The sequence below is a fragment of the Lotus japonicus genome, chromosome 2 (genome assembly GCF_012489685.1).
Source record: "Lotus japonicus ecotype B-129 chromosome 2, LjGifu_v1.2".
Lineage (NCBI taxonomy): Eukaryota > Viridiplantae > Streptophyta > Magnoliopsida > Fabales > Fabaceae > Lotus > Lotus japonicus.
This window is the reverse complement of record NC_080042.1, coordinates 82,230,033-82,337,467: the sequence shown is the minus strand read 5'-3', so window position 1 is coordinate 82,337,467 and position 107,435 is coordinate 82,230,033. Positions and strand designations below refer to the sequence as shown.

At 35.2% G+C, this 107,435-nt stretch overlaps 14 protein-coding genes and 3 non-coding genes across 19 annotated transcripts; 5 read left to right on the top strand and 12 right to left on the bottom strand.

The window, feature by feature from the left end:
• Window positions 1-8,217: 8,217 nt before the first annotated feature.
• Window positions 8,218-13,172, bottom strand: LOC130740277 (beta-amylase 8). Of its 2 annotated transcripts, none has more exons than XM_057592816.1 (10): window positions 12,732-13,172; window positions 12,261-12,488; window positions 11,987-12,067; window positions 11,609-11,812; window positions 10,756-10,950; window positions 10,410-10,574; window positions 10,019-10,279; window positions 9,163-9,375; window positions 8,770-8,986; window positions 8,218-8,530 (listed from the first exon to the last, which is right to left on the bottom strand). In XM_057592816.1, the coding sequence occupies exons 1-10, from the start codon at window positions 13,113-13,115 to the stop codon at window positions 8,496-8,498; spliced, it is 1,983 nt and encodes a 660-aa protein (XP_057448799.1). In that variant the 5' UTR covers window positions 13,116-13,172; the 3' UTR covers window positions 8,218-8,495. The 2 variants fall into 2 exon arrangements, with proteins under 2 accessions (XP_057448799.1, XP_057448800.1); XM_057592817.1 differs by having other exon boundaries at window positions 8,218-8,518; window positions 12,732-13,171.
• A 4,139-nt stretch (window positions 13,173-17,311) lies between these two features.
• LOC130740276 (uncharacterized) lies at window positions 17,312-22,235 on the bottom strand. Its single transcript, XM_057592815.1, has 6 exons — window positions 21,717-22,235; window positions 19,892-20,908; window positions 19,409-19,603; window positions 19,170-19,321; window positions 18,467-18,577; window positions 17,312-17,687 (listed from the first exon to the last, which is right to left on the bottom strand). Exons 1-6 carry the CDS (start codon window positions 21,870-21,872, stop codon window positions 17,627-17,629), a joined length of 1,692 nt encoding a protein of 563 aa, XP_057448798.1. The 5' UTR covers window positions 21,873-22,235; the 3' UTR covers window positions 17,312-17,626.
• Window positions 22,236-27,331: 5,096 nt separating this feature from the next.
• Window positions 27,332-34,539, bottom strand: LOC130740274 (pectin acetylesterase 8-like). The gene is made up of 19 exons (XM_057592814.1): window positions 34,189-34,539; window positions 33,281-33,402; window positions 33,096-33,178; window positions 32,620-32,749; window positions 32,448-32,527; window positions 32,236-32,322; window positions 32,034-32,158; window positions 31,880-31,940; window positions 31,678-31,731; window positions 31,508-31,585; window positions 31,261-31,366; window positions 30,656-30,801; window positions 30,379-30,504; window positions 30,015-30,086; window positions 29,151-29,219; window positions 28,975-29,044; window positions 27,953-28,004; window positions 27,750-27,859; window positions 27,332-27,604 (listed from the first exon to the last, which is right to left on the bottom strand). Exons 2-16 carry the CDS (start codon window positions 33,399-33,401, stop codon window positions 29,033-29,035), a joined length of 1,350 nt encoding a protein of 449 aa, XP_057448797.1. The 5' UTR covers window position 33,402; window positions 34,189-34,539; the 3' UTR covers window positions 27,332-27,604; window positions 27,750-27,859; window positions 27,953-28,004; window positions 28,975-29,032.
• Window positions 34,540-41,725: 7,186 nt separating this feature from the next.
• LOC130740273 (carbon catabolite repressor protein 4 homolog 4) lies at window positions 41,726-46,354 on the top strand. 2 transcript variants are annotated; one of them, XM_057592812.1, is made up of 9 exons: window positions 41,726-41,843; window positions 41,923-42,067; window positions 42,169-42,218; window positions 42,316-42,385; window positions 42,460-42,581; window positions 43,846-43,988; window positions 44,341-44,485; window positions 44,655-44,802; window positions 45,552-46,354. In XM_057592812.1, exons 1-9 carry the CDS (start codon window positions 41,794-41,796, stop codon window positions 45,858-45,860), a joined length of 1,182 nt encoding a protein of 393 aa, XP_057448795.1. In that variant the 5' UTR covers window positions 41,726-41,793; the 3' UTR covers window positions 45,861-46,354. The 2 variants fall into 2 exon arrangements, with proteins under 2 accessions (XP_057448795.1, XP_057448796.1); XM_057592813.1 differs by having other exon boundaries at window positions 41,756-41,843; window positions 41,926-42,067.
• Window positions 46,355-48,745: 2,391 nt separating this feature from the next.
• On the bottom strand, window positions 48,746-49,556 carry LOC130735776 (uncharacterized). Its single transcript, XM_057587674.1, has one exon. The coding sequence runs from the start codon at window positions 49,452-49,454 to the stop codon at window positions 49,044-49,046; it is 411 nt and encodes a 136-aa protein (XP_057443657.1). The 5' UTR covers window positions 49,455-49,556; the 3' UTR covers window positions 48,746-49,043.
• A 6,021-nt stretch (window positions 49,557-55,577) lies between these two features.
• On the top strand, window positions 55,578-57,269 carry LOC130735775 (coniferyl alcohol acyltransferase). Its single transcript, XM_057587673.1, has one exon. The coding sequence runs from the start codon at window positions 55,668-55,670 to the stop codon at window positions 57,036-57,038; it is 1,371 nt and encodes a 456-aa protein (XP_057443656.1). The 5' UTR covers window positions 55,578-55,667; the 3' UTR covers window positions 57,039-57,269.
• Window positions 57,270-59,011: 1,742 nt separating this feature from the next.
• Window positions 59,012-62,704, top strand: LOC130740272 (pentatricopeptide repeat-containing protein At1g71490-like). The gene is made up of 3 exons (XM_057592811.1): window positions 59,012-61,364; window positions 62,030-62,356; window positions 62,452-62,704. Exon 1 carries the CDS (start codon window positions 59,148-59,150, stop codon window positions 61,203-61,205), a length of 2,058 nt encoding a protein of 685 aa, XP_057448794.1. The 5' UTR covers window positions 59,012-59,147; the 3' UTR covers window positions 61,206-61,364; window positions 62,030-62,356; window positions 62,452-62,704.
• Window positions 62,705-63,627: 923 nt separating this feature from the next.
• LOC130740266 (protein NUCLEAR FUSION DEFECTIVE 4-like) lies at window positions 63,628-71,613 on the top strand. The gene is made up of 4 exons (XM_057592804.1): window positions 63,628-63,796; window positions 65,410-65,837; window positions 67,152-68,083; window positions 70,668-71,613. Exons 2-4 carry the CDS (start codon window positions 65,529-65,531, stop codon window positions 71,149-71,151), a joined length of 1,725 nt encoding a protein of 574 aa, XP_057448787.1. The 5' UTR covers window positions 63,628-63,796; window positions 65,410-65,528; the 3' UTR covers window positions 71,152-71,613.
• On the bottom strand, window positions 68,706-68,786 carry LOC130741655 (small nucleolar RNA snoR77Y). The gene has a single exon (XR_009020541.1). It is a non-coding gene; the product is annotated as a small nucleolar RNA snoR77Y (small nucleolar RNA).
• On the bottom strand, window positions 68,829-68,988 carry LOC130741665 (small nucleolar RNA snoR2/U65). Its single transcript, XR_009020551.1, has one exon. It is a non-coding gene; the product is annotated as a small nucleolar RNA snoR2/U65 (small nucleolar RNA).
• LOC130741666 (small nucleolar RNA U49) lies at window positions 69,146-69,214 on the bottom strand. The gene has a single exon (XR_009020552.1). It is a non-coding gene; the product is annotated as a small nucleolar RNA U49 (small nucleolar RNA).
• Window positions 71,614-71,718: 105 nt separating the features above from the next.
• On the bottom strand, window positions 71,719-73,646 carry LOC130740267 (uncharacterized). Its single transcript, XM_057592805.1, has one exon. The coding sequence runs from the start codon at window positions 73,601-73,603 to the stop codon at window positions 71,975-71,977; it is 1,629 nt and encodes a 542-aa protein (XP_057448788.1). The 5' UTR covers window positions 73,604-73,646; the 3' UTR covers window positions 71,719-71,974.
• Window positions 73,647-74,542: 896 nt separating this feature from the next.
• On the bottom strand, window positions 74,543-78,353 carry LOC130740268 (probable serine/threonine-protein kinase PBL15). Its single transcript, XM_057592806.1, has 5 exons — window positions 77,798-78,353; window positions 75,817-75,952; window positions 75,605-75,738; window positions 75,383-75,506; window positions 74,543-75,157 (listed from the first exon to the last, which is right to left on the bottom strand). The coding sequence occupies exons 1-5, from the start codon at window positions 78,221-78,223 to the stop codon at window positions 74,697-74,699; spliced, it is 1,281 nt and encodes a 426-aa protein (XP_057448789.1). The 5' UTR covers window positions 78,224-78,353; the 3' UTR covers window positions 74,543-74,696.
• A 6,912-nt stretch (window positions 78,354-85,265) lies between these two features.
• On the bottom strand, window positions 85,266-85,870 carry LOC130740271 (uncharacterized). The gene has a single exon (XM_057592810.1). It carries the CDS (start codon window positions 85,787-85,789, stop codon window positions 85,460-85,462), a length of 330 nt encoding a protein of 109 aa, XP_057448793.1. The 5' UTR covers window positions 85,790-85,870; the 3' UTR covers window positions 85,266-85,459.
• A 1,818-nt stretch (window positions 85,871-87,688) lies between these two features.
• On the top strand, window positions 87,689-88,722 carry LOC130740270 (uncharacterized). The gene has a single exon (XM_057592809.1). It carries the CDS (start codon window positions 87,783-87,785, stop codon window positions 88,536-88,538), a length of 756 nt encoding a protein of 251 aa, XP_057448792.1. The 5' UTR covers window positions 87,689-87,782; the 3' UTR covers window positions 88,539-88,722.
• Window positions 88,723-90,621: 1,899 nt separating this feature from the next.
• On the bottom strand, window positions 90,622-94,402 carry LOC130740269 (SH3 domain-containing protein 2). Its single transcript, XM_057592808.1, has 10 exons — window positions 94,101-94,402; window positions 93,696-93,809; window positions 93,540-93,609; window positions 93,302-93,450; window positions 92,571-92,672; window positions 92,292-92,492; window positions 91,894-91,956; window positions 91,588-91,731; window positions 91,244-91,318; window positions 90,622-91,076 (listed from the first exon to the last, which is right to left on the bottom strand). Exons 1-10 carry the CDS (start codon window positions 94,158-94,160, stop codon window positions 90,966-90,968), a joined length of 1,089 nt encoding a protein of 362 aa, XP_057448791.1. The 5' UTR covers window positions 94,161-94,402; the 3' UTR covers window positions 90,622-90,965.
• Window positions 94,403-95,494: 1,092 nt separating this feature from the next.
• Window positions 95,495-106,742, bottom strand: LOC130740264 (LRR receptor-like serine/threonine-protein kinase FEI 2). Its single transcript, XM_057592803.1, has 14 exons — window positions 106,547-106,742; window positions 105,873-106,107; window positions 105,358-105,487; window positions 104,304-104,375; window positions 104,131-104,202; window positions 103,645-103,716; window positions 100,418-100,489; window positions 100,232-100,303; window positions 99,255-99,343; window positions 98,286-98,453; window positions 97,844-98,176; window positions 97,033-97,278; window positions 96,359-96,492; window positions 95,495-96,169 (listed from the first exon to the last, which is right to left on the bottom strand). The coding sequence occupies exons 2-14, from the start codon at window positions 105,970-105,972 to the stop codon at window positions 95,957-95,959; spliced, it is 1,773 nt and encodes a 590-aa protein (XP_057448786.1). The 5' UTR covers window positions 105,973-106,107; window positions 106,547-106,742; the 3' UTR covers window positions 95,495-95,956.
• Between the last annotated feature and the right edge of the window lie 693 nt (window positions 106,743-107,435).

Genomic DNA, 107,435 nt, shown 5'->3' with positions numbered 1-107,435 from the left:
AGTAAAGTTAAAGGGAAAGAGTTATCTCATTCCGAGACAATTCTGGAACTTGTCAGAAAATTCATCTGTTAGGATGAAGTTAAATGATTGAAGTCATCTCAGCACATGACAAGAAATTAAGGAGGAACATGCAATGTGAAAGTGATATATTGAACCTAGGTCACTCCCTCTTTGCTAGATATTCAATTTTAATCAAAGATCCAATTAGATAGTGGGTTAATCCGGTGTTCTTATGACTAACTTGTATGGAAATCACGAATTGCTATCTAGTGATGTTTTAGTGATTTAGCCAATCTAAATTGTAAGTTTAAGCCATGGAGATTTTCTGTAACCATGGGCTATATCCATTGTTAGTTTGGGTCTGTATCTTGCCTCTGTATCATGCATAAAATCAAGTGATCTAAAGCTAAATTGAACTGCTCTCTCTTCTCGCTCCAGCATGTTTTTTTTTAATTACTTTTGCTGGATATAGTAAGTAATTCTCTCTCTTCATTGCTCTCATTTCCTATGCAGATTCTGGTCTGGAACGAACTGCTTTCTTTCTTTCTCTTTCGTAAGGATCTCTCTCGGGTTCACAAGGTACCCTCTCTCCCCTACTTGCTTTCGGTTTCAACTTAGTTACACGATCACCAAAATGGATAAATCATGGATTGATATGCCGCGAAACACATGTTATGCCTTGTTAGGTCTTAATAGATTGATCTAATTATTTTTATTTGATATTTGGACTTATATGAGTCACACACATATGTATAGGAAATAGAGGTTGGACATGCTATAAGTCGAGGAGAATTATATATTGCAACTCACAAGAGAAAAGATGGGTCTTATGTCAATGAGGAGGCAAGGTTTGTAGGGGTAAGTTACAAAATTAAATGTTTATTCCCCTGCTACTGAAATTGGAATTTAAAACCAGAATCTTGCTGTGCTTTTTTTCAAGAAATAGAATCTTTGCGCTGCTGATTTAGAATAAGTTAAAGTTAATGACATGCTATCATTTTACCCAAATGACATGTAGGAGCAGGTTGAGCAAGAACTAAGTCAAACCAACAATTTTGTAGAAGTTTCAAAAAATGATGCTCTTTCCAAAATTTTGGGTCCAGATAGAGCTGGATGTGTGTGTGGATTAGGCTTAGGTGCTCTTCATAGTGTTGCATTTGGATCGACTAGTGGTATAGCCTATAATAGCTCAGCTGAAGTATCTCAATTGAAAGAAGAACTTAATTTTGTGAAGAGCAAGTTAGCAACTTCTGAAGAGAATATTTCAACATTGCAAACTATAATGTTTGCATTTATGCAAATGAAAGAATTAAATATCTCAGCAAACTTGGGTGCTTTGTTCGCGACTTTTACTCAAATGGTAATGTTGCTTATTGATTTAACTAAGGTAATATGTTGCAGTTTTTAATGAGTACAAATGTTGATTTGGTGTGGTTTTAATTTTTAAGGACAATGCCAATGCTAATGATGAACCAGTTCAAACTGCTGATCATGCAAAGGGTTTTCACTAATGTTAGTGAGGTTAGTCATGTTTGCTACTCTACTTTGGAAATTTAGTTTTGAATGCTGAATGTTTTCATTTCTGTTTCTCCATTGAAGTGATTACTTGATTGGGTAATAAATAATATGGTAAAGTCATCCTTGATTTGCCTTAATATTTTATGCACAAGATTACAGCCATAGTGATTAAGCTACATATCTATGTCTATCCCCCTGCTTGACTAATCAGAATTGGATCCCATTATCTAGAAATGTTTCTAGTCATATCTTAAACGATGTCGTGACATCCAAAGCTGCATCTAAATCATATTTTATCAGTTTTCCTGATTTTAGTTTCAGCTACTGATTAGAAATTTGACAAATGTCTACCCTTTTCATTGCAGGGTCAATTGATGACAATATAGATATAATGAAGAAATGTCTAAAAATAATCGAGTCTTTAAATCCTTATGTACTCAAATTCAAATGTTGGAACCATATATTTCCTTTCATGTTCATGCCCATTTGTGAGTTAGATTGAACCTTGTGACATCTTGAGGCATACTCTGAATTTAGTAAAGATGTTGCATATTTGAGATATGTAAGTGAATTGTAATTTTTTTTTGAGTGACTGAACCACCTTTGTAGAGTGGTCTTGCAATTACTTGTAGCATTATCATGCTCATGCTCATGCTTTTTAAAATTCATTATGTTCTTTTTTATCCTATTCTCTCTTTGCTTAATTTGGTGTTAGTTTAATCCCTAATCACCAACATATTAGAGATTTTAATAATTCATTTAAATTGATTCACAAATAAAAAAATAAAAAATAAAAAATTCACTTGGATGGGTCAAAACCTGAATTATGCATTTTGTGGCACTTAAAGGATGCCAGTACTGTTTGAGCCTAATTCAATGGTTGGTGTATTTCGTGGCATTTAAAAGATGCCAATACCAGTTGTGGCATACAAAACCGGCATTTAAGCAAAAAATGCCACAAAACAGTTGTGGCACCTGTAATAGAGGCACTTAAAGGTGAATGCCACTAATAACACTTGGGGCATTTAATAAATGCCACAACTTAACAATATCAATGCCACTAAAAATGCATTTTTTTGTAGTGAGAGATAGATCTTTACTATTAAAATCTATACCCTTCACTAAATCAATGAGATATTTCTTGCCCCAAATAGCTCTGGTCAATACAAAAAATTGCAAGAAAAAACCAACATAAGGCTTGAAGGAAAATTAAGATCTTCATGGTAAATTTTTTAACAGATAGACCTAAAAAATATACTAAAACTCTTACATTATACTTGTCCAAGAGAAAGATCATTCGTGCAATGCAACTACAAGTCTGCAATAGGTAACTATAGTTCAATCGTTTTTGTGAAAGTTTAAGGAAATAATCATCTTTATTTTTGTATGATGATGAGAGGCAGCAGGCCTTTAGTTCAGAATTGCGCAGAATTATAAAAAAAAGTAGCCATGATTTAATGAAGTGAAACAGAGGAGTGCAACTTTACAAACGGTGTTGTTGTTTAGCAACTAGTTAGGCCTGCTAATCATAGTAAAATTAAGAATACCGATAGCAATGATCAATCAACAGTTACAACCAACAAAGAATAGGCTGTACAATCACCTAACAAGCAACAATGCATTCAAGGTTCAATATTTTCTGAAAGAACAAAGATACACAAAACTTCGTAAATTAGTAATATCAGCTGACATCTACTTTCTCAGTAAAATTTTCTCCATATTTTATCAAAAAACTTCCTCTACAACATTAGAAGAAATGAGCATTTTCCAATAGAATGAGGCTACTAAATACCACTCAAACAGAGAAAAGTATTTGTAACATCACCAAATAATAAGAAAAGCTCCCATGCACAAAATCCATGACAATGTAATGGAAATAAATTGCAGATTAAAGCTTGAAAGGATATAATCTAGATGTCACTTAATATCAGCCCAACAAGTCAGAAAGAGATCTTGGAATCTGAACTTGCTTCTTATTAATCTTATCAAACTCAGCCAAGAGAAGGTCCATTCCTTTCTTATCATTTCTCAGCAGAGGTTTCTTTAAGTCCTTTTCAACTTTGTTCAATGCATCAATCATCATAGCCTCTGCACCAAGATTATCTACAAGACCTTTCCTGTAAAAGAAAGTACACATAAATATATGAGCTAATGTGACTAGAGCCCAATTCACCATGAAACAAGGGATGTTTACAACATATGTGCTGAGAATGAAGGGCCAGACATCAACCAAGTCGAATCAAACTGCAAATCACGTATATTGGTGATACCACATTTTCTTATTTTTTTCCTCTAAAATTGCCACTTCCATTGGTGATACAATTTTTTATTTTTCCTGACATTAATTGCAACGGAATACTTATCCGTCACGAAATCATAGTAAATAAAAGAAAATGAAATAGCGACGGAATGTGGAGAAAGAAGTTATTCGTCGCTAATTACTTTGACGGTTTCCCTCTCAACATTCCGTCGCCAACTCTTAATCTATAATTCAATAGGATTTTGTGACAGATAAATATTGATCGCAAATGGGGAGAAAGAAGTTAAATATTGAATTCAATAGGATCTTGTGACAGATAAATATTTCATTTTTAGTCTATAAATGAAGTAGCGACGGAATGTGGAGAAAGAAGTTATTCGTCGCAAATCACATTCCGTCGCTAATTACTTTGACGGTTTCCCTCTCAACATTCCGTCGCCAACTCTTAGTCTATAATTCAATAGGATTTTGTGACAGATAAATATTGATCGCAAATCTTATTCCATCAATATTTCTATGCGACGGAAAACTTTTTTATTCACATTCCGTCGCTATATCTTTTTCTTTTATTTACTAGGATTTTATGACGGACCAAGTTTCCGTCGCAAAAAGCCACTAAAAAAAAGCTTACTTAAAAAATGAATTTAGCCAATGAATGTTGCAATTTGGAGTAACAAATAAAGAAAATGGGTATCACCAGATTAGCGATTTGCACTAAACTTGAAAATACAAAAAAAATCCAATTTAGTAATAAGCATTCGAAATTACACTATATAGGAAAAAGTCACAATTAGAAGAACTCAACTTAATGTATCACTGCAAGGGTAGAGAGACTGTTAGATCGATCAGCAAGTTTCAAGTCCTTGTCCACCTCCACGATCTTAATTGCATAGCAAGTTACACAAAATTAATCCTTAAAAAGGGTGCCTTCCAATAAATCTGACGAGCCACGATTAGACATATGAGCCTAATCCATTGGAATTTGGATGCAATTTGAACAAAATTATACACAATGTAGACAAGAAGTTTGAAAAATATATTATAATAACCATAACTAAAAATCCTATACATAAGACTGGATCAAAAACACAAAAATTCCAGAAATTAAATTAAATTACACTTGGGACTGAGAGGGGGAAATCAATTGACTCAACAGAGATTAATAAGGTATGCATTCCTATGAAGTATAATTTGGACCAAAGCCATCTCATCATTCACTTTCTTTTAATTTGATCAGTAGGAACGAAAAAATTTGGCATAACCTTACATCCCAATTTCCTCACCCAAGAAGCAAGCAGCAAGGAACTCTGGCCCTGAAATTTTTACTGCCATAGTGCCATATAGACTATATGAGTTATTTTCTCTGGCACTGAAATTTACAATAAGTAGCATTATGCTATAATTTACAAGAAACTAATGGTGTGATTGGAAATGTGAGAATCAATTCTTACTAGCTAGACTATTAATTTCAGTTTCAAAATTAACTTCGTAAACAAGATAGAGTGTACTTTTGGTCCCTAGGCACTTGAAGTTCACGGATCTAATTGGTGGAATGTCACTCCCACTTGTTAAGATCGATAGTGATCTTCATTACAAGGGGGGTGGCATCCCACAAGTTAAATCAGTGAATACCTGGGGATTTTTTGGAGAAAAATAAAAAGAAAGTTTTGGTTTTTTGGATAAAAGAAAATCCCTACTTGATCAGCTCTAATTTCTTCAAAATATAAGCTATGGTGAAGCTAAAAAATCGCAGGTGTTGGTTGCAACCATAGGACTCGGTCGTAGTTTGTTAAGAAGTATTTTCATTCTCTATACACAAAAGATCACCATGAGTAGGTGCATCAAATGTGAGAATTCATGAGTAGTAAGAAGGTTGTTACAGAAAAAACACTAAAATAATATTTTACGTTATACAAAGATTAATGCACGTTCAATGGAGTCCCACAATTTTAGCAACATCAATAACAGAGCATTGCTGTAGCAGAGGAATTGGTCAAGATGGTGACTCAATCCAGTTTGAGGTTCATGTTTCTGGTTTGTAGTGGGTGTTGGGTTAGACTTGAGGGAAGGGTTGCCTACTGTTTGGTTCAAGCCTTGTTTGGCTTTTGTTTTGGCTTTAGTTTCTCTTTTTAATTTTTTTTCTCTTCTCTTGTATTTGGGCTAAGCGCCCCTTGAGCTTGTTTAAATACAATTCATTGGTTTATCTAAAAAAAATCCACTCCACTGGCCATTCGCGATCTAGTTACCATACCACGAAAATATAATGCTGTTTCGCAATAAAACACAATTGGAGAAAATATAATAATAAAATAAAAAAATTACTTTTTATAAAAAGTTTAATGTTTGTTCTTCCTCCTGTAACAAAATAAAAATAATTTAATGTTTGATATGACTAACTAATAAGAGCATCTCCAATGCAAGGTTCTTAATTCTTAAAAATAAGAATGGTAATAAGTATCGGCCGATACGCTGATACGATACGCGATACGATACGTTTTTTATGTAAATGATATGTATCGTCCCTATGTATCGAATTGTCCATGTATCGCGTCCGTATCGGTTGTATCGTTGCATCGTGATACGAAGTGTATCGCACGATACAGAAACTAGGCATAACGGGTCGGGTTCGCGACCCGGTTCGGATATTTATTTATTTTTTTTACGGTTTTTTAATTATCTAGGCCAATGTGGGTCGGCCCACCTGACCCAATCCATTTAGGGATTGAAATTACACTAATCCCCAATTTCAACTCTTGACAAGGGTTCAACTTCAACGTTGTTCACCTCTACTGAAGAACACTTCCTTTTCATGAACGCTTCTTCTCTTCATCTCTCATGTTATTGATGATTTTAAAGGAGATGAAGATTGTTGCATTTGTCATATTTTAATTAATTATATTATATATATATATATCATATATTTTTCATTTATGACTTATTTTTGTGTGTCCGTATCGGACGATACATAATACGATACGACACACAATTTAACTACTTAAATAAGAACTCAGTTCTTATATAAGGAGTTTTACTTTTGAGTTCTTAGCATAAAAAATATTTTTTTTCTCTCATCCAAATTTCTTTACTACTTTATGATTTTTATTTTATTGCTTTATGAAAATTAAAAGTATAAATAATGTGGTTTGTGGGACCAAATGAATAGTACTAAGAACTATGGTTGGAGCAAAATTGTTAGAGAGTTGTTTAAGCACATGTGGCAGTACGGGCCCACATGAATAGTGCTAAGAACTAAGAATTAAGAACATAGCATTGGAGATGCTCTAAGTTAGTTGAAAGCTTATTGTCTAACTTAAGATTGCGGAAATATTACTCTATTGAATGTATTTTATAAAGCTAGCGGTTGAACAAAGCTGAAATTGTAAAAATGATATAAAATGACGTCTTGAATAATTCTTTTATTTATTTATTTCCACATCAATACTTATATAATATTAAAATATTAAAATAATTACCCTTATTTAAGTTTAATTGAAATTATTTATCATCTCAAACGTATAATATCATTTTTAAATTTATTTTTCCTTTTCATATTTTTATCAATTTAAATAAAATAAAATAAATAATTTTATAATTTAATGTAATAAAGTAAACTTATATTTTTCTAAATTAACAAAAAAAATTATATTAACAATTGAATAGTAATTATTTTTAAAAAAATTAGGGTTTAGATTTTTTATAAATATAAAAGTGTAATAATATAATTTTATTAAAATAATAAAGATAAAAAATAGAACAAATGTAACAAGTTTTAAGTTATAAGTTACCTCAAGTAGTATATTGAAAAAGTTTTAAGTTACTGAAATAAATTTATTTACCAAACACTTTTAACAAACTTTTAAGCTAGTCAAATAAGTAAGTTACTGAAATAACCTAAAATATAATGGCTATCTCCGATTCATAACTTAAATTGTATCTAAAGGTAATTAAAATATGAATGAAGGGAAATAATAATTCTGTATTTGGTCCTTGTCTCTTTCTGTTTCGCCCTTTTCCCCTTGCTGTGTAGGCACGTCTCCCTTGCTGAGTTTAATTTCTATGCACCGACGGTGTAAAGTTTTTTTACACCGTCAACCAATTAGATTTCAAGGATGTGAGAAAATCTCTCATTTTATTCAATTTAATTAATTGACGTGGCACATCCTTGAAAACTGATTGGTTGACGGTGTAAAAAAAATTTACACCGTCGGCGCATCATCCTTTTTCTCATAAAATAATAGCCTTGGTGCCTACTCTACTGCATCATTTGCCGATCCCAGGTAAAACAAAGAGAGACCAGTGGCTGTATGCTTGAGATTCAGTTCAGGGGGCTCCATATATTTTGAACCACCAAAACACATTTTCAATAAGATAAACAAAGTAAGACTGTTCATTTTCTTTTTACTATACCTATAATTTTCTTCATAAAATTATGCCATCCATGATATCAAATATTTATCAATTTTATATCAAGATAGAATTGAATTGGAATGATTTTTTTTCTCTGATAATACATATAACTTATTCCAGCTTTACCAAGCTTGCAAATGCTCTGATCTAATATATTGAAGCCTATAGATACTATATAATTGTTACAGTTGACATTGCACTATCATAAGATGAGACAACTAGATATTTTCGAACATATCCCTATTCAGCAACAAGAGGGTAATTACACGACATAAAATGGCCTATGGTTAAAAAGTAAAATTTGCGACCATTACAAATCCCCTGTCATTTCACCTGCAAGGATAGCTAGCAACAATAAATATTAGATGACAAAATATTTGGTAAAAAGAGAAATAATAAAACTTGACAACAGTATGTCTATCAGAACCTGCATGTGCCCGTTTGAAAACATATTCAGATTCAGGCATAATGCTTAACCAAGGAAATTAATTCTTCCGAGAAGGTGAATTTAATGGCAAAATGCTTCTGGCATAATTTGAAACCGTAGAGTCTATTGAACTCAATTTAAGAGTAAGGGTCCTTACCATGCATGCATTTGATGAAGAAATCCAATTCTGACAAGCAAGGATTTCCCTGAAGCAAAGACGGTTGCTGATACACAAAGAATGAGAAGTGCCGGCGATCTGGATCATTTCTGGGCTTTGCCATCTCAACTAATCTCTTGTGCCCTTCTCTATCATAGCAAAGGAGTGCATTCTCTCCGGCGGCAATCAACCCCCGATCCCAAGCTGAGTTTAATACCTTTGGAAACATAAAACATGCCAACATCATTCATAACAAATGGATGGGAAAAAAAACCACAGGTCCAAGTTGATCAAAATAAGTTTTGCAAATCACTTCAGAGCAGGATTAAGGTGGCAAAACTTATAAGAAGAAATATTCCGGTGGAGGTTCAGCATGTAGGAAACTAAACTTACTTGCCAACTCAAACCCTCAGGATCAACCAATGATTCATTAGCTTCCTGGCTGGAAAGATGAAATCCTAAGCAGACAAATTTCATCGTGACGGCATGTTTTTTCAGAACCTCAAACACAGGCGAATACCCATCCTGATTTGTGGGGTTGTGATATCCTGCTGTCAACTCTGCTGCATGACTAGGTGTCTTATACCACCAGTATACTGCAGGAACCTGCACAGTATCATCTTTTAAGGTGTTTATTCATAAATTAATATCACTTCAGTCGGTAAACTTCTACTTTTGAGGGCAGGATTTTTTAGGAGACGCAATGACCATGTTAGTTAAGGATAATTATCTGTGGAACTAACCAAATAAACATAAAAATAGAGTCAATAATTAAACATGACTTTTCATTGTGCATAGAATAGTTAGCTTCTTATTTCTGATCTCATAACTGTCCACGAACCCAAATACCTATTTTTTATTGAATAAAACAAGCATCATAAATAAGTTATTACCAATAACGATTCCAGCCTACTATTCAGTGGATACCACATTAACATATAGGAATTTACATAATTCAGTTTAATTGAACTAAATAACCACACTGCAGAATAGAATCACAACTTTGACAGACTGGATTGATAATGCTTGTGCAACACACCATAAGCATGAATTATCCTGTAGTACTGGTCAGTAAGTGTCGTTCAATATGCACTAAAAATGGGAAAAAGTTAATATAACCCGGTTTTTTAAGAGATAGCAAACTGACTCCAAGTATCATCAATCAATTATAGTGCACTCAATACTGGTCGTAACTCGTAACTAAGATCATTCAAATTTGGTCACAGAACTGATATATCAGAAACAATACCTTAACAATTATTTGTGTTTCCTCAAAAGCAAGGCTTGCAAGAGACAAAACATTATCCGCATGGTCTACTAATGTCTGGGAGTACCAATGCAAGAAGAAGCGTCCATAATAGTTGTCATAATCACCTCGCTCGCAAAAGAATCCAGTTTCATGCGGCATAGAGTTGTAGTGTCCAGCATTATCCGGCCCTCTAGCCCAGAAAGAGTGACCACGTAATTTGGCAGCTCTGCGTAGACTGTGTTGCAGGTATTTATCATAGCACTGCCCATAAATTATTTACAGAAGATCAGAACAAGACTGCTTTATTAAGAAATAAAATATAATATTACATGCATAATTTACAATAAAGGATAATGCAACTATTTTGAAATAGGGCCAAAAAATGAGCTACCTGAAACTCACCGATACCAGGATACCTCCATCCCATTCTTTCTGAAAAAGAAGGGTATTTCAGCTCCCCAGATGCTCCTAGTCCAATTTCTACTGAAGAAATCAGACCTTCGGCAAATAGGTCATCAAACTCAGTACGGAAGCTTCTCATCATATCAAAATAGACCTGTACATATCAGAGAAGGCAAATTAGTGACATCACACAACAAATGATGATGTATATCCTAAATGGTTTTCAATTGAGGAATACTTCAAAATATACAATCTATGAAATGCACATCCTCCAATAACCAGATATAATTGCGCACAATGTAGAATCCATAAGAGTATACTAGATATTTTCTTACCTCAATTCCAGTTCTGCCTTTGAGAACCCGTTCTTTGTCAATTCCCCAAGATAGGCATTCAGTATTCCTCCGTCCTTCACGATCCGTGAAGAATATATCTTGGTTGTCTTTTCCAATATCCAAAACCCATTGCGGGAGGGAAATCAATGCATCACTAGAATCACTCCCTCCACATTCATGGAATGCCATAACAACCTTCAGAATTTGAAATAAGAATCAACATAGGATCTCGAACAACGTCAAAGATGCCTCCAAATTCCCAACACAAGAATACACATTCAATTAGAGAAACCTCTCACATTTTAAAAACAATATAATCTTTCACGTATAATACAAGATAGAGAAACAATTATATTTATTACAAAGAAGAAACAAATATTTAAGAATTAAATAAGAAAACAAAACAACTGAAATCATCCACTAGTTATTATGTCCAAATAATAATAGAAGACCTGGAAAACCAATTGAGAAAAGAAATTGCAAGAGTAGCTCGCAAGTTTCTACACCACAAATCGATATGTCATACAGTGTTGACACCATCAACTCATTCAGATCTGCTCTTTCTTTTTTTACTTTTTGAGGATACTCACCTCCTGACTCCACCACATCTCTTTGTCCCCTTTTTTGTTCATATTTTTTAAATATCTTGAACCATTTAATAAGTAAAAATCCTATCAAAATCACATACTAGAAAACACACCCTTGTACTAAATGATTTGGTCCTTCCTAACTGAAACCACAAAAATGCATCATATATAGTATACATACAAAGTCATACTCAGTTTTGATAAATTTTCATTATTAGAGAACATGAGTGCATGCATAAGATGATATGTGCTATTAAAATATATACCTGTAAATTCAGCTTGAATTCTCTTATAATGTTAAATAGCTCCCTATAACCAGACCACACATATTTCTGAGGGCTCCAGCCTTCAACAATGCCCCACCAACAATCCACAACAACACCGTCTATATTTAAAGACTTAATATGGATTAGCTCCTGTCTAATGCCTTCAGGATCAATCAACTGACAAAATTTGTTGATAATACCAACCTGCAACAAAAGGATAATTTCATAAGCCTATATTCCAACACAAGGCAAACACAGTCAAATCCTCAAAGGCCATACAAAGTGTAACCTGTAAATGTATTATTTATTGTTTAGAATAAATTAAACAAGTCGGATGCTAGTCACACATTCAGCAAGCAGCAAATAGAAGACACTTACTGGAAGCTTTATGTAAACAGGAACGTATGGCGTGCCAGTAAAGTCATTTTCATGCACCCCAGTATGCATAACTTGCATAAGCTGCATTTAACAAATTACACAATCAGACAGTCCTCGAGGAAGTGCAATCACAACGTTTAACCCAGTTCCACAATCGTATTATAAACTAAAACTTCACACTTTGTTTAAAAACAAAAACAAACGAAATGAACATTATGCAATTAGTGTTCAACTCTGGCACGTCATAACTTGAATCAGTCACTACTAAAGACACCTGATCAGCTTCCAAGCAGTCAACTGAATCGATGGGGCTCGCACTCGCGAACTTCCTACTCTTCGAGTCCCTTTCTGCAAGTACAACAGAATCAATGGACGCAGGCGACAAGCATTCATCAATTCTAAGAACTGGCGGCTGATTCTCTAACGTTTCCTTAACGGAGCAAGCTCTCAAGGAACCAGCAGAGAGTTGAGTTTCGACTGACCTCGCTGCGGCAAATGATCCCTGCACAATGCCATCTTCATTAAACATAAACACTCTAAAATCGACAACAAATCATTCCCCAGCTCAACATTTCAATTTAACTAAATTCAAATGCATTGCCACAACTTTCAAGTTCTAAGTTCTAAGTTCTAAATTCTAACCTAACAACCAATATGAGCATTCTATAACAAGCAATCAGAATCATAGCAAATTCAAGCTCAAATCAAAATCATGAAATTGGAATGAAGGAAGGAAGAAAGGAACCATGTGAGAAGGAGGGGGACACTGGCGATAGGTGGTGCCATCGGCGTCGACGACCCAACCAGCCTCACGCGCGAGAGCAGCGAGCACGTCGTTCATGTCCGCACGCGCCGGCAGAGGGAAATTGCCATACTGACGGAGTCCGGCGAGCATGCGGCTAGTGATGGCACGGCGGTGCCGCTCCCGGAGCTTCGTCCGCTCCTTTTCTTTCTCCCTCTCCTTCTTCCCCTTTCCGGCGGAATTGACCCCCGCTGCCGCCGCGGCGAAGCCGCGGGGGCGGCGAGGCTGCGGCTGAGACAATTGGTGAGAGTGTGCTAAGTAATCGGAGCTGTGATCGCTTTGAGGGTCGAGATCTTGTGCGGAAACGTCGTCGTTGGTGTTCTTCATCTTCGCAACTCTACCATTTCCATTCCAACTCACTCACTGTCACACACTTCTGGCAACTCCCCTCAGCATTTTTTTTTGGAGAGTTTTTTGGGAATTAACTGGGCCAACATGGAGGACCGGGCCTGCTTTTACTTGGGCTTTTTGAATTATACTGCTTCTTGGGCCTCGATGGCTCCGCAACAATAACTTGAAGTAATCACAATCATTAATAGTGATTATCTGCTTTGAAAATTTTATAAAGCATGTTAGTGAATGGTTATGATGACTTACTTTACTCTTTAAAGTGTTTTAGAGGAGGCAGACCTTTTTTTTCACTTGAAAGAAGTTTATCTCTTATTTACTTGAGGAAATCTAAATACCTCACTCGGTCACTCTCACATTTACATTCACTCCATTGATCGCGTAACTTTCAAAAATACCGTCAGGATTTTTAAGCTTTCGCAATCTAAAGTGTGGAAGTTATTTTTGTTATTTCACATTCCATGATCTAAAATGCAGAAGCTACACATGTACATTTCGTTCCGCAATCTTCTATTTGTGATATACAAATTAATGAAATGAGGATAAATTATCTAGAAAATATCAAACTTTAGTTTAAGCTATTAACAAAGGTCTAAATGTCTAATAGATGTTATATTCAAATAAACATAAACTAGTATTTTTACCTGTGCGATGCACGGGGGTTATTCATTTTTATTTATCGTGTGTATTTTTTCTTTCTAAATATGTGTTTTTTTAATGTTTATAGAAAGGAAATTTATTATGAATTAAAAAAAAATTAATCTTAGATATAAGCAAACATAAAATTTTCTTCTATTTCGAGTGATGAATGTATTTGTTTTTATTTTGCAGAAACGCAATAATTTATGAGTTTTGATTAAAAATGTTACTCATCACCGTGTTGCATAAGAAGTCTTCGTCTTTGTTTACCATTACTTAAATACTCTCAAGTTTTTTCTCAAACAAATTATGCCCTTAAAAGCTGATATGATAATAGTTAAGTAGCAAAAAGTCCTCTAAGATTGTTAGCAGTACTGCAATTAATGCAAAGTTTCTATTACTTCATCTGTTTATTCTTTATAATCTTCAAGTAAGTTCATTGTATAGCACACATCCTTAATGTGTTATTTGTAACTTCATATACTTTTCTTAAGTTTGAAAATGAATGAGCCTTTTTGTAAAATTTAGCAATAACCTCATATAATATTCACTTTTTTATAGCCTTTAATTTCTCAAAACCTGTGGTTATTTTTGCTACATCTATCAAAATAAATTTTATGAATTAAAAGTATAAAAATAAATTTAGATAAATAAATCATAAATTTGAAATTTTTTTACGGTAAAAAACCATGAAAAGAAAAACTCTATTTGTAAACCATGAAAGATTAGGAAGACTCAATTATACATGGAGACTGTCTAATATAAAGTAAGATGGAATCAAGAGGAAATCGTTACAAAAAATGAAGGAGCAAGTTATAGCACATATAGACATTCTAAGCTAAAATATCAGTATCTAACCTCTAGGTATATGTACCAGTAAAATGATTAAAAGTTTGAGCTTTTATTCAATGTAGATACGTTAACACAAACTATAGAATTAAAAACCATTTAATTTAATACTTGTATAGTTGCAAGGAAAAGGGATAATGAGAAGGTTATTTTCTACATTGATATAATATTAAATCCCTCATCTTTATCTTTTATGGATTCATATTACTATTAATTATCATTTAACTAATAATTCAATAAACCAAAACTGACTTAAAAAAAAAACTAAACTAACTTTGTGTGCCCTATAGAATTTCCTATCTCATATGAACCAAATAATAATAAATAATTTGTATATATTTTGAGTTAAATAGAAGAAGGATATAACATGACATTAATGGGAGGATTGAAACCATCAAATAGAATTTCAAGAGAAAGAGATAGGGAGAAAGTCATTTTTGCATCGATATCATATTTCATATTAAAATATTATCTTCAACTTATGTGCATTTATTATCCATTTGCATGACTCACTCAAATCCTACGACAATCATGTACTTTGTAATTCCATAATTGATATTAATTAATTCATAATAAGTAACCACTAAATTATATACTTAAAAACATTTAAATGACACAATTGGAGATGAAAGGTTTTTTGCAGTTGAGCCAATTAATTTAGCATTAAGGCTGGTAATATTGATCTGCAATTTAAGCAATATAGAATTGTTAATATTATCATAAAAACATGATGATATGAATTCCCTTATAGTAGCTAGCAACATAAGCAAGCATTTCAACTCACACTTGAGTGATTAAGTCCCACATCACTTTTTACCTCCCAACTTTCATCCTCAATTGGCTTTCTTATATAGGAAAGACATATAAGTAGACATATAAGTGAATTAAATTTGTGAGAGAGGATTTATCTAATTCTATTGTCTAGCATTTCGCCTATATTTCTGTCTGTTGTGCTTAGTATCCACTATGAAATTATTTAGCTCGGCAACTTAAAAATTTGAGCTTCTGGTTTGGAGCCTCATATATTTTGTGTTTTTGTCGTTTATATTAAGATTTTTATTTTACTTTTTTTTTATTTTAAAAATCACATTGTTAGTTTCTAAATTAATTGATATTTGAATTGATATTTATTTTACAAACAAAATGAGATTCATTATTTTATTTTAAGAATAGTAATTTGATTTTATGAATTCTATATAATTGTAAGTACATGTAAGTGGAATTGTAGAAGTTTAAAGGTTTTTGGCCCATGGGTTGTATTCTTTAATTTTGGGTCATCGTTAGGAGCTTTGAAGTGGGATGTAAACTCAATCTTTCATGTTTTAAATTTTTCAACTTCTACATAACTTCTAAGTAAAAAAAGATATAAATTCATACAATTTAATCACTGTTTTTGTAAGTATATATGAATTCTAGTAATAACAATAAAAAAATCAGGTACAATTATTAAATCGAGACACCCATTTTATGAAAAAATCAGGTACAAATATTAAATCGAGACACCCATTTTATACAAATTAATGAAATGAGGATAAATTATCTAGAAAATATCAAACTTTAGTTTAAGCTATTAACAAAGGTCTAAATGTCTAATAGATGTTATATTCAAATAAACATAAATAATGTACTAATACTTTTATTATGACTTTTATTAGTATATTATATTTTTATTATTCTATCTTAAGTTATATAATTTATTACTTATTTAAATATTAAATATGTTATACTATAAACAGATTTTGGAAACCTATTTAGCGATAGATTTAATTTTTTTTGCCTAAAACTGATAATCTTCTATGAAATAAGTTTTTCAATACATATTCAGATCAAATTAGACTTTAAAAAAAACCAAGTTCCTTGAAAATAGTCTAATCATGCTAGCATAAGTATGATCAACCTGGCTTTGAAAAAACACGGACAATCCTAGGTTAAGGTATCCTTTTTTTTGAAAGTTAGGTTAAGGTATCCTTAAAACCAAATATTTGCTTTTGCCCACGTAAATAACTTGTTCTAATGAAAATTTGCAAAACCCTGAACTGAGATTTTTGGTTCATCTCATAACTTGATTACTGATCTAACATGATCTGCAGGGTTTTGCAACATAAATTATTAGTATCCCTCAGCTCACAATCACATGACAATGTTATGAGAAATTTCATATATCTCTCTTTTCATAAACATTCAAAGAACTAGAGATGCGAATTTCAACATGACATTATCAAGTGAAGTTTCCACCCGAGGACCTAATTCTTGTTTGAAGCAAATAATGATTCTACATGGCAACAGCAACCAGACAATAAAAAGCACACGAGGCAGACAAAGTTGTACTCCAAATCGCAGAATCTAGTTGGTCTTTAAGGTCGGTTAGGAGACAATCAGAAAACACTAGCACTTGTCTCACTCAATAACCTTGACAACATTACAAATCTATTCTTACCCTGCTATTCAAATGTCTTCTTTCCCTTTACCTTTTTTTAACTCTGAAAAGTCAAAAGGATGTCACAAGCGTGCACAACCGTTTATTATTTTCAAGCACTTGGTTAAGTGGTCTACATAAAGAGAATGCTTCAGTCAAAGATGCTATGCAAATCAGCAATTTCACCAATGATGAAAAAAACGCTCATTTGACTAATACTTTTCAGGTTTCCCCCCTCTTTTTACGGAATTGTGTGTGTTAACAAGTTGGGTGAAACAAAAGGTCCCTTTTCTTGCTGAAACATGTTGGCAATATTCCTCATCAAACAATAGCCCCCACCCCACTTTTTTTGTGCCCTGTTTCAAAGACAGAGAGAGCTAGTAGTTCAGTCTATTTCTACCATGGTTTGATGTTTATTCAGGATTTGGAATCAATAATCATTATCATGGACAACAATGAGAATACTAGCAGAAAGGACTGAGCTTCTTCTGATAGTCACATGTGTGTGTGTGTGCAATACTTTAGTACATTTTTTCCCAAGGAGCTATGAGCCTCAAGAGGATATGCTGCTTAACAAATTGCCACTTTAGTTCTCCGTTGGCAGTGAATCAGGTATACAAATGTCCCTCCGACATAGTGGGCAAACCCTGTGTATAATATACAGAGGTTAAGAAAGATACACATTCCCTGGCCCATGTAAACTTACTAACATGATTATGTCATATATGTATATGGCAAAAAATGAAACATCAGGGTATGAACAGCTGAATTTAAAGATAAGTGAGAATTTCACCAATTGTTACAGTAGGGATCTCTTGAAGTTGTTCATATGAAATGAATTGCCGTATTCAAAAACAACGAAGGAAATGCATAAGATCAAGTTGTCAGAAGGCCATTTAAGTCATTCACATCCATCAGCATCATGGGGTTTGACCACAGGTTGATAATGTCTAGAAAATAGGGCAGATGCCCGTACAAATGCGCAACATTCATAACATGTTTGAAGATCAGCTTATTTTTCTTCAGAATCAATTCTGACACCTAAAAGCTACCCACAAAAACTTTTCCCCATAATTGATTTTGATCTCTAAAATCAACTGTCAGGATTTCCAAACATTCTATCAGTCAGTTTTGCCAATATCCAAAGTTAACCCAGCATATGGTTTTCCACGTATTTAGTGTATACCAGCTTTATAGTTTACTATACTAAAGTGCCTCTCATTCAAAATATGCAAAACTCACTCACCCACGTTCTGTATTCTTATGTGCCTCTTACTAGATAGATTCCAAAGCCCTAAATATGTATATATTACACAACCGCAGTAAACTAGCAGGAATATATGTAATAATAAGGAATTTAATATAATTTGAACTTTTTAACCATATTGTTAACCAGAAGAACGCCCAAATCCTTAACCCTACGTACCTATGAATCTCCTTCAGCCACTTGTCTATACATGTTGTATGAAATTCATGATGGCAAGGCAGTACTCGCAAGCTGTCTTCATCTTCATACTCCACAAGGCATATATAGCATCTGTGAAATTAAAGGATAGCAAAGGCAAAAAATAAACCTATTAGCATAATCTATTACTGGTGAAATCAGTTTGATAGTACTTAATAAGTTCAAAAAAACACAACGCACATGCATAATAAAAATGTTTAGGATAAAAGCTCTCGCTACACGGTAAAAAAGAGAGACCGAGATTCAAGCAAATCTAAACAAGTAGTCAAGTACATGTATATCAGTAAATCAATACCTCAAATTATGAATAGTTAAAGGCTTAGGCTACATATGCTACAACTGATAACTGATAACTGACAACACCAACAACTAGGTTTGGAAGTGGGAGATAAACTTTCAACAGTATCTGGTATCAATTGGCATTTTCATGTCATAATGTAATATATAATAACATCCAAAAATGCACATTATGATCAAATGCAGTGGCCTTCTAAGACATCACCAAATATAATCGTTCACTATTTGCATTGTTCTCAATTTTTGATTTGGAAAAGTTAAAACAATGTAAAACTTATGAAAGTAGACATGAAAAAAAGAAAAAGAAAAATCATATGAAGCCATTGGGAAAATGAACACCAAGTGGCGGGTAAACCCGAATGCTTACTGTACAGGTTCTTCTTGATGTTTGTGCAATTTGGTGTATAACTTGACAGGCAAGGATTCCACAACTTCGTTAGGTGCAGGAACAGATCCAATAGAAGACACGGAAGGACGGGAGGATAAAACCACAGATTGCTGGTGAATTTCATCCAGAACCTAATCAAAATATGTAAAATATTAAACTTGTATAAACATAATTTGAATGGCTACAATAATCGCTGACAGCAGATTATTTAAAATTACCTCAAACAAGGCTTCAGCTAGCATAACAATTCGTGATATGCTAGCTCTAGCATTGGTATCATCATTTGAATTGTTATCACGGCCACTTATTCTACATGTACACCGACCATTTCTATGTTGACCAGACAAGATACATGATCTGTCATGTCCAGAAAGATTTTCAAACCGGCTACCCAACCGCTGAAGAGCACGAACCTAAACCATTTTAAACATACATCATTAACCTTGAATAAATCCAGGGAAGGGAGAAAGACTCACGTAAACCTCAGGTTGTAGTGATTGTTCCTTTTTATGAAAGTCTCATAATTTAATTATTTATGCCAATGTCGAATACATTACTTTACTATATGTGGTGTTCAATTTAATAATTTAATTATGCATGACGACATCATGGCCATTTTTCTACTATAAGGCTATGCTATTTGCTTGGAAACATATTATGAAACCATCAGCTATTACTCAAAATTTAGAAACTCCACAAACCTGGGATCGTATCCTTCTTCTCCGTTCAAGGAAATTGGACCTGTGTTCCAGTAGATCCTGATACCTTGTTTCTCTTGACCGTGAAGTCTCAACCGCATAATCTTGGGTGCTATACAAGGAGCTAGACATGCCGGGTAGAGGATACCCAGATGCAATACGGGAACTTGCAGCATGACGACCTGACGGGGACACTCTTGTATCACTCTCCCCTACTTGTCTTCCACTATTCTGACTAGTATCTGTCACTTCTCTCTCTTGTTGCAGAGGGCATAAGGTGAAGTCAGATATTGCTGATCGGCGGAGAACTCTGTCACGGAGCCTTCCAACACTTAAAGTTCGGCTAAAACGAACATTGCGTTCAACAGGTTCTCGAGCGGCATTTCGTCTATCCATATGTCTAGCCTCAACATTTTCTGTCTCAGGATGAATTCTTGGAGAGAACAAGTTCCCATCTCCAATCACATCCTGGATAGGAGAAAGTGTGGAACTGCTCTGCAAGTTGCCAACCAAACCCAATGTTGGGGAATTAGAACTTATATTATTAGAAGCCTCTTCATGGTACTGTACAGGCACTCGATTGGCAAAAGATGCATTAAGCAAGTCACTACATTGTTGAGTTTCGTTTCTATTAATCAAGCTGCTAGGAGGCCCTGGATTCAGATTCAGCTCATCTTCATTGTTAAATATTGAGAGACTTGCTGAAGAAACAGGGCAAGGTCTAGATGACCCCAAACTAGTGGTTCTGCTAAGTCTGAAGCTTATATTACCAGGAATGAGGCTAAATCGAGAAAGGAATCTGCTTGAAGGGTTCACGGACTGAGTTGAACCATGGACAGAGCTGCTACCAGTTCTGGATGAAGCATGGCCACACTCATCAAGGTCAGTGTTTGAAGGCATACAAGGCAATTCATCAGATTTAACCTTTCTGAAAGAATCTGTTTTCACTTCACCTGAGTCTATTTCATTGCCACTGGTGAATGTGGCATCACTTCCATTCACTTTATTCTGATCACAAACCTAAAGCATGATTGTGAAATAAAAGTTAGACAGATAGTACCAGAACACTTAGACAAATCAACCAAAAATGTTAATAATACAAATACGTGATGGTTATACAGAAACAAATATATAAGAATAGATTGGAAAGAGAAACCAGTCCATTATATTATTTCCAAAATAATCTGAAAGGCATTCATAGCATCAAAATAACGATGATAATAAAAAAATGCCCAATAGGGCAATGGGGCTAACAAGTAACACGAGGACAGAGGCGTAGAGCCTTTCTGCTCCACCAGAATTTCTAAAACTTGTGACTTGTAACAGGAAATCAATGTATTGTTTGTTGGGTTATCGTATATAATATTGCATCTTCCAAGAAGCTTATTAAACTACATGCGTAATCGGATTTCCATTGAACTCAACACCGACCCACATTGTGTCAAAATCTTGCTTCTCAACACCAAACACACACTACTTCCATTCCTCCATTAAGAATCGATTCCTATTTCGTGAGAATCTTTCAACCAAATATAAATTAATAGGCAAACCTCCAAAAAGAGTGAAAATGTCATAGGATGATGAATTGAAAAGAAAACAATAACTTTGAGTTTCCATATCATAGATTTCATTACAAATGTATAGACACATATACATGATGATAGCAACTACACCATAGTGAGAGTGGTAACATTGAATATTATGTTTTGAATCAAACACAAACACATGTCAAAGTAACTGGAAATTCAACCATAAAATATAAATAACACTACCCCAGAAAGCATGCATTAGCTCAAAATTTACCATTTACAATCCAAAATCCAATTACCTGGTCGTCATTATCACTGTCACGAGATCCAGATGCACTTCCAAGACAATAAGATGGGAAGCCTCTATGCCTCTTGGATCGACCCTTCCGGAAACTACCGGAAGACGACGATGAACTGCAAGAGGAGGAAGAAGCTTTGCTGCCACTGGACCCCATCTTTCCAAGAAGGAATGGTTTTCCGATGACCCAATAGGCCGAAGAGAAATACCCAGAAATCAAAATGGGTTCTTTGATTCTTTTTTCTGAGATCGGAGGCGATTCAGATCTACAGAGATGGTGAATTAAAGTGGCATTTTTTTGTGGCGTTGTGATATTGCTGCTGCATTGTTTAGATAGAGATGTTGATGATCATGCAGTGTTCTTGGGAGTGTGTGAGGGAACAATGAGAGGGAGAAGGCGTAAAGGGTGGTGATGGTGGTGGTGGTGGTGGTGATGGGAGTAGCTGGATGAATGCGACAAAGCAACTAGCAGGGGAAACGTGAAAGGGAGGCTTTTTTTGTAAGGAAAATTTTGTGGGGTGGTGATGAGAGGATAAAGAAAAAATTTAAATGTGAATGTATATGTGGAATTTAAATTTTGCAAAACTTATGTTAAATTAAATGTAGGATTAAGTTTAATAAATATTACTATATTATTATTAGATTTTTTTTTATTAAACTTAAGGTTGAGGGAATAAATTTGCTTTAAAGATAGTAGTGTACGAGTAAAATCTCAGTTGGTGGATAATTCACACGAAGATTGTTTTGACACTCCTACTTGAAAAGTAGACTTTGTTGATCTTCCCAGCATATCACTGACTTCTCATTTGGTAGGTTGAAAGTGTATTCTTACTTAAATAGTGAGATAAAAAGTAATTTTTTGAACCCTAGGTTAAGAGTTCAATTCCGGAGAGTTATATATTTTTTTGAGATATTTAATCTTCACTACACTCAATCGAAGTTGTGCGAGCAATTTAACACTGCACTCAAATTGAAAGTGTTTCTTACTTAAATGGTAGATAAAATTTTATTTTTCTAACCTCTAGGTCGAGAGTTTAGTGTGTGGTTTGCTACACAGATTGCCTTCAAGTACAGAAAGTCCTTATGCATAATACAGAGATAAAGGATTGGATAGTGACAATAGTCCATGTTGTCCGGGAACAGAACCAGATTGTTGATACGCATGCAAAACTCATCGTGAATGAGAATTGGGGTTGGAAGATCTGGTCTCAACCGCCTACGGCAGTGATACTTTCGCTGTTGTCAGGATGTAGTTAGTTAGTTTCTTTCTGTTTTTCTTTTCCTTTGGAGACACAATAATTAGTAGGATAGAGTTACTTTTAATATTTAAATATGGACCGAGCAGGAGAAATGAAAAAATGAAGAAAAAAAAATTGGCGTTTTTGTGTGGCACAGTTACGGGAATTCAAATTTGGCTTCGGTGGCACTGAGCGCTGCGTGGCTTCCAAATTCAGTTTGTAATAACTACTGGTCAGGTGGAGCCATGGAGCTGCTTCACCTCAAGTGTCAAAGTCGTGTCTTAATTTATGTTTTCATAATTGTTCATTTAACTTATTTGAATAATTTATCTCAAGACATGAAATTCTAATTAGGGTAGGATTGTGGATATCTTTTAGACTTTTACAATTAGATTTGAAGTTAAAATTACTTTCAAAAAATTTTGGTTAAAATTTAATTTAAAGTCAATTTTTTTTAGAAACTTGACTTTTATATATATATATATATATATATATATAATACCAAAGTCTAACAAATAACTACACTAGCAAGTATAAACACGGATAAGAAATAACAAAAGAAATAAAAAAAAACTCCCGAAGATACGCATAGAAGAATCTTCTTGCTAAGTTTGTCAAGTCAAAGCATAAACAACAGTACTCTTCTCACAGAGAAACATGTAAGAAACTGACATTCCAATTTTAGTTTAGCATATTTTGATCCTCACGATAGCATTCATGAACTAATGATTACGTAAATCAACATTATTACTTAGTAAATCCACAATATCCTTGCGATATGAAGCGCAAGTAACCTCCTAGTGTTCTGACTCCTAAATATGGAGAAGACTTCTCTCCACTGCTTATAGCTCCACATAAATTGGGCCTCCCTTACCAAGACAATACGTTTTTGCTTAAAGTTCAAAACTTTTGCAACCATGTTGCCACCAAACCCGTAGGCCCCAAAAAATCTCTCAAAGTTTCACTCACATGAACCAATCCTACTCTAAAGCTAGATTAGTTTGAAACTTTCAAGAGTTAGTTAAGTTAGTGTTGAAAATGTGCATACATTGACTTTCTAAATACCTTGTTTTTGAAATTGACTATCTAAATACTCAATGGTGTTAAACTTCATGATATGAAACACAAGATGTAGTGTGGTTGTTGCTTACATCATCCTTATACCATTAGGTTAGAGGTTATATTATTATTCATGAGAATAAAACACATTTTACTGTCAGTCATTTATCAATTATTGTGAGCGCTCGCAACAAGGGAATCGGTCACTGCTCAGCGGCCATGAATATTATCGTCTCAACCAAAAAAGTTCATGATATAAAGGAGACATGGTTTTAAAAAAAAGAGACCCTTATATCCGAATTGATACGATAACCATCTTTTCGGTTGTTAGTTGTTGCAAAAAGACCCAGCAATGATGGTTAACATTAATACAAAGAAGACTAAAGAGACATCAAAGCTAGGATATTACTAGTAAGTGTGTGTTTTGGATTTCAGTTTGGGAAACAGAGTTTGAGTGAATGTGGGTTTGGAAAACAGAGTTTGAGTTAAAGTAGGTTAGTTGTAATGTGATTTATGTTTGGATACTTTTATTTCGAAACGAAGTTTGATATCATGAATTATGTTTGGATAATACTAATGAAAAACACTTTTAGGTTGTACAATTACTAAAAAGGGTATGATTTTTATAATAAAATTAATATGAAAAAAAAAATCATTCATTATTTTTAACTACTCTTGTACTGTAGTTAATATAAAAGTATTAAAAATACATGTTAGTAATTAAAATGTGTAAATTAAAAAGTAACTAAAACATAATTAATTAAGCTGTTTTTTTTTTGAAAGGTAAGCTGTAGTTAATTATATATAGGCCCCGTTTGGAAAAACAGCTTAATTAGACCATAGGCGCTTATGACATAAGTGTTTATTCATAAGCTATTTTAAAATATTTATTAAAATAAATTGAAAATAAGCTATATATAAGCATAAGCTCTTTTTCATAAGCTATCCTGAATAACTTATGAAAATAAGCTCAAAACAACTTATGGTAAGTCATAAGCTGTTTGCATAAACTCTCTCAAACACTGACATAAGAGCTTATGCTATCAGATAAGCTCAAATAAGCTCTTCCAAACAGGGCCATACTCTAAATTAAAATACAAAAGAACGTTTACTTCTTTAATAGATAATACAGTATATTATTATATTTAAAAAAATCACTAGTTTATAATATATCTTTCTCGTGAATGAGAATTGAGTTTTTCAATTTAAACAGATTTCATGAAATTTAAGGAGAAATGGGTAAATATTGGAAGTTGGGGTAGTATTGTCTGAATGAGATTTTTTAGTTTTAAAATTTATTTAGAATAGTGTCAACGGACTTTCACTCAACGTAGAAGTGTTGATTTTGGTGAGTTGAGTGAAAGTGAGTTTAGGATTAAAAGTGGGTTGAGTAAAATTAAGTTTAAAATTTACCAAACAAAATGACACAAAGTTACATAGAACTGAAAGTGCTTTTGAAGGGCCCAACTGAAAAACAAACATACCCTAAAAAGTTTATATCTTTGGCATAGCCATTGCACGCCGATGGACAACACTGAGTTGTCTTTGCTGTTCAAACTATGGACAGCTTCACCAATCAACAGCATGGCGTCAAATTCAATAATCTGCGTCAAAAATTCGGTGTTGTCTTCCGTGGTTCAGTTGAAAAATGAACCACGGTGGTTCACTTTCATATACACCGTTAGATATATTATTAAAAATTTCAATGGCTTAGATCTTATCAGTTTTAAAACGACATTTCCAATAATGTCCTTTTCCTCCATAGCTCCACGCTCTAGAAGCTTCTAGTTTCATGTACGACGACATTAGAACCCGAAGTTCGCCGGCAGCACCTCCTCCAAGCTCTCCGGCATGACGTCATTATCTCTGGGTCCCTTCACGCCATTATCTCCAGTAGTGACTCTTGCCACGTTCGCCGCCACAAGCAATGAACAAGTTCAGCAGCGACGTGTGTTTCCGATGGAGATCTTTTAACTCCCGATGTCGACCAACACCACCAAGATCTCCAATGACAGAACCACAATTGGGATTCCGCAACCATTGTTTACATCGCTGAGGTTTCCAGAGAGAGTAGTTGTCTTCCAAATCTGCTCAGATCTGTACTCGCTTGCCGCTTCCGGCATCGCAGCCGGCAATAATGGTTGTCGCGGAAGTGATAAGCACGGAGGACTAATTTCGGCGAAGAAGAAGTCGACAAAAGTTGTTGATGATGGCCTCTTATCCTCTCCATCTCCAGATTCTCATCCCATCTTCGGCGGCCACAACTAAGTGCATAGGCGGAGGAGGGAGGCTACATGGTGGGGAAGAAGAGGGAGGATGTGAACTAGTTGTGACGACGGTGTTTACCGGATTAATCGAAGGAAAGCTATCTCAATCAAAGCATTAATCGAAGGGATGAGACAGATCTAAAAACCAGAAAAAATAAAAGAGTTGGGAGCAGAGGGACCAAGGTCCGCAGCAAAGAAATTGGACCCATGACATATCACGATTACAGATTACTGCTTTGCTTGGACATGGTGTGGTGGCCGGAAGATACACGGCGGAGGAGGTATGGTGGAAAAGAGAAAATGGTATTTTTGGAATATCTGTTTGTTAAAAGGTTATTTTTGTATTTTAAGACAGTAAAATGGAGTGAACCACGGTGCTTCACTAAACAAGCTGACCCACCGAAGATCGTCGTCAAATTCAGCAATATGAATTGTGCTTTATTGAGTACTGTGTAACACCGGTTCAATGTGACTTTAAGATTCTTTACCTGTGTTGGGATGGGAGCACCACATATAACTTGGGAGACACAGCTAAAGAGTATTGATATTCTAAAATTTACAAATTTTGTTGGATGCTTGCTCACATTTGCTTGTGTGCCAGCAGCAAGTGTCAGGTGTGAATGTGAAATAGGCACACTTCAAAAGAATGAACCCATTAACCCAAGTTTAGATGCTAAAACAGTGTTTAATAATTAGTCTATCTTACAAGAAGTTTATGATGAAAGAATATAATAGAGGTTTGAGGATTTTTCCCATGTTGAGGTTTCACATGGTTTCACATGATTCACATGTTATTATCATGTAAATCTTTGATATTTACCACCCTCCTAGTGTAAATATTAAATAAATGAAACCCTTATGAAGGAAGAGACAAACACAAGTTTTAACGTGCAATGTCATATCATATAAGAGAATCCATATCTTAGGATCTGGATATTGATCTTATGCATGTGAGCAGACAAACAATTAGCATTGGTAAGGTGACCTCTCTTGTGAAAGCCTCATATCATACATCAAAAAAAAAATTCTTTTTTAATATAGGCAAGCACAAAGAGCCACAATGATGGTCATGATTTTATTGTTAAGTTGGGCCTTCAAAATGATCTATGTTCATGACAGATTAAAAGTTGTACAGACCGACCAAAAAAGAAAAAGTGAAACCAGCCCTTAGGTTAGTATGTGACTATATGCTACAGAAACATCTTCAGGTGCATCATTATAAAGATTTTCTGCCTTTATTGTTGATTACCAAACTAACTGATCAACAGCTACAATGACACCAGCTGCCCAGGCCAATGGAAGTCCACACTTGTTGAACTAAACGACTATGCAAAGAGAGAGAGCAGACAAAGAAGTTGTATTAATTAGCATCCTATAAAAAGTATTAGTACTCCTGTATACATTTTTCTTGGCACTAAGACCTGTTTAAAATTGAGCAAGTAAGACCAGACATTTTGATTATGTGCTTACAGTGCAAGATATATGCAGCAGCGCTGAATCATGATAGCATTAATTTGCGCCTTCACCAGCTGGTTTTGTGCACCTTCCAAGCCAATTCTTGTGAATTGGTGTCACCAAGTCTGTCATTCCCAATTTCCATTATCAAAGTTTAAAATGAGAACTACACTGAGGTCTAAAATTACTGATGATGCACAAAGTGAGGTATACATTACCAGAAAGTCTATTAGGCTAGAATTATAAGAAATCTCCCTATCTGTATGCAACCTGGAAACATTATAACTTTCGAAACTTAATGCAAAATTCATTGGAAAAAATGATAAAGCAGCAAATGAATAAAGCACACTCTGATTCATGAACCGTTCAATTAAATACACCTCATATTTATTTGCTTCTTCACAATTCAATGAGTCTGACATCAACATTTAGCAAGTCTAGACTCATTGTAGCTTAATCTAATCGTTGAAAAATACAGTCCACATTAGAATTTAGTTTATTTCCCCTCACCAATGCACAACCAGAAACAGTCATCAACATCCCAATTATATGTCCCACTAGTAATAGAACCCGAGAACAACTCTCCTAGAGCCCCATTTACTTAGATAAGTGGGAGAATCCAGCAACTAACAAGTATTTTTTCAAAATTTAACAACTTGAACAGCAAAATTTCCAAGCTTCACAAAACCAATTCTTTCTTATGATAGAGGCCATTTAAAAGAAGCACAAAAGTAGAGTACCAGAACATCCCCTCCCCCAGAATGCAGCAGTAATAATTTACGCCAAGTAATCGCAGCTAAGTTAAAGCTTAAACTAAATAAACAGGACCCAACTGGGGAGCTCTCTGTCTGGAGTTTATTGCAGGTCTCTATGAAGTGAACAAAGTGATTCAAATCAATAGGATAGCCTTTTATTCCTTATTGTTTTGCACTACCAGCACCCAATTGATAAATCCATCATTCCCACAATAACAAAAACTAAAACCCAAAAAAACAAATATACAAGTTCTTCAACAAAGTCAATCTGAAGTTTACCAAACGTCATTTTATAATCCTCAAAACAAATACATCAACTTCTTCAACCACTGACACTACTAAGCAGATAAGATAAGCAATAGTAGTATACTATTAGCTTTGGGAACTGTACCAAGAATATTTCTAACAACAATGAAACAAAATCCATATCATGAAATCAATCATAAGGCATAACTCACAAATCATAAATTCATAATCCTACTTACATGGTAGAAAAAAAGCCAGATGGCCCAGTTTGGTCAAAATTAATCAGCATATCAGCTTCTATAGGATAACCTATAAGATGCAATAGCCATACAAATATCACTCATCAACAGAATTTTCAAATTAATAATAAAAAAAAGAGAATAACAACAGCTTTTCTTTTCACATTTATGCTTACCAGAATAACCAAAGGTAATAGAAGCCCACTGATCCCTTGTCTAATGCACAAAAGCTCAATCCATTTTGCCTAATAAGGAAAAAAAAATGAAACATGCAAGTTTAAACCTCTATGCAGTTTATCTGGAAGTAAAACAGAGTTCAAGATCACAATTCATGATGTTATTGAGTATATTGATCTACAATTGAAAGCGAAGTTATAGATTGAAGCGAGGTGGGTGGAGATGGTAATCGGAGAGACAAATTACCACCACCAAACACTACGATTACGACGATGCTGAGTTCAGTTCGCGGCGGCGAGTAACGACGGAGATCGGAGAATCACGAATCAGTAATCAACGCTCGAATTCCGAGAGATAATCATAGGTTTATGATGAATTGGCTTTTTTGAGATATATATTAAATAATTATGTTACTTTAATATTTAAAAGATAACGTCTGACACAACTGATAGATAGTTAAGCTCGTTAAACACTAGTCGAATATTTAATCTTTGGATAAAGTGTATAGGGAAGGATTTGTAAGAGTTGTTGGGAGATGTCTACCCATTTAATGTGATCTCGCAAAAGCTTTGAGAGGATTGGATTAGTAAACAAAATTCTTAGTTATATGGAAGTTTCTTTCTTGGAGGTTGAAATTAATGTGAAATTTATTAAATTGTACAAGTCTCAATACTATAGCATCAATTTTTTTTTGTCTTTGTTCAGTTTTCTGACTCTAATCATTCTTTTCCTTCTTGAAATTCTGTGAAAAAGAACATGAATCCATTGCATATCACTTTGAATCTAAAGCATTGATCAATTTCTTGCTGTGAGACATTTGTACAAAAGAGTGGTTTGTTGCAGAATAATGCAACTTAGCTCACCTTGTCTGATAGTTTAGGAAAACTGGGTCTTCTAGCTGATGCACCTGAAGTTCCTTTGGTTGTCACATTTTTCTAACATTCACACAAATGTAAAACTCTTATACATCAAGTATAGACAGAATTGCAATAATGGAATATACATTTTTATTGAAAGAATATAGGAGCCTTGGCATTAAACAATGATGGATGGCGCCCAGCACACAAGATCAGTGCAGTGGCGGGTTTTCCTTATTCTGATAGCTTGATAAAAAATGCAAATTATATTTCCTTAATCAATCACTAGCTAAACCAATCAATATGGATTTATAAGAATGATGAAATATATATGTATGTATGTGTAGATTTTGATGAAATGAATCTATACTCCTGGATGGTCTTGTGGGGGTTCGAAAACGCGGTTGTGACAAGTGGGATTGCAAGGGTAAGGGCAATCTATCTGATGGAAGAGCCTTCTTTCATAAAACCAGTCTGCTACAGCCTTTGCAATCGTCTGCAGAATGTTAAGCAGACAAGTTAGCTACTTAGCTGAGTGGGATATGAAGGAGAGAAGGTAAAAAAACCAAGAGAAAACATAAAAAAGAGCATGGTATGTTATATTTTCTGGTGAAGAGGATTTTTTTTTAAATAATGCAGTTTCTTACTGTCTTGTTAACCACAGGAGAGTCACTTGTGAACCATGTCTCCTGCATTTCTGTTTGGCAGTGAGCATAGCAAGAGTCTATGAACATTCCTTTAGATGGAGAGTTTCCTAGCACAGTCAATGCCCTTAAGAATTCTGTCCTGAAGCCTGAAAATAAACTCATGCATTAAAAAGTGAAGGCATAGAACTGCTTTAATATCGTGCAGTCGGGAACTCTGTTTTGGGCCCTGAGATGCCTAAAACTCCAGAAGATCTATTCTCCACATTGGGCTAAGAGCAAACAACACAGGTGGATTGACACCACATCTTTCATCTAAAACCATAAGACATTTGGTGTATGGGTCACATCTCTTATACTTTCTTCACCTCATTCATTTTTAACCAATGTGTTCCGGACATCATACTTGAATTACCAACACTCCATAGGCCCCTTAAGAGCTTTCATGAAATTTCAGAAGGATATGACAACCTATGAGGGGCATGACATACTATGGACATATCTCTGAGGATGATTTCTGAATTCTGATTATAAACTTGACGAATTTCCTTAAGTTCAGGTTTAGCATATTTCCATGAGATACAAATTACTAAGATCCAGTGATTCACCTTGCATTAGATCAAGTTGATCAGGTGAGCAGTTGTTAATATCCATCTTGCAGCTATGCCAATGGCCACTAGGATCAGCTACACCCGGCGCCAATATGTTCTTTATCTGAATCAAATCGAGATCTTGGGGATCAGCAAAAAGACTAGTTGGTTGTATCTTAGGTCTAGTGATATGAATATATAAACCAAAGATCACCACTTTGCAAATAATTAAACTGATGTATGCTGAGCAACAGCATAATCTAACCTGCCACGAGTCGTATGCCGCGTTTACAAAGAAGATTGGTGTAGTGATTTGTGATACCAAATATTGCGGGAAAAAGCACTGCAAGATTGTTCAGAAATCAGAAGTATCAGTAACACCTAAAATGGAATTGCAAAGGTTGGAAGATGTAACTGTATAATTCAGAACTTTACCAGCCCTGGACTGATTCTTGAAGTGCATGATTGAGGCAAATTCCTTGCAGAGCCCTAATAAAAAGAAAATAAAATCAAACTTTATTTAGATCTCCCTTGAATGAAAGCTTCAGAAAACATCTTTCAAATGAAAAGTGAGAAAAGATTACAACACATACAAATACTTCAGAAAATGGAAAATGGCTAGAGAAAGGAAGAGTACATGTGTGATAACAACTTGAGTGAAGTACTGTTTAATGTAACTTGATCCAGAGACATCCCTTCTGTTAAAAGTAACATATTGAATCATGGTATGATTTAAGGAACTCTAAATTTTCATGAAAATGCTAAGCAGAAAGCAAATCACAGGGACTTACGCATTGATGAAGTAACCAGCATCTGAGAGGCATTTCACTTTAGCTCCTCTCGGTAATAGAGCTCGAAAGCGATCACAATGCAGTACTGAAGTCAATCCTCCAGCTGAACATCCAGAGATAATAGCCTGAAGTTACAAGTTTCCGTGAGTGAATGAACAGAAATCAATAGAGTGGCATTTGGCAAATAATCAATGTCTCATACATTTCGAGCATTTTTCATTCCTTTTGCTAGTAAATCCTCAATGACAGCAGCAAAAATCCTTGCTCCTCTGAAATGCAATTTAGTTACCTGATTTACACATCATTTTGTTAAAACTTTATCTGAAAGAAGAGAATAGGGAAACTTTGTACTAATAACTAATGTTTTTGTAGATATTTAATTTTTGAAATTCCTTTGAGTTTTGCAGAACTTACTGGATTGACTGCTTCCACATCACCAGTAAATGATGACCCATCACAATATCTAACCTTGATTCTGTTCCAATTGTAGAAATCTGAATTTTACAATACTCATTAGAACTTAGAAGGGTAAGCAAAACTTGGGATTCATAAGGAGAAACAAGATCTATTGACTAATGGGAAATACCTGGATTAAACTGTTTCCTGTTGTGTAAAATTCCAGAAAAGGCAATTTGGTTGGCCATTTTCTTGGATGAACCTAAACGGTTGTTCTTGCGACCAAGGCAAGTGGTGACATTGTTGCACCATCCTCCTCCCTAAGATAAATGAAGTAGAATTCAAGTTCATTACTAATCAAAGAGAACCCTCAATGCTTTGTCCAAACAAGTAGAACACTGGAACAAATTTGATATTTAAGATTCACTCTTCAGATGACTCTAAATTTTGAAAAAAATCATTTTGTCCAGGAGTTAAACAAAAAAACGAAAGCAATGTTTTCTTGAACGTTATAGGCTATATTTGGATATCCGTTGACACTATTGCAAACGAACGTTAGCATGTGCGTAACTATTCTTATAGATAAGGATGAAAGTTTATTCACGTTGCAATCAAATGATATAGGAATACAAACTTATTGATGGCAGTTTGTAGAAAGGGACACACCTCAAAAGCAACTAACCAACTGTTAATCCCTGCTCCATATCCCTTATCAAAATGGTAAGCTGGTGGACTACCATCCAAACAAACTGCAAAAAAAAAAAAAATTGAATCTCAATTTCTCAATCATTAAAAAAACAGCAAGCATGAGATTAAGAGCAGAATTAGTAAAGTTCGCAAAAATCCCTAACCAGCTCCTTTTGCTACCGCGTTCCGGACTAAAGTAATTGGTACATATGAAGCTTCTGCCTTCAGCAATAGCAATAAGCACGCTAGAAGGTTTAACCATTGGCCTGTTCTTGTGCTCTCCATTCTGTGCATATCCAACAAATAGAAAACAATAAAGCTATGCATAATCAGGCAAAAACAAAGCACCTTATAAAATCACAGAGTATTAGCAATAAGATTGCATAATAAAGGAAACCCTTTCAGAAAAGAAAAACCCTTCTGTAAATCTTATGGAGATCCCAGGCCCTTAATATGGAGGAACAAAAATTACCCATTTCCAAGTACAAATTGGCAGATAAAAAGCAAAAGAGAACATAGAATATGGAATGAAAATATGGAATTAATGGAATTTGATGTCCTAATCAACACATATGAACAGATACAACTTTTCCACAAAGCAAAATGGAAATACTTTAACTTCTTATCATCATCTTAGAACCATTGAATTGCTTCATCCATAAGATGCCTGAAAATTCAATTCAATTCAATAAATGCATAATCCAATCTTAGCTCAGAAATTGAAACTTCTGATTTTAATCAAGTCAAGCAAATTAACCCCAAATCCCAATGCCCCATTGGTTTCCACTTTCCTCAACTGAAAATTACAGAAATGCATATCACGCTGCACTGCACATATGGCCTACATAGCACACAACGAATCACTGATCCCATTCCAACCCAACAACCCATCCTATATTCTAAAACCCAAAGTTAGAAACTTTATTCCAACCCCACAAATTCCCAGATGATCAAAACAAGAAAAAGTATAAAAAAAATAACGAAATGAAAAATACAAACGCATTCACTCACTATTAGCATTATGTGCAGAAAGAATGGATGAACATGAATCACAGTAGCTAACTAGCTATACCTGAAATGCAGAATGGAGTGGACAGTGCAGCAGAGAACGCTCAATGCTTCAGGATTGAAGGAGGTTTGTTTATGAAAGCAAGTTGAGGTGAAGGTGAATGTGATGGCTTGTGAAGTGGACCAACTAGAATGTAACTAACATTAACAATGGTTGATATGTCAACTTCAATGGCAGAAGAGTTGAGGGAAAAAGATTAAAAAATGTGTAGAGGGAAGAAAATGGGTCTTGAATTTCCTGTTAAAGAATTGTTGGTGTCGTTCCTGTGAAAGTGAGTGTGTTCAGAGTTTTTCAGTTTGGGCAGAGAACCCAAGAACCGACAGTGATTCTCGCACAAAAACCACGCCAAAATAATGGGTTTGATTGTTTTTATATGTACTTCTTTTATTTCTCAGTTATAGAATGTCCTTAAAATATAGCACAACATTAACTAAGAAAATAAGATTAATACAAATCCGTGGATAGTTGCACTTCTTAAATATTTAATTCTATTTAATTCAGAATTTAATCTCTGATCAGTGCGTGTATAAGAAAACATTTATTGAGAGAGACTAAGGGCATGTTTGTTTCTTGTTTTCAAAGCAGTTTTCAGATTTTACTGCTTGGTATGACTTGTTTTCAGTTTTTGAAAACAGTTCTCATTTTCAGTTTTTAAAACTAAAAAAAATAAAACGGCTAAAAGATGCTTTCAGTTTTTGTTTTTAATTTTCAGATATCAGTTTTTTAAATGTTGGAAAACATGTAAGTCAATCAGTCAACCTGTTTTCTTCTTCTGAAAACAGTTTTTAAAATTTATTTCTCAAAATTTTTAAAAACTGAAAACATAGCTGGAACCAAACAGGAACTACTTAAAAGTGTACGAGTTTCAAACATATTTTAGCACTTTAATCCTTAAGCAAGTGGTTTAGTAGCTCTATGCTCATCAACTCTTGCGAATGAAAATTTTTATTAGTAAAGCTCCAACAGCTTAATGCATTGATAATGTGACGATCGATTTTCCGTAGTGCTATCGAGTGTGTGATACCTTAATTAAAAAATTATTTCTACTCTATACATTTTGCAAATTACAAGGTTGATTGATGCTGGCCTGCATCGAATCTTATCGTTGTTGTGACTTGTAGCGCGTTCCCACATCAATCAATGAGTGATTTCTTTTCTTAATTTTACTAGTATCTTTTTTGGATCCAATCAATGAGTGGTTCAGATGTGCAATCTTTTGGCGCCGACTAAACAGAAGTTGGAAGCTCACTTTATGGCCATGTTCTCCTCAGGGCAACCTTTTCTAGTTTTCTTACAACCCTGAGCTGATCACCAATCTTTACCATTGATTTTTATCCATCTCTATTTTATAAACAAATTGGTGGCACTGCACTCGTTGGATCGATCTGAAAGCATTTTTGTCTAGTGTTTGACAGAGTTCATGAAGAATATAGAATGCTACCGGCAACATAATAGTATAGTTATTATTTTGGAGCTGTATGTATGCATCATGAGGAATGTGAATACCATGATTGGATTGGAAAGTTGAGGTGGCTGGATGTAATTTGTTGAAACTGCAGGGTAGTAGACAGTAGTGCACCAACAACTGGCACCCACGCCATTGCCGGTGCTTTCTTAAATGCCCCATTTTTCTTCTGGGTATATTGCAGTAGTCGGCACTCATGAGATTAATTCTTCAAGATATATTACATGGATAAATTCCTCAGAACAAATCTTTCTTCATATTTAGGCTCAGAGATTAAATTTTAGAAACTCAACTATCTACTATCTATTATTGTCACACTTTTTGATTAATCCTAATATAAAGTCACACCTGTCACTTTCCAGGCTAAATTCACCAGCATCTTTTTTTTGTTTTGTTTTTTTCCCATCGATTCTTTGTGCCAAACCGAAAAGTACTTTTTTATACCTTTCCTTCCATTGAAACCAAAATTGTGTTCCAATCAAATAAAAAACCTGAACCCCTTCCCCAAATGCTACATTCCCAGCTGAATAAATAGTTGGCTTAATCCAGTTTTTGGTCCCTACCCTTTGCCATAAATATGGCTTTAGTCCCTCGCCGGAGTAAAGGTGGGGATTGGTCCCCGGTTTTTGGCAAAATGATTGGTTTTGGTCCTTCTGGCCGGTTGGGTCAACGCCGGAGCTCCGGGAATCCCATGTGGCATTGCCACATCATTTAATGAGTCTACTTGGATTTTTTTCTTTTTCATTTAAAAAAAATTAAAACAGAAAAAAAAAAAAACATCATTCGTTCATTGCATCTTCTTCATCATTATCAACATCATCTTCAACCATCATCATCATGAAAAAAACCCAACCAGATGCATATTCAAATATCCAAAGTAATTAACTCAGCAAACTTGAAGCAAAAACATACACTTTAACTTCATTCTTCATCTTGATTTCACATTCATCCAAAACATTTTTGAAATCAAACCAAACTAGAATCAAAACCAATTAATACAAAGTTCATGAATTCCATAAACACTAAACCACGAGACCTGCATCATCTTCAAGCCTCATCAATCCAAGAAACCACCAGACCTTCAAACAACCACAACACTTGAATCGACCAAACCCTACACCCACATCACCAAAAACAACAACCATCGTCAAAACACGACCCCGACTTCATCAATCCAAAACTGTGGCCACAACCAGATCGGAGCCACCGCAACGCTCCATCGTCGCGTCTTCAGCCACCACAGCCAGATCTAAAAATACAGTGGCTTCGCGATTTGGATCTGGAAGAAGAATGGGGGGGGGGTGACGATGTGATATGGGGAAGAGGAGAAGGTCGCGATTTGGGTTGGAGGTGGTTGGGTGAGGTTGCGGCGGCGCTGGAAAGGGAGTACGAGCATTGTGTGTTGCCTGCGCGCAGTGCCTCTGTTGCCCACTTTTTTTCCTCTGTTTTGGTCTATATCAAAAGCTATTGTTCCAAAGGCACAACTATAGTGCAGTCCAATGCTACAATTTTCACAATACCCAAATCTGGTCCAACCTTGTGCTCCGACAACCATGGTTAATGTTAAACAAAATTCCACTGTTACCAACAACAGCACAAGAGGAGTACCTTTTCTCACCGGAACTCCGGAAGTCCAACCAGTACCGGTAGAACAGCGGTGACCTGAGATTCGCCGGGAGGCCATTCCTGTTGTTGATGAGGAAGGATGATGGTGTTGATGATGAAGAAGAAGAAATCTCGGTGGTGAGGATTTTAATTAATTAGAAAAGAGGTTAATTAGTAATAATTAATTAATGTTTTAATTTTTGTCTCTTTAATTTAATGAAAAAAGAAAAAAAATTCCAACAAGGCTCATTAATTGACGTGGCAAGGGCCACGTCAGCTGGCGGAGCTCCGGCGTTGACCTAACCGGCCAGAAGGACCAAAACCAATCATTTTGCCAAAAACCGGGGACCAATCCCCACCTTTACTCCGGCGAGGGACTAAAGCCATATTTATGGCAAAGGTTAGGGACCAAAAACTGGATTAAGCCTAAATAGTTAAAGTTAATGAATATAATAATAAAGAACTACTATACTAGTTTACGAATCCAGCCTAACAGCAATGGGTCTCCCGTGTTTGTTCTCCCCCATTTGATATGGAAACCAGATCCATGTATAAATAATGCAGATGATGCAATCATGATGAAATAATCCCCTTGCCTTGTCTCATTTTGATAAGTGAGCTACTACAAAGTCAACAAACGACGCGGATAACGTAAGACACTAGCATAGGTTGTGCATTAAAGTTTTTTCTTTACATTTGAGCAAAGCAACCATGTTTTTGGAACATTTTATTTAACACTTTTCTTGCATTCATCTCTGATGAATTTAAATTTATGTGGATCACGTTAAATTATAAGTGTCAGTTATAATTTTAGTGGATTGTGCATGAATTTTAACTCACCTATAAGAAATTGTTGAAAATATGTTTATTAGCATTTTTTATTGAGCAATATGTGAGTTTGGCCTTGGCTAAGTGTTCTGGGAATGAACATTGAAGGAAGGGATAGTACCTAGAGAGTGGAAGAATGTGCTTGAGAGAGAAAGAGAATGAGAGAGAGTGCTGAATTTCATGTGCTATTTTATAAAATTAGCCAAAAGTCCTTTACAATTGATATCTACCTCCTATTTATAGAGCTTGGGTACTACCTATTGGGCCAATTGGGCCTCTGAAGTTGAGGCCCAACTTAAGGCCAGACTCTCGCCCTTGGGCGGGCCAAACCCTGGGCGTCGCCCCTCTAGGGGCTCGCCCAGCAAGACACCGAGCTCGAAGTATGAGAGCTAAGTGTGTCTTTTAAATGCTTTTACATGCGTCCTATGGTGTACTGGAATCTAAGCTGCCAACATGGATTGAGGAAAAAAGAAGAAGACTACGTCGCCGACATGGCGTAAGCGAAAGGAAACAAGCATCTTTAGTCGCCCAGTCCACTGGTCCTGGCGAGCCACCCAAACCGGCAAGTCCACAAGTCCACAGGCGGCGGGAACGATCGCTTTATACTGACGATTAGTTGGAGTAGGCGAGCGTCTTTCGTCGGTGAGCTAGGTGACAGGTGTTAGTCATGTACTGATCACTAAGTCTGTAAACCTTATACTCATATTACAAGTTAAGATTTCATAAAAGATATTTATTGAGATTGACAAACAATTGTTTTACAGATGGAATGAAACATTCACTAAATACCAAAAAGAATATTTTACCATTCATTTTTTCTTTGGAAAATTTTAGGAGGGTGATGTAAAAATAAGAGGAAAAATTATAAAAGGAAATTTAAAAAGAAAAATGTAAATGAAAAATGAGATGGTTTCTAAATTTTTGGATTGAGAGAAAAATATTAAAATAAAAAATAATTTAAAATAAGTGAAAGTTATAAAAATGAGTGAGTGCTGATGTATTTTCCTTCCTTTGTAAATATTTGTGAATATAAATGCAATTAAAGGGGTGATTAAGTAATTTAACACATTTAGCTTCATTTTTTGAGTTTTTTCATATTGAGGAGAGTTTTTTTAGTGGGGGCCACTGTGAGTTTTCTTCCCTTCTCATCACTCAAACAACAAAAGATTTATTATTTCATTCATCTTCCTTCCACCCATTATCACTTTTTAAGGTCGGGCTAGTTCGATCGTTTCAATATTCTGTGTGCTTGATTCTCACTGTTGAAGTCAGGTTTATGTTCGTGAGCGATCTGTAAGTTCTTTTATAGAGTCGAATCCATCATTTTTTTTAAAAATAGTAAATTCTTTATTCTCTATTTATTGGATGAGATCTATATTTTCCAGTTTGCGTTGAGATAAATGAAAAAATGAACCGCACTTAACGATTCGCTTGATATTGATTGTGTATTCGGAAAATACAAGCTGATCAACGTTTAGTAGCTAGTGATCTACATAAAATTGAAGCAATACAAAATTTTTAGGAAGATAATTCCACATCTACTATATTTAGAATTGAAACCAAACATATCTTGAAAAAAATAAAGGGAGGATAATGTCCTGAAAAGATAAAGGGAGAATAAGAAATTTAGGCAACCCATGCGCGATACTCCACATATTGGCAGCTGAAAAAGCGAAGTGCATTGCATGGAGCATGTGATCCAAATTTAATTAATATGGAACAACTGGAAATTCAGAATTTGATGAAATGGAAAATCTGAAAGGGACATTCTTTGGATAAAATCGATCTGAAGCATTTCATGGACCAGAAACTAAACCACAAAACGTCATTGAGGAATTAATAATGATGGTAAGCCTAGCAAACTGTCTTTGAAGAGTTAACGTCATTGCTGAATTTGCTAAGACTCAATTGGCAACTGAACTAGTGATCAGGAGCAGCCAACAACTGCACCTTATGTCACGTTTATTGCCTACTTGCATGCATCTAATTAATCATGTCAACGCTAACCATCTGCATGTTATAGCATTAAGGAGGACTACAGAGTAGAGATAAGTGTTTGGTACCCATCATGTATCAAATAAATTTTAATTTTTTCCCTTTCAAAGTTGCATTATCTCATAAGAGATAGACTATCTCTTATGTGAAAATAAAGATCTACACACCAAAAAAATCAATTCTAAAAAGAGATCAATGATTACACACTTATGGTACTTATAGTACTTATGGTGTAAAAAAGTTTTACATATACGTTCCATTAGAATTTACTATTTATTCCATGAACAATTCTTGGTGGAATATATAGGTTAAAACTAGTTCATCAATGAACCATGTTTTTATTGTTAACATTTTGCACATATTATTTATAATATATTATTAATGCGCAAAAATTAATTTGTACATAAACTCTTTTAATTTGTGTATAAGTTAAAAATATTGTGTATAAGTTTTTTTTCTACAATAAACATTAATTCATGTGACACATGCATTTTATGAACAAGCGATGAACATAATTTAGCGGTTTAAAACCAGCATAAATAGTATATATGTAAGTTTTACACGGGCACAACTTGACTTGGGGCTATTTCAAATTGTCACAATTATGTAAGTATATGACCATTATGCTCCTTGCCCCAAAGTATCCTTGGCCGTCCCTTATAAAAGATAATTGAGTAGATACTAAAAGGGAATATGGATAGTGGATAATTGGTTATAATTTGATTAGAAGCACCACCTGATTCTGAATCTAACATTTTAAATGGATAAAATCGTGATATATATATATATAACACCAAAATGTTTGAAAGTGATGATCACTGCAATGATAAGCCTGCAGTACTGCAGAGATTGTTTGCATTCTACAAAAGAATATTATCCTGCTTTCTCCTTTCTGAATGGAATTTGGAGACTTGTTTGAAACGCAAGCAAGTGGAACCTTATGGATTACGATTTGAGAAATGGTTAGGCTGCTTTATCGGTTTGTTTCGCACTCATTTCGTTGGTTGAAATTGACCAAACCATATGGCCTCTTTGGCCCCCACAATAACTACTGCTTATGAGGATGTGGTGTCATATGGCCTCAACTATCCTCTCAATTGGATTTTTTTTGACATGGTTAAGTTTCACCATCTCACCACTTTTTACAATTGAGAGTCCTACTCCTGCCCCTTCTCACATTAACTGAAATTGGAAATTTCACGGTTTCCTTTTACCAACAAGGCATAAGACAATTAGTATATAGTTGAATTTTTTATTAATTTAATTTAAAAGTTCAATTTCTAAGCGGTGCGTATAGACAATCATTTATTAAGGGAGATTTGTCCATTTAAGGTGATCTTCAAAATCTCATGCCTGTTGGCTGTCAGACATCTTGAGAAACCAAAATGTATCATCATCAATTCATCATTGAAACTTACTTTATCAAACAATTATCAAGTTAACTAACAAAGTGTGAAGCCTTTTTTTTTCTTTCTTATCTGAAGGTTGAAGATTTTTCTTTTTGTCAAAAGGTTGAAGTTGAAATGATCCAAAGAATTGGACAAAAAAACAGTGAAGGGGACATGGCCCAAAAATTTGGACAAAAGAGCCCAATAAACCAAAGAGTGAATTGAAAAAAAAAAAATTAGACTATTATTATTATTATTATTATTTTTGATGATTATGCCTAGAAGGTCAAACGTATAGAAGAAATCCAGAAACAGACACTCTGAAGTATGCTAAAAGCTGTAGCTGCGCTTCCTCTCTCGCCCTCTTTCACCACCAGGTACTTACATGTATATCTTGCTTATCTTATGTCATTCAAACTAAATTAATTCACATTCTCAGTGATTTATTTATTGAAGAAGCGTATTGAGGAAGATGAGTTCATCATCGCCGCCACCAATTGTTCATCCCAAGTTCATTTCTGTAGAAGCCGCCGATATTCATTCCAGAACTAAACCTGATGGATTCAGATTTAGCCTCGTCTCGTATAACATATTGGCTCAGGTATATGCTAATTAATTTCTCAACCAACTGATTTCTAACTAACTAACTAACTAACTAACTAACTAACTGTAACGGTTTTAATCACTCACAACTTTTTGTAGGTTTATGTGAAGAGCGCTTTTTTCCCATACTCTCCTCCAGCGTCTCTCAAGTAATGTGCCGCGTTTGCATTTCGAGTTTTGAATGAAGTTTGTGAAATTTGAATCTGTAATTTGATTTTTACTGTTGTTGATTTTTGCTCAATGCAGGTGGAAGCACCGTTCGAATTCGATTTTAGAAGTTCTTAAGGGCTTGGGAGCTGATTTTTTCTGCCTGCAGGTTTGTCTTGCGTTGCGGTTTATTGGATACTTAGATTCAAATGATATTGTTCTTATTGCTGTGAATTATTTCAGGAAGTTGATGAGTTTGATAAGTTTTACAAAGGGAGCATGCAGGCCTTAGGATATTCTTCTATTTATATGAAGAGGAATGGACAGAAGCGTGATGGATGCGGCTTGTTTTACAAGCATGACCGGTATGTTCTACGTTTGTGCTAAACCTAGTTATGCAATGAGCGGTTTATAGTATAAATTTTGCCTAGAGTTTGGTTAGTAACTTGGATATTGCTCATGGATACATGGAGAGAGTTGGAGAGAATTAGAGTAACGTTGCGAATCCAAGGGTCAAAAGCATGTGTTTTATTAGTTTTGTAGTTGAACGTTGAAACATTTTCCCCCTATAACTATGAGTGTGCATCGAGGGGTCCGGTTAACTTTGGTCCCTAATCTTTTTAATCATAGTTCTAGACGTGTTTAACTGTTTATTGAACACGGACAAGAGCGGTGCTATAGTTTACACTTTTTACTGATAATATAATCTTAGTTGGAGAGTTGAGAGAAGAAATAAATGTGAAGTTAGAAATATAGAGACAAGCCTTGGAAACACTTGGCTTCCACCAAAGTAAAAGTAAAAGGGAATATATGGAGTGCAAGTTTAGCAAGAGACACAAGTATTAGCTTAGAGATGAAAACTGGAGAACATATAGTAACACAAATCTCTTGGATTAAGTGCTTTTGGTCTCTAACACAAAATAATTGAGAGATAGAAGGAGCTGTTAATCATAGGATCCAAGTAGGTCGATGAAATGAATGATGCTTCGTGTGTGATTTTTGATAGAAAAGTAACACTCGAGCTTAAAGGAAAACTTCACGGTACAGTTTTAAGGCCCTGAAGGCTGGGAATACAGAACGAGACTAAATGTTGGGCAGTAAGAAGCCGACAAGAAAATAAGCTCAATGTCTTAGAGATTGTTAATGTTACGTTGAACAAGTGATTATGAAAGATAGGAGAAGATTGGAACACAATCATTAGAAAGTTGGGTAGCTCCCATTGTAGAAAAGATGACAGGGTCTTGTTTTAGGCTGTTCGACTACATGTGGAGAATTTTTATAGGAGCATTGGTAAGTAGATTAAACCAGACGGAGGATAGTCCAATGGTTAAAGGTAGAGGGAAATCAAGGAAAACTATAAGTCAAACTATATTTAGAGCCCCATCACCAATGGTTATAATTCATTGTTGGACTTATGATGAAATATAAGTCAAACACACGGGTTAAATTGTTGATGCAGTGCAAGACTTTATCTAGTACTTTTATAAAATTCATAACTTCAGATAGCATGTGATTCTTGTCTATCCAATCGTTGAATTATAACTATTTATTATCTTAATTGATGCTCTTTCGGTCCTTATTATCTCAAATAACCTTTATTTAGATTGATCCGTACCTTGTGCTGTTTAGTGCAGAGTTGGTCTTGGAGGAGAAAATCGAATACAATGATCTCGTGAAGTCAATTCAAGATGGGAGTTCTTCAGATAATGATGAACCCAGCAATGTCCAGACAGTCCAGCCAGATAAAAGAAAGAATGTTCCACCCAAAAATGGTAAATGCAGGGTGAAATCAAAGAATTATTTTTGACATCTATATTTCATTATTCATGTTAAGGGTTGCCATAGATTGAATTTTGAGCTACTGTTTTGTTGTTATATATTTACTCATAAACTGGTGGAACCAAAACTTTATAGTGCCTCTTCATTTCTGTTGCTGCAGTGTCCCCCTGCTTTCCGTCCATGGATTTATTTTCTTTTGTTCTGTTCTTTTAAGGGTGGGGTGCGTGGTTCTGTTATCTTTGCCTGGATTTATCGTTTCAGCACAGGATGTTAGAAAATGTTGTTACATGAATGCCAACACAGACTTCAGAGCATGCTACTTCATTAACTGGTTGTCTGATGCAGGACCTAAATCCGGTAAAGAAGATCGTGGAGATCCCAATGATCCTCGTGTGAGGCTAAAGCGTGATTGTGTTGGAATTCTGGCTGCATTCAAATTCAAAGATCCGTCTCATCCTGTTGTTATTGTGGCCAACACACATCTTTATTGGTAATGAAGTGACTTCTATGTGTGAGGGACTTCTGCCTTTTTTTTAAAAATTTATTTCTTAGTTTGTTAACTTTCAATGAAATTTTGTCTTAATGTGGATTTAGTTATGTGAGCACGAGTTTGCTTAATGGTAGAATATTTATAAATTTCATATGAATTTCTGCTCCAGGGATCCTGAGTGGGCTGATGTCAAGCTTGCACAAGCTAATTATCTTCTATCTCGCTTAGCACAATTTAAAACCCTGGTATCAGAAAGATACGAATGCATGCCTGAGGTCATTGTGGCTGGTGACTTCAATTCTACGCCAGGAGATAAGGTATCTAGCATTTGTAGAATCTTAACTGGCCGTTTTTGAAGATTCTGTTTTCCCTCCGCCTTTGTCATGTTCATATCTTGCCTGACTCTTGCCTTGGTGCTTAATGTGAGGTGCTCTGTTGAAGTTATTCCTATTGCAGAGTTAGTTTTATCCCTCATAAATCCTGCATGATGCATAAACCTGCTATTAATCCTCTGAAATTGGAATAGTATTCTTATTCCAAAAAAATCGATGTATAATTAATTAATTACAATATCTTAGTTGCTGGGAAGGGAAATGGCAAAATGTGACTAGAGATTTCACATGGTGGAGATGCATATAAATTTTCTATTTGATAGCCAAACGGAACTAGTAATTGTTTTTCAAATTCCATGAAATGATCATCCTGTACACACTACACAACTGTATATTGACAAGAGTTACTAAAGAGCTGTTTAATTTTTGTTTACACTTTACAAAGAAAATATAAAATTCTATGTATAATTAGCTAAACCAATTTAATCCATCAAAAGATATTGTAGAATATAAAATATACCAGCTTTTGGGAGTTTTTAATTAGAACAAGGATAAACAGTGCAATACCATGAGGAATTTATATTATAGATTGCTCTTTTCTTGTATCAATTGGTTCATCAACATTGTTCGAGTCATGCTTGAGCACTTGTATGTAGCTTCAGGCGTGCTTTTGAAATTTGAGCTGTATTTTGTGCAATGATTTACTAATCTATTGAATCACCCATTTTTTGCAGGTATATCAGTGCCTCATATCAGGTAATCCTTCATCAGGTCTGTTGCCTGACTGTATAGAGAAGGCTCCAATTCCCTTATGTAGTGCCTATGCTTCTACTAGAGGAGAGCCACCATTTACAAACTACACACCCGGCTTCACCGGAACACTCGATCACATATTGTTTTGCCCCTCTGACCACATTAAACCAATTAGTTATCTTGAGCTTCCAGACTCCGACGCAACTGATATTGCTGGTGGACTTCCAAATTTCAGTCATCCAAGTGATCATCTACCAATTGGTGCTGAATTTGAAATCATCAAGGAATGAACATTCTTGTATGCCAAGAGCTATTTTGAGTTCTCAGGGGTTTTTCATGTTCCATCTCCTTCCCCGTTGTGAATCTTAAGATGAGAGCAAGGCTTAGCAAGATGGCAAAACAAGAATCAAACACTGTGTAGGAGGTTTTGTTTCATGACAAAAATTTCAAAGGTTTGACTTCTTACCCCTGATAAAGTTGCAGCTGAGTCTTGTTGAAGAAAGAGCATGGTTATATTCTCAAATTTGACAGTTTCAAGAGTTATTATTCTTTGATTTTGATCACTTATTTGATATTCCTCATTTTAGACAATGTACTTTACTTTGTATTGTTTATGGACAGGAAACATAAGCATTTTTTAGTCCAAAGGAAAATAGGGAAAAAATCTATTTTGGTGAAAGTGAAGTGATCAACTTTGGTTTTCAGATATTGCTCTTCTATGCCATTATGAAGCTAACTGGGGGCCCTCTAGTAAAAAAGATTACTCTTGTCACTATTATATTTAGATGGTACGTGGTCCATATTCTAAAATTGACCCGTGAGGGATTTTATGATCATGATAACGACTAGCAGTTTAACACTAACCAGTTGATTCAAGAAATAAGTGTTCATTGCCAATTATTTTTAGACTTTATGTATCACTCTTTTTTTCCTATTACTATATGCTACTCCTAGTATTACTTTTTTATGTACGGACGGTGATAATTGATAACACAATCCAGTTTATATAGTTGCTAAATTCAATAGATGTTCTTTTGTAGTGTTAGTGTGACAGGGGAAATAAATTTACCACTTTGGAGTCGAAAGAGCATTTTCTATTTTCCTCAAGTTTCTATTTTTATAAGCTGCAAAATTGAGTTTGAAGAATTTATCATTTATCCAAATCAAATTGTAGAATAGATAGATTCTTTGGGTAGAATTTTTTTGATCAACAAAATTAAGTCTGCTGTATGTAGACTTAATTTTGAGGGAAATGAATTGTATTTTGTTTTTTACTTTGTAGTTTAGTAGAATTCATTTTAGGTGTGAAACTCACAAGAAATATCTGTATCTATACTTCAAAAACATTTTTCCCTTACAATCTAACTAAAAGTATTTGTTTTAAGCTTATTTTTATTTTGTTATTCTCAAATACAAATATAATATCTGAAAATCCATTCTTTTTAAAATTATAATTTTTAAAATAGTTTTACCAAAACTAGTTCTATTAAACTTTAAGCAAATGGAGTAATGGACCCTTAACCCATCTTACCAATAAAATTTCAAGCATTCTAGAAAATATCACAGAACAGTGCCATAAAAAATGAAAACTTCAAACCTTAGAAAAGGGCCATGACAGTGGTCCATAGACTTTGCAGAATGAGTTCCCTGATGGACATCCATAGTAGAGTGAACCTTCGAGCCCTTTGGTGAAGGTACTGTATTGACCCTTTTCAAGAAGGTCCCCCCTAGAAGAGGCACATATCAGGAGTTCAGTAAAGTCCATCTTCTTTACTGTAGTTTTGCCCAATCATTATAAAATTCAGCAATGAAATAAATTATTTTCAATGGTTACAGATTAGCTATGCAGTGCATATGAAATTAGCTGCCCCTTTTCTCTACTCTCTATTTTTTGATTTTTTCAATTGCATTTTCTTTCTTCAACCAAAATATTCACATATTTTGTTATTCTAGCTGTGGCATCTGGAAATCTCAGTTGTTGATCCATAACTTTTTGCTCTTCATCACCATTAGTTGTTGAATGGCTCTCTTCTTTCTATTAAGTGATCCTGAGGTCATGTTACTGTCACGTCTTTTTGTTAGAGTACTGCAGCAGGGCCCTGATGAATTGACACACACAGTAATGGAAGCATTTTGTTTCATGTTCGGGACCACTACTAGTACTGCAAGTTAATTGCAAGGTAGTGGGTACTGTGCAGGGTTAGGTTAAGTTTAAACCTTTTTTTTTCGATAATGAGGTTAAACCTTTTTTTTTTGATAATGAGGTTAAAACCTTTTTTTACAGTTTCATTCTCATAAAAGATAAATTATTTCAGAGAAATTTGACAACCTAAGGCTCCGCCAGAAAACTCCACAAAAAATACATGACTCGTATACTCTGGCACGTACTAATTTCATTTGAGCTCTGGATTATTCTTTTCTATCCAAGAAAATCCATTTTAACAAAAATGGAAAATACGTGGGATATAATCTCATCTAAATTTAAACATCTGAATGTTCTGGAATGCGTTTGCCAATCTGAATAGGTAGTCTGTACCAAAAGAAAACAAATTTGATACACACACTACTCTTCTTTTCATCCTATTTTCAACACTTTTTCCTTTTCTTTTTATCCTCCTTTTTTTTTTCTCATATTACTCAAGTACTGATCATTACGTATCAACACCCTCTCAATTATAAACAAAACTTGACTACATTAATTTTCACAATATAACTATTGATTTTATTTTATTTTATTTCTTCAATTATTAAGAGACGGAAATTAATGGTGAGAGTGAGATGAGATAATCTGTTAACATGGTCAAGTTTTCTTTCCATTGAAAGGATCCGTTTCTAATGCTTTGTAGGCAGTATATTAGAGACAGTTTTCTTTAGAGGCAGCATTTTTAAGATGTGTTCACATGGATATTTTTTCTTTCAAATAAATTTATTATAATATATACTCTTAGACAATAGCTTTCAATAAATATATATATATATATATATATATATATATATATATATATATAAAAGTTGAAAGAATAATGTCCTATTGACACTTGAAACACACTTAAACGTGTGAGATATAACAAGAAAAGAAAGAAATCAGAGATATAGATGATATTATGGAATAATTAACAATAGAAGAGAGATAAGAAAAGAAGGTGGAGGGAAATGAGATATATAAGAGAAAGTATTGAAAATATACACTTAAGTTGGAGAACTTCAATTTTTCCAGAAACTCCTTCAATTAACTTTTCCATGAATACAATTTTTCATATTTCATAGGGTGAAATTACAACTAAATAATTATCTCAATAAGCTAGAATTTAACCTCTCCAAGGAGGGTCTTAATTACAAAGTACATGCTATAATCTAATAATATAAACACCATTGATCATATACTTCTGGACTAGACAATATTACAAACATGCAGCCCCTAAATTTGTACGGTTTTAATATATATATATCCAGATATAGAGAAGGAGCTTGTGTTAATTAGGAAGAACAGGAACAGAGAAATAAGCCTCTGCCTTTGGTGCTTCAATTCCCATTCTTGATTCACCACCACCACTACTGGGAAAACCATTGTACAAGGCTTTAACCTTTGTTAACATGTAAAGAAAAGATGATGCCAAGTACGAGAACCCCAACCTTCGGAGCTTCTGTCGTCGACCCAGCTTTGTGGTGCTGTGTTTTGCATCCTTTCCCTGTTCCATAATGTTGTTGTGTTCTTTGAAGTTTCCTTCAGTGCATACGCCGCCACCGCCGCAGTTGCTGATTCTGCGGTAGCCGTGGTTCCGGCGATGAGACAGTGACAGAACGCTGCCTCTTTCTCCATAAGAAGCTGCGCAGTGTATTAGACTCTGGCACCTTACATCGCTAACAAGTTGCACTGAAGCCATATGTGGAATGTAGGGGTAGTGCTAAATTAATTAGGAAGGCTAGAAGATTTGTGGAGCTTAAGGAGAGTGCCCTCTCTCTCACTCACTCACTCTTTTCAAATTCTAATTGAGATTTGTAATGATTAGGGGCTTTATATAGAGAAGGCGAACATATATGGACAACATATATATGGGAGGGTATTTTAGGCAAAGTGTTTTTTTTTATAAAAAAATTATCTCTCACTAGTTGAGTCCATGAGAATCTTGTTTGAGTTGAGAATACTTGATCAATTAGTCTTTAAGGGTTTCAAATCGTAGATCACAACTGCAATTGTAGCCGCAACGTAATGGGTTTTTGAGTCGCATCAGCTAGCATCGTGACCGCATCACTCTGCATTTGTCTGCGACCACAACCGCTTCTAGTATGACCCGTATTTATGGTCAATCCCATATTTCCCCATTCCACATTAAGTTCAAACCAAGTCAGCCCAGCTAATAACCTTCCTTGATCCAACCTATTCGGCCCAACCGAATAATCACATGGATAGAAATAGCCTAGGCTGGCTTGGCCAAAATGCAATTGATATCACTTTTGAATTAAGAGATAATGATTTCATTTCCTAGAATCATTCCGTGAATATCTAAGACTATTCATATAAAATGAAATTACTATTAAAGTAATAACTTTGCTTATAAATATAGGTTAGCCGCCACACTTAACATATGCACACTTTATATATCAAGTTACTCTACTCAAATTCTAAACTAACTTGAGCTTCAAAGCTTCTTTTGCAAGTGACCATCGTCATTCCAAGAAGTCAAATGTCCAAGCCTATCAACCAATTTGATGTACGTAGAAGGCAAATCAATCGTGCGAGCTGAGTTAAACACCTGAGGCTTTTCTACACACAATACTTAATTGAATCTAAAATCTAATTTAAGATAAATCAAATGAACCAACAATTCCCTTGTAGGCTAGCAAGAAACTATACTAATGTCATTGGTTATTAGCAATGGCTGCAAAATGTGGTGAAATGAAAATGGGGTCCCTTGAATTACGAATAAGCTGTACAGGGCACGTGAAGTGTAGGACCTATTAGGACAAGAGGGGTAGCAATGTCATATTCATTCATTTTCAGTGACATGCAACTTGGGTACGAGTAACGTTATAGAATGGTAAGAGCATAATAAGCTCACTCCCAATTTGCAAGTGGAAGGTTTCTGAAATTAATTATATCGGAGTCTCAGTTTCTTCTCAAGTGGTTGAATTTTAGTTTCAGTTTCTCTCTTCATTTGGATCACAAATGTTTTTATCAGGAATTCAGTGGCAGATACGTCACGACTACAAATCAGTGACGGATCCAGAAATTTTAGTTCATGGGGGCAATATATACATGTAAATTTATAACACTAAAAAAATCTAACAACAACAATAATTAATTAAAAATTTATATATATATCATTATTATTTCTTATAAGTTTTTAAATTGATTTTATAAATTTATCATATAAGTTTTTCATTCTTAATATAAATATAAAATACGTCTTTTTCTATTTATTTTCAATTACTGGAGTTAAAAATTAACATAACAATGATTAATTTTATAGTGATAGAATCCTGCATTTCTCATAAAACATAAAAGATAATATACCAACAACTGAAAAATTATAAATACATTTTTAAAGAAATATATGGTCTCAAACACTACCATAACATGAACTAAACAAATTCTACGAAGAAGTAGGAGTGAAATAAATTAAATGAAGAGAGGGTGGTTTTTTTTTTAAGAATATATACTGTTGAAAGGAAAAAGTAAAGGAAAGAAGAAAAAATTGTTCTTTGGTGTAAGACACAAACAGATAAATTAAAATATTAAAAACATAAGTTGATAAATTCTGAGCATTTATTGACACTGAGTACTGACCGTAACAATACAAATTCAAACTCGTGGGGGCACTTTTTTTACACTAATTGTCATGGGGGCATTTCTCTTTATTGGGGCAATTAAGCATTGAATCAGTTATATAGTACTATATGTTAAGTATGAATAAAATTGGAAATCACGTGGGGGCATTTGACCCCACATGGCTTAAGGTGCGTCCGTCTCTTTTTTCGATACATCGGAAAAATAGGTGCGTCCGTCTCTGCTACAAATGCATTTATTTAACCTCAATATACCTAATTAACCGATTCTTAACCCTACTTATACGTACCCGATATATATGTGGTGTTGCATTTTCTTTTTCTTTTTTTTAGTTTTTCAAGGTACTACATTATCGACAGTTATGAGACTAATCTTTTGAAATTTTGAGATTACGTTAAGTGAATATGCTTATAATCTTCTACATATAAATCATTCTTATACGCATCACTCATACGTCAAACTCTAAACATTTTAAATGAACTTAACTATTTACTAATTGTACTGTCAGATTAGATTAATTTAAAACTTAAATCGAGGCTAAGGTGAATGTTATGGCTACTCAAATGTTCCGACACATTGTTTACAGTTGTTGGGAAAAAAATCATCCCATGTTAGTTTGTCACTACACAAAATAGAGCTTTTAATGATGGCTTATTTGTTGTATATAGTGGTGCTCAAAATATTTAGGGTTAAAAATTATAACTGTCCCTGAACTTTGAGCGAGTTTTGAAAACCGTCCCTCGCCGGAAAATTATCTGAAAACCATCCTCAAACTATTGAAAACAATTTGGACCCATCCCTCCGGCACCCTTATGTCCGGTCAGTTGCTTACGTGGCTTCTACGTGTAATTTTTTTAGTATTTATGATTAAAAAATTCCTAATTTTTTTTATTTAACCAAATTATCCTAAATTAACCCTAAATCCCATTTGATTCCCTAAATCTCTAATTAACTCTAAAACCCACCAACGCCAACCTCACCAACCCAGAAACCCATACCCACCACCAGAGCAGAAACCGACCACCCTTACTCCCACCACCCTCACCCCCATCAAACAACCCCTACCACCTAGAAACTCAAACCCAACCCCACAGATCTGTCAAGAAAACCAGAAAAAAAAAGAGAAGAAGAAACTAACACAACAACAACAACATGCAAATGGAAAATCAAAGTTTTAACATTTAGATTTGGCCGTTTGGGAAGGGATTTAGGATTCCATTTGTTTGGGAAGGGATTTAAGGTTTGATTCAGGAAGATGAAATGGGATTTAGGGCTTTTTTTTATGGAAGGGAAGGAAAAGGAGGTGAGGAGAGTAGCAAGAAGAAGAAGAAGAAGAAGAAGAAAAAGAAGAAGGTGGTGTGGTAGTACGGTGGTGGCTGGGAAAAAGAGAGATTAGGATGGTGGAGAGAGAGAGAGAGAGAGATAGAGAGAGAGAGAGAGTAGAAATTATAAAAAAAAGATTTAATTTTTAATTGCTACTTTTAATTTCGAAATTTTAATTTTTTAAATAATAGGAAATGAGTAGTTTTAAATAGGAATTTTTTAAATAGATTAATTGTTAATTAGGAATATTTTTAGTTTTAAATAATAAAAAAAATTACACATAGACTCATTAATTGACGTGGACAGCCACGTAAGCAACTGACCGGACCTAAGGCGGCCGGAGGGATGAGTTGAAATTGTTTTTAAAAGTTCGAGGATGGTTTTCAGATAATTTTTCGGCGAGGAACGGTTTTCAAAACTCACTCAAAGTTCAGGGACGGTTATAGTTTTTAACCCAAATATTTATTGTATCCAGAAACACACAAAATTGCCTTACATGGCAACACAAAAAATTGTGTTAAATCTGCTTTTAGTCCTTTAGAATAAGTGTAAAATTGTATTTGATCATCTCACTTATCTCCAATGTGATTGGATGATGAGTTATTTAACTCAAACTTTATCATGGGTCATTTAGACAACCCCTTTAAAAACAGTTAATACTTTTTAGTTCTCAATGTTAATGAAATATGTAAAATTAATCCCCATCTTTCACTTATTATGCCTTTTGTTTATTAGTTGCGATTTTTAGCTACCACATTTATAATATGTTAACGGTGGTTTAAACTATATTAACATATTTCATTAATATTACGACTGAAAACTAACTATGAGTTTTGTTTTAAGAGAGTAAAATCTAATTCACTCCAACTGTGGGCACGGCACTAAAAACATTTTTAACTCCAAAAATTATTACAACAGTAGAGTACTAGAGTCTATTGTAAAATTAATAATAATGCCTTTGTTGTTGTGTTGATTGATAATGTGTTTTAACCAACTGAAAACAAAAGAATATACATGTGAAAAAACTGTCGCATAGCTCCTAAATTTGAAAATAAAAATGGACTTGAAATGAAAGGGAAAACAGAGAAATAAAATAGTGGCGGTGATCGATTTCTGGCGGTTCAGTTTGTCTCTACTTCGCTCCATGTCCAAAAGCTTTATTCTCGTTTTGTCTGTGGTTTTCTGGATGCAATGCAACATTAATGCTCACATGGTGTCACATGATTAGGGATGGATCCTATAATTACATACTTAAATGTATGAACTTTCTGGGAAACGCTACATTTTTCACTTAAAAATTAAGATAAGGACCCATCTAGAGTTTTAGATAGAAAGAGATAAGTTACTTTGTCAAGTAGAACAAGGAAATCAAGTTTTACCACTTAAAACATCTCTAACGGGTTGCTTAGAGTGAATTCTTAAAATAAAGAAAGTTGCTTAATTTTGATTCACCCAAATAAAATGGCCAAATGAAAAGGCGAGCCAAAAAATTAAGCTTTTCATGAGACTTGACTCATTTTTTCATGAGATTAGTTCTACGTTTATAATGTTGGATTAATTTGTGTCTGTATATTTCATTTGATTTAAGCTTCAAAATTAATTTCATTTCATTTCAAAAAAAAAAAAACTTCAAAATTAATTTTGTGAGGAAGCTACAAATATCAAATTTTGGGATGAAAGCATATAAAAAAACTAAAGCATTGCTATATCCTCCTATTCCATACTCCTACAAATCCTCCTACATACTAAATGGAGAAAGAATTAAGTGTTTTTTACATTTCTGAGATATCAAAAGCAATAACTCATTAGTTCATTTAGTGTATATGAGATTTTATAGGAGGATAAGTAGGAGGATAAATCATCTTACAAAAAACTAAAACCATGAGGTGTAGTGTTGTTCTTGTTTGCCTCATCTCTCATCTCGTGATTATAAGATTAGGGTTCGATTCTCAATTATTGGAAAAAATTGCATTTTGTGACCAATAGCTTACCACCTAGTGCGAGTCAAAGCTGACGTAGCGATAGATACATTAGCAAAAAAAAACTTTAAAACCTAAAGCCAAAAGGACCGTTGATAGTGCTACTGGCCTCAGTGAAGAAAATGGAATCATTGATGAAAAGTGCTCCTTAGCTTGACAAGATGCTAATGCTCGCTATTATTTGGTCATTGCTTAGTGCTTACCTAAGAGCTCATGCTTGGAAGTTGGAACTTTGAAGTGACAAGCACTAGTTGATGGTGCAGTATGGAGAATGGAGATTCTAATATGGCTTCCATAAACACTTGGAAAGCAATGTTTTCTGGGCCGATACATTGTCCATATGAATAACGTGGCTCAAAAGCTTTTTAGGGGACAATAGCTTTTTAGCCTTCAGAAGAGAATTGGCTATAAAGCATTGTTTGCCATAGATTCCTCTTTTGAAACCCCCTAAAAAAAAGCCATAGATTCCTCCAAGGCTCCAACTATGGAGGATCAGAGTATGCATGTCTATATTTAGTATACATTATTTACAGCATGCTTGTAATGTGTTAAAGTCAATTTGCAATAAAGCCTTTTTAATTTGTAAACTAAATTTTCCTTGATCCATGCTAGACAAGTCTTTCATGATGCTATATGAGTCAATGTACTGCATAGTAGTTATTAGTTTATACTTTGCTTATACCAGTTTACTGCTTAATATCAATTGTTCAGGTTCCACAATTATGTTGTCTGCCAAACTTGACCATACATTGAGTTTCTTTAATTTGGGTTTTATGCTTTGAATCATTCGAAGAAATTAGTGGAAATAAGCACCAACTCACCAATAAAAGAGTGGTCTTGTGAGATCAGCTTTTACTCATGAGACATGACATCATATCCTGCACTAGTGGAAACACACTATATATGCACATGTGCCAAGTTCATATAATCCAGGAGCATTTTAATATCCTAAGCCTCAAGGCAAAGAAAATATCAAATTTTCAAAACCATCCTCCTTCGAAAGAAAAATGACAGAGGAAGTTGCAGCCTCAGAGCATGAGAAATTTGAAGTCAAGTTCACTAGAAAAAGTGTTGTAAAAGCTGTAAATCCTTCACCAGAGTCATTTTCAGTTGTCACCCTCTCAAATCTTGACCTCCTCTCAGGTCGTTTTCCTATTACATACTTGTATTTCTACCGCAAACCAAAACAAGGTAACTTCAAAGCTTTTGTTGAAACTCTTAAAATCTCTCTAGCACAATTACTTGATCACTATTATCCCTTTGCTGGCCAAATTATTCAAAATCCCAAAACTAGTGAACCTGAAATAATTTGTGACAACAATGGTTCTCTAGTCATTGAAGCTCAAGCAAACACACCACTACACAATTTAGATTTTTACGATCTCAATGAAACTCTTCAAGAAAAAATTGTCTCAATTCAACCAGATTTCCCCTTTCAAATTCAGGTGACAGAGTTCACTTGTGGTGGCATTTCATTAGCATTTAGCTTTGACCATGCACTAGGTGATGCAACTTCCTTTGGTAAATTCATCACCTCATGGTGTGACATAGCACAAAACAAGCCATTGTCATTCACACCAGACCACACTAGACACCTCCGAGCACGTTCTCCTCCAAAATATGAATCTTCTTTAGACCAAACTTTCATGAGGTGCACCATGGAAGAGATACAGAACATGCCGGTGTACCGCATTAATAAAATAAAACGCCTTTATCATATCAATGTATCAAGTATTAAAATGTTGCAGGAGCTTGCTTCTAAGGGCACCAAGAGGACAAAGATTGAAGCTTTCTCTGCATATGTGTGGAAGAAAATGATTGCCACTATTGATCATGAAAAATGCAAGATGGGTTGGTTGGTGGATGGAAGAAAAAGAATGTGTAGAGGTAACAATTCCATGTCTAATTACATTGGCAATGTTCTTTCTGTGGCTTTTGGGGAGGCAAGTGTTGAAGAATTGAAAGAAGGGTCATTATCAGAAATTTGTGACATGGTGCATGAGGCAATTTCTAAGGTGAGCAATGAGGCCCATTTCTTGGATTTGATTGATTGGGTTGAGTGCCACAGGCCTGGTTTGATGCTGGCTAAGGCAGTGTTGGGCCTGGAGGGCCCGGGCCTCGTTGTGTCTTCAGGACAAAGATTTCCTATCTCTGAAGTTGAGTTTGGATTTGGGCCCCCTTTGCTGGGGACAGTGTACACTTCCATTGAAGGAGTGGGAGTTGGTTACATGAACCAAAGGCCTAGTGCTCAGGGTGATGGTTCCTGGACTGTGTCTGCTATCTTGTGGCCTGAAATGGTAGCTGCACTGGAAGATGACCCAATTTTCATCCCCATGACGGCTGCTCATCTTCAACTTAAATGCTTTGAAGATGAATAAGTAATGTATCATGTTTAGAAATTCTTTTGAAAATCACGATGAAGTCAAAATTATAATAACAGAAGCAAAAGTTAAGTTATTTTTGTCCACCATAATTTTAACTTCATTGTGATATTCAAACAAGTTTCCAAACTCGCATAATTGAAAAAGAAGTTTAATGTATGACAAATCTTAAGGAAAATGTTGGGTGGCATGACACTCAACCAAGCATGACCCACATGACTTGCACAATATTATTGTATTAATGGGTTTTTTTTGTTTTATTTATATTATTATTCAATATATTGTTTTGTAATTATTTTAACTTTGTTTGACATATAAATTGTGCGATAAGTAAGGGACTAAAACGACCCGAAGCTAATAGTAGATGACTAAAACCATACAATTAAAAGTAAGAGGCTAGAGTCACTCAAAGCTAATTGTAGAGGACTAAAAGTGCATTTAAGTACATAGATTTTTGGCTTAACTGCACTTTTAGTCCCCCACTTTGTTCAATCATACGATTTTGATCCTCAATAAAAATCATTAGCATTTATCATCTCGACGTTAACTTCCGTTTGTAATTTTGGTTTTCCGTCTTATGTCATCCAATATTTAATAGTTTCTAATTAAAAAATTAATTAAAAATATAAACTCACAAAAATAAAAACCCATAAACAAAACTCGTAAACATTTTCAAATCCATACAAAGTGGGGCCAAAAGTGCAAACCGTTAAATATTTTATGGGTTTTTATTTTTAATTAATTTTTTAACTAGAAACTATTAAATATTGGATAAAATCGGATGGAAAACCACAACTGCAAACGGCAATTAACGTTAAGGGCGATAAATCCTAATGATTTTTGTTAAAGACCAAAATGGCATCGAATAAAATGGCAGACTAAAAGTACAGTTAAGCCCTATATTTTAAGGCAGAGACTATTTGGACCATCCCCATTTACTATTCACACCATCCCTTTAAGTGCGAAAATACATTTATACCCCTAAATATTAAAAAAAAAACTACTTCAATTTACAAACAAAAAAAAACTAATCTCACCAACTCCCTCTCTCATTCTCACGCTAGCCTTCTCCCAATTGAAAAAAAACCCTAGCCTCCATCTCACCGTAGCCTCCTACCACCATACTCACTGTATCACGAAGGAGAAGAAAGAAAGAGGAAGAAGGAAAAGGACCGAGGAGTAAAGGAACAAGAAAGGAGGAAGAAGAAGAAAGAAGGAGCAAAGGAACAAGAAAGGAGGAAGAAGAAGAAAGAAACTGTAATTTAAATTACAGCTTAATAGCGGAAGTTACCGCTACCTTGATAGCGGACGTTACAGCTATTTTGATTGTGGAAGTTACCGCTACTAAGATAGCGGAAGTTACCGCTACTAAGATAACGGAAGTTACCGCTACTAAGATAGCGGTAGCAATAAAACGTCCGCAGTTTAAATGGCGGAACGAACCATAACCCACATATTCTACCCAGATTTACGCGAAAAAACCATAAAAATCCCAAAATCTCACCTATTTTGAGCTTCTATTCTTCTCTTGATCTCACCCACTTATCTTTTACACTGATTTGGAGCTTCAAATACCTCTAAGGCGTGTGATGTGTTTAGAAGATGAAATAGGGATGAGGGAAGATGAGAGTGGAAGAGGAAGAAGGAAGAAGAATGTGAGGTTGGGAGAGTATTTTTTTTTACTTCTTTGTATGATTTCTATGTTGGGGTTATTTTTGGGATTAAAAAAAAAGGGGATGGTGTGGATAGTAAAGGGATGGTACAAATAGTCTTGGCCATATTTTAAATAGTAACCTAACTTATTAACAAAAAGAAAAACACCATGTTGGGCCGAAGCCCAGCCACTCATCTCCCTCCCCACTCAGTTCTCGCGGTGAGGAAGGAGCTGCGCGCGGTGTTTGCACACGACGGCGGTGGCTGCGACGGAGCCCTCTTCTTGTCCAACCTCCAGAACCCCATTCCAAAATCAACCCGTTCATCTTCACGTTTCTTCCCGGAGTCTGCAACCCAGAGACCTCTTCTTGTCTAAGCTCCATTCCAAAACAATGGAAACAACAACCCACCAAACCTTTTCACAAACCACTTGTATCCAATAACGATTCATCTATGGTTGGTGTTCACATTGCATCCCTCAAGAATTTTGTATACCATGGCCACTTGTCAAACGCATTCAAATCTTTCCTTCACATACAGCACCATGCTGCAGCTTCTTCTCCTGGGTTTTCCCATCTTCTCTTGCACCCCATTTGCACTCTTCTCTTGGGTTGCATCAACGTTAACTCACTTTCACCAGGGAAGCAGCTTCATGCCCAAGTCATTTCACTGGGTTTTGATCAAAATACAATCATGCTTCCCAGGCTTGTTAGTTTCTATGCAAGGTTCAATCTCTTTGATGATGCTTGCATTGTCACTGAGAGTTCTAGTAGTTTGGAGCCTTTGCATTGGAACATGCTAATCTCAATGTTTGTTAGAAATGAGCTATTTGTGGAGGCTCTTTCTGCTTATAGGAAAATGTTGAGGAAACAGGTTATACCTGATGAATTCACTTACCCTTCTGTTCTTAAGGCTTGTGGTGAATTGTTAGATTGTGCTTCTGGGGTGGAGGTTCATAAGGCTATTGAAGTTGGTTCTATGGGTTGGAGCTTGTTTGTGCACAATGCATTGGTTTCTATGTATGCTAAGTTTGGGAAGCTGGAGGTTGCGCGTCACTTGTTTGATAATATGCCGGAAAGAGATGATGTTTCTTGGAACACTATTATCAGCTGTTATGCCTCTAGGGGTACGTGGGGGGAGGCGTTTAAGCTTTTTGAAAGGATGCAGGAGGAGGGTGTTGAAATGAATATTATAATATGGAACACCATGGCTGGAGGGTACTTGCATGCAGGCAATTTCAAGGGGGCACTTAAACTGCTTTCTCAGATGAGAACATCCATTCATTTGGACCATGTTGCAATGGTTGTTGGATTAAATGCATGCTCTCACATTGGAGCCCTTAAATTGGGAAAGGAGATTCATGGTCACGCTGTGAGAACTGGCTTTGATGTTCTTGACAATGTGAGAAATGCATTGATCACGATGTATTCCAGGTGTGGAGACCTTGGCCATGCGTATATGTTGTTTCAAAGAATGGAAGAGAAAGGTTTGATCACTTGGAACGCCATGCTCTCTGGATTTGCTCACATGGATCGAGTCGACGAAGTCTCCTTCCTTTTTAGACAAATGTTACATGAGGGCGCTGAACCTAATTATGTGACCATTGCAAGCGTTCTTCCTCTTTGCGCCCGCATAGCGAATCTACAGCATGGTAAAGAGTTCCATTGCTACATCATGAAGCGTGAGCAGTTTAAAGAATATTTATTGTTGTGGAATACTCTGGTGGACATGTATGCAAGGTCTGGCAAAGTTTTAGAAGCCAAAAGAGTGTTTGATTCATTGACAAGAAGAGATGAAGTCACATACACCGCCATGATTAGGGGATATGGTATGAAAGGAGAAGGGCAAATGGCTCTAAATATATTTGAAGAGATGTGCAAGTTCAAGATTAAACCAGATCATGTAGCTATGGTTGCGGTTCTAACAGCTTGTAGTCATTCGGGTCTTGTAGCTCAAGGGCAAGTTCTCTTTCAAGAGATGGTAGATGATTACGGAATAATTCCAAGAATTGAGCACTATGCTTGCATGGCTGATCTTTTTGGGAGGGCTGGTCTTCTGAACAAAGCAAAGGAGATTATCACGAGGATGCCATACAAGCCAACACCAGCGATGTGGGCGACTCTCATCGGAGCTTGTCGGATCCATGGAAATACAGTGTTGGGGGAATGGGCTGCAGGGAAGTTACTAGAAATGAAGCCTGATCATTCAGGTTATTATATCTTGATTGCTAATATGTATGCAGCTGCTGGTTGTTGGAGCGAGCTAGCAGAAGTGAGAACTTATATGAGGAATCTGGGTGTGAAAAAAGCTCCTGGTTGTGCTTGGGTTGATGTTGGCGGTGAGTTTTCTCCATTTTTTGTTGGGGACACTTCCAACCCTCATGCTGGTGAGATTTATCCTTTGATGGATGGATTGAATGAGCTAATGAAAGATGCTGGTTATATACGTAGTGAGGAGTTTTCATCCGAGGAGGATTTTGAGGAGATGAATATTGCAGGGAATTTATACTAATAGAAGTTAAACATGTGATCATAGATGGCTTTGTAAATACAAGAGATTGTTATTTGTTATTACAATCCCATATACACGGCCTAAAAAGCAAAAAAAAACTGCTTAACCAATTGCTAGTTCAAGCAGCATAATCGGATTCTGCACAGTGGAAAAACTGAGGTTGGTTTTTGTTGTGATTCTTTGTTTAGTATAGCAATTTGTGACTTTGAATTTAGTTAAACAAACATGCTGCTACAATGCATGGCTGCAGACATGTTAATATCTGTTTGTTCCGTTGTGTTGTTTCTTCATCTGTTGTGTTCTCTTTTATCATCTATATTCTGCTGTTAAAGATTTAGTGATGCATATGATCACCATCTCCTTTTTTTGTCTTTCTTATTTCAAAACTTATTAATTTTGCTGTGACATACAACTTTTAAGGCCTTAAATCTCTTTTTTTTTTCTGTACTAAGTATTTCTAAATTTATTTAGTTAAATTTATTTTTTTCAGTATTATGTCTACTTTCCCCCCTTTTTTTTGAAATGTGATTGTCTAATGCTTTCTCACAAATCAGAAAGTACTATTTGTTTCATATATAAAAGTTTTCTTTTAAACTTGAACCTGTCATATATAATATCTCTGTGAGAGTGATATCCTCCTCTTCTACAAGCATAGTATTAAGTTGTACCTGTCTTTTAAACTTGAATATAACTTATTCTTAAATGATTGCATGCCTAAATTGTTTCTTAGAATTTAAAAATCAGATGTCTAATGGATCTATATAAAGTTTTCTTCATAAATAAAATGTGTTCTGTCAATTATCAGCTATCCTGACCAATATTAGAATGTAATCCAGCTACTCCTCGTGGTGGACTAAAGAAGTATCAAGTATGATACTATAACAACCAAATCAGAGTCACTTGCTTCTGTCCAGAGTGAGTTACACATGTCTAAAATCAAAACCAAGGATAATGGACACAAAACAAAGGTCGGAGATGATAAGGATGGAAACACCTTGCCTTCAGGACCAAGGAAGCAAAGAAGGCTGTGTCCTGATGGTCAGAAAGGAGCAGATGCATCCAAGATCATGTTAGACGCAACAGAGAACAGATGCAACAGGAAAAACAGTCCTAGAACCTATTTGGTTTTCATTAGTTGCTTCAGAAGATCAGTAAGTTACTCTTTCGTTTTATGTGTTGATCTTATAAATCATAAAAGGTTTAAGATCTGTGAACCCTTATTTGTTTGATTGATGTTATTATTCAGGAAAGGAGATGTTCCCTTGTCACAGGTTCCAGCATGTTGTTTAAGACTAAAGTAACTCTTCCAACTCTGTTATTTTCTGCTTTCTATTTTCCACCCCAAATATTTTTGCTTGACTTTTACAATTTAGCTAGTAACTTTGACCTGTGAATTGAAAAGAAGGAAATTCCCCCTCCCCTACCTCGTTCTTTTTTGTGTCCAAATTGTACTAAATGCTAGTTGAAGTATACAGAAATGAGAAATGTGAGTTTATACACATGATAGGAGCCCATATGGTCTTTTCCCTCTCCCGAGCTTAAGTTCATTACATGTTTTTCTTGGGCAAGTGAGTTAAGACTTTAGACAACCACAAGAGTATCAGTTCTTTGTAATATTTGAAGTGATGTTAACCTCATGTGCAACATTACATTTATGTTTATTTATTGAAGTTGGATAGTATGCTACCATATAGAATTAAGGTTAGATATGTTTTTAGTCCCTAACATTTAAAGAGAAATCTAACTAGGTCCTTATAAAAATAATCCTTAGGAATTGATCCTTTAAAAAAATTGTTTTCAATAGCTCCAATTGATGAAATATCATGATTTTCGGAGAGACGTGGGATAAAGCTTGATAATATATGTGCATTAATTGGGTTTGTGAGTACTGTACGTTTATTATTAAATACACTTAACCACCCTGAAACCATATCAATAACTAGATGGTAACATATGAGAATAAACAAAACATGAGGATCTAATCTAACAGTCAAACACATAACGAAATTTCTTAATTATGCTTGGTGTTAGGTAAACCATGCATGGCGCCAGGTGTGTGTATATATATATTGAGCATATTGAGTGAGAGTAATATTTATTGTGAGAGATGAGAACATTAAATCGTGTTTTCAATTATACACACCGTCTTTTTCCTTGCAGAATTGTGCTTTCCCCTAATTCCATTCCTATTCCATGCTTGAACTCACAATCCACGTGTCCTAATTTGATTAGAGAACAGTACCAACAACATAGGTAATGCATGTAAGTTTTGTCCGGAATTTCTAATCTAATCTAACAGTCAAACACATAAGGAAATTTCTTAATTATGCTTGGTGTTAGGTAAACCAATAAACCATGCATGCACATGGCGCCATGTATATATAGATCAATCCTTTGTTGAGGTAGCAAGGATCGATTCCAATAAATTGAACCAGGCCACATACTTTTTTTTGAAGGATAATAATATTAAAGAACCAAAGATCAAGTAGGCACCAAGGCCCTTACATCATTCATAACCAAAGGCATAACTGACCGGGAACTTCATCAATCCAAACTGAATCTCCAAAGTCCCTCACACGCCTAGTCAAAAGGTCAGCAACCTTATTTCCCGTTCTACGAACAAAAGAGAAAACAAACGAATGCTAACCGATGTTATTACTCACTTTAAAATAATAAAAAAATAAACAGAGCTATTCCTATAAATGAGGATAAAATTATTTTTATATTAACTTAACTGGTATTTAAATACGCATTTAATCACTGCATTACACGAGTCATTAGGCAGGCTTATACCCTTCCCCATCTTAAGAGCAAATTTCAATACGCTCTAGCTAGTTAAAGACTCAAAACATTTCAGTTCACTCACAAAGTGGTAATTTTCTTCTTTTTATTTTAAAAAGGTTATAAATTTGAGAATAACTTTACCAGTGTTATAGTTTTTTTTTTCCTTTAATTTTTACGCATACCCACGATTGATGATGCCGGTAGTTATAAGATTAATTTCTCTCTGTGATCTCACGAAATGAAGAAGTCTCTTCCTATAAATTATTCTCCATAAACATCAATCATGGATCCTCAACTAAATACTTATAAATCTCGACTAGGACATTGTAAATTTAATACCTTCTAGACCAAGTAAATAAAATGATGGAAGAGTAATGTTAGCGATAAATTTCATATTATTTTATCACAAGAAAATAAAATAAATACATTTGTTATTTTTTTTTGAAAGTAAATATATTTGTAATTGAAAAATGGGATTGAGAGTATTTTGGAAACTTGTAACATAGTGGTACACCATGTATTATATAATATGGGAGGCTCAACCTAAAAAACTAACTCGAGGGTGTTGAAGATTTTTTTTGTCAAGAGAGTTGAAGATTGTTTTCCAATATATAAACACTTCAGTAGTCTTTTTTTTACGAAACACTTCAGTAGTCATATCTTTAATTAACGCTTTAAGTCCAAATAGACCTGTTTTAATAATAATGATAATATAAAATCATATATGTAACAATTACCTAACAACTAAAACTTTTGGTATAATTAATTAAAATTCATGCATATTTCACTAAATTGAGTGTGGACCATGTTGGCTTTTGTTTACCAAGAAAAGGAAAGTATCAAGAGAGAACAAGATGAGAAAAAATAAAATTAAATACTGTAAAGGATAAAATTTTATTGATGCTACTTAATTATTTAAATACACTTAAAAATAACAACATAGAATATAAACGTCCATAACTTTAGGAACTGACTCATACTTTTTTTTTTGAAGGAACTCATTTTTTTTTAGCAGAGGAACTCATACTCAATAATCATAATAAATAGAAAATATTTATCTCTTAACAAACTAAAATCTAATATCTTAATAAATAAAAAAACTCAAACAGCTACTACCGAAGCGCTTATGGTCTTAAGCGACCTTAAGGGCTTATGACATAATAACTTATTCATAAGTTATTTTAAAAAATTTATAAGCTATATATAAACATAAACTATTTTTCATAAGTTATCCTGAATAGCTTATGAAAATAAGCTCAAAACAACTTATGGTAAGTCATAAGCTGTTTGCATAAGCTCTCATAAATACTGACATAAACACTTATGCTATCAAATAAGCTCTTTCAAACGGGTTCATAATCTAACTGACTGAGTGTTGCTATAATTTTTTGTAACATTTGGGGAACGGTTGTTTTATAAGGATCCAAGCCCAAGCACTCCCTGATGTACGTGGACACGTAGAGCCATTCATTCCCAGTCAGACATTTACACAAACACATCAACTGCAGCAACTCCCTCTCTCGTCGAAAACAGTGAGTGATGGCGGGGCAGTCACGGAAGTGGATGATACTGGTGGCGACGATATGGATTCAGGCATTCACCGGCACCAATTTCGATTTCTCCGAGTACTCCTCCGCCATGAAATCTGTCCTCAACATTTCACAAGTTCAACTCAATTACCTCGCCACCGCCAACGATATGGGCAAATTCTTCGGCTGGTCCTCCGGTCTCGCTTTCTCCTACCTTCCCCTCACTGTCGTTATGTTCATTGCTGCTTCCATGGGAGTCATTGGTTATGGGCTTCAGTGGCTTGTCATTGAGAACATCATCACTTTGCCTTATTTTCCGGTATGTTCATCACTTTCTATTCTCATTCATGGTTTATTATCTATTTTCTAAAATATTTAGTCCAGAGTTCGATCTTTAAACCGACTTCAGTCATTCGTTGGGCGGCGCTTATTAAATAACATTTGTTGAGAGATGCATATTCATTTAATATGATAAGTTTTAGGGGATTAGTCCTGTGGATATCCTGGAAAACCAAAACAAAATTTTGCTTTGAATTTATGTTAATTTCTATTTAAGTAATGTTTAACTTCAATAGTCAAAGGTGTTTTCTGCAGTTAAGAAACAATTTGCCATTTTTAGCCATTGCCTTGAATGATGGGTCTTGCTTGATATATGGTGGATGGAATGGCATGCCTTTTTTATTTCATTATCAAAGCAAAACGCTCTCTAATGTGTTGAGGATTAAAAATGTTTCTAAAATATTTTGCAAGTAAAATTACATATTAAATTTTATATAATTTTTTCATTAGTACTCCATTAATAAAGAATAGTATATAGTTAAATTATTTAGTGAGCTCAGTATGAATTCGACTTTAAAAAGATGTGAGACATTTAATAATATTTTATTAATTTGTTTATATTCGAAGAATATACTACTCGTGATATTTATTCTTATGATCTTGGATATATGGTCTATGTTGTTTGAGCAAGAGCTACCATCAATTTTCTCTGTATCAGATTCTGAATCAGAATAGTTCCCCTCTCACGTCGGTCAATTATTCAAAAACGACCATTTTAGCACTGGCTAGAAAACAAAGGAAAATTTTAAAATATACGATTTCCCTCTTCTGTTGTTTTTGTTTTATTTTGCAGTTTTGAGTGGTCGACATATTTTCTTGACAAGAGTAAAATTATAAGGCGATAACTTCCTTGATGGATTTGGATCCTTTATATCATCTTACACGTCCTTTTTCATTTATTTCCTCAAAATTATTTTGAACCGTTATATGTGGTCCCAAACTCCAAATTGTGGACCCTGAACCCAACTAACATGCTTATTATTCTAGAATCTGCTAGATCACTAGGGAGCAATGTCAAGTTTGATAGAATCATCAATTCAACAAGTATGTTACAATAATGATAATTGACACATCACATGCATATTAATTGCAGTATTATTTATGGTGGTATAAAATGTCACGGGTGTTGAATAGTGTAAACATTGTGGATGTCTCCACACATCATTAATGTAATATAGACCATGGATGAGTAAGTATGAACATATTTTCATTCCAATCCATAAGATGATTTAAGCAATTTAATCATGTGATTATCAAATAAGCTCTTGACTAGTTTTCACTATGTATCTGGCAGGTCTTTCTTCTATGTCTGTTGAGTGGCTGCAGCATTTGTTGGTTCAACACAGTATGTTTTGTTCTCTGCATCAAGAACTTCCCAGTTAACAGACCTCTAGCACTATCACTAACTGTGAGCTTCAATGGGGTAAGTGCAGCACTCTACACGCTCGCTGCCAATTCAATCAACCCCTCATCCGATAAACTGTACCTTCTTTTGAATGCCGTTCTCCCCATTCTCACTTCCATTGCAGCATTAGGCCCAATTCTTCGCCAGCCACCCTTAGACTCTCTTTCGCCAAATGCCGCTCGCAAGAACTCAGTGATATTTCTCATACTGAACTTCCTAGCCGTTTTCACTGGCCTTTACCTCCTCCTCTTTGGCTCATCAACTTCCGATGAAACCAAAGCGCGGTTCTACTTTGGTGGAGCCATTTTGTTACTCATTTTGCCTCTTTTCATTCCTGAAATCATATACGCTCGAGATTGGTTTCACGATGCTCTTCATTCTAGCTTTCGGGTGGAAAGCTCTGGCAGCTTCATTCTTGTTCATGTCAATGATCTGGAGCTTCACAAAGAACTCCTTGCAAATGAAAACAGTGCTCTAAGCAATGGAGATGATCACAGCCTTTTGAGTGAGAATGGATCAATACTTGATAGTCAGAGGGAGAGAAATAGTGTTGTGAGTCGTGAGAAGATTCTTGGTAAGGATCAGTTGACAATGCTGGGAGAAGAGCACTCTGCTTCAGTGCTTGTCAGAAGGTTGGACTTTTGGCTTTACTACGTTGCATACTTCTGTGGAGGCACAATTGGTCTTGTCTACAGCAACAATCTGGGACAGATAGCTCAATCTATGGGCTTGAGTTCAAAAACATCTACCCTTGTCACATTATACTCATCCTTCTCCTTCTTTGGCCGCTTGCTTTCTGCCACACCAGACTATATTCGAAAGTAAGTATTCTCACCATTTTTCTCTACTAGATCATGTTTTTGGAGCTTAAGCCTACTGATAGAGGAATATGGCTTTTCCTTTTACTCTCTTGATTAGGAATTAAATGGTATGCCATTAGGCATGATTACTAATACACTATGGTCAATTAATTTGATCTATCTAGCAGTATGAATGTAGTATTCCTTGTATTACTCTTATCAATCTGATCATGATAACAACAATAAGAGGTGTGAGAAATTTGAAATGATGTCAATTTTCAATGTGAGGAATGAATCAAAAAGAAATGCTACAATCACTCATTTGACACCCTCTTTCCAATACTCTTTTCTTAATTGTGTCAAAGTGAGTTGGTTGCACCACACAATGAATAGAAATAAAACTCCTATGCTTACTGTTATTAGAGAGACCAACACTATCCCCAAATGTCCATGATTACAACACTATCTCCCAAGCAATATATTGTTCAATCTTGTGCATATTGCAAAGAACAATAATCACACAAATAAAATGGAAGACATGTGTGATCATCAATCTTGTGTAATTGGGTTAAAATATGATAACTATTGAAGAGTCTATTAAAACATAGACAATTGATGACCAGAAAAAATGCATAATTATAACATTGAGCCTCAGAAACAGCCAGAAAGTCACATCAATTGATTCAGACGGTAATTCCAATTCAATTAAGTCATCATTGGCATCAAAAGACAAAAGATTGATAATAATTTTGATTTGAGAAAATTGAAATGTAATCGCATAAATCGGCTCCACAGATCATGGTATATATGAGATCCGCAGGTTCCTCTATCAGGATGCGAAACAAATGAATATCACTCTTGTTTTTGGTCCAATCATAGCATCAATGGTCACCGCTATATAGCTACCAGCGACGTGGCATCGGACCCAATCACAGATAAAAAATAAATCAAAATTCAATTTAAATTAATAGAAAACGAAACCCTCAGAGACCCGTTCCAAATCACGCACAGCTCCGCCGCAAAGAAAATCCTCGACCGGTAACAGTTATGAATTGGTACCGGTGGATGAGAGCAGTTCTTTGCATCGGAGCTGTTGTTTAGAGTGTCATACGGCACTTCCTATCAATTTTTGGGAGATCCTCCTCATAGGGAATCTTCATGTTTCATAAATCTAGACACGACAAAGAAAAGTAGAATTTAAAAGAACAATTACAACACAGCAGCTACTAACAAACGAGTGGAGAAAACAGAGACACCGTAACCACTGTAGCCACCGATGAGTCGTGAATGAATGAGTAATTTTCTTGTGGATGTTGTTTTATAGGGTGAGGCATGTTCAGCGATCATGGGCTGTTAGGGTTTAGGGGATTAGGTCTTGCCGTCAAGTTCTGCTAGTCATCGAATATGTTTTTTTTTTTCGACAAGGAATATGTTTTCTGAAACGGCGTAAACAAAGATGTAAATTCTGTTTTTGGGCCTACAATGTGAGCCCGAACTTTGTCTTAGCCCAAGTACATACATAAGATGAGGCCTTTTAGGATAATTGTTTGTCATTGACAAAAAAAAAAGGGATAATTGTTTGTCCACACCTCATATTTGAGGTGGAAAGAGGTGGAGGAGGAGAGAGATATAAAAAAAAAGTAAGAGAGAGAAAGTATAAGATGTGATAGATGATAAGAGGAGAGAGATATAAATAAAAATATGTGAAAATGAAGTGTATAAAATATGAGGTGTGCATATATCATTGTTGGGCCTTTTAACAACTGCACATGGCAATTTGAAAGAAGAAAAAAAAAAGTCTGCAATCCCCTAAATTCACGCAGTTAACAAATCTTAATCGTTTGATCTTGATCAGACCACTTAAATCCTAAGATATTTCTACCGTATGATTTTGGTAAAAAATATCAGTGTTTTATCTTTTATAGGCGAATGTTAGTCGTTAATTGTAAGTAAATTACTTCATTCACCAGGGTTTGAACTTTGGTCTTTTACCCTTCAATACTCTTCATTCCCTTAGCTCAGTGAGTCTGATCTTGATCCTATGACCCAAATTTCGTGAATACATGATTGTTGGAATGTCTCAAATTCCATAGAATGTTTCATCTTTCATTCAGTTGAGTAGATAGTGAAAAGAGAGAAATTTATTTTTATGCAAAATGACATTTTGATCTTAAAAATATAAATAAGTATGTTAATGATAGAGAATAAAATAAGAAAATGAGTATAATTAACAAACCCACTCTCACTTCATTTCTCTTCAAAACAGGGGTGACCTAAAAAATGTGAGGGTCCAACCACTTTTATGAGGTGCTGGCCTCTATCTTGCCCTTGTGATGCTAACAAACAAAGCATTTGTGATGCTCACTCACTCCGTTGAACTAACTAACCATAAAAATGTATTGGCTAGTTAGTTACAATTACAACATCAACTTAATAGGTCCAATTCCTATCAATGAATAGAGATTGAGATAGGAAAAAGGGACATTGAATCTTAATCCTAAGCTAATCTATCTAGTGAGCAAAGGCTTTAGTTGCTGATTGATAAGTGAATCTTGTAAAATAAAGTTGTGGAATTTTGACGTTTGTTTTTTTCTCTGCAATGCAGTAAGTTCTACTTTGCAAGGACTGGATGGCTAACAATTGCACTTATACCGACCCCAATTGCGTTGATCTTGCTTGCTGCTTCAGAGAGTGCTGCAGCACTCCATGCAGGCACTGCACTGATTGGTTTGAGTTCCGGTTTTATATTCGCGGCTGCTGTGGCAATTACATCTGAGCTGTTTGGGCCAAACAGTGTGAGCGTCAATCACAACATTCTCATAACAAACATCCCGATCGGGTCCCTTCTCTACGGTTTTCTAGCTGCGGTAGTTTATGATGCCAATGCTAACTCATCATCAGCAACTGGAACATTAATGTCTGACTCATCAGTGTGCATGGGAAGGCAGTGCTACTTTTGGACATTTGTGTGGTGGGGAGGCATATCTGTCCTGGGACTAGCTTCTAGTGTGCTCTTATTCTTAAGAACCAAGCTTGCATATGATCGTTTTGAGAGACACCGGATTTCAGCACAATCAACTGTGTCTTAACTGCAGGGACTTGCAGAGTGAAGATGATATAATGGTTGATACTTGATAGCAGAAGCTTGATTTGGAGGCAAAGCTAATGCAATGGTGAATTTTGATGAGCATATATATTCAGGATCTAGACTCAGAGGCCAAAGGCTTGAGGATTTCATTTTTCTCTCACAATTCACCAAACATTTAATTAGAAAAGGACAGAGCTTCGGACCTCAGTGCAGTCTGAGGAGGAATGTGTCAATGATGTCAGATCTTCATGAAGTGCATGTTCGGAATACAAAATAAAAACTGAGAGAAGTTGCTTCGGTCCACCATGATTTTACCTCACCGTAATTTTCTAACGTGTATCCAAACATGCATGAGTTGTGTCTGCAACCATGATTTGAGGATTTTTTTGTACAAGACTTGAGGATAAATGTACACTGCTTTGCTCAAGGTTTTACACGTTATAATAAGATTACGATTAGTTTATATTTCATTCCATAATTACTTGAGTAACCAAGTGCTGGAATACAAAATAAAATCCCTAATATGAACCATTGTTTAGATACACCTTCAGCCGATACTCAAATCTGAAATTGAAAGCTTATATGATACCTTTTGCTTTTTCCTGAATTATTTTGGGAATTCTCGTTAATGCTTGAAGGCTTGAAACATAAAAAGACTCATCATGCCATTCTGAGAAGTTTTGATTACCTTTATTTATGTTATCACATTGATACATTGTTGTTGAAAATGTTCATAGAACCATGTGATCATATCACAGTGAATGAAAAAAAAACACAAAAGAAAACTATAGAAAAAAGAAAGAATTGTATCTATGGCATAAACCTCAAGGATAGGTACAAAATGCATCATGTTTTATGCAGAGGAATAGCCTCTCATATGCTAATGCCATCTTTGTTGCTGTAAACATCGAAGTTGCATATTCACGGCATGCCTTCCCTCTCCTTCCTAGCCTCTCTTGCCCTTCCTTAACCACTGCTTCCAGTCCCTCCAATAGGGACTCCACATTGGGAGAGAACATGAAACCAAATTCATCATCAACCACAATACTACCTTTAATGCTTGGAAACCTTGATGCCAAAAGAGGCTTCCCACTCATCATGGCCTCCATCAGAGTAAGATCAAGCCCCTGTGGTCTAAGTGTAGGATTCACAAAAATGTCAATCGCGTTATAGAATCCTCTTAGCATGGAAGGATTCATTGATCCAAGAACAAGAACTTGGTTCCCTAAATCCTTGTACCGATTCTCCCATGGTCCAGAGCCAGCTACAATCAAGTACACATTGGGATGCTTTGTTATTAGCCTGGAGTATGCTTCATAAAGCAGAGGATGACCTTTGTCCCTCACTAATCTTCCAGCCACACCAAGTACTAAACTAGCATTGCTTGGGATCCCAATTTTGGTTCTGAACTCTTTTCCCAACTCAACATCTTGTTTGAAATCTTCCCCATCAACACCATTGAGAATCACATGGACCCTTCTGCTTGGAATTTGGTACACATCCCTTAGCATCTCACCAACACTATCACTGATAGCAACATGATGACTGTATTTCCTGAAGAACCGTATCTCATTCAGAATCTTAGGGACAACCCCTTGTAAGCCTTTGTCAAAATCAGGGGATCTTGTCGCATCAGAACCAAGAGCCAAGTCCTGGAAAATGCTTGATTGCAAGCTCTCCAGTGCTATGCCATGCCAAGATACTGCAAGGTTCGGGAGATCACGCGCGAGCCAGTGAGGAAGTGCCACACTTTCTGAGTGAACAACATCGAAAGGTTCTAGCTGGTTTTCAACCAGAAATTGTTCCCATGCTTTGTTGTAGCGCCACTTACCTGGCTCCCCTTCATGGAAATGGATGTGAGGTGAAGTTGGTGATGGTGACCCTGCTTGTTGATTTTTTGTATCTTGTGGGGGAGAAGTGAAGATGTGAACTCTATGGCCACGGTTTGCTAATGCAGTGTGAAGGGTGTGCGCGTGGCGTTCCATGCCACCAGGGGTTGTTCCAATAGGCCATTTTCTGGTGAAGACAGCAATTTTGAGAGGTGTGGGGGGAGGATTGTGTTCAAGAAATTGGAGGTGGTTCCATGCAAATTCGGCTAAACGGAGATCACCAGACCAGGCCTTGGTAAAAGGGGTGCATTTGGAGATAGTGGTGGAGTTTTGAATGAGGAAATAAGCTGGGATGGTGAAAAGGAGAAGGGAGAAAAGGGTGATGCAGAAGTTAAAATGAGAAGGCAAATTGGACTTCTTGAATTTGTTGTTGGCGGCCATTTTTAAAGGAGTTCTGAAATTTGAGCATAGGTTTTTATTACTATTGTGTTTTGAGTTCTTTGATATCTGAGGTGAAAGCTGGGAAGTATCTAAAGGGACTAGTGAAGAAGGGATGCACTGAACCAAGTGGTTTGGGTTTGATTTATTTGTCAGGTTCCTTTTGAAGGAAAAATGTGGACTCATGTGACTAAGGTTTCTTAAGTTTCTGAGTCAGAAAGTATTTAACATGCACACCCCTTAGGTGTTTCCTCAACACACGCCAGAGTAGACTTATGAGAAATTCAGATTCATTATTAACTATTTAATATCCTAAATTCCTGGTTACGTTTTGTCTTTGGTGGAAAAAGACTTGGTTGTTGCTGTGGTGATGAATATAAAAATGTTTCTACAGAAAGTGAAACTTAAACCAACTTTTTCACTCAATCAACTCCAATATGAAGCCAGTTTTGATAATAGAAAGTCAATGAGGACGGTTGCGTACATGTTTTGAAAGATTTATAAGTTGGTCTCTTCCCATCATTTTGAAATATATTAGTGGCAGTTTGTAGGCTTTACTCTGTTCTAAAGCAGTTGGAAATTTACTCATCTTCCTTGCTTTTTCTCAAGCATTGACTATAACTTTGAGTACATACGATTTACATGCTAATTGAATTGCCCTGATTTGTAAATCACATGGAAATGCTTCAACTTGAAGAAATGAAGCATGTTGATCATGCTCAACCAAATACTTAATTAGTGGTAATTTTTTTCTCTTGAGATATCTTAATGATAAGAGGGCGAGCTTTAACGCAACTGTTGTCTATAAGGTTGCTGGCATGTGACTTTGCGGCCACAATCTCTTGCAAAAATGCAAGGTAAAACTGTCTTCATTAGATATACGCCCCTCTTTGAACCTCGCTCATAGCGGGAGTTTTATAACACCGTTGATTGCCCTTTTTATGTCTTAATGATAACAGCTTTAAGGAAGGATGAAGCAGAAGATATATTAGAAAGATGGGTCATGTTACTGAGTATTCTCTTCTTGGTATTTCCTTAACTTTGAGCTTATTTAAGTTGAGATAGGACTGGTTCAAGAATATAGCTGATTTTCACTTTGATCATGGATTGAAAAGGAGATCTCAGTTGACAAAGGAAGATTTTATTTTACATATCTAATAGTTTATCTATACTGCACATATATTTATACACTTAGATACATATAGGGTGGCTTCACAATCACTCTAGCTCTAGCCATACCACATGTGATAACTTTACACTTAATGAAAAAGCACTCCTTCTAATTGGTAGCAATCAAGCTTTTTTTGGTAGGAACTGGAGTTGAGGGCTTCTTTTGGTTTACACCTCTGGCTCGCACCTTGTTGGAGGCTCCATTTCTAGTTGTGGATTTTGGTGATGATGTTGGCCAGTGTCCACTGGTAACTGCCATGTCCTTGAACTGTTGCAGGCTTTCAAGAGTCTCAACAATCATTGCCATTCTTGGTCTGTCTTTAGGATTCAAACTTATGCACTGCAATGCCAAATGAGCCATCTCCTTTGAACCCTTCACTGAATATTGGCCTGAAAGCCTTGGATCCATGATGTACCTCAACCTCCTGCTGCTGCTCAAGTATGGTTTTGACCAATCCACAATGTTTTGCTCAGTCTTTGGTCTTGTCTTGTCTGTTGCTCTTCTTCCTGTAAGCAATTCTAGCAGGACTACCCCAAAACTATAGACATCACTTTTTGTGGTCAAGTGCCCTGTGAACATTCATTTGTTGCATTACATATCAGAAAACTATACCCAATTGATACCCTTTGTGTATTTTGGTTTGGAGTCAGTCTAAACACAAATAATATGGATCGGAGAAGCAAGGTTTTGATACTTTAAGTTCAACGTGATCCATGTTGAGTTCAATGGAAATTCAAACTTATAGTCGTTATATAACCATGTGGCTAGAAAGTGGTGCATCTCACAATATTTACCTGTTGAGATGTATTCTGGGGCTGCATATCCATAAGTGCCCATGACTCTGGTTGTAACGTGTGATTTTGATCCCTCTGGCCCCATTGTTGCAAGTCCAAAATCAGACAATTTTGCTGTGAAGTCCTATTTTGAAGGGAACCAACCACATGATGCATAGTGTTATTTAATTTTTCACCATTTTATTCAATAAAAAAGAGAGAGTTAACTAATTAATCACGTACTGAATCAAGCAAGACATTGGAAGTCTTGAAATCCCTGTAAATAACTGGTTTCTCAGCTCCATGCAAGAAGGAAAGGCCTTTAGCAGCACCTGCTGCGATTTTTAATCTTGTTGCCCATGGCAGTGATGTTAGCCCTGTAATTTTTAGTGCATCAGTGATATGCATCATAGATCAAAATAAACAAGGGTATATGTATGATATGATGGGCATACTTCTGAATAAGTGATTCTCCAAGCTTCCTCTTGACATGAATTCATAGACAAGTAACCGTTCTTCATCCTCACAACAATAACCAATCAGTTTAACCAAATTGGGGTGTCTTAGTTGCCCCAGAAAAATCACTTCTGCCTGCAAGTTGCAACAAAATTCAAGATTTCATTTGGCTCAGCAACAAAGCTATTTCTAGTTTTGTACAATCTTTTTGTCTATACATAATTCCATAGTTTTTTAGTAACTCATGGTTATATAGTTATATCCATTAATGATGATTACAAATTATAAAGTGCAATTCTAACCTCCCCAAAAAAAGTGTGCAATATGCTTAGTACTTGCCTTGAGTGGCAGTTTTATAAATTTCTTTTTTGTTTTGGTCAATATAAATTTCTTTGTCAAGAAAATTCTTCTGACTTTTTTTGGGTCAAAAGTTCCTTCATCGTAATGGGTAGGTCCATGACAGAGACCCAAAAGCCCAAAAACAACAATACATCAAAGCAAGAATCTGATCTTAGTGGTTAGGTTTTTTAGAAAAAAAAAAGTGATTAGGTTTGGAAGTTTCTTCTGGTATCATCTTTTTTCTCCCCCTAAACCACCCAAAAATTTTAATTTCTTAAAAACCCCTTGAAAAGCAGGTGAAGTAGACAGATGTATTCTTTTAAGGGTATTTAAAGAAAAATTTAATTATTCTCCTAACGTGTAATCTTTCGTGACATAAATTAGTGGATGTGTGATAAAATATTAGACTCACTTTATATCATCTCATTTGTATCATAGATTGTCCCCAGGCAAGGGTGGGAATATATTCGGTCAAGTTAGGCCTTTGAACTTATTTAAAAACTTTAAAGCTTAAACATGATTTGTTATCTATCATAAGTTATGAGTAAGGCTTGACCTTCCTAATTATAGGTAAAATTACACTAACAGTATTATAAGCTATTATATATGAATGAAAGTAAGTTTTTTTTTTTTTTTTTGAAATAGAAAGTAAGTTAAATTATAGAGAGATTTTTAGAGTCTGAAGTCTACCTATTCTAAATAGACTAATATATTTGAATTATTATATAAGTTAATTTGATTAATTATATAAAAATATAAATAGACTTCTTAAAAAAGTTGACATTTTGCCTAGGCTTTTAAATATTTACCAATTTGGTGTAACCTAACTTGAACCTGATGTAAGTTAGATTATAAATCCCTACAAACAGTATTCCCACCCCAACACACTACAATCCCTATATTCTTTGCTTATCGGAAAAAAAACACTACAATCCAAATAATCAAAATAATGTTAAAGTCTTGTAAGTTACCATATTCCTTGACTATTTTTCTCTTTGAATGCTAAAGCGTGCTTGGAACATTCAGGTGCTGAATGTGAATGCAAAGACCCTGACACCCCATGAGGCCTTATTGTCCACTCCTAGGAGTACTAGGTTCTATCACGCCCATTGCAATAAATAAAAGAATTGTGAAGATTCTAACAACTATAAATGACAAAAGGAACGGCTCTAACACTAATTACTAGTTAAATTATTTCCTTCCGTTACAAGAGAAGCCTTGCCTCATTTTTCCCTTCTATTACCATGTATCAGAATCCAATGTTCCATTCAAACAACCGAAACTTGACCAAAGACAACACAATAGACAATCCTGATATAAACACCTCCAATATATCATTCTGAACTTTCTCAATTTTCGCTTCTTAATTCTTATAGTGATGATCACTTCAGGTTTGCTAAGATTAATTATTAAAGAGATTAAAGGTTGTGAGCTGAAATTGTTGTAATACTCTTCATTCATCAATAGTCTAGAACATGGAGTTTTGAGAAGTCTCGTATTGACTAAACATATAAGCAAGATAGTCTTTATAAAAGGTATGACAACTTTCACTTCTAAGTTAGTTTTTTAAGTAAAGTTAGGCCTAACTCAAATTCAACCAGAGAACCAAAAGGAAAAATAAGAATGATATGCCATACTTACAAGCCATTCACGGTGTCCTTGTAATCCTTCAATGTCCAGAAGTTTAACAGCAACAGGCTGAGCCTTCAAACCAGCCCTCAAATTGTCATCAATATAACCCTTATGTACTGTTCCAAAACCACCTTCCCCCAGCAAGAAATTGCTCGAGAAATTCTGCGTGATGGCGCGCAGCTCGCTCAGCTGGAAATCCCACAAATCCGACCCGAAAGACTGCGCGAGGTCCTCGTTGATTCGCGCGGACGAGGAGCGGCTGAGATCGGAGAAAGAGAGCCTCCTGAAGGAAGGTAAAGGAGCAATGTCCTTGGAGTATTCAGAACGTGATGGTCTGCACCTGCTGAAATTTCTGAAGATGGTTTTGTCCTCAGTGGTGCAGCAGTTTGCTGTGAAGGGGATCCATGGCTTCTTTGGTGGTGTTGGTTGCTTCATTTTCTTGCAAAAAGAGAGGGTCTTGTGGAAACTGTGGGTAACAAGATCATATAATATACCAGAAGCTTTTTTTCTTACTGATAGAGACAGGGGAATTGGGGAGGGAAATTAAGATATGTTCTTTCTTCAACTGCTCTAACCACTCACTATAGCATATATTTTGGGGACATTGTGTTGTCATGGTTTATTTAATTGTTCACGTTATCTTCTTGTTCTTTAATTTGGTATCAAAGTTGTGTCTTCATGCAGAGTAATGCACCAAGATGTTTTTGCCTTTAGGTAGTATTGACCATTCACTGCTATTTTTGGTCGACATGAGCAAAACTTATTGCCTTTTGGCTTCATGGTTCTTGCAATTAGGATTAGGCTAGAAAATCAAAGCTATATGATAGCATGTTTGATTTCACAATGAAATCCTCTAGTCACTTCTAATTAGAAGATAAAAACTTATGCTTTGAGTAAATGTCTCTTGGATTTTGTTAGATCTTCTATTTTACACTACAAGAAAAACACATATCAACATTGGCGAGGACCTTCCGTGCTAATGTTAAATTTTGACGTTAAATCTGATGTTCTTGTAGAGCAGCTGAATGTTCTATTTAGTTTCATTGTTTTTAGCTGACTAGTTCATTTGTGTTAGTGTCTTTTTTCGGTCAGCAATTCTGTGGTAGTGTACAAATGTCTTTTCTATCCTGATATTAAGTAGTAAATATGTGTAAAACTATGAAATTATACATGTCTTGATAAATATAAATCTCAAAGGTTGGTCGAGGCACCATCCCCTGAATTTTTGTTAATCCAAATTTTTTTTCTTCTTTTCTTCACTAGCTTGATCAAGAGTCAATTTGCAAGTTTTCACAATCCAATAAGCATAGTACTCTATCTCAATAGAAAGATGACATGCTTTACCAAAGACAACGTGATAAGGCGACATTCCGATGAGTGCTTCTGAAAGATGTAAATTATAGATCGGTACTGATATTTATGCGATTATGCTATTTGCTAAAAAGGAAATTTTGTGATTCCCCTGCATATATGTTGCGTGTGTATGAGTATTGAGTAGAACTTAAAAAAGTGCATACAAATTACTGGTGTTGCAATTAATTTAAGCTGTTAAATTTTTGATTGGTGAGAATCTTATCTGATCCATTAGAGGGAGTTCTGCTGATAATGCTGATGATACTATCCAATGTTCCAAATTTCAATTCATAATTTATGTAAGCTAATATACGAAAACTTAATTGTATCTCTTACTCTTTCAAAAAAAAATTGTATCTCTTACAAAGAATGTATATTATTGTTTGCTAATTGCTAATGATTTGGTTACCTAAGTAACGTATAAGCAACAATCGTGACGAAGGGAATGATACCATCAATTTCTGTCTTTATTCCAAAATTCAAGTACTGACAAGTAACAATTGGTGCTAAGCAAAGAGGAGCAGTTACAAGTTGAACTGCTAGATAAGACGTGGAACGCCAAAAACCATTATTAAAGAAAATAACAAAGCAAGTAAAGATTGGAGAAAGGAAATAGTGAATCAGCTTACAGACTTGTCCTGGCTTCAATTTCATCGTAATAGGAATCATACGATTAAACTTGTATTTATAGGCATTGTGTTTATCGTATTTGGGACTTGAGGTATGTAGAAAGTTTTTTTGAAGGTCTTTCAGGATGGTCTTATCTTTAGATAACCTTGCAGTGTTTCACTAAATATGTTGAGACGACCCGCTCGACTAGTGTTGAGATGAGATGTTCCTTATTGGACTGGAAAGATGCGACCCGCAATAATGGTCACCTTATTGGGCCTCATTGCTAGTCGATGGGTTGGAGGCTTTGGGTCAGATTTGTTCGAGGCGACTTGGTCTTATCGAGGCTCCACAAGCGATCTCATGATATGGGGCTTTTGATGACATGGAATAGTAGGCTATCTCAACTTCTCAAGCCTCGAGGTGGCCTATGGACTTTATCTTCATTATTTTGAATCTTGTAAAACAAATAATGATTGAGATAGTTTAGTTATGTTCTATCCCACAACTCCTCGAATCACAACACTTGTTAGCTACTTAATGATGAGGTGCAATCAGATTAGAGTTGAGGCTTGCCTATATGTACTAGGAAAAGATGGGAAAATCCTATGTAAACACCATGTTCACTTTAATTAACACTAGGATCATAGCCCGTTTCCGTGCAATGCACGGACAAGCGATTCTATGTTTTATGATTTTTAATTCTATAATTTTATAAAATGAATAGATGAATTTACATACAATTAGTAATAATTTGTAATCTAAGCAATTATTTAAAATAAAAAAACTTTATTATTAACTTTGTCAATAGATAGGTGACAATAAACCGATAATTAACTTTAGTGTATACGAAACCCATGTACGTATGGAGTTCTTACAATTTTATTATAATTATTATACAATATTTGTTGATAATGCACAAATGATAAAATGATAAGTTAAGCGGTATTTTAATATACAACAAACACAACTAAACTGTTTAATTGTTTATAGTTAATAAGACAAATTACATATTATAAACATTTTATCAGTCATCCTATACATTGGCGCTACCTTCAACCATATTATCCACTTGTAACAAAAAAAGTTATTTGATTGAATTGTTGACATATAGATAAATTAAATGAAATGTAATTAATAGATAATAGAGATAGTAGAGCAAGTATTACCCAAAAAAAAAAGATAGTAGAGCAATTATTAATTGTAACTTTGTACGAATGATCCTTGGCAAGTCACTTGATAAACACACATCACAATAAGAAATATAAAGTAAGTTATGAGGAAGAAAAATAAGCGTAAAGAAACATTAAAAATTGAGTAATTTACCTTACAAAAATAGAGTAAATTGTGTTAATTTTGTTTTTTTGAAAATTGAGTAAGTTACCTTAAAAAAATAGAGTAAAATGTGTTAAAACTTTTTTTTGAATCGGGTCCAAGAAAGATAGATCGTATCTTGTGCTGAATACATCTGTATAATATTAGGCTTCAGGTTCTTTCATGAGTAATACATCTTTTTAATATTAGTATATCGACCGTCAAAAAAAAATATTAGTATATCACACTATTCAATATATATATTCATGATTTTCTGATGTATCAAAAAAAAAATTCATGGCTTATGAAAAAAACACACTCCCTTTTATTAGTTTTATAACTCCTACTAATAAGTGGTAAAAAAAAGTATATTATTATTATGATAGGGGGATAAAAGGTGCAAGGGAAGAGATTTAAAAGAATTGATAAATGAATCTCATTGATGACCAGAATATGTACGATTCTCATTTATATTGAGAGTAGAAATGAAAGGCAATAAATAACCCATGAGATATTTTTTAACCTCTAAGCCATGCAAGACACCAGCATACTTGACCAGCCCATCAATTTTGTTACCAAAATAAACTTCCATGATCTTTTCAAAAGCATGCAGAATTAGCAAACTGTCTGAACCCACTTGGTGACTCTTCCCAACAACCCTCTTGACATCCATTGTCTTACTTTGTTTCCAACATACATTCTCAATCTTAAACAAATAATGGAAACCGTAAAACATACTTTTGGGCAACCCACCATAAATAGATACTTAATATAAGTACAAATAGATACTAAATAGCATAAAGGAGCAAGGCATATGCATCTTTTACAATGGTGAATGGTTGAATGCTATTTCAAAGAAAAAATAAATATCCATGAACAATGACATTTTAAACAATGCAGATGAGCATAAAGGGTTAATCTAGATTTTGGCCGATTCATCCGTTTAAACATCTCTTATTGTGCATATGTCACCATCTAGAACCTCATGTGTAATAAAGAATCAGCACTTGATAAAACATAGGGCTCGTCCACAGTAAAAATACACATGGTTGATGAGAAGAGGTATAGTCTAAGACATGGTTCAGATTTTAACATATGGAAAATAAAGAGTTTGGGCAATGGTGTATGAACACAAGTCCTGCAAATAATGTATAAAGTTAGCATCAGAATTACAAACTAATAATAAAAAACCACGTAATTAGGGGCTTACCTGATAAAAGATAAACTTTATCTCATCCATCCGGGATCTGGATTCACTGCATTCAGTACTCACTGCAGTCACTTGATTCAGCCAGTCTCTCCACCATTTGGTTTATCTAAAAGCTTGAATAGTGTCAATTCATATATTCCCCACTGAAGCACTATCGTGTGCAAAACACAGAATCGGTAAAATCACTTACCCAAAAGTGCAACATGCTGTCATATATTAGGATTTTAGAAATGAATTATGTAGTGAAATGGAAACAGAAATGAAAGCCATGAGTAGAGCAAGTTAATATGTAAAAAAGATCAATTATCTCTTACTCGTGGATTTGAATTATGTCCTTATTATTTCTATCATTTATAAATTAATTATGTTATCTAGTTCACCGTACAACTTCGATGGTTTTTTTCAATGTTTATGGGAACCACAAAGAACCAGGCTCAGCTCCCACAACAATGAAAATTGCAAGTTCTGACTTGTTTAGTCATTCAAAAGACACCTAAGAAACAATTCATGCACACACTCAAATTAAAGTAAAATCAATTGTCCTTTTCTATGACAAAGATCTGAAATGCTTGACATCTAACTCCGAAAGCCAGATAAAAGATACAATGGAGCAATCATAATGGAGAAATAACTTAAAATGAATGACAAAATCCCGTTGAAGTCCATCCCACTTCCATATCAGACCCAAATTCTTCCCTAAAATTAAAGTAAAACTAATTTCAAAGCTAAAACGAAATGAATTCTTACATATCAAAGAAGGATGACACCCTTGAATCAAAGTTCTGTCCAAAATTCAAGCAGCCCAAAATTCAAACAGGTAGTTGTGAAATAGAAATAAACCTTCATCATTTCATTTTTATGATCATCGTTTGTTTCTCATGTGAAAGGAGATCTATAATAACACCTATAATAAAATCTGATAGGAGAAAAAATAAGGTCAAAGCAATAAATTAATTTCAGGTTGATTTGAACTTAACTTTTGATCACCTTGATTAAAAAACTGGTAGAAACATGCTGGGGAAAAGCATAAAATTAAACTACTGCTATAGCAAAAATTCACCTCAAAGCCTTCTATGACCAAAGCCCTGCATCTGCACATTACGTCTGAAAACAATTAGTCTAGAAATAATCAGATTAATGAGTGGTCTGGGATGTGCAAGACAAAAAAACAATGAGACTGCTAAGAATATGTGATTTCTGCAAAATAATCACCTCCCACTTGAACACAGAAGAGAGGCCAGATTGATAACTCCCCACATGGGTGCATCATTCTGCAGGAAATATTTTGCAATTTAGAATTAGCAAGCTTGTCATCTATTCTTCTGGTATTTTTACTTCAATTCAGCATTATTTATTAGAAATATAAAGTCTGTTATATTTTTTTTTGGGAATCAGAAGAAATTGGCAAAAACCAATATGAGCACAAACTATGAATATGAAAGTTCAGTGGGTTCCGTTCCTTTCTGATAAAGCAAATAAGGAAAAACAAACTATGTATAATCACTATGGATATACATGCATCTTTTAAGGTAAATGTCAGTTTAAAAAGCATCACAGACTTGTCTATAGTTTAAGTTTGTTTAGATACAAAGATTATGTGCATCTCTCAACTTCCTCACCTCTGCACTATTCATAGCTGAACTGCAGTGCAGGAAAACACTAAACAGGTACAGGATTTTGTTGGAGTGCTTCCTTACAAAGTCCGTTATATACTATCAACAAAGAAAATCAAACACCATTGTAAGAGTAAACATTAGTCATCTAAAATCAAATAACATACTAAGATGTATCTATCCATCCACCCAATCCACTTACCAATAAAACAACATCAAAAGCTTCTCGATAGCAGCTAAGTGAGTTTTCAATGTTGTGATTCCTGCAAAAATAATTTTATGAGGTTGAGAAGCTACATTATAAGTTTCTGATACCTGCTAATTTATGCAGAAGTAAAAGAATTAGAGCTCAAATCATTAACTCGTGAACCTTATTACTCATACAAGCAAACATGGAAACTGAACCTGAAGAATATGAAGGTTTAAAAATCGAGGAGGGTTGTGGGAATATTTATAGCCAACTTGATTTGAAGAAACACACAGAAGATAAATATATGGAAGATGAATCAAAAGTAAGAAAAAATCAAAGAAAATCAGTATCATTTAAATCGATTTAGATTTCTTACTGACCCAAGGATTGCTCACCCACGATTTGCTCCTTGGGAATGCACTCAGATCTGGAATTTAGAAAGAAGGACGGACACACAACAGTGAATAACTCAAAAATAAACAATAGCAAGGCTAAACCTATCAACAAAAAACCCAAATGAGGAGTTGAAGGTGATATTACAGCCGTAAACGCCATCAGTAAGATTGGTGGAAAGACCAATTCTCAGATATGTAGAGAGATAGCAACAGGAAGAATGAAAAGCAGGGACGCATATCCAACAAACTAAGGCAGTATTTATAGACAATTGGAAAGGGAAAACCAGTGACAATTGAATGGAACAAACAAACAAACAGGCTGGAAATACCAACCCCTTGTACTAACCTAACAATCCATGGTGACGAAATTTCGTATTTTCCATCATCATCATCTCTTCTCCTTCTCCTTGCTTTCTCCTTTATCCAATGTCAAATCTCCATCAAATTCCAACCTAACTCAATCTACCATCCTCATGTGCACTGTGCAGACGTCGGCTGGCACGAAGAAGGAGATGTCACGGTGACGGGATTTTTCATCAATCGTGATCCATGAAAACAGTAAAACCCAAAATTTGTTCTTTCCCCTTAAGAAAACTACTCTACCCTCCTTCCTTGAAACTTCATCATCTTCTCACTTCTGCAATATCCAACCACTCATACACCTAGTGAGTCTGATTGAATGAACTGATCCAACGTAGTGAGTCTGCACGCGACTTCTCCTTCCACAACGCATACACTTTGTAATTAGGTGTCTCTCATTATTAATCAGTGAATTATCAATTAGTGTACTAAATTTCATTTCATAATACACCATAATGAGTATTAAAATTTACATTTCAGTAAACTAATTACAATAGTTGTTCAAAAAAAAAACTAATTACAATAGCATACCACAACCCTCTAAAGAGATCATGGAAAAGTTCCTCTTGGTCGTGATCACAACTTAGAAAAAGGAAAGAGTTTACAAAACAAATCAATTTACTCAAATCAAACGCAAGATTTAACCGATTCCACTTTTTCTTCATGAATGAGAATTGATTTGATTGTAGAAGAAGCATGATCAATTCTAGCTGATTCCTGCTTTACCCGTTGAACCACCCTCTCTGCTTCCATGCTTACCCTGGCTTCCTGTTCCAACGCTTTCTTCAGCCTCCTTTCTTGTTCTTTGACCGAAAAAGTGCTCATGTCTGAGAGCATTTCATCATTCTTTCCCCACTCAACGTGGTCTGAACTTAAAACTCCTCTGTTTTTGCCACTCCTTGCAATACCCTTCTTGGTGGAGAAGCAAAAGCAACATGCTGATCCTTCTAGCTTCATCCTTTGAAAACTTGTGGACCACTTTATTTATAATTTGATTTGATATCGTCTATGCTAAATGGAAAATGAATACTTATCCTAATTATACCCCACTTTTTTGAAAATTTTATGTGGAGCAGCTTGCATATGAAAAGTCTTATTTGTAGAACAGGAAACATAGGTGAGGGTTCCAATAGTTATTCATAAAAAATTCTTCTCGAAATTAATTATGACTTTATATTAGTTGTAGAAGACTAGAAGGGTTCCAAATATGCAAAGTGCATATAGTCTTCGTTGTATTTTTTATTTTTTTTAATAAGAAAATGGTCTTTAATTTGTTGTCAATTAGCATGTTTAGGTTCGAGTTGCTGAGATGTTGGGACCCAGTTTATTCATTCCATTGATATTGTGAACATTGTTTGAGTTGCTAAAGATTTTACGTCATATGCAATATTCGTTTTGGGCGGCTGCTAGTTGAAGTACTTTTTTCTATTTTTCATTAGAGGCAGCTAATCCTAATTATCAACCATGAATACTCACTACTCAGCAATGATATATACACACCTCATTTTTTAAACATTTTATTTCCACCTATTTTTGTTTCTATCTCTCTCATCTTATCATCTATCACATTTCATATTTTCTCTCTCTTACTTTTTCTTTTCTTCCTATCTCTCTCCTCCTCCACCTCTCTCCACCTCATTTTTTAGGTGTCAACCTATAATTATTCATGAACACTTCATTTCGTCTCTAAAATTGTAAGTGTCTATCACATTCACTCCTTAATTAGAAAATAGCTCCGAAATTTTCTGAAGTTGCAAATGTCGGTCACGATGGTTTTTATGTGCCTATCAAAAAAAAAAACTATGGTTTTTATGTAGATTTTTCGTCCATCCCTTGTTAATAGTAATTCATGTGTTACGTTAACGTTATGTGCCACATGAGTGTCAATTTAATCCCTGAAGCTGTGTATTTAATCTGAATTTAGTCCCTGCGTTCAAAAATAGCCCCAAATCTAAAAAATCAAAACCCCAAAGCACGAACCAGTGAACCACAATCCCTCAACGCCCCCCGAAACCAACCAACACTCAAAACCTCCCAGTGCTAGCCTAAGAGACGTGGACGCGTTGATCTGTGTTGTAACCTTAAAAAAAGAGCAACATCATATGAGCAATCATACTCTGTCTAAGTGTTTCCCTGTTAAGATGACACTCTGCACTTTGGCCAATGGTCATATACTTATAGAGAGTATTAGGATCTCTTGTAATTGATTAACATTTTGAACTGAAAAAAAAATCACACAAAGCAGGAGATATTTAGAGAATTTTTTTGTTGAGGATATAACTTAGAAGGCACAAATCAACCCCACTATCATGTTTAGGAAAATAAAAACCCATGTAAGAGTAACTTTGAAATTAGAATATCATAATTGTGAAAATATATTGGCCAATCTAGCCGGTTTAATTGAGCTAGTTAAGTAATTGGTTATGTTGAAGTGAGAAGCTAAAAAAACTCAGGATCAGTGTAAACTGATAAAACGATCCAAATTCAGTTAAAACCGATGCTATTGGACCAGGCTGAATTGGTCATATTTAAAAATGTAGAAAATTTATATTTTCATTTAAAATTTAATAAAAATATATTTTATTCAACAAAAAATACTTATACATGGATTATTATTTATTTTTGTCTAATAAAATATACATTAAGAATTTTATGTTAGTTTAAACAATCCATATTTTCTCAGAGCAAAATGATGGTGCAATTTTATAATGGGGAAAAAATCTCTTGGTTTTGTCAACACTCAAGTAACTGCACATCAATTTTTCTATTTTCAGAATCAATTCTAAAATTTAGTCTACCAACTCTCAAGTAGTGGGTCCCTATGAATACGCGAGTAGACCCTCACACTAAGAACATGACCACATAGCCGTTGTTGAAGTTCTTTGGTCCATCTTCACACACGCTCCTTCTTCACTTCACTTCACTTCACTTCACTCACTGCAACACAAAAATGGTGAAATTCTCAGACCTCTCCGACACCGAAGACTCTGCAATCAACGAAATCATCTCCCAAGCACAAGACGCATGCCTTCTCGACCAACTCGCCGCCATCAACTGCGCCGGTGTCACCGACTCCGTTCTCCCCTCCGACCTCGATTCCCGTTTCCGCAAGCTCAAATCTCTCCCCGCAAACCGCACCACCCCACCAACCTTTAACGCCAAAGCTCGAAGCTTTTCCACCCTCAGTTCAAGAACCCTCAATAAAACCGTCATGGGTAGCGACCAATCTCCCAATTTTTCTCCTCCAAAAAACGATCCAGAACCAGATGAACACACAGAAAAGGTGAAATCGAAATCAAAACCGAAACATGGGTCTGTTTCTGCTTCCCCACCTTCAGGTTCTTCTCATACCTCTGAAGAAAGCTCAATTTCTTCGCTGTTTAGGTCGGAAGGGAAGGGTTCGAAGCAGAGGACTCTGTTTTCACCGTCGCCTCCTCGAATGGCGGGTTGTTTCTGGTGCTCTCCGAAGAAGAAGAAGAAGAAGAAAAGCAAGGAGAATGTTGTTGGTGGCTGGGATCAAAGTGATGAGTTGTTTTCTGATTTGGGAGGTTTGTCGTTGAGCAAGCAAAGGAAGAAAATGCTGAAGATGGCAATGAAGGAAGAAGAGAAGGTTAGCCGTGAGGCTGAGAAGATTGTTGAGTGGGCTAAGTCTGTATCTGCCAGGATGAATATTTCAGATATTGAGGATGAGCTCAGTGATGATTAGGGTACAATGCTCTTCATTTAGATATATTCTAGGTCCAAATTGCTTTATTAGGTTTTGTTATAATGTACTGCAAAATTGCATTCTGTTCTTACTTCTTATAATGTTCTATACAAATGTCTAATAGAGTTTGGTGATTGTCTATATTTTGTTATACAAATGGTGATATTTGGCGAATTTGTTTCGATTTCATGATCTTCATAGACATAGTTCTTTCTTCTTATAATGTTCTATACAAACAAATATCTTATAGAGTTTGGTGATTGTCTATATTTTGTTATACAAATGGTAATATTTGGCGAATTAGTTTCGATTTCATGATCTTCATTGACATAGTTATTAGTCTCCTGGCCTTTTCATTACATTTTTGAATGAAATGCGAAGTACTTGTAGCATTGTAATGTCTTTGTACACTAGCAATTTCTTGCAGGTTTACAACTCTTATCTACTTTGTTCAAGTGTGGAGTTTGTTTTGGAGTTTATTCACATCCCATATCTACTTTGTTACAGCTATTCTTGTTTTTTTTTTTCCTCAACTGCACTCATCACTGAATCAGGATGAGTAATTTATTTTAGACATCAACCATTTTTCTGAGGTGTTTGTTGATAAGGAAGTTATTTACGACATGTGCTTGTCTAACATCATTATTAGTTACCTTAAAGTTAACATTGTTTAACATGATGAAAAGGGAAACAATTAATGTGTATGAAACTTCAATATGTTTCACTCTTTCCTATTATGTGCACGGTGTTTGCTTTATGGGATTGTCACACTCACATGGATCTCTGGAAACACATTGCATCATGCAACTGAAATGTAAAATTGAAATGGTAAACAAATATCAAACAGATCTGCAAAAGAAGCAATGTCTGTAAAAGCTGATTCTGATCCTTCTTGTGCAAGAAAGTTCGTACTTTTATTTTCTTTATTTGGCGCTCAACTTTGCAGGTACACATAGCATGCATGTGAAAACATAGTGGGGGAGAATCTGATATGTTTCAGAAAACCTTTATAGAATCAATCACAGCTTTATAATTTGAGTTGGACAATGATCTCAGAGAATGCCCTGAGCTGTTTAATATACCATCAGCTTCATTCTTTGGTTGTAGCTTTTGAATTACTAGCAAAAGAGAAAAAGAAGAAAGTCAACATAGCTGGAGGCAAAGTGTTCAAAGACGAAGAAATTCTGTAAATTGGACAGAACCTCAGCTTAGTATAGTTCTTCCTGTAGGGATGGTTCGCACATTAATAGACCTTCTTATAAAATTGATAGACAATAAATATCAGAATTGATTCCCTACTATTAAAATCAATTATTAGGTGTTTGTATAATTCCTTTTACGATTAGTTTTAGCTTCAGAATCAATTTTAGGATGAAACTTCAAAAAACTAACTTCTCAACTGAATGTCATAAACAAGAATCACTTTTTTTTATAAATGTATTTTAACATATATCACTTCAATTCAACTCGCGTTTACTATATTGATTTTACTAGAATAATTTTTTTAAACATAAATCCAAACAGGCACTAAATATGTCGCAACACAGGTAGATCATTCAAAAAGTTTCCCAGTGACTTTCTCCCTTATCTTCACGCACATGGCTACTAAGCTGAAATGGAGGCAAGTGCTTTCTTGCTTATTCATGCTACCATGCAATAATAGTGTGGACTTGCATAAATTGATGTGTTTAGGTACCAGTTTGACGTGATGAAATTTGATGTCTAGTTTTCTTACGCCTCTATACATGTTGCCTACTTGCCTTCACACTCAGCATGTGAGCTACCCCTCCCTCGTAGGTAGAATTTTATGATATAGTCTTGTTTGAATATTCATTTTGTTTTTAGATAATCTGCTGAAACCATTTATATCACTTTAACAGAAGCTATATTGATTTCTTGCTAGTCTGGCAAGACCTCACCACTTTATAAAGATACAAAATAATTATGTTAGCAACTCTTTCTTTCTAACACTGAACACTCTCATTGATTGTTAAAATTCAAGTGGAATCCACATAAATTTCAACAAATTAATGAGAGAGTGTTGGAAAGATATTGTTAGCACTCCTATTCGAAGATTTCTAGATACGACAATAATTTCCGCCATAATTTCATTTAGAAATACAGAATCCTCTATAAATATGGACAGCAGAAGTTCAACATTTATCCACATTGCTAAGTTTCTCATCTTGAAACCTAAGCTCCTTAAAATGACCCCAAGGGCTTAAGCAAATGTCAATCATAAATCAATCTACATATTTAAACTGCTACATTTCCTATTATATATTTTATGCTCACATATACAAGATACTGCACAGATGACAGAACCACTCAAAAATAATAGCAAGCACATGAATGCTATGGCTTTTCCGTGATTACGAGAATATACAATTATTGCCTCATCACCAATTCAAAAGAACAGTGTCGACTTTATTCCGTTATCTTGCTGGCTGGTATTAAGTCCTGTCTCTGTACATAAGCAGAGGGAAACCATCCAGCGTTTCCTTTGCATTCTCCTTCAGACCATCCATTGGAACCAACCTGGAAACGTATTATTGAAAATGAGTCTATTTATATGGAGAACAATTGATGCATAAAAAAATAGAAAAAAAAGGCAGCCCGGAACATTAAAGCTCCTGGGAAAGGGTCCGACAACATTTTTTATTGTATGCAGCCTCATATTCGAATAGAAGTCCTTAAAGAAATACCTGGCGAACTACAACATAATCATCAACTGATAGATTTAACTCCCCCTCTGCTTGAGCATCAAATGGATGTATTACCTACAAGACAAGCAATGGCGAGCATGAATCAATTTGAGAATGTAAATGGAATATATCACTGGTTTGAGTTCTAAAATATTTGAACAATACCAAAACAAAACATGAATCCTTTTTTGCAGCAAGATTTCTCAATGTGTGTGTGTGGGGTATCCGTTGCAACAAAACCAAAGCTTAATTATCTTTATGGGCTTCATCTTGTGCAATCAACTGCAAGAATGTGGCCATGTAAAATGCAAGAGCAAGAGCTCTAAAGACAGATTTATTCTTACCTTTGCAAAAAAGTATGTGCCTGTTTGACTGTGTTGTTTATAATCAATGCTGTTTGAATTAGCATTCTCATCTGCAGGTTGATTGTGTCCATCTTTTGGCAGAGGAAATGATGTAGATTCTTTTGGTTGTCTCTCATCAACCATCTAACTCCAAAAAAATCCAATAGAAGGACATGTTATGAATTTGATCAGTACAAAAAAGCAATGTTCAGAATATTATTGCTAGAAGCCAACATGTAGACTAGACATTGAAACTAGGAATTATTTTCCTAATTTGAAAGAAGATTTGGCTACATGGTGGCTAACCTCAGCACATAGTTTCTCTAGAATAACAAGGGCATGACGATGATAGGCTCTCTCTGCATCCACCTGTCAATGGAAAAGGGTAGAAAATGATTTTGGGAGGTTGGATAAGAACAATTTTCTCAAGGCTCAAAAACCATACAAAATAGAACTACAATCAACGTTTACAGTGAAACAAACATAAGATAACTCAATATGAATGATGAGAACCAATTTTTTTGGTAAATGTAAGAGCATCTCCTCTTGTATGAACAACAAATAATGATATCTTCAAAACTTTAACAGTTTAACATTCAATCAGCTGTTAGCTATAAAGTAATACTGCAATAATCTATGATGTTTAGCATCAGTGAGGAACATAAAAGTAAAACCAGCAATCACATGATAGGATCTAGCAATACCATTGTACAAAGGCTCTTGAGAGTTATCTGTTGCTGTTGTTCTTCAACTGACAACATAGCGGTTGTTGCTTCTCTACCAAGTGCCACCAAGGCAGATTTAAGCTCTTTCGACCTTGTTTCTGCATTTTGAAGCCTCATAGAACTGTCTGCAGAAACAGAAGAATCCCTCAACTTTGATCGACGCCTCAAAACTTCAGCAGCCTGATGAGAAGATATCTAAGATAAATATCCTGTGTTGCACACCACCATATGCATGCCATTGTGGCAGTAAATTATTACCTGCGCTTCTACCTCTTGCCGAAGTTTATCATAGCGGTGAGTGAGGTGGCGTGCATCCTCTAGAGGAGCTCCTGTTATTTGTGCCCGCAGTGGCTCAGAAATCTATACAAAACCTAAAGCAGAATTAGAAGCACCAATTGGGGGGAGGGAGGGAAGGAAAAGACATGATTGGAAGTCTCTATGTTTTTTGTTTTTGTTTTTGGATAAATGGAAGGCTCAAAATATGAGTATATGACATACAAATTGAAGGTAAAAGACAATTTGTTTACAAAATAAAAGGTAATTAAGTAATATTTCTAAAGAACAAAGAGTTCCATTGAGTAATAGTTCCTTTAAGTTGTCTAAGTAAATAATTCTAAGAAACTAGGGCTTCTTGTTACTGTCAAGCAAAAAGAACTAATTGTCAAATAGCCAATTATCCCAAAAGCTTAAGTTGTTGGGTAAGGGCCACATGAATGGCTTTATATTATATTCTAACACTAATATCCTAAATCCTAATACAAGTATGAATTATGAAGCAACACTGTTGATTTATACTAGCTTAAGTTGAACTTTCCAAAACTCGTATGATGTTATAGTAAAAAACTACTTCAGCGACTAGCAATCAGATAGGCATAATATCATCCTAAAAACTTTAATCTGCACATTAATATATCATATGCTCTACGGTAACAAAGTCTTTTACAAAAAAAACTTTTAAAGACTACGGAAGAAATTTCCCAAAAGATTACCTGATCACCTAAGATCCCAAGCAAAGTCTCCCTCTCATTCTCCACTATATCATACGAGTTACCCAATTGAATAGAAGCCCTTGAAAGAGGGTAAGTACTGCCTTGATTCTCGGTCCCATATTTACAGAAGTCCTTCGCCAACTTTCTTACTGAAGTACATAGCATAAAACAACAATTATAACCCCTGAGGCTAAAATCAAATCAAGAACATAAGGCAAAAAGTCAAAAGCAAATTCACCTATCTCCATCTGCTTGGAACTAACAGCAACGAATCCTTCAATACCGCGAACAATATGCCGCTGAAAATGCTGCAAGCATAATAACGGTTAAAACTTTGACCAAACAACAAAACTCTCTGAATTTTCAATGCAATGGACTAATTACAGAAATACACCTTAGCTGTCTTTGTAGAAGTGTATAACTTCTGCAGTTGCTGATGACACTCAATTTCAGATTCATCAGTCATGAGCGATTCATTGCTAAGTTGGCCCAATTGTCTAAGTATAGCCTGCAAAACAACAATCATCAATATCACACAGTAAAATGAACAGTTTACAATCAGAATCTACACTTTCTGTTTAAGGATCCCACACCATCAGTTGAAACCTGAAGCAATAACTTGCCTCTATGCAAAATCACTGTAAAATTTCTTAAATTAATACCATCATCCCTTGCTAGAAAAGCAACTTTAACCTAAATTGTAAACAAATATACTAGTATACTAGTACAGAAATCACCACCCCACATAAAAAAAAGGTTCAATCTGAGAGAGAAGAAAAAGAATAAGAATCATCATCACCTGTTGTTGCCTGGCAACTTGCTCTCTCAACTTGCTAGCTTGCTTCCGTATAGCATCCATTCTTCACCTTTTTTTAGAACGGAGAGGAAGTGATCGGAGAAACAGTGTGTTGGGGTTTCAATTGGTTGAAGCAGAGAAGATAGACATGGATGTTGAAAAAGAGAAAGGGGGTTTTGGAACAGTTAGAACAACACAACGGAACAGATACTGTCTACAATAATGATATAGGAGCGTGAAAGTGAAAACTGCTATCAATGTGTTGTTCATGTCGGGTTAAGAGAGAGAGAGAGAATCTGAGGGGAAAAAAAGTGTCTTTTTAAGATTTCCACCAAATACGCTCTTGACTTTCGGAGATAACTCTAGTTTTACATTTTGAACTTTTACAAATTAATATGATCAATTCATTAATTAATATTTAATACCATGGGAAAATATTAGACGAGTGTGATTGACACATAAGAGAGACAAGTCAAAGATCAAATATGTGATTCAACTTTCAAGATTCAAGGAGGTGGAAATATTCTTTTGAAGGTGCAAAAATCAAAATGGGGATTAAGCTAATACATTATGCATGTAAATGGAGTACACGTTTTATGAACTTTCAACATTTTTAAGTTTATTGTCAATTATATTTTTTTTGGATATGTAATAATATTTTATTTTTCTTATCTAAATCTCACCTTAAATTTTTCTAGTGTAGTACTAATACGAAAGAATAAGAATAAGTTAGACTATTTTTATCTGAAGCAAGTCATGAAGAGGAAGGTACTATCGAGTATCAAAGGAAACCATATTGTCTGCACAAACTCAAAGCAAACAATCTGAAAGTGTAATAATTTTTGTCTGGGTTTTTACTTTTTACAAAATTTATTTAATTTTTTGGAGAGTATATTTACTTACTCGATAGATAAAAGATTATAATTCTTTTAAGGTCCAATTACGTGCTAAAGTGGTGGGACTCGTCCTAATTGTATCTTCTCCATATACAATTCTTGAGAATAAGTTCAAGGAAAGTGACAAAAGTGGCAATCTAAGATTTTTATTTGAAGAATGATTCTGAATTTCTTCACAATTTAAATTTGCGAGGTCAGTCGCTTTTATATAACGTGTAACATAACGGCTCTTAACCAAATACTATTACAGTGACAACGATCACTTAACTAATAGTGGAACTAATGTTACTGACCATAACAACCATAACCGAACTCAACATAGCAATACACTAATATACCCACAGAGAATACAACAGAAGCTAATCACTACTCTATAGTCCTCTTAAGTGTGAGAGAATCTATGTTTTGTGGTTATATTCTACATTTATATTGTGTTCTTTATTTTATTAAAAAATGCATTTTTGTCAGCCAAATTGTAAGAAGCATTACAAAACACAAACATTTACAGACAAGTGAAACCAGCATCTTTTGATGAATTCTTTTGTGGAAACATATATTACAAAAAAAATAACAAGAATCACTTGCAAAAGTAGACTTTCTGAGCTTGTACACATTCATATACACTTAAATTGGAGAGGACAAATGTGACTAAGATTACAAATGCTAACAAGAGTGGGAAAACGAAATAGGAAGGGAGAACCACTATCAAGTTACACATGCAACTCAGAAGACAAAGAAATGCATGAACATGTCCAATGATGACATCCGACAGAGGACCACAAATTCTGTCGCGAAGTGGTCTAATGAAGACATCTGTCATCACAAACCTTAAGAATGAATGCAATCGATATAAAAAGTGGCACTGTAGATTCTGAGCCTCTTTCTTCGCTTCTGACTTCCAAGCAATTTGCAGTGACATGGATGCAAACACAACATACTGTCCAATTTATCTTCGCGAGCTTTCTAGTCGGAATCATAGAAGTCACTTGGGCATGGAGTTACGACCTCCGATTCTAGCAACTGGACCACTCGGTGCATCGTGGGTCGATCCTCTGGACTTGAGGAAACACACTGAATCGCCATAGTGAGCAAGGCATCAAGGCTGTCTACCTGCACCCCCTCACACAGTGGATCCACAATTTCCCTCGCCCTATTTTCCGTAATAAGAAAATTCAACTGCAAAGATGGTGAATAAGTGGCATCAGAATGGGAATCTTGCTTTGTAATTATCACATAACAAGCTACAAAGCTTATATATGTACTAGAATGTACTAGAAGATGATAACTAATTTCAGTTATTTTACAGTGTTTAAAATACTGGAAAAGAGATAATAATTCGCACTAAAATCTAAGTGCATAGCTTACCCAACCAACAATATTGAGACCCTTTTCAATGAACGATGCATCTGTTGGCCGCTTTCCACTCAGCACTTCAAGTGTCAGCACACCAAAACTATACACATCAGTCTTCTCAGTTGCTCTGCCACTTTGCATATACTCTGTAGTACAAAGGCTTGATCAGGCGTGTAGTTAAAATGGAAAACTAATAGTCCAACAAAAACCCACATTTTAGCACACCCCAAACATAACCAGCCACTCCAAGTAACGAAATGGTGAAGCTTAACATGTATATTGATTATTAGCAGCTACTTTATGTTATAAAGGCTTTGAAGTTTGAACATATTCAACAATTTTCTCTCATGCTCCCCCTCTCTCTTTAATGGCCAGAGGAAGAAAGACTTCAACACCGATGTATTTCATCTTTCTCATAAATCAATCTAGTACAATTTCAGAAGCACTTACAACAGAAAGATATTTCCTGTGAACACATCAAAACAAGAGATAAACATATAAATATCCATGCAGTATGAGACCACGTATTAACTAGAATATCCATGCAGTATGAGACCACGTATTAACTAGCTATACATACCCTGACACCAGCAGAATTTGATTAATAATTTAAAGGCTAAAATCATTAATCATGCTCCAGCCAACTATCTATCAGGTCAATATCATATCCATTCAACATTGCTTACCTGGAGCAAGATAACCAAATGTCCCAGCAACAATTGTGGTGATGTGAGATTCTTCATCCTCCAGAAGTTTTGCAAGTCCAAAATCTGAGACCCGAGCATCCAATTTTCCATCAAGTAAAATGTTGCTCGATTTTATATCTCGGTGTATGATTCTAGGGGAACAATCATGGTGTAAGTACGACAGCCCTTTTGCAGCCCCCATTATTATATTCAAGCGTGAATCCCAGTCTAGTTGCTCAGATCTTTCTGTGCAATGCATCACAAACAACATTATCCTCCCAAAAAGATTAAAGCAGAGATAATGACTGTACTAGCTTCCATGTCAATTGAATTTGTATCAAGTATCAACTAGTGCAGAATAAATGAGAAGGCCAAATTTAACAATCAAACAATTAAAGCATATAATAGCACCACATCCCAAGCAGATAGAAATTTTAATAAGTTTGCAACCAAATTTTGATGCATCAAAATGTTCCATACAACATAATTCCCGGTTGAGTTGTATTCAAAAAGCACTAAAGTTTTACATGCTCAGCTGCTATGGAAAAGAAAAGGTTGCAATTGCAAGTACTTGTTTAATAATGAATGCGTGTAACATATTACATATATATTTATGTAGGGACCTTTTTTGAGAGTTTTTAATCAAGGAGAACTAGATGATGATTACCACATGTAAGCATTGACGTTCTAATTAGTAATTGCCATATGCCAGCCTTTAAGTCCAGCACTAGCGCCCAATAATACAGCTGTACTTGTTTCATGCATTAATTTGATGATGAAAATCTATTAAGTATTTAAATAGGCATCTTACCATGAAGAACTTCATCGAGACTACCACCAGGTAGGTAGTCATATATTAACAACTTTGACGTAGGTGAATTGCAATATCCTCGTAAGTTCACTAGGTAACGGTGTTTGATGCTACCAAGAATTTGAAGCTCCCTCTCAAAAAAACGATCAAAGCCCTCATTCAACTTTACAATCCTTTTCAAAGCAAATACATTGCCGTCATCCATTGCAAGCTTGTAAACGGTTCCAAATCCCCCTACCCCTATTATATGTTCCTCATTCAAAGTCTCTAGTTTCTTAATAATGTCTTTCGAAGAATATGGTAGGTCTCCATGAAACATCACTATTGAAGCACCTACAAGACATTATTTGGAGATATTAATATTCAAGGGTTTTTCAATGCATGGAGCATGAAAAGCAAGCTTAAACAGGTCTATCTGCAAGCCAAAGAAAGACAAGGTCACCTGCACCGACATCCATTGCCAGACTTATTCTATCATTTTTACCAAACTTTTTATAAAGAAAACAACCCCAGAAACACATTAGTGCCACCAAAAGTAGTGCACCCACAGTTGCTGATGCACTGATGAGCAGCCGGCCAGAATATTTCTTCTTTCCATTTTGATTTGAATCTAGAAAGAGCAAAACAAGAAGTCAAAATGTAATTCGAAACAACGCGATCCAATTAACTGTAGTATATACATATATACAACACTGTTGATACTGTTTCGTGAAAACAAAAACTCATTAAAGTCCAATCAAAGCTATGCCAAGGAATCAAAAGTCAGACAAAAATTATGATCTGTTTGCTTGCACTATTAAGAAATCTCGAACAAAGACAGAATCTTGATTATTAACTTCATAATGAACTATTTCTAAAAAAATTAATCAATTTTAAACAAAGCTTGCTCACAGCTGCTAAATTTTTCCTTCATTTATTCAGTTTGCCTGGTTGGACATTTTGAATAGCCCAACAAACAGAACTTTATTCAAAAAATAGAGGGACTCCTCTGACTGATTGACTTTGTATACATACACCCAAAGACCCAAACACCAAAGTTTCTCATATTTTCCGTTGATTGCAGTCCGATTATGAAATGCCACCAGAACCTTGTTGTGACTCTACTTCACCCTTATTTATATGACAATATAGGTCCAGGATTGAAAATTTAACCAAAAAACATCAACCAACTTCAAAATATCCTCAACAAAAGTTTCCCCACTCTTCATTTCAGCTCCATCTAAAATCAGTTGAGGACTTAAAATACCACCTTTTATTGAAAAGATTTAACCAGAATATTTATAAAGCTAAAGGTTCAAATATTTAACCTAAAAATATGAAAAGACGATACATCATTAAAACAAAGAAAGATAGCAAGATTGGCACGAGGATAAATGAAGGATTAAGGACTTGGTTCAAAATCATGTTGTACCCGAGGAATTAGATGTATTTGTCCCAGGCGAGCCATCTTTACATGTTGAACTGATTTGCGCTCCACACAAACCGCGATTTCCAACAAAGCTACAAAAATGAATACTTTTCTCAAATATTGATCCATAGAGGTAGACAATACATTAGGACAGTCTAATAATATCAATGATCATCAAGGGAAAAAATGTAAACATAAAATTATTCATGATATTTATGTCCTGACTTAGTACATCTATAAAAATATCAGCCAGAATAACATAATAAATTATCACAAGACTGGACAGCTAATATGAGGCATATTCGGAATTAATCTATGCCTAAAGGAAAACTAAGATGGATTTCAACATAACAAAACAACAATATCAAATGCCATGATTCCTGTGAAGGAACTGCAAGACTTCTTCTTTGTCATGAACCAACTATCACAAAAGTTTATTCTGATAATTTTTTAAACGGAACGCCTCTTCATTCAACTAAGAAAAATACAAGGCAAAAGTATGCAGCTCACAGTATGAAAAGTCATAAAATATTTCTAGCTATGTCACATTCCAAACAAAGAGAAAGTAGAATTGAGAAATTTATTAAATTTAAATGTGTGACTACCAAGCAAACCAGAAAAGAAAAAAAAAAGATAAAAGATAAAAAGACGGTTTAAATATTATAACATATATATAATGAAAATTGTAAGATTTTGAATACATAAATAAAAGCTTAACTAACTAATACCATGGAGTGTGACAAGACTAATATTAATACATTTGATTAAAATTAAACTTTAATACAAAAAAAAATAGCCAAGGATAACTTAGGAAACTACAATAATGAGTTGTTAATGTACTGTGTGCATTAGCAATTGAGAGTGCCAATAGCTTCACCCTGAAAACCCAAGGATGCAAACAAACTATACAGCCAATCAGGCATATTCCCATCAGAACTTAAACCTACTGATAATCTATAAACAGAAAAAACTGTACTTACGAGCTTCCAGCAAATTTGGCAAGGATACCGTCCGAAGGTATTGGTCCGACCAGAAAATTGGCTGATACATTACTGCAGAGTATCCAACAAGACCACGATAGTAAAAAATTTCATTTGATAACAAAATGCCAAACTAATAAAAATGACCAATAAAAAAACAGAGCAGAAAAGAGTAAGTCTACATACAAGTATTTGAGGTTCTCCAACTTCCCAAGTGATGCTGGAATATTCCCATCAAGGGAATTGCTTGATAAATCCCTGTAAAATAGGGAGACATGGTGATGAAGGAACTAACTAATTTTCTCAAATGTATATATATATATATATATATATATATTTATATATATATATAACTTGAATTTGATAAAATATATCTATATTTCATTGATAATACGTGACTGAAAACTACAATATAGACTAACAAATAGATAAAAAGAAACTAAATCTATCTAAACCTATCTCTAATTAAATAGATATCATCTCTATTTAAATAGATACTAATGTAAAATAGATAAACAAATCTTAACTATATCTCTATGAGATAAGACTAATAATAAACTAAATCTTAACAGATATTCAACACTCCCCCTCAAGCTAAAGCTTACTTAGCTTTAAGCTTGTCACAAATCTAACCCAAGAAGAAAATTATCTTAATAGATATCCTTAATAATGACGGTCTTGGCGAATCTCTGAATTGAATAACCTTTCAAACTTCTAGTAAATTCATGGGCAGGCAAAAGACAACTTCTCATACTTGATCTGGCTGAAACTGATGCAAGACAAAAACCAATTCTTCTGGAGTGTCGTAGGGTAGCTGAGCCAGCAAACAAGGGCGAAAAACCAGCAACAATATGCCCGAAAACAAAACAAGGCTGAAACAACAACTCACCAACAACAACCACACAGAAATAAAACACACTTGAGGTCAATCGATTGATGGCTTCTAAGACAAACAATGGTGTCAACTTTGACACAGACAACTCTCAAACATTAGAGAGTGGGCCAGCGCAACTCGCAGCTGAAGCCCTAAAACCAAAACCAATAACTCTCAACTAGAGAGTGGGCCAGCGCAACTCGCAGCTGAAGCCCTAAAACCAGAAAACCAAACAATCGAGACAAAACAAACGAAGGTGACATTGTCACCTTCAAAACCAAATTGCATAAAGTCAGCCAAGATCAATATAATAAGAGCATCTCGAACCATGAGACGCAAACTAAGATCTCAAACAGCAAGAAACATCGCTCGCAGATGAGAAAAACACACCAGACCCATGAACCAAACTGGAAGAGGAAGACCGGACGACCATTAACGGTGGCGCCACAACACACGTCAAATAGAAGACCTTAAAATTCAAATCTGGCCGAAACACAAATAGGACCAGCGAGAACAATGCAGCGGAGCAATACAATTAGATTCAACCTGATGCTTCTGCCTCTCCCAAAAACATTAGCACAAACTGGATTATGGAGAAATAGGAAAGCAAAGGAACGCAACAATCTGAATCAGATTGTTGGATACTCCAAAACACACTGCTATTAAACAATCACCATAGAAGCATCATTCTTGGATACAACCTCCACCAAACCAGCAACAAGGATAACGATTGTCGGCGGTGGTTGACTGTGGTCTCTATTAGGATATTTAGCAATATCCAACACTTCCCCTCAAGCTATAGCATACATGTCATATGCATAGCTTGTAACAAATATAATTAAGATTTAACAATATCCAGATCCTCCCCTCAAGCTAGAGCATATATGTCATATGCAGAGCTTGTAACAAATATAATTAACTTGAGAAGCCGCTGCTGCCGGAGAGAGAAATTCCCAAAAACAATCCAAAAATCTTTTCCAACTCTAAAACCACAACTATGCCGACCAAAACCATGGGAATATGCTAGACCCTCCAGCCGTATTGGGAACTTGACATCACATGAGCCAACAATGTTCTGATTCTTCTGAATCTTGAAATCCTTATATTTGTGAAACTTTTATTTTTTTCTCGTGAAGGTAGCAGCCCATGATGCAATTCCCATTAGCCAGCTTCCAATGGAATTGAAAATTCCAAACTCAAAATACCACACTTGCCAAATCCAATAACAGTCGTAATGTGGCATATGGTTGCATAGCCACAATTTCAAGAAAAACGCTTCCAGATCTGAAAGCAAAACCAGATGAGTCGCCATTGGCGGCAGCGACGGTCGGTGGTGGCAGGAGGCGATCCAAAAAAGAGCAAAGGACACCGAATTCCTCTTTAGCAGGTGATCTTCAAAACGCATCAGCCATGGAGAAGATAGAAAAAACAACCAGAAATCAAAGAGGGGTTGACTAACCAGCGTGAACAGTGCACAATGAGGAGATGGCAAAGCAGGCCCAAAACATAGGACCCAAAAACCAAATAGCGGAGAGAGACATCACGAAAGCAACTACGGTTTCAAGACAAAGGGGAGTGTATTTTAGAAAGAACGAGGCCGTAAGAAAACGGCTAGAGTTAACAAGCGCGGAAGCAAAGTACGAAAAATAAATCCAAAGAGATTTGGAAAGTAGCCATGAGGGGGCTCACGGGGGAGGAGCCCCCTCACAGCGGTAGGATCGAAACTTGCTCTGATACCAACTTGAATTTGATAAAATATATCTATATTTCATTGATAATACGTGACTGAAAACTACAATATAGACTAACAAATAGATAAAAAGAAACTAAATCTATCTAAACCTATCTCTAATTAAATAGATATCATCTCTATTTAAATAGATACTAATGTAAAATAGATAAACAAATCTTAACTATATCTCTATGAGATAAGACTAATAATAAACTAAATCTTAACAGATATTCAACAATATATATATATATATAAACTCACTAAACAACCGAACTACTAAAGGCAAAGTTCTTTCCTAAATTAGCAGACACATGTGCATGATAAATATACCCACACCTCATGCATGAACACGGAACACCAGACAACAACCAACAACAAAAGCCTTAAACCACTAGATGAAGTCAGCTATATGGATCACACTACGCCATTGAGCTCAATCAAAAACCAACTTTGTTGGATACACACCAGACAAATGATCTCAAAGTTTGCTTTTTGTTTTAATGTGTATTCTTGGGCCATTTATTCATCAAATGAAAACAGAACAACACTGTACTACAATATCTTCAGTGTTTGATTCTGATAGGTACACTCAGTTAATTGGATTAGTTAGTTAACACTAAACACTTCACAGAATAATAGTTTGTTAGTTAATAGGTTAGTGAGTGACGCATGTTGCCCGTAAATATGAGGAGGGGTTGAGAGGGATGGATGTCTAGTCATTTTTTATAAAATACAGGCTCTTTGGGATTCAGAAACAAATAATTAAATATAAATAAAAAGAGAAGTATAAACTTAATAGAAACTCACAAATTTTGAAGCTGTGAAAGGTTTCCTATTTCACTTGGAATCATTCCACCAAGGTAATTGCCCTGTAAAAATCTGCACAACCGGAAGTAAAAGTTATTACCAAGCAGCAATATAGAAAAATTGGATTTACGCAATTTAAAACTCAACATACAAAACAAGATCTAGTAGTTATATTATATAAGCTTTCTTCCAGAAAGTGAAGTGATATTAGAAACTAACTCCAAAATGTCAAGCTCTAAGTGTGACCGTGAAGTATACCATAACATGTGATGCATGGCTATGCAGAAAGTAAAATTGTTTGTATGAATATGTAATAAGCAATAGTATGAGCATTAAATCAATGTTAACAAAAGTGAAATTCTGTTGTTAAATTGAATTGTCCAAATATCACCATCAACAAAGCTAAATGCCGATGATTTTCCAGGGTGAACAGAAAAACAAGAAAATGGTACAAAACTTAGCTAATGAACCAAATTTAATACATACATTCCTTCCAATTCAGTGCAATTTCCCAATTCTGATGGAATTTTCCCATAGAAGTTGTTGTTATGAAGAGCACTACAACAGATATACATTATCATTAGATTACAAATTATATAACAGAATTGAATAACTTAAAAGAAAAGATATATGCAATAAAAAAAATTAAAAATACATACAGAACTCTCAGATGCTCTAGCTTCCCAAGGTCAGGTGATAAAGAGCCACTTAACCTACGGTGAGATAGACTCCTAGAATATCATCAATGAAAGCAAAGTTAGATAAAGAATTTCTGGCATAAATGCCAGCAAATCTCCTGTCATATCAAGTATTGATTTCAAGAATTTCTTCGATGAACTTAATCACCTCTTTCCATGTTACCAATCTCAAGGGTATTGCCTCAACCCATTTCAAAAAATAATCTACTCCCACTAGGATGTATTGGTGAAGTGTACACAGATGCAATGTGTCAAGGAAATTTACGCATAAAAGAGCGTTCTAACTTCTATCTTGCTTCAATTACAACACCACTCCAATACAAAACCCACAAAACAAAAGAGAGGAGGATTAACAGAAACAAGATTTAAAAAATGGTGGACTCAGTAGGGTGGAAGAAATTTAAGTCTATCATTATGTTGTCAAAACATCGTAGACTAAGGCCCAGTTTAGATGGGAGCTTCTCAACTAAGGTAAGTATTTGGTTCCTAACTTAGGAATATAAACCTTATATGTTTGTAGGTATTTATGACGAAGTTAGATGAGATAACTTTTTAAAAAAGTGATGCTGGTCTCAACTAATAGACAGGTTATTATTTAAAAGACTCATTGTAATTGCAAAATTATTTCACCTTTTCTACTTTTATAATTGCTACTTGATAAGTTTATCCAAGCTAGCTCTAAAGCAAGGAGAAAAGGAAAAGGGGCTTTTGTTTTATCAGAAATTCACAATCAGTAATAGTTGCTAGAATTAGGTAATACAATTGTTTACATAACTTAAAGTCTAAATCAGAATATAAATGTTTCAGACGTGGCAATGAAGCTTTCATGAAAATCTGGTCTGGCATGCTTATAAAATTACATGACTCGTGAAATAATCTATTTACCCTCTACGTGATACATGTGACGAATTACAACAGTCAGTCAAAACAAGATGACGTAAGAAACATTTCCATCAGTACAAAACCGTGTCTTGTAGCAAGTGCAATACAAGAAATGCAAAAATTATAAACTCACAGATGCGTTACTCTCTTGGTTTTTGGATCACATTTCACTCCCTTCCATTTACACGGGTTCGGCTCCTCTGGCCTCCATCCTAAACCATCAGAATTAACAACTGCTGTCCTGAAGCTGAGAAGTACCTCACCTATATACGTGGAAGAATAATATAACTATCAAAACCATTATGCAAGAGAAAAGGAGTCGACAGCATAAAAAGTGAAAACTAGTTAAATGTTAATTTAAACTAAGTCACATGAATGAACAAATGCAAGCAAGGAGGGAGTGAAGCTCTAAAGTAGAATTCCAAAGTTTTGACTTAGCTTCAAAAAAAGATTATGAAATCATAATGGAAAAACAGAGGATATCACAAATATAGTTAAGATATGAACAAAAAATTAAAGACGTTCATAATAAAGTACGGCCAAATTTAGTATCATATCAATATGAAATGCGACCAAATCAGAAGCAGACTTATATCCTAATTAAGCATGGCTTCTAAAATAAGAAATGCATATAATTTTTAATCATACCATCAGGACTGGTTGCTTCACTTTTATAAGTTACAACATGTATCAGCGAAACAAAAAGAAGCCGCCACAGCCATTGCCATTTTATCAGACAAATGCCCATAGCAAAACTGTTCAAAATTGATATAACTAACAAAAGTCATCTGAGACAGCAGTATCTAAAATGTCCCTCTCCCGTCTCCACCATGTAGCTAGCTATCTAGTCCGCACGAACATCACCAGCGCAATCCAACGCTGCCTGCAACTTAAAAAACCGGTAAACCTAAATTAACCACACAATTATCACAAATTCATCAATAGCAAAAAATACAACACACAAGAAACAAAAATTATTTCGGCCGTTACGCGGCGTTTGGCTTACAACTGTCACACACTATGCAGACAAAACTAGTTGCAGACTTGCAGTGACTACAATTCGAGTAAATGCCTCAACCTATGCAATTTCCAGTTCAATTACAGAAGCAGTTAAGCGCAGTAGCAAGCAAACTAGGTAAACTAGTACAAGAGCTTCTATAACAGTACACAGTGGATACTACTACTAGAGAGTAGAGAGTAATTGAGCATTTGAAATCAGAAGCAAGCAATGCGTAATCGAGAAATCGAGGTGAATTAATTGATATTGTGGTTCGATTTGACGAATTGCGATGGTGAATTTTGGTTTGGATTGAAGAACTGACCTGGATTTGTTCGATCTGAGATGCGAAGGTGAGAGAGAAAATGCAGCGATAACAAACAAGAAACGTTATCAGTTATCGCTCACTCTTCTTCTCACACCCACTGGTTTGTGTGTTCGTTGCCTGAGATTTGTGTGTGTGATTCGAGTGCGAGTGTGCGAAGTGTGTGAGAGAAGAGAAGAGAAGAGAAGAGAAGAGAATCGATGCTCTTCGTTTGGGAATTAAAGGGGAACCAATCAGAGCAAGGCTGTTTCGCACGTGAGAGGTGGGGTGAATCGCACGTGCGACCGACGCATTTGCTTTGGCTCTAGTTGAGTTGAATTCAATTGAATTGAATCATGAAATTGACTCCTGTAGATTGCTTGCTTGCTTACATTGCGTTACAGAAGTGCAACGCTTCTCCCCCACACACCTTTTTCACTCCACCTGCTTTCAAATCGCTACGTTTTGTTACTTGTTAGTTGTTACCATGTTTATTTACTTGAATTAATTATGTCAAGAAAAGGTTAAAAAGTATATAGGACGTTTTATATAAATTCATCAAATCACTCAACGGAGTGTTGATTGAAAGTAGAGAACGATGACCTTTCAAGAGTCTTATGCTTCTTTGGGAGAATGCAGGCTCCTACGTCGCAAAGTCATGCGGGTGGTAGTGTCTGAGAAGAAGCTTTGACGCCTGAGTTAGAATAGTGGAGAGGCAGGTAAGGGGTGATGGAATGAGGAGTGTCTACCATAAGCTATGCATGACCCCGCCTTTATAGGGTTGGCGGGTTTTGAGGGCACCGAGGTTCAGGGCGTCATGATTGGTAAATGGTACAACTTATGAGGGGAGTCGTTGGATCTTCTGAAATGTTGCTTAATCGAACGGGTGGGGGCACGTTTGCTTATTGTA

What these genes read in the sequence shown, in the direction of transcription:
- LOC130735775 (XM_057587673.1), top strand. Translation starts at nt 55,668, where the DNA reads ATGACAGAGGAAGTTGCAGCCTCAGAGCATGAGAAATTTGAAGTCAAG.
- LOC130740274 (XM_057592814.1), bottom strand. Translation starts at nt 33,401, where the DNA reads ATGGAGAGCACAAGAACAGGCCAATGGTTAAACCTTCTAGCGTGCTTA. An exon ending in GAATGAAAAATGCTCGAAAT is followed by an intron (nt 32,159 to 32,235) that starts GTATGAGACATT and finishes TTGTAACTTCAG; the next exon opens with GCTATTATCTCTGGATGTTC. An exon ending in TTCCTAAACTATCAGACAAG is followed by an intron (nt 29,220 to 30,014) that starts GTGAGCTAAGTT and finishes TTTCCTTATTAG; the next exon opens with GCAAAATGGATTGAGCTTTT.
- LOC130740264 (XM_057592803.1), bottom strand. Translation starts at nt 105,972, where the DNA reads ATGGGCATTTGTCTGATAAAATGGCAATGGCTGTGGCGGCTTCTTTTT. An exon ending in TGCACTGAATTGGAAGGAAT is followed by an intron (nt 103,717 to 104,130) that starts GTATGTATTAAA and finishes CCGGTTGTGCAG; the next exon opens with ATTTTTACAGGGCAATTACC. An exon ending in CTTTCACAGCTTCAAAATTT is followed by an intron (nt 100,490 to 103,644) that starts GTGAGTTTCTAT and finishes CCTATTTTACAG; the next exon opens with GGATTTATCAAGCAATTCCC.
- LOC130740272 (XM_057592811.1), top strand. Translation starts at nt 59,148, where the DNA reads ATGGTTGGTGTTCACATTGCATCCCTCAAGAATTTTGTATACCATGGC.
- LOC130740266 (XM_057592804.1), top strand. Translation starts at nt 65,529, where the DNA reads ATGGCGGGGCAGTCACGGAAGTGGATGATACTGGTGGCGACGATATGG. An exon ending in TCACTTTGCCTTATTTTCCG is followed by an intron (nt 65,838 to 67,151) that starts GTATGTTCATCA and finishes TGTATCTGGCAG; the next exon opens with GTCTTTCTTCTATGTCTGTT. An exon ending in ACACCAGACTATATTCGAAA is followed by an intron (nt 68,084 to 70,667) that starts GTAAGTATTCTC and finishes TCTGCAATGCAG; the next exon opens with TAAGTTCTACTTTGCAAGGA.
- LOC130740276 (XM_057592815.1), bottom strand. Translation starts at nt 21,872, where the DNA reads ATGGGGTCCAGTGGCAGCAAAGCTTCTTCCTCCTCTTGCAGTTCATCG. An exon ending in ACAGTGATAATGACGACCAG is followed by an intron (nt 20,909 to 21,716) that starts GTAATTGGATTT and finishes ATCATGCTTTAG; the next exon opens with GTTTGTGATCAGAATAAAGT. An exon ending in GAAGAAGGATACGATCCCAG is followed by an intron (nt 19,604 to 19,891) that starts GTTTGTGGAGTT and finishes AAAATGGTTTAG; the next exon opens with GTTCGTGCTCTTCAGCGGTT.
- LOC130735776 (XM_057587674.1), bottom strand. Translation starts at nt 49,454, where the DNA reads ATGGCTTCAGTGCAACTTGTTAGCGATGTAAGGTGCCAGAGTCTAATA.
- LOC130740277 (XM_057592816.1), bottom strand. Translation starts at nt 13,115, where the DNA reads ATGAAGAACACCAACGACGACGTTTCCGCACAAGATCTCGACCCTCAA. An exon ending in AATTCAAGCTGAATTTACAG is followed by an intron (nt 10,951 to 11,608) that starts GTATATATTTTA and finishes CAAATTCTGAAG; the next exon opens with GTTGTTATGGCATTCCATGA. An exon ending in CTGAGGGTTTGAGTTGGCAA is followed by an intron (nt 8,987 to 9,162) that starts GTAAGTTTAGTT and finishes ATGTTTCCAAAG; the next exon opens with GTATTAAACTCAGCTTGGGA.
- LOC130740268 (XM_057592806.1), bottom strand. Translation starts at nt 78,223, where the DNA reads ATGAAGCAACCAACACCACCAAAGAAGCCATGGATCCCCTTCACAGCA. An exon ending in CCAATGTCTTGCTTGATTCA is followed by an intron (nt 75,507 to 75,604) that starts GTACGTGATTAA and finishes CCTTCAAAATAG; the next exon opens with GACTTCACAGCAAAATTGTC. An exon ending in CCCAGAATACATCTCAACAG is followed by an intron (nt 75,158 to 75,382) that starts GTAAATATTGTG and finishes GAATGTTCACAG; the next exon opens with GGCACTTGACCACAAAAAGT.
- LOC130740267 (XM_057592805.1), bottom strand. Translation starts at nt 73,603, where the DNA reads ATGAGTCCACATTTTTCCTTCAAAAGGAACCTGACAAATAAATCAAAC.
- LOC130740273 (XM_057592812.1), top strand. Translation starts at nt 41,794, where the DNA reads ATGCTAAAAGCTGTAGCTGCGCTTCCTCTCTCGCCCTCTTTCACCACC. An exon ending in CGTATAACATATTGGCTCAG is followed by an intron (nt 42,068 to 42,168) that starts GTATATGCTAAT and finishes AACTTTTTGTAG; the next exon opens with GTTTATGTGAAGAGCGCTTT. An exon ending in ATTCTACGCCAGGAGATAAG is followed by an intron (nt 44,803 to 45,551) that starts GTATCTAGCATT and finishes CATTTTTTGCAG; the next exon opens with GTATATCAGTGCCTCATATC.
- LOC130740270 (XM_057592809.1), top strand. Translation starts at nt 87,783, where the DNA reads ATGGTGAAATTCTCAGACCTCTCCGACACCGAAGACTCTGCAATCAAC.
- LOC130740271 (XM_057592810.1), bottom strand. Translation starts at nt 85,789, where the DNA reads ATGAAGCTAGAAGGATCAGCATGTTGCTTTTGCTTCTCCACCAAGAAG.
- LOC130740269 (XM_057592808.1), bottom strand. Translation starts at nt 94,160, where the DNA reads ATGGATGCTATACGGAAGCAAGCTAGCAAGTTGAGAGAGCAAGTTGCC. An exon ending in CTTCTACAAAGACAGCTAAG is followed by an intron (nt 93,610 to 93,695) that starts GTGTATTTCTGT and finishes TTATGCTTGCAG; the next exon opens with CATTTTCAGCGGCATATTGT. An exon ending in TAGAGAAACTATGTGCTGAG is followed by an intron (nt 91,732 to 91,893) that starts GTTAGCCACCAT and finishes TTTTGGAGTTAG; the next exon opens with ATGGTTGATGAGAGACAACC.